This window comes from Aptenodytes patagonicus, chromosome 2 (assembly GCF_965638725.1).
Source record: "Aptenodytes patagonicus chromosome 2, bAptPat1.pri.cur, whole genome shotgun sequence".
Taxonomy (NCBI): Eukaryota; Metazoa; Chordata; class Aves; order Sphenisciformes; family Spheniscidae; genus Aptenodytes; species Aptenodytes patagonicus.
Window position 1 is genome coordinate 12,525,394 of NC_134950.1, and position 144,179 is coordinate 12,669,572.

At 43.2% G+C, this 144,179-nt stretch overlaps 2 protein-coding genes across 2 annotated transcripts in view; both read right to left on the reverse strand.

Annotated features, from left to right (window-relative positions):
* Nucleotides 1-1,641: 1,641 nt before the first annotated feature.
* Nucleotides 1,642-105,434, reverse strand: FER1L6 (fer-1 like family member 6). Its single transcript, XM_076332144.1, has 41 exons — nt 105,399-105,434; nt 81,029-81,111; nt 77,743-77,869; nt 76,617-76,671; nt 76,390-76,521; nt 75,606-75,668; nt 66,060-66,138; nt 64,376-64,532; nt 63,014-63,200; nt 61,207-61,399; nt 59,813-60,162; nt 56,559-56,667; nt 54,582-54,762; nt 50,443-50,563; nt 49,052-49,152; nt 47,726-47,816; nt 46,821-46,937; nt 44,976-45,128; nt 43,443-43,629; nt 42,779-42,903; nt 40,704-40,838; nt 39,997-40,146; nt 36,009-36,119; nt 34,308-34,469; nt 32,962-33,145; nt 32,577-32,761; nt 30,913-31,035; nt 30,745-30,784; nt 28,846-28,961; nt 27,581-27,712; nt 26,419-26,544; nt 25,270-25,397; nt 19,407-19,577; nt 17,529-17,689; nt 14,435-14,577; nt 13,770-13,858; nt 11,659-11,757; nt 8,993-9,234; nt 8,487-8,650; nt 5,669-5,769; nt 1,642-1,822 (listed from the first exon to the last, which is right to left on the reverse strand). Exons 1-41 carry the CDS (start codon nt 105,416-105,418, stop codon nt 1,642-1,644), a joined length of 5,574 nt encoding a protein of 1,857 aa, XP_076188259.1. The 5' UTR covers nt 105,419-105,434.
* Nucleotides 105,435-138,677: 33,243 nt separating this feature from the next.
* FAM91A1 (family with sequence similarity 91 member A1) overlaps nt 138,678-144,179 on the reverse strand; it is a 28,703-nt gene continuing 23,201 nt past the window's right edge. The window contains exons 22-24 of the mRNA XM_076329137.1: nt 143,916-144,039; nt 142,777-142,846; nt 138,678-141,360 (exon numbers count right to left, since the gene is read on the reverse strand). Coding sequence (XP_076185252.1) covers nt 141,184-141,360; nt 142,777-142,846; nt 143,916-144,039 — 371 coding nt within the window. The 3' untranslated portion in view covers nt 138,678-141,183. The remainder of the gene's footprint in view (nt 141,361-142,776; nt 142,847-143,915; nt 144,040-144,179) is intronic.

Genomic DNA, 144,179 nt, shown 5'->3' on the forward strand with positions numbered 1-144,179 from the left:
CTGCGTAAGCAGAGACTGCACCGGACAAGGGCCCAGTGCAGAGGGATATGAGACGAAGAGGGACTCGAGGGTGATCAGCACCTTTCCTCATCACTGTCTTGCATTGCTACGTTTAACTATTTGAGATTCAACCATGTAATTGTGTTCTAATTTCTTGGTCATATTAAATACACTTCTAAAGGAAAACAGCCCACCAGTAAAACCCATCCAGTGTGGTCCTTTGCCACATGTCTAGTTGTAATGTAAGTAGCCACATATCTAAATAATTTAGTTATATTTATTGTATACTTAGAACATGAAATTTAGAAGAAATACTGAGTCACAGTCTGTTGGATGGGGTGGGGATGGGATGCTTTCAGCCTGCCTTTAGCCGTCTGCCTCTATCATCGTTGGAATGAGGAAGAGGCACTTTTAGAGCAATTCATCCCATTCAAAATAAGCCTTTAAAATGCTTTTTAAATGTAAAATATTTTCTCTGTGGAAGTTTCACTGACATGCATTTTTCAGAATATTGCAATTACCGGGGTTGTAGGCCAGAGGGGAACACAGAGGCTCATTGCGCAATCTTAACAGGCCAGGTACCGGCAGTACCACACAAGCTTCCCATGGAAGTGGCCTCTGCGAATGAGGAGGAGGAGATATCTATAGCTACTTCAAATTCATAATCACTCATTTTAAGGCCAAGTGGGGTCATTAAGTTATCAAGCCTTGCCTTGTGCATGACACAGGCTGCAGCATTTTCTGTATTCAGAAAATGGACTTTCACATTGACAACTGGGTAAGGTTTTTATTCCTTGTTTTCTTTAATCCTCCATGATTTGTTCCACTCTGCAGCCCTTCTCTTTTCCATTCCTCTTTCCCTCTGCTTGTCAAGCAGCAGGATTCTCCCTGTTCCCTCTCCTTTACAAGGATCATTTCCTACTGCAGTGCCTGTGGCTGAGTCTTCATCTTCCTGAACTCTCTCCTCCAGCAACCTCCAGCACTTTCAAACTGCAGCTGAAAAAAGTTCCTTCCATCTCTGCTTCTATCTCCCCCTGTCACCGACACTCACCTCATTTATAAGTGTGTGAGATGCCTTTATAGAGCACAGAGCTCCTACTGAGAGGTGCAGGATGAATTCTGCATATGACACCAAATGAGACAATTTAACCTTAGATTTTTTTTTAATAAAACTTTTATCTCAAAATAATCATGCCATTATAAGGTCACTGAAAAACAGTTCAAATAATTAATTACAAAACTGTGCAAAGACTGAACTATACATTTATCTTTGCGCACAGATTTTGCTCTTAATGTTTAATCATTTGTCTGTAATAATAAATACTTGACTGACAAATCAGTTTCTGCATAACATTAAGGAATTTACTTTCAAACTTAGTTTTAGGTGCAGAATCAAACTTTCATCGTCAATAAAACTGCAGCAGTATGTTAATGATAATGTACATTAAGGCTGGGTCTGAATGAGCAGCCAAAGAAGACGTTAAAATATTCTGAGAGCTCCAGTTTCTGATATGGATAGTTATGTTTTCTTTTTACAAGGAGTGAGATGTGTTTCAGGTTGATTAATTCTGTATGCCTGATTTTTCTTTTTAACTGAAGTGTTCGTATATGATTGGTTACAATGAGAGCCATAACCTACACTCATCCTACAACTATCCTATGACTGATCGCACCTGGCAGCGTGTAGATGAAGAGCACCAGGAAGACAATGAGAATAAGCAGAATTATGCCGATGATGATGTACTTCTTGTAATTTCTCCAGATCAGGTGATACAAACACTTGAAAGGATTTACAAACCAAGAGAAGGATGTGTCTGGTCGGCTAAAGGGGAAGAATGAAAAAGAGAAAAACTTTTGTAAAGGCAGATCCAGCTATTTCCAAAGCTACCCCACTGCAAAATATATATTTGAGTCTAAAAAGGACCTTTAAGTCCTGGGAACCCGCTAAAGAGTTTATAGGGAACTTCTGCAAGTTTCACATACTATTGGGTCACTCTTCTTCCATCCAGCCCCGAGCCCAAGCTCCACACACCATTCGGAATGAAATTCCAGTTCACACTTCATTACTACTCCAATTTAAGGCAAGATATGGGGTTCAAAATTACAGACAAGATCATGATAAATCCTAAAGAAGAAATGCAGACATCTTGAACTTGAGTACAAAAGTTTTCTAATCATTGCAAGGAATTTAGCATTGCAAAAGGAGTAATGAGCCACTACAAAAAATCTGATTGCTCAGTGACAGTCACGGTGCCATAACAGGCAGAGCCAGCTCAAGCCTGGCATATGGCCCAAAATGGCATATTTTCAGAAGAAAATTTAAAACAGGCCTCCTGAAAACGGGAGATGAGATGAAACCCAAAATCTAGGTATTTTGCCTGGTACATAAAGAAGAGCCACCTTCTTCTCGTGGAGAATATCTGCACTCCATAATCCTAAGTTTTTTCCAAATGTTGCCCCACATCGTATTCTCCTCCATAACCAGGAGTTTCTTCACACTGTATAGCAAAGCTGGCTGCATACAGAGAGGAAAACAATGTTCTCCTTAGGAAAAATGTTGGCGTAGTCTCTCCTCTGTCATGCCACCCAGCTTGGGAGGTCACTATGCCTCTGACTTCCACAGCCCTACCCCTGCGATGAGCTGAGGCAACATCTGTCAGCTTTGCGTGATGGGATGACCTGCAGAGTACGGTGGTGTGGAGCAACATTAACAGCTGCAAAATTGGGTGCAGGTTGTCTTTCTTATCCAATATCACTGTAATTGTGCAGATGGTGCAGCAGTAAGGGGAATGAAATTAAGACTGAGGGTCACAAAAAGCAACGGCCGTGTCTCACTCCAGAAAGCTGTTTAAGAAATTTAAGCAATGTCTTAGTCATCTGGAAAATTCAGCATGTGGAAGTGAATGCCAATGTGACAGAAAGTCTGTAAATCTAAAAGGCCAAATGAATATCTTTTTATTAAAGACTGTGTTTTATACTGAGGTCGAAATGACTCAGAAATAAATCAACAAATAAGCCCTCCAGGTTAAAAGGAATTATTAAAAAATGGATATTCTAAAGAGTAAAACTTACTGAATCACAGACTTGAGTAACAAAACCATTAGTCTGCATGTTCCAACTACTTAAGGGCTTTTCATAACCTTTAAAGACAGGGAAAAAAAGCCGGACTGCTGCTCTTTTAATTTGTTTTCTTTGCAACGTAGGCAATAGACTTTGATACCAGTTATAGCAGCATATTTGTTATAATAGAGTGCATCCGGAAAAGTATCCTGTCTTGATCACAGAGATGAAGAGATGGATAACCTCATGGTGCTTTGGCCAGCAGGAAATTACACTCACTGTACCTTATTTCTCATTTGCATGTTTCTCTTAATTCCCAGACATTTAATCTTTGTTCACCTTTGCTCTGATACCTTAAAGAGCCTGCAGCTGTCTAGTAGCTCCTAGAAGATAATTTTGGTTTTGAAATTATTTTGTTTCTTAATTTAAAAACTTAATTACACAAAACAAAATTTCTCTGCTTCTCTGTGTAAGCCTACATGATTAACAAAAAAAAAAGTGAACCTACAATACTGGCATAGAGATATGGAGGTCTTGACACAAAGCTCCTTGAGATTCACTTCTTCCTGAAGAGAACTCATTTGAAGTGCAGAAACAGTTATCTGTTATCTCTCAGTTGATTTTGACTACTGTGCATGTATGACCAACATATTCCATCACCTGGGGGCACTGAGCTGGTAAAACTTTAATACCAGCTTTATGGAATTGAGGCATGCAATGTCTTCAGCTATGAGTTTATTTTCTTTCCAGTAAGTGAGTGACTAGCTAAAATAGTATTTACTATCCACATGCTGATACTGTTTTAGTAACCTTAGGATTTATTTTGCCTAACTTTAAAACTTACATGCCCAGCCTGGTGAGTCATATGGGCTGTCTGCATGTGGACAGGAAGGACCTTCTGGAGGACAATTCATCTCTTTCCCCAGCTCCCATCTTAAGACGTGTGTGTTAGCTAAATGGGATGACTCACCCACCTGTACATGAGCAACTACAAAAGGAGCCTGAATGGCTTGCTTCTGTCATGGGTAATGTCAAGTGAGACTAGCCCCACCCTGATTTTAATTGAATTGAGGCATACATCTCAATTAAGAGTAGAACTGGGTTGAGCCATGTGTTGGCTGTGTATTTCATCATAAAAACCTAGAAGTGGAGCCTCTCTGATTACTTAGTGCAAGATCTGGAGGAAGGCTCTGGTTTTGTGGCTTCTGGGTCAAAACACCTGTAGGCTGGCTGTGCAGCAGAGAAGGGGCCACCAGGCTAGGGACAACCTTTTGGCCCAACAGCACATTTGCGAATAAAATGCCCTTGAGGTGAAAATGCAGGGAGCCCTGGAGCCCCAGGCTGCCTGGGGTGCATGGGCTGGGCCTGAAAAAATGAGAGGAAAATGAGAGGGTGGCTTTGCGCACCCTGTTGACAACCTTCTGGACATGTAATCTTTCTATTACACACTATACTCCCTCTTAAAACTGCCTAGACTGATTGCTTCCCACCACACATATTTGAGATCTATCCCAGCCCTCTCTTCTCTGTAAGACAGTGCTTTAGTTTCCATTACTGGGAATCTTTCAGACAGACATCTGTCAGGCATAGATCATCCTGCCTTTGGATAAAGATGTTGGGTGAAATGATTGATTAAAGTCTTTCCAAGGCTAATTTTCAACAAGTCTCTGATACCTCTAATTTTCAGGCTAAATTTATACCATTTGTAGGGGTATTGGCAATTCCACCTTTATGCCGTTTTCTCCTTTTTCGTGTTTATCCTGAGATATATATCAAACCAACAAAGTTAAATAGAATGTGCAATGATTACTATTATGATTAGCAATTGATTTTTAGAAGCTTTGGTAGCAGGAAATATAACATCAATTTCTCTCTCTTTTTTTTTTTTTTTAAATCTAGCTCATTACTTTAGTAGAACAAAGTAGCCAAAATAGATTAGAAGTACATTTTTTCTGAATGCAAAAATCTCAGCTGAAGGTATTTTTTTCATGTGACAAATACTGAAAGATAAAATGCTCCTTCTAGATCATCTGCCTTTGTTAAACCACTTAAAATGTCCTCATTAAAAAGTCTTATGATGAAAAATAAACATCTTCATTCTTTGATTATGAAGTACAAAAAAATTAGAGATAGATTTGGTAAAGTCGTATCATTCCTGTATGACCTGATTTTCATGTTTTATGTGCCTTTATCTGCAAGTGATTAATTTATGCAAAAATAACTACATGTATGCAGAGGTCAATTTTCCATGGATATGTACCAACTAAGACACCTTTAAATGTGTGCAGATAACTCTTAGAATCATAGAATCACAGAATCACAGAATCATTTAGGTTGGAAAAGACCCTTAAGATCATCGAGTCCAACCGTAAACCTAACGCTACCAAGTCCACCACTAAACCATGTCCCTAAGCACCATGTCTACCAGCCTTTTAAATACCTCCTGTCACGAGGAAGCCCAGCGATGCCCAAGTTGGCCAAGTGGCTTGCTCAAGGTTACAGCAGGAAACAGGAGAAAAGCCAGGAGAGGAGCAAGGAGACCTGCTCTTCCCCGTCTCCTGCTGAACGACTCTGCCCCAGCTTGTTTAATGAGTATGCTCCTACTCACTTGGGTTTTTCCAAGGGCTCGGGCTCCTTTCGAGCTTTGCCTACTGGATTCTTCTCAGCTTCTTCTGCTGTGACTAAGTGAAACTCAGCTTCCACTTTGCCCTGGATCAGAGAGTTGATACGTAAGCATCCAATCCTGGGTTATTATAATTAAATCACAGCAGGATTCAGCTTGTGGAGAAATTATGAAACCAACTGATGGTGAAGGAATTTGATTAAAGAAAATAAGATAAAGTCTTTGCAGATAAAGAGAAAGCACAAAGGAAAACCAAGCACCAGATTCCTGACATGCTCAAGGACCATGAGGAAAGAGAGGTAGTATGTTTTCTTCCAGACCCATAAATATCTTTTCTGCTTCCTAAATTGCAACATAATTCACATGAGCAGACCTGTCTTCTATCTATCATGCGTCCCAGCAGAGCTCAACAGCTGAGCTGGAAGCTGTGCTGCTGGTTTGGACAAGGTGCAGTCCATCAATGGGGGGAAATCCAGCCAGTCACAAGTGCTGGAGCAGTTGAGCTGTGGGGTCTCAGCTTGCAAAAGGAAGATGGCTAGAAATGAGATCTGTGTGCAGAAAATGTCATGTAGTCCTAGAGCTCTGTTCAGGCTAAAAGAATAGGGGTCTGACAGGTGGATTCAGAGTCAATTTTCTTCATGGATGGCCAGAAGATGATACTCAGAGCTGTGACAAAAGGACAACTTTGTTCAGCACCAACTTACTGATAATTTCTATAATTCAGAAAAGTCATAATGGAATATAACTGCTGGTTTACTGCTTGTTTTCATTGTGACAAGCCATTAAAACTTGTTGAGTGATTAATAAAATATTAGCAGTTATAAAAGTTCATGTCTGCTACACCTTGCCGCAGAAATATGTAATCATCTGAGTTATTTGGACTCAGTATCAACTGTAACTTCCGCTACAGAAGTTAGAGCTTCCTAAATATGGGTTAAATATTTGTTTTTTCCCTTGTACTCACAGCAACAAATCTGATGATAATTCTGTCTGTGTTATGTTATGTTACAGAGATGCTCTCTCTTTTCCCTGTTCATCTAGGTACGTTCTTCAGTACTATCTCCACAATAGATTTAATTAGGCCAAAGGAAAAAAAAAAAAAGATTTCAGAGATTTAAAGATTCCAGTAGCAATTAAGAGTGGGTAAATCAAATCAGCTTCATAAAATCTGTGATGGATGAAAAACAGACAAATGGCTTTTCATGTATCTGTTATTTTCCTACCCCATACCTTTGTGGATATCAAAAACTAAAGTGTTAATCTATGGCCAGTGGCTAGGATTCAGCACAGAAATGGGCTGAAAGAAGGATGCAGATAAAAGGGATCAATGCGGAAGACAAGGGGATCAAGAGATGAAAGTGGACTGGGAGAAAGAGAATCAATTGTACGAGGGTTGAGAAAATGGAGATAAAGCAGGGATTTGCAAGTGGAGTCCATCCACTAAACCCATGGAAAGTATGCAGTCACCTTCAATCTGAAGAAGGCAATGAACTTGAAGATGGCAATTTTTATTAAAGCATTCTTCTTGCTGGAAGGGACAGAAATATGAAGGAAGGGTGAGGTTTAGGAAAACCCTTGGAGAGTCAATGAAAGTCTAGAGAGGGAGGATTTTTAGCCCCCTAAAAAAGGGCCAAAGCAGGTGAATTTGTAGAGGGCTATACTACAGGAAGGTAGCTTGTAGCTCTTGGTCTGTGTCCTCACAGGGATCTGGATGGACCTAAAAAGACTCCAGCCATACTAATCCCAGAACTGGATTGCAGGGATGCCCAGGTTCGGGTCCAAGCTCACAAAGTGCTCTGTGGCCATGTGAGCACATCAGCTCAGGTTTTCCTTCACTAGCTTACTCTGCTTCATGCTCTGTTTTATGTAGACATGCCCCAAAGACCATGTGCAGAGTTAACTAGTGGGGTGTACTTCATGCCTAGATACATGCACTCCATCTAGGAAACAGGAGCAGAGCTGTCTTTCATTTACACTGAGGATCCCTATACTGCTGTAACAGTACAAAGGAGCCTTAAAGACAGGAAAAATGGACAAATTCTGTTAAACACTGAGAATTTCAGTGTAGCTCCAGATTATATACAGAAAGCACTACAACATTATGAAGAGAAGCTGCAGCAGAAAACTCTCAAGATAAATGGCTAGGTACACTCTGAGATTTACACCCTGCTGCAAGCTTGTTACGCTAGAGGCTTCAGGTAAATGAAAATTTGTGTGGCAGCATTTATGTTCTTCTTAGGATGATACTTCTAACATAACAAGTCTTGCAGAGTTTGGCGGAAGCTGTCATTGTCCTTTATACCAATTGTATCCTGGCACTAAACCAAAAAAAATATTGGCTTAGTGAGCACACTTCAATAGGAAGAGGGGACTGTGCTCTTTCTACTTGAGATGTGTCAATAGCAAGAAGAATAATAGTAGACTCCAAAGTCAGTTCCTTTGCCCTGCTTGAAGTGAGAAATAAATAGAAAAGAAATAAATAAGCAGGTGAGATTCCTCCCAGGATTTCCTCAGCTGACATAAAATTGGCTGGAAACACCTGATTTTCCACTGTACCCATCCAGTGTGCTGGGAGACGAACAGTGGAAGAAAGCAAAGAAAAAGTACAAAGTGCTCTGGTTGCCTGGGATTATCTGAACCAAATCTAAGGGGGACCACTGAAGCATTTGGAGGTGTCCTGTGCATTGCCAGTGGTGGTTGTTCTTCAGATGCCATATCCAAAATTAACATCTGTCTGTCTCAGGATCTCAGCAGAGCATATCAGCCCCAGAGAAAAGCTGTTCATCTGTAGTGAGCTGCCTACCGTGAGCTCCCCAGCCTTGATGAAAGGCCACCAGCCTCTGACACGCTTCTGCTGAAATATGGAGATCTTGTTTTCTTCACTTGCTGCCACAACCATGCCTAGGTCACAGCTCTTGGCTGTCTTTGCTGCTCGAGGAAACCCATTCAGGTTCAATTCAAGAGTGCCTGGAGGGAGAAGTAATGTGACAACACTCAGAGACCAGACAGATGAATGCATTCAAACAGCAGCTTCCAGGTAAGATACATGGAGCAATGCAGCAGCTTGGGCCCAAGCTTCATAGCCGTGGATCTCTCTGTACCGTAAGCCATTCATTTGTATTGCCCTGGCATTGTCTCATCTGAGTGCCTAATTATTCCCTCTCCGAGAAACGTGTAAGTTTGCAATGTGGTACTTTAGAGAAAGACAAGCAAAAGTTGGGTCTCAAACACCTCTTTGTACATACCTCTATAAAATACAGGTCTGGCAAGACCTCAGGTGAAGTTCAGACAGACCCATTGCATACTTACCCAAGAAATCGTCTAAAGAGAGTCTTTCAAAGTCCCACACCTGAAGCACCAGTTCAGCAGGTATTTTGCGCTCTGTCTTTTCCAAGGAAAATATGTTTTCTCTTTTGCTAACCACCATTTGTTTCTCTGCTGGGAGATAGTAGAATGGGAACACAAAGCGCCAGTTGAAGTTGCCCTCTCCTGTCAAGGAGTTGTAATGTACATCTGTCTCCTGCTTGTCCTCTTCCAGGCCCTTTATCCACCTATGACAAGCACATAGTGGAACACACTGCTGTCACCAGGGGAGCTGGAGTTGTGGTTGTTGTTATTCGGTTACAGGCCTCATAATTTATTCATTCCTCCCTAACCAGTACGAGGTAACACACCGTTCAGGACTGCGACACACAGTGACAGCCCTGGCTCGAGGATCTCAGCTACCTCCAAGCCATGGCACAGGCTGCAGCAGTGGCCAGTGATGATCAAAATTTGAGAGTGAGAATGTGATTTTTATTTAGATCAGACCCCAAAATACCAGTTGGCCTTTTACTATTGGCCAAGACTCTGTCTTGTTTGGGACCAGCAAAGACAGCATCATTCATTTATCCACTATTAATCACCCTGTATTCATGTTGTGCCACACTAATAAACTCTGTGTCAATGTCCCAAGACTGATTTAAGTGCTCAATATTAGAGTCTAAACCATTTGCAGTTGCAGTTTGAGGGGTATAAATATGCCCTAAATAAATAAACCTGTCTCCCTGATTTTTCTTGTGATTTCCTCTCGGTTTCTGCTACAGTGTGCACAACATCTGATGTACAATGCTATGTTACAAAAGGACAACGCTTTCCCAAACATAATCTTCTCTTCTGAAGAGCTCCACTGAGGTAATGATCCAGCTAGGTATGTTTTAGTTCTGAAGATGATTTATCCCAGCTTGAGTAAAGATTAGCATTTTTGCGCTGCATCCAAAGAGTGGCTTTTCCCCTGCAAGCCCCATTATTTCAAAAAGGAATTGGGAAAAACAGTAACAATCCCAAGCACGGCACTGCCCCCAGTGCAAATCCATGCCTGGTGGCAGATTCAGTGTCACGTGCACTGTCTGAACATAATGAGATTTGTGTCTTCATCATTAAGGTACAGAAACAAAAAGTTATCCGCTCCTGGCTTTCCCTGTCAGACCGCTCTGGCATTGGTAGTGATGTCCTCATGTTATCACACAGCTCAGCACAAAGGCTGGCTCCCTATTTATTTCCTCAATTTTGCACTCTCAGAGCTACTCTGCTACTGCTCTGAACACATTAGTTTATTGCTAAGTTGGATATATCTGCGTGAACACCAGTGATTTCGGAGTAGCTCCTCTCAGAGAACTGCAAGGGGAGATTTGCTCAGCCAGTGTGTGCAATAACCGCACTTGCAGCATGCTGGGGGCCATATGGTTGTATTTGTGCGTGCTTCACCTGGGCTAATATCACCTGCTCCAAAAGAGTGGTACCACTCCTCGTGCACCACACAGCTTGGTCAGAGCTAACGCAAATTTCCCTGGTAAAATGCATGGAGAAATACCCTACACAGGAGTAAGAGCTGCTACCAGATTGCCCTGTCCTTATGATTATTTTGGATTTCTTATTATGTTCACGTGATTTTCAGAACCTGCAAAGTGGAAAACATCCTCCCTTCCCTGCTCCATCTGTCCCAGTGCTCCCTCCTCCAGCTCTTTGCATTTGGTCATTGGCAATACTGCAACAGCTTTTTAGGGAAATTAATTTTTCCATACGCCTAGCGCTCTACAAATTCAGATTTTTCCAGGACTCCACAATGACACAATTCATATTAGCATATTAATCTCACTCTCTAGCAGTGGAAACACAGCAAGAAATCTAAGACCAGTCTCACACCTGAGATTTCCAATAGTTCCTACTGCCACTTATGCCATCATTTCCCCCCACCCCTCTCTGCTACTTGTATTCAAATTCATCTCAGAAGCAGAAAGTGCAAAGCAGTACTCCAAAACAGGCAAGTAATTTTAAGAAGTAACCTGCTACAATCTCAGGAAAGAGCTGGTTTGAGTGTCAAGCTCCCCTTTTGCTCTCTCTCTTTTCATTTTATTTATGTGATATGGTTTACTGATTATCCCAGTAACATCTGTGAAGCTGTGACAGACGTTTTGTCTGCAGCAGGAAGGAGGTGGAGAGCAGAAAGTGCCCATGTGATGTTCTCCCCAGCATGGCCATGGTCATTCACCCACACATGCTCCCCACATGAGATTAGAAAATATTTCCAACAGAAATAGCCTGGTAAACACCTGCTTTCTTGTTTCTAATGTGCTCATAATTACCTTTTCTCTGATTATGTCAAACCTCTCTGCATCTGTGTAAGCCCTTATAGTTCAAGTTCTGTAAGTGTTTGATCTCTGTTTGCTAAACTGTGGGCTTGGTTCTCTTCTTTGCCATCTCTGCCTGAGTGGGAAGTAACGACTAGTCTCATTTTATAGTTACTTGATTTTAAGAGGGGGGAAAAAAAAAAAGAAGCAGTATCCAATACAGATGAGTAATCTGGGGAGGCATTTAGAGCAAAGTGCCAAGGTCACAGAAATAGCTTATCAGATATTCTCACAACATAATTTTTTTGTCTGATTTTTGAATTAAATATTCCATGTTCTTTTGAAGACAAGTCCTGAAGAACTTACCCTTTTACATAGATATCACTTGATTTTTGCCCTGTGAAGATATTTTCATCTTCTAGAATTACATCCTCTGTGTTCCAGATTATTACCCTCAGTTCATAGCTGAAAAAGAAAAGAAAGTAGGCCTGTGTATACTCAAGCTCTGGTCAGACAGTAATGTAAACCTCTATCAAATCATGTTTTTAGAAAGTGAGGAATGTTGTAGTTGTGCAAAACTCTTAAAATAGCATCAGCCTCAGGCCTCTTCTATTTACAAGAGTCTAGTGATAGAGTGGGGATGGTGGCTCCTCTCAGCCCTTGGAGCATGCCGGACGACAGCGGCGTCACTGCCAGCTTCAGAGGGATGGAAAATTCCTTGCTTTTTATGTGTCTGTTCCTTTTCAATTCTTTTCACAAAAATGCTGCAGTGAAACAAGACAAAGTTGATCTGAACAACATCAGCAAAGCAGTCTCCAAAACAGTGAGCAGCTTGCTAATAAAAAACAGAGCTCCCTGGGAGGTGTTTTTCAGATTAAATGCCTAAAAGCTTTGTATTTGGTGCAATCCAGTGCATTAAAAGGGAGGAGAAGCACTGTTTAGAGATATTATCATTTAAGCAAATGCAATCGTCTTTAGAAGCAACAGTAAAAGGAATTTTTCCCATCCTTTCCATTCCCTATATACCGACATTTATGGTGGCCATTCAAAGCTCTAGAAGCTTGAACTGAAATTGCAGGTGACATAAAAAACTTATATTCAAAAATTTAGGTATGCCTTAAGTCATTGTATGAACTGCAAAATAAAAAAAAAAACAGACTATGTTTGAGAACACCAACATAAGATTTTTCTGATATGACGTGTTGTCTTGGAAATAGCCTCAATCTCAGGTGTGAAACAGTTTGCCCCAGAAGTTACCAGATACACTAGGTCATGGAGCTCTTAAGGAGATGTCGACCATGAAAACCAAGCCTCTGCACTAGCCAAAGAAACTTTCATCTACAATGCTCCATCAGCTCCTTATTCAGTTGAAGATAGTCAACAAGAAATGTTTTCACAAAGTGTTTGAAGTCTTATGGCACCTAGAGCCTGTTTTGCCGCAGGAAATACGCATTTCTCAGCAAAATGTGTCACTCGTGTTTGCATGTTTACTTTCTTTCTCATAATTAATGTTTTGACAGTATTTTTCCCTGCTTTTGTAGACTATAAAAATGGCAGCAACAATTTGGTTTTGTGGGTATGATTAGTTTAAAATCTTTTTGGATCGGAAAATGCTTGTTGTTAAGGAGCTTTATAGAAAGTTCTGGTCTGAAGAAACTAATTGTTACATAGACTCTTGTTTTTGTCAAATCTTGGCTTTTGTAAAGGAAAGGAAAAGAAACAAGTTTTTATTACATTGTTTCTTGTTCAAACACAAATAATACAGGAATAGTACCTGATGCTGCTTCAGACATAAAATTCTCAGGAAAGGCCTTGCTAAAATATTGGAATAAAGCTGATACAGGATGGGCTGAGAACTCTGTTGCTCATTTTTGTGTTTCATTTAGAAACGTTCAATTAGCTTGAAGACCTATGTGTAGTGTTGCATATAAAGCAGCGTAAGTATCTGTGTGAAATTTGAGAGAAGGTTATTCCAAATGTATATCTCCTCTATCTGTTGCTGCTTTATGTGTTTCTTGATCTTATCTTTGAACAAAGTGCTGGAAATCCAATAGGTGTAATATTATTGCATCAGATTAAAGATCTCAACCGGGGTCAAGTAAGTTATCTAGCTGAAAGGGGTAGTGAAACCAGAATTACTTCTTTCAGCTCAACAAGTGGATGATAATGTCAGAATTATTAAGAGATTCTTGCCTCTAGCCACCTGCAATCTCTATATGAAAAAGGGATATTTTTCCAAAAGAGGTGTGTGATAGCCCTTGATGAAAAAATCACCAACAGTTCTTTGAGTTGTTTAATGGAGGAGACCAAACTAGATGCTCTCTTTTGACTTGAAGTTATGTGAACCTAAGAAAACTTTTCTCAGGACCACAGAAGTTTGTTGTGATAGTTCTTTTTATAGTTCTTTCCAGACACTTAAGAAAGACTCAGTCTTTGAAGACTTATGCCACTGTGCTGGGAGGAAAGCGTGGAGTTACCCTTTGGGTTTTCTTGGTGAAATGTCCACTGGGGGTCCTGGTAGAGGCATATCTTTAGGAAACATGTCGACCCACATCTGTACACGACCCTTGAAAACAAAGAGATAAACATCTCTGTAACCCTATTTTAAAGAGACTTTAAAAGGTTTCAAATGTAGTTCTGACATCCAAAACCACCACTTCCTCTATAAACACCAACCAGCTCACTATCCTGCAACTATGATTTAATCTATAAACTTACTATACAATATATTTTTTTCATACACATATTCTATCAGTCTCTCAGGAATTTGGTGAAGTTGGAAATGAGCTCAAACATTGGCAACTTCAAGGTAAAATCCATATAAAAATAGTATGTGATGAAAGGAAAAAAAAGAACCAAAGCCCAAATACAAGCAGAGTTTGTGTTAACTTAATAAACTAAAGCATTTAAAAGAATGAAAATATGCAGTCACACCTGGTGTGATTACTGTGTATTTAGGTAACTGGCTGTATACATACATGTGTGACAATTTCCAGGTTGATACTGTATAAAGTCTTGTGTATGGTACAAAATTTGGATGCTGTCTCTGTAAGTTTGCAGGTACAAATAGAAACCACAGCAATTGGAGGAAAGGAAAACTGCTCCTGGGTCTACCATCACCACCATCTCTGAGTTGCTCTACCTGTTCCATGCCTGGCTTATCCTTATGGTAGAGAGGCCGAGTCTCAATGTGTTCTGGGACCAGTTTATATCCAGCTCCAGGGATTTCTTCCCAAGCACATAAAACCTTTAAGGAGAGATGTTCATATGATTCAACTGGCTCCTCTACAGGAAAGAGTAAAACAAAAAGAACAAAGAGAGCTGAATTATAATGTTGAACCCCTTGGTAATACATTCCATTCATTATTAAAGATGGTCATTAAAAAGCTGCTTGAGTTAAAAGGAAGGTTTTATGTATCCCAGATAAGTAAAGAAGGGTCTTGAAATGCGTTTAATTCTTGTAAATAAAGGTACCCACCAGGGTAACTAGAAGATTAGCACTTATGCAATAGTTTATCTATAAAACACAATGAATCATTCACTATTACAGCAGCAGTTTCTGATAGGAAGAGGGAAGAAACCTGTGAACTACTCTTTTTACAGAAAATTTCAAATGTGAGGCTTTTTTAGGGTTCATGAAAGACAAGGAGACTTGGATTTTGACAGAGCTGACAGTAAATAGGCACTAGGAGTTATATCTACACCTCATTTTGCCTTGTGGTGGTAACAGCAAAGACTCCCCTGGAGAACCAAATCACACCTCAGAGGAAGAGGGTTGAAGTCCATGGGCAAGAACATGTCACCTCCTGACCAGCTCAGCTTGGCCACTGAAGGAAGGGAGACGCCAGAGAATGGCCCCTCAAGGAAGGACCAGTGCTAATATTGAAGGTAGGGTGCATATTGGAAAGCAGAGAAAGCTTTTTGAGCTCTTGAGCTTCTCTTTCCTCCCTTTTTGTGTGGGTTCCACACAAACAGAACCCAGACTTTTGAAGAGGGATGTCTCCTAGATTAGGAGAGGAGTACCCAAGTGAAAAGAAAGTTAAGACTTCTTTCTGTCAGCAAACAGTTTTCACTTTTCCTACAGTGTTGCTATCTCTGAGTTGCTGGTAGGAGGTAAAAGGTTTGTTTGGGATTTAAACAGTAGGTATTAAACCCTCCCTAATGGCTCAGAGAGGGAGGAAGGATAACCCTGTGGTTATGAGTCCTAGTTCCCACTTGTGCACTGACATGTGTTTGAGATGTGATGCATTTAATTTTAGCCAGCTAAAAGCAAGGTCTTTAGCCTGAGCTACTCAGTCAGGCAGCCTCAATAGCAAGGACAGGTTGTCCCATGATAATCCATATCCTCTCTCAGGCACCTTTCTAAAGATTGTTTTCACCCTCTGAAGATGCTTATTTCTTCCCATTGGCTACAGGTAGTCCTAGACTACCTGGGAGTAGTGGTCAGGCAGTTGGATTAGAAGATTGTTGTAGGTCCCTTCCAAATGAACTATTCTGTTCTGTTCTATTCTATTCTATTCTATTCTATTCTATTCTATTCTATTCTATTCTATTCTAACTTCTATGTTCCTAGAGCAAAGTTAAATTATTCTTTCCCTTGCAATTTAAAGCTGGATGTAAGGCCCACAAGTGTAATTTTCTCCACCTGTAAAGTGGAAATGGTACGGCTCCCCCTTTTCGGTACTCCTCTATAGCTCAAATATGTGGTATTTGTTAGCTTTATAGACCCAAATGATGACCAGCACAGGAACCCAGCAGGAAATAAGGACCCAGATGTACTTGTCAGAACAGCAGTCTGGATAAGGATCATGCAGAAGACTGTATGCTGTAAACTATTTCTTTATAACATGTTGAAAAACTTGTGTACATAAATACTTTGGATTTTGCCATCTGGTTCTGTATTTCCTTGCTTTTGGTTTCCATCATCTTGTGTGATGTTGGTTTGTCTGAAGCTCACTTTAGTGAACCAGAATTTTGATTGAGAGATCCTGTTGCTGGCAGCCTCACTCAGTCATCTGCTAGTGAGGAAAACAAAGAGCAGTAGTGGAGTCATGCATCTCTCTCAGGCCAAGAAACCAAAAATGGATCAACTCTTCTCCCTTCAGCAGTGCTACCTGAGCAGCCTTCCACTCAAGGCGTGAGCTATATTTTGTAGCTGCCAAGGGGAATTTGCTCAAAGATGAATAAACACAGATAAGGGAGTAGAGGTTTCCCTACACTGCCAGAGTGTCCACTACTGTCTCCAAGACCAGCTCCTTTTGTTCCCCCTTGAAAGCCTCCATCCTCACACCTCTTTTTCTTACCCTAAGTATAAAACTGAATCATAGAATGGTTTGGGTTGGAAGGGACCTTAAAAGATCATCTCGTCCAACCCCCCTGCCGTGGGCAGGAACATCTTTCACTGATAGCTCTGTCCCACTCCACCCCTATGTGATATGGACACTCAGCTTCCTAGTAGTTTTGTCCTCTCTTTAATCTGGGAGCTCTGAAAGCAAGTTCTGTCCTGCCCTCTGGATTCATGGACCCCAAAGATACTTGGATTTACACAGTGCTGTGTTAGTGCTTCAGAAGAACAGTCAGAGTGGTAGTAATCAAGAGGAGGAAAAAAACAACAGAGAGGAAAGTCAAGTAGGTAATGTAGGACTGGCAGGTAAGTGGCCTGGAACCTAACTGTGGTCAAACAGAGGACTTGCCTGACCTTGAGTAATTCACTTTGCATCTGTATTTCCCTTCCCCCTTCTTCTCACTTCTTGGGTCTGTCTACACTAGTGTTTTAGTTTAGACAGCAAATGCATTTTTTAAAAGGCTCTCCCTGATTTCCCATGCTTTGGTTTGCTGTGTGGAAGGATCTCAGAGCATGCAAGCTGCACTCCTTTCAGATGAAACTAAGCCAGAACACATGTTTCAAGAGGGTCCCCTGTGCTCCAACCAATCCTGGGCATCCCATCCTTGGGATCAGACAGGAGCTAGTCCAAAGTATCCCCCAACACCTACCATGGGGATTTCAGGTCATCAGCAATAACTGTCTCACCCTACAGATTTTCTGCAGTTAAGTTACAGTAATAGCTAGTATAGACACAACCTTCATCACCACAGTTATATGAGTATTTCAAAGCAGAGACAGGTTCCAGTAATCTGACTTTAGAATGCATAGCACAACAGGGCCCCAGCTACAGCTTGGGCAGCCTCTTGGTACTGCTACAATGCAGTTGAAGAATGATGAACTACTTCATTACCATTCTCATCTTCTGTGAAGACTGTCTGTCCCTTAAAGACTTTTGTTCCTACTTGTATCTCCCCTGGCCGCATGAAGGGTCCACTTATTCTGTAGTCCTTACACAGCTTAGTGAGGATCTCGCTTGGCTTGGTTGCATCTCGCCATGCATTGTACCCTTCTCTGCAAGGACAAACAGAGAGTGAAGAGAAATGAGTGAGGTTTTCCTCAGCAAAGTGCACTGGCAAATCAGGAATTCCCATGCAGAGATTCGCTTTGTGGTCAGTGGCCCTGACATCTGCTCAGCCAAACTTTCCCTTTAAATTGTCCAGCACTACTTCTTACTTGAGACACCCCCCCTGCCTGCTCAGGTCCTGGGGCCATGTCCTGGTCTCGGCAGGGATAGAGTTAATTTCTTTTCTAGTAGCTGGTACAGTGTTTTGGATTTAGGATGAGAACAAAGTTGATAACACACCGATGTTTTAGTTGTTGCTAGGTAATGCTTACACTAGCCAAGGACTTTTTAGTTTTCCATGCTCTACCGACTGAGAAGGCTGGAGGTGCACAAGAAGCTGGGAGGGGGCACAGCCAAACCGGCCAAAGGGACATTCCATACCATGTGACGTCATGCTCAGTACATAAACTGGGGAAAGCTGGCCGGGGGGGCCGCTGCTCAGGGACTGGCTGGGCATCGGTCGGCAGGTGGTGAGCAATTGTACTGTGCATCACTTGCTTTGTGTATTATTATTATTATTATTATTATCATATTATTATTATTATCATTTTATTTCAATTATTAAACTGTTTTTATCTCAACCCACGAGTTTTCCTAACTTGTGCTCTTCCAGTTCTCTCCCCCATCCCACCGGGTGGGGGGGAGTGAGCGAGCGGCTGCGTGGTGCTTAGTTGCCGACTGAAATTAAACCACGACAGTCCAATCACTCCTTTCTCTTAAAACACAGGAGAAGTTGAGGCAGCCTTACCCACAGCTTAGATAAAGTAGCCCAGCATTTGCATGCTCCTCAAGAGGAAAAAGACCAGAGCTCATTCCCTGTTCTAGCTAAAGGATTCAAGTCTACGTGTTCTACCTCCATTTAAGCAGAAGTGTTCTGTGGCTCCCACATGCTGAGGAGAAGCCAAGATTATCTGGACCTGGAAAAAGCACATAAAGAAATACCTCACACTGGAGACTGAGCTGGCAGGGGAAGTCTTGGGGTTTGGTCTGCACTCCCGGATTGCTTTTTTACATTGTCCACCCTTTGTTTGCAGATAGAGAAAGAAACATAGGAGAAGAACCCCAAACCCACATCTCCTAGGATAGTGCCCCACCTCAGGGCAATGGAGTTATTTTAATTTGACTTTCTCTACATTAGTTAATCTTCGTGCACAACGTCCTTGAGAGTGCAGCTGTATGATAGGGACCAGGAGCTCAGCGCCACTACCCTGTGACTCACCTCTGTTAGAGAGAACATGCCAGCAGCCCCACTCTGTTCCCGCTCCCCCCAGGGCCACACCAGTCCCACTGGCCTTGCTGCAATCTCTCCAGTTGCAGCTGAATAATGGAGAGCAGAGTAGAGCCCTGTCATAACTTCTCAGACACATTTTTTTCCATTTTCCCTTTATGCCTGTCCAAAGGCAGTTTATCAAGCAGGTATGTTATACATAGGCTGTTTACTATCTAAAATACATGGTGAACAAACAGTGTTGCTAATTTTAAAATATCCACTTCCTACTGAGGCTGGCAGCTACCCTAAGCTCTTTGGTGAAATTTAATTAAAATACCTCCTGTGACACTTTTGTGCTGGAGGAAGCATAATATTTAGCCACATCTGGAATTTCTCCTTCAAGTCAAATCATTCACTGTGTGCTGCTCTCTGTTGCTGTCTGAAGAGGTACTTACATTTCATATTGACTTTGTAACCCACAGGTAGCTCGATGCCTGCTGTAGAAACGATTTTCCAAATCAATTTTAGTCTCTCCAATGAGATCATCTGTTCCCATGAAGTCATGGTCGTAGATCAGGACAGTGAGCAAGGAGTCCTTGGGGAATGTAGCTTGGATTTCAAATGATCTACAGCAAAAATTGAGACCTACATGTAGTCAAATCAGTTTTGAAGTCTAAAAGACTAAGTTAATAATACTGTGCAAACAACGTGTGGACAGTGTCTCTTCTAATAAGCAGTGGGGTTTTTTTGGTAGTGTTTTTGTTTCAATCAAATATCTGAACATACTGGAAACACACAGTGCAAAAGTATTTTCTTTCTCCTGCTTCCCTATCACCCCCTGTACAGTTCTAAGATTGTTCCTACCTACAGTAGACAGAGCAATGGGACGGAGCTGGTCAGCTGCAATGATTTATCCTGAATCCAATAGAGGTGGAAGTATGGAAATTACAAGGCTAACGAAGCTGTATGTAAGAGTTCTCACACGCTTTTCAGAATGCCCCAAAGGGACGTCTGAGTCTTTTCTGTTTTCTTCCAAAAGCTCCAGGTTAAATATTGAATATAGGAATCTGGGGGCACCCAACAAAATGATCAGGCAAAAGCTTTAAACAAGTCTCAAAAAAGCAAAGATCAGAACTCCCTTTTCACTTGGTGCATTTTTCAGGTTTAGGATCATTGTCATTGAGATGTTTAGGGAAGCTGACAATATAAAAGTGATTTTAAAAGGGATTTGACAAATTAGTGGAAGACAGGACGTTCTCATCAGCACAATACTAGCTCCAGATTTCTCCAAAGCACAGGCAAAACTGAGCTTTGTCTCCTGAAGGACGAGTTTTGTCCTTTTTCTCAAAGCGGCCAAAGTCAATTCTGTAGCAACAGCAGAGCAGTTTTTGGAGGAGAGAAAGATTTGGGAACAGTCTGGGATTGCTCGAGGTTGGTGGTGCCATGCTGACCAGGGCTTCTAGGATGATGAGAGGTGGTTACTATGACTGATGTTACTGCTGTGAAGGAGTTGCTGGTCCAGTCACCCCAATGTTGCCACTGGCAGCAGCAGCAAGGCTGAACACAGTGACTTAAGGAATAGGGGGCAATGGCAGTAAGTTCCTGCCTGGCGCAGCAGGCGCGTGTCCTCTGTGACGACCCCACCTTCCCAGGTGCCCTTGAATAATAGGTACGAGGGTCTGCAAGTGGAACCGAACAATGACGAGGACGATGGTTCATCTAGCTTGGAGGTGTCGCTGAGGTTAAGTCTGCCTACACCCTGTGCCAAAACAGCTTCCATAAAGAAAAAAAGACAGGTCATTGTCATAGGAGACTCCCTTCTGAAGGGAACAGAAGGCCCAATATGCAGACCAGACGCGCTTCTTAGGAAGTCTGCTGCCTCCTGGGTTAAAGATGTGAAGAGAAAACTTCCTACCCTGGTACGGCCCTCAGATTACTATCCATTACTGATTTTTCAGGTAGGCAGCAATGAAGTTGCAACAAGAAGTCCGAGGGCAATCAAGAGAGACTTCAGGGCCTTGGGATGACTGGTTAAGGCATCAGGAGCACAAGCAGTGTTCTCCTCTACCCTTCCAATTGCAGGGAATGATGAGGGAAGAAACAGGAAGAGCCAGCAGAATCAATACCCAGCTCCAAGCCTGGTGTCACCAGCAGAATTTTGGGATTTTTGATGTTGGTTTTGATACACAACACCAGGCCTGCTGGCGACAGATGGGGTACACCTGTCTCAAAGGGGGAAAAGGATCTTTGCACAGGAGTTAGCAGGGCTCATTGAAAGAGCTTTAAACTAGATTTGAAGAGGGAAAGGGATAAAACCAGGCTCTCCAGAGACAAGCCTGAGGGCAGCACGCCAATGTTGGAGGGACAGTGTGCTAGTGAGGTCCTTTGGTCTGCCGTGCCAGTGGAGGTAGGGGATGGAGATCCATGTAGCAGTGAAGGTGCAAGGCTTATGGATGTGTTAGAAACCATGGAAGCACCTGAGAATGGTCATGTAGGAAGTAGGACTTCTCCCCCCAAAACCGTGGCAGGATCAATAGCCCAACTGAAGTGCATCTACACCAATGCATGCAGCATGGGCAACAAACAGGAGGAGATGGAAGCTGTTGTGCAGCAGGAAAACTACGATATAGTTGCAATCACAGAAAAATGGTGGGATGACCTGCACAACTGGAGTGCTGCAATGGATGGCTATAAACTTTTCAGAAGGGATAGGCAAGGAAGGAGAGGCAATGGAGTAGCCCTGTATGTTAAGGAGTGTTTTGATTGTCTAGAGCTTAATGATGGTGACAATACGATCACATGTTTACATGTAAGAATCAGGGGGAAGGCTAACAAGGCAGATATCATGGTGGGAGTCTGTTATAGACCATCCAACCAGTATGAAGAGGCAGACAAAATATTCTATAAGCAGCTGGGAGAAGTCTCACAATCACTAGCCCTTGTTCTCGTGGGGGACTTCAGCTTACCAGATGTCTGCTGGAAGTACAATACAGCAGAGAGGAAACAGTCTAGGAGGTTCCTGGAGTGTGTGAAAGATAACGTCCTGACACAGCTGGTGAGTGAGCCAACTAGGGAAGGCGCCCTGTGGGACCTGTTGTTTACTAACAGCGAAGGACTTGTGTGTGATGTGATGGTTGGAGGCCGTCTTGGGCATAGCTATCATGAAATGATAGAGTTTTCAATTCTCAGAGAAGTAAGGAGGGGAGTCAGCAGAACTGCTACCTTGGACCTCTGGAGGGCAGACTTTGGCCTGTTTGGGAGCCTGGTTGAGAGAGTCCCTTGGGAGGCAGTCCTGAAGGGCAAAGGAGTCCAGGAAGGCTGGACATTCTTCAAGAAGGAAATCTTAAAGGTGCAGGAACAGGCTGTCCCCATGTGCCAAAAGACGAGCTGGCAGGGAAGACCGGCCTGGCTGAACAGAGAGCTTTGGCTGGAACTCAGGAAAAAAAGGAGAGTTTATGACCTTTGGAAGAAGGGGCAGGCAACTCAGGAGGACTACAGGGATGTTGTGAGGTTATGCAGGGGGAAAATTAGAAAGGCCAAAGCCCAACTAGAACTTAATTTGGCTACTTCCGTAAAAGACAATAAAAAATGTTTCTGTAAATACATTAGCAACAAAAGGAGGGCTAAGGAGAATCTCCATCCTGTATTGGGTGCGGGGCGAAACATAGTGACAAAGGATGAGGCAAAGGCTGAGGTACTTATTGCCTTCTTTGCCTCAGTCTTTAAATAGGAAGACCAGTTGTTCTGCAGGTATCCAGCCCCCTGAGCTGGAAGACAGGGACGGGGAGCAGAATGAAGCCCCCATAATCCAAGGGGAAATGGTTAGTGAACTGCTACACCACTTAGACACACACAAGTCTATGGGGCCAGATGGGATCCACCCAAGGGTACTGAGGGAGCTGGCAGAAGTGCTCACCAAGCCACTTTCCATCATTTATCAGCAGTCCTGGCTAACTGGGGAGGTCCCAGTTGACTGGAGGTTAGCAAATGAGATGCCTGTCTACAACAAGGGCCAGAAGGAGAATCTGGGGAACTACAGGCCTGTCAGTCTGACCTTGGTGCCGGGGAAGGTTTTGGAGCAGATCATCTTGAATGCCATCACACAGCATGTACAGGACAACCAGGTGATCAGGCCCAGTCATCATGGGTTCATGAAAGACAGGTCCTGCTTGACCAGCCGGATCTCCTTCTGTGACAAGGTGACCCGCCTAGTGGATGAGGGAAAGGCTGTGGATGCTATCTACCTGGACTTTAGTAAAGCCTTTGACACCATTTCTCACAGCATTCTCCTGGAGAAACTGGCTGCTCACAGCTTGGATTGGTGTACTCTTCACTGGGTAAAAAACTGGCAGGATGGCCAGGCCCAAAGAGTTGTGGTGAATAGAATTAAATCCAGTTGGTGGCCGGTCACAAGCGGTGTTCCCCAGGGCTCAGTATTGGGGCCACTTCTGTTCAATATCTTTATCAATGATCTGGATGAGGGGATCGAGTGCACCCTCAGTAAGTTTGCAGACGACACCAAGTTGGGCAGGAGTGTTGATCTGCTCGAGGGTAGGAAGGCTCTGCAGAGGGACCTGGACAGGCTGGATCGATGGGCCGAGGCCAACTGTATGAGGTCCAACAAGGCTATAAGTGCCGGGTCCTGCACTTGGGTCACAACAACCCCATGCAGCGCTACAGGCTTGGGGAAGAGTGGCTGGAAAGCTGCCTGTCGGAAAAGGACCTGGGGGTGCTGGTCAACAGCCGGCTGAACATGACCCGGCAGAGTGCCCAGGTGGCCAAGAAGGCCAATGGCCTCCTGGCCTGTATCAGAACTAGTGTGGCCAGCAGGAGTAGGGAAGTGATTGTGCCCCTGTAGTTGGCACTGGTGAGGCCGCACCTCGAATACTGTGTTCAGTTTTGGGCCCCTCACTACAAGAAAGACATGGAGGTGCTGGAGCGTGTCCAGAGAAGGTCAACGAGGCTGGTGAGGGGTCTGGAGAACAAGTCTTCTGAGGAGCGGCTGAGGGAACTGGGGTTGTTTAGCCTGGAGAAAAGGAGGCTCAGGGGAGACCTTATCATGCTCTACAACTACCTGAAAGGAGGTTGTAGCGAGGTGGGCATCGGTTTCTTCTCCCAAGTAACAAGTAATAGGACAGGAGAAAATGGCCTCAAGTTGCACCAGGGGAGGTTTAGATTGGATATTAGGAAAAATTTCTTCACCGAAAGGGCTGTCAAGCATTGGAGCAGTCTGCCCAGGGAAGTGGTGGAGTCCCCATCCCTGGAAGTATTTAAAAGACGTGTAGATGTGGTGCTTAGGGACATGGTTTAGTGTTGGACTTAGCAGTGCTAGGTTAACAGTTGGACTTCATGATCTTAAAGGTCTTTTGTAACCTAAATGATTCTGTGATTCTATGATTCTATGACTATCCAAATGAACAGCCCATTCCTAACCTTGTCTAAAACAAAAATAGCAGCAATTTCCCGCTCCATCTATATGCATCTATAATGGCTGTGCTTTACGGTTTATCACAATAATGGTTCAGTTGCAACCTCTACTAAGGAAGAGCTTAAATCACAGAAATTGAGATGGCATGCTATGGAGGGACCACTCTGTTCTTGTCTTTTCTCCTTACACTTTTTTCTTTAAGTCTCCGGTTTTGCAGACAGGACCCTGGCCTAGGGGGCTTTCAGTCCAGCATAGTATAGTTTCTCTGTCTTAATGTTCTTACAGAATAACTCCATCCCAATTCAAAACATTTTCAACCTTTTTAAAACAGGGAAAATTACTGGCAAAAAATCACAGCTGCTAGAATTAACAATATAAATAAGTATAAAACATTGATAATACAAAGTTGTTGTTTACTGACAGTTTGCCCCTGGCTCCCCCATTCAGAAGGCTGTGTGGGTTCAAAAAACAAGTTTTTTTGTTCTAGTCCTAAAATGATGAGATTTATTTGGCACTCTATTCGACCTGAAATAGCAACAAAGATTATGAAATCACACTTTACTGTGCTAATATTTATTTCACTTTAAACTTAACAATTACATTATTTTGCACAGACAACATCATTTGTTGCCTCATTTCCTCTTATGTATCATTTTGCAAAACCTCTCACAGATTGCATTCCGTGATGTGTTTTGACTGGCATGAAAATGAAATATTTTATAATCATACAGAGTGACACCAATTCTCAGTATTTTAACCAGTAGAATTACAAAACATCCAAACAGGCAGAAATCAGCATATAACAAACACTTTGTAATAGTAACAGCAATAGTGGCAGCAAGTGATAAAGCAGAAACCACCCCTGAATAAGAAAATAAGCCATCACTGACCTTCCAAACACTGGGTTTAGCTGCTTGGGGATGTAGTTTTCTCTGTCTTTAATTTCTGTGTTGCCCAGTCTCAGCACAATGTAGGGATCTGACTTGCCATCTGGATCAGCTGGGCTGAGGTTAAATGCCTGTTAGGAAGAAAGACTGTGTCCTCAAGCAGCTTGCTTAAATGCAGCATGGTCATAACACAGGACTGTGGGTTTCCTGCCCAGCCCTGGGTGTTCTGGAAGTGCAGGTGCTTTGCTTGCCTCATGTAATATAAAATTTGGCATTTAGCTTTGCAGGCTACTGGGAAAAGATGATCTGGAGGATAAGAGAGTTTGCAAAGGTGGAGCAGATGTAAGTGCTGTCCCACCACTAAGATGGAAAAAGAGATGAGCAGGAGAGGCAACACTGAGGAAGAAGCTGGCTGCACAAGTGCATGTAGGATTCAGGAAAGGTTTCCCAAAAATATTGGTCCAGATCCTTGAACAGTGCAAAACAATTCTTCAGACTGTATTTACAAGATGGCTTGGAAGTCTTTATAATCAGGAAATAAAGCAATCTCTTTCTATTCTTCTCTTGTTTTGTTTGCCATTGTCTCTTTGCATGCCATTCTTCCCCTCTTAGATCATCTGCAACTCTCGTTTCTTTAAAATGCCAGCTCCTTCTACCCCTTTTACTTCTCACATCGCGCTCTCTCATCATCTTGTCCTCTGTATTTCTACCTCTGTCTCCACACCATAACTTATTCACAACCTCTACCACTTTGATTACATGCAATTCACAGCCCTCAAAAAATATGCTCCCATTTCCCCCTTACTGAGGTTTTGTTTAAATGTGTGTCATTTTGAAACAACTCTACTGATTAAAACTAGCTGCATTTGCATAACGTGGCTGGAACAGGTTGTCCATACGATATTAGTTATGTCTCTAGCCCTTTCAGTTTGAACAAGTAAAGTGATTCTCTAGTCTTGCAATTTGCAATTCCCTTTCTACTCTGAACACCTATTCCTACAACATGAAAGATAGTCTGAAATATGACCAAAAAAAATTCTACCACATGGATAAGGAGTTTCAGAAGCTTCACTGCAAAGACACTGGAGGTAAACTAAGTTGAAAAGAAACGTCCAAATTATTTCAAGGTTAAAAGAACATCTGTCTACTTACTGCCACAATATAAACCCTGATGAGGACTTTGACGGAGTGGTTTGGTGGTATCCCTTGCAGGATGCGGGGCTGCCCTCTGTCCAGCAAGCTGCCATCCTCAGGACTTGGGTATATGCAGAAGGAGCCCTGGTAATACACTGTCTTTTATCTCCCTCAAAAACAGATCAAGTGCAATACAAAAACAACCCTTTGAATGCAAACAAAACATCATTCATGCAGCCTGCGCTGCAGCACATACATATATACAACACATTTTGTGGTACCACTCAAAGGGAACACAGGCTTCAGTGCATTAAACATCATCTTTTAAAATGTCTTTGCTCTATAACATGGTACTATTATCACCTCTAGGTGATTGCAAGAAGTACTTGCATGTTCTTAGCTCTCTATTTTACTATTCAAAGGAGTAACACCTGCCGGTGTTCTAAATCTAGTTTTCTTAGTATTAATATTTTAAAAATAATATTTTGCCCTTAACTGTCTATTTGCAAATTGATAATTCCACTGGGTTAGTTTCACAACAGTGTGACTGGAATCCAACTGTATTTTTGCAGCCACCATACAACTCATAAATCAATATTGACTCATGCTGCTGAGTAGCTCATACTGCCTAAAAGCAACTAGCAAGTCATTTGAACAGAAATTTGCATTGCAAATTGAGGTATCAATGAGTTTAATCAGTTCGTCTAAACTACAAAGCGCTTGAAATCCTACTAACATTATTCATGCTTTGAACTACGTTTTCAGATTGCCTAATGGTGCCCTGGATCAGGCTGTGCAATTGTTTCCAACTGGAGTAGCTGTAAGCGCCTCCATTTAAATTACTGAATATTACATACAAGGTGCTGTAACTGATCATGCAGTAATACAGTTGCATTAGCGGAATTTGGACTACATAATATATCTGTTCTTCCCCTGCTGTGATTTAAAACTTTTTTGTAGTTCCTTGTTTCAAAACAACAGTGAACACCCGGAGCTGGATGCTGCTTTCACCTATCAGATAATGGGAAAGGAAAAATATGACTCTAGATCTAATAAAAGAGATAATTCTATTTACAACAGACTGTCAATGTCTTTTTCTTTCATCTTTGGTATACCTGAAATATGCATGAAAACATCAAGTCTCTAAATTATTACCTATTTAATCAACATTAAAACTCACCTTAAATTTTCCTATTATTCTGTCTTCAGAGTCAGCATGAACTTCATCATTAGATTTTCCTCTTAAGAGATGGAAAGTTTTCACCCAGTCCTCAAAGTTATTAAATTCACTCTCCAAGTCTCCTTCATAAATCTTCGAAAATAGGACAATGCTTATTTTTTGTGGTGCAGTGAATATATTTATAGCAACTTTTTTATTACAGGATGACTAGAAATCCATTTTGACTCAAAATACAGATTTTAATAAAACCAAGGTTTTGCAAAAGTCCTTGAGAACAAAAAGTTAATTCCCTGCTTAAAACAGGAACAGTTTTGTCCTTAATCAAAGTCCTTCCCAAGTACTGGAATAGCACATTAATGCAGCAGGTAGAAGTGGCTCTAGAAGGGCCAGAATGAACATTTGTAAGCACTGGTGTGGGTGAAAAACAGTGTGGATGTGCTGCTCTTTGCTTCTGTTTCCTCTCTGCAATGTGCCTTTGATGCACTGACCCATTCTGTTATGTTAATGTGTCAGAACATGAGAGCAAAGCAAATGATAATAAAGTGCTGTGGGGACAGAGCTTTACGATAGGTAAAAAGACCAAATCATTTTTAAAAGGACAAGGTATTTTTCAACACTCTTCCCGTGTAATTTATGAAGTGTTATTCAGTGTGAAATAGAAGGGCCTAGACTAGTGCCATCTCTTAAAAAATGGAAACAGCAGTTTCAAATTCCCCTTTATTCAGCTACAGTCTAATCCAAGCAGTCCTAATCTTTTCAAACCTCTTCATCTCTCCAGTCATTTTGCATAACCTATATAGTTTTCTTTGAATTCCTTCTATTGTTACACAACCAAATCTAACGCGAGCTGAATGTTACCTCCCCATCAGGGAGGATGCACTAGCAATTGCAGCGAAGCTTTCCATACTCTTTTTTAAGTCATTCTTAATAGGCTGTAATATTTCCAACATGAAATTTGGAAGTTCCAAATTCAGTGTTTTACAGGCAAACAGCAAAACTGAGTTTTCACTTAAGTGTCTCTGGGTGTGTCTAAACTGGCAAATTGAAGGTCTAAGGCCAAGCGGGCCACATCTGCCCTATGAGACCCTGGTTTCCTCTGGGCCTCATGTGCTGATGTGCATTATCACTATCATTTTGTGTGTTTTATTAATTTTAAAGTGTCTGAAATAAATGTAAGGAGCATTTGCTAAACTCCGCTGCTGATGTCAAGCTTTGGGGAGGGAGTGAATTAACAGCCTTACCTCTCAGCCTTACTTCTCTCTTACCTGCAGTGTTGCTAGGTTTGGAGTTTCTTTCTGTTTCCTTTTCAATGTCTTATCCTTCTTCTTTTTGTCTGGCTCCTCTTCTATGATCAATGAGATGTGGTCAGAAGTCTGTTTATCTGCAGAGATTTCATGACATCATGTAGGTTTTAGTGAGCAAAGCACATCAAATGCTTCAGATAAGGATGCAAATTAAATTTTAGAGAGTTCCCCTCGCTCCTTCTCCATTCATTCTTCTACTGCCAAGCATAGGGTCCTCTCTTTTCCCACCGCTCCTCCCAGGCAGAGAGGTGGTATTTTATCCTCTTGGTGGCTAACAGTCTTCATGATAAGCTTGGTGGACCAAGTGTGATGGTGTCCTGTATCACTCCTTCCCTGCTGGTCATCTCCCAGAACACCCTTTTCCTTCCTCTCTGACTCCTCCCAGACGCAAACTAACAGATTTTAACAGCTTTCATGTAAAATTTAAGGCTTACTTAAAACTGGAAGCCGCTCTTTAGGCTGACTGGTACTTCAGATATCAGGTGATCCAAGTCCTTCTCTGCTCAGAGGTATCACAAAATAGAATGTATCTCACCTTGTGAGAGCCTAGAAGTATGAGAAATGGGAGGAGGTATCTGACCAGCCTCAAGCCAGACTCCAAACACTGAGAGGGGACTTCCCAACAAAAAGAGGGCAAGTCTTTAAAAATGGCACTGAGATGGTTCAGTTCTTTGGCTGAAATCTGGATTTTGTGTTCACTTTACTTTCATTTTTTGCGTAGTTCATGTGTGTTTCATATCACTAAATATTTAGGAAAAAAAAAAAAGTATATATTATATCAATGCTGTCCTGTATGTATAATGTTTATCATCATAGGTGAAAATAGGTAACAAAAACTATCAGAAGAGAATTTACAAGATCTGAAATCTGTGAAAAACATTATGCCACAACTGCCTGAATAGCATGTGGGTGGATGTCACAATGTCAAGTAAATTTCTAATTGTAAGTGAACATCACACCTTTGTAGAACATTTTCTATTTAAATATTTCCTCCATGTGGACAAGTGAGTTTCACTCAGAAACTGATCTCTGCCTCATCTCTCAGCAGCCCTGATGATCACTGAAACACCATCAGCTGCTATTTCCAGAATGGTACCATCCGACATTTAGGTCGTGTCTTCCATCCAGAGCAATCTCAACACCTCCTTTAAAATAGAAATCACCTCAATCACTGGTGAAGTGCAGTCAGCTCTGGCATGGGAAGATGCCATAGGTTAATTCCAAATAGCAGCTCTGTGTAAACAGTAAACATTTGTTTTCTTTCCCAGTCTGCTCAAGCAGTCACATTTGTCCAAAAAAAAAAAAAATTTCTAGATCTCTGTTTGATTGTGGGAGGACCTGTTAAGCCATGGAGTATACATGTATGGAGACATATATACATACATACACACAGAGCCTATTTCTGGCCAATTCTTTTAGGTTCTTGTGCAAAAAATTTTCCACTAGAACCTGAGCTAGACACAAAGCTTTTCAGCTATGGAAGTAACATACATGACTACGGAGTCTCCTAGCAGAAGCGGTTCCTGCATCATTGATCCTGAATTGGATTCAAAATTGAGACACTTCTTTTTCTGAACCTGTCACAAATGTAACCTAAGATTAGGATAATCTCCATCTTCTATCATTTAGGACTTTGACTTTGCAAATCTTTGTGCATGAGATTTGAATGACAGAAAACTCATGTTAACTCAACATTGCCTGTGAATTTTTTACTTACCCACCATCTGATCAGCTGTAGAGGAAAGAACCCAGTATACCGGCAGTACTCTGTTACCAGACATTAACTGTTGACAGTAAAATAGTAAAGAAGCGAAGTATTAGTAGTACAAAATAATAGAAAAATGCAAATAATTTACTTACTGTCTTCAGGTTTTCCCTCACTGGACAAAATCCCTTTTGCCTTTCAAAAGAAAAAGATGATGGACAAACTCATTATGAATGTAATACTGAAAAGGAATAATTCAGCAGTAAATCTACTTTTACAACATTGCTCATCCATGAGAGTTTTGGGCATGCTGGGTGACTTACCTTTTGTATTCTGAGCACAGAAGCATAGTATTTTGACCACCAGTCAATAACATTTTCAGCTGATTCATCTGCAATTGTTCTTTTTCTCCTCTTTGTTGACCATCGGATGGATTTTTTCATATCCTACCAAAGCATGGGGAAAACACTGTTGTACTCTAGAATTGATTAAAACTAATCACCTCATGATAATAATATCATAATAATGATAATTGACTCATGACATCAGGCATGAACAGATGTATATGAAGAAAATTTCAACCTCCAAGAGCTAAATAAAATGCAATATGAATTAGTGTCTCTGTCTTTTATTCCAAGACACCTCATCATGATCATCATATTATTAAAGCTATCTCTATATTGCCTACTGGTGATGCCAAAACTTTGAACATTTGAGACATTGCAACAGGAGCAACCCATACAACAGGCAAATTACTCAGAGAAATAGGTAATGATATTTTAAGGGCTGCGGACATTCAGATACAAATTGGTTTCTCCCACTTAAGTCTGCAAGTATTTTAAGAACTCCCATTATTACTTTATTGCCTTTTGGAATAAGAAAAAGTCCCTACAGTTGCTGCAGTTCAGCTGTTCTCTTCTTACAAAAAGCTAAAATCTGATCACCTGCTCATGTGGCAAATCTTACTAACTTCATTCTTGCCTAAAGATTGGCCCTTGTTAAATAGAGTGTTTCATCCTACACCCTTACAGAGAGTTGTCAGCTTGGCTGGGGAGGCCAGAGAAAAGATAGATAATTGCGAATGATAGATAGATAAGTGGGAATTATGGGGTTCCCTTTAGGACTCTTTTCTTACTATACTTTGCTGTCATACATTAAAATTGTTCTGTACCAGATGAAAGATCCAGACTGGTGTGTATATCTAGGGAACAAGACATGCCTGCAGTTTCTTTGACCTCCTAATTATGAAGGATGCTGGAAACATCTGACCACTGAAACATCAAAGGCTAAAGAAGCATGCTTTATGTAGCTGCAGAAACAGCTTCTGAAACGACAGTCAGTCGTGCATCCTCCGCTTTTATTGTTGTTAATAAAAGAGTGATTGTGATGGCAGAAACTACAGAGAAAGGAGGAGCATGTGCATCTGAACAAAAAATAATGTGTACAATCTAGAGCGTATACTGTACTGTAAACATCATGCTGACCAGAATTGCCTTGTTTTCCTGTACTTTCTTATCTTCTTCTACCCACAGACTGACACCAGTTTCATACTTTGACTGTAAGATCTTTTGGAAACACTTTCTGCTCCATGTTTGTACAGCATCTAACACAAGGGGGCTTTCGTCCCTGCCTAAATGCCAGGGACACAGAAACAGTCATTCACAGTGAGAGTTTTGCAATTAAGTAGATCATTCAAGGCCAGAAAAAGCAAAAATCCTACTACTCCAGTAGTACTTGCCCATGAGATGACCATCTAGCACAAAAGGAAAGGAAGGAAGTATCTGTTAGTGGAAGTAATGAAATTATGTGGGGTCAAAGCTGCATTGCTAACCAGTTCTCTCAAGGGCCAGCAAGATAGAGTAGGTGTTAACATCAGGACCCAGAATCTCTAATCCTGAGATAAGTAAGAGATTACCATTTTATAAGGAAGGGCAAAAGTCTGCAAGACTGCAACAGAAAGTTAGCTGGCAGCTTCAGCTATACCCACCTTCTGTTTTCTGTCCTTCCCTGGTTCAGGGGCAGAGTGCTCTGGTTCAGGGCCAGGAAGTGTTGCGAGATATGGGTCTGGCTCTACCACTGTACATTTACCCTGCTCCACCTCGGCACAGATGTGATCAGCTAAAAATGGTTCTTCTCGGGATAACTCAGCAGCCTGGGATGACTCAGGTGAAGCTGAAATTAAAACTTTGCAAGTTAGGTAAGATTTTGCCAGAAATGCTATAATCACATTTGGTGATCACCAAATGGTCATATCATTAAGGGTTTGACCCTACACTCAACACAATGAAGCATATCTTCTAAGTACGTGCCTAGTGTTAAGCCTCTGAGTAGGTCCTTTGTCTTTTTATTTGGGGTCAGGATTGGACATTTACCTTTCTCAATTTCTACAATGTCTAGTCTGTTTGGTGTAGCTTGAGGACCCAACTGGGTCTTACATAGGAATTGCTTAAGGCAATTGATGGTGTGCGTTCCAACAAGAGTACTCCTCCCAAACGCTCTCCAGTCAACCACGCAGATGCTTAGTGGTGGATGCAAGAGTTCATTTTCAGGCAGCTCCTAGTGAAGGAGGACAGACACCAGCGTGAGAATTGCTAGAGAATATAGAACATGTATAGAATATTTGTCGTGCACAGCAATGAGGCTTTTACTCTTCCCTCCCTTCTCCTCCTCAGCTATTAACATACTCAAAATGCAAAATGCATACAGCATAGGCAATATAGTTCTGTCCACGGTTTTCTGCAAATTCTGGAGAAAGCCTTGTCCTTAAGAATAGAGAGTGGACCGTACAGACTGTGCTACTGAGTTGAGTCCCACGCTGTCATATACGAGCAACTCTTGTTAGAATAAACTGGGAGAATCAGGAACGTTCAGAAGGAATGAATGCTGTGTTGGAAGTTGTGAGTCTTAATGCCACTGCCGCTTTGTTGAAGGCTTTTAACCCTATCCGCCTCAGTTTATCCAACCATGAGATGTGGACACTGGGTGGTTACATGCCTTATAGGATGAATTACAAAAGGGAAAACAGCTCTTTGGACATGTGACATACAATGGAAGCTAAAAATACTGTAACAACTGTACTTCAGCATCCAGGTTAGTGTTTTGATATCCTTTTGTCTTATAAATAAACAATTTCTCTCTTGATTCTAGCAACTAGAGCAAATAGAAGAGATTTTTTTTTTTTTATGCTGACCTTTGTCCACTGAAAGTACCATCTCTTATAATCCAGCCAACAGACGATAATTAAATTTCAGGTCCATAACAGCAAGTGTTACAATATGAAAAGTTCCAGAGCTCATGAGCCAGAAATGATCAATCCCCTTAATAGCCCAGTAACACATGAAGGAAAATTAAAAGAATTGAAAGAAAATAAAGGAAACTGAGCACTACCCTGCAAAATGGGAAAGGAGAAGGAAAAAGTACTAAAAATATCCCTGTTATCTGCCAACAAGTTCCAACCTATCAGTAAAAATCTGATTGCAACATATTTCCTTGCCTACTTGAGACATAACATGAGGAACATCATCTTCTTTTATCATACAGTTGTAGCAGAAGTCTTTTAAAGCATCTTAAAATAAGTAGGTTTTGCATAAGAACTGATGTCCCTTAGTATTTAATCAAGACACAGAGGAAATTATTTGACAAGAAAGGAAGAAAATTAGTAATTAACACCTTGCCTAAGCAGAGAATGGACAGGCAAGGAGCAACATGCTGTACGCACCACTTCAAACCAGTCTGCAAGGCCACTGAAATTGGGATTTTTCTTGTAGCTCTGGATGACAGAGGATTTCACTCCTTTCCCTGCACATTCGATGAGAACCTGGGGGCGGTCTACAGAAAGGAGCTGGACTTTCTTCAGCTCTCGAACACCCCAGAACAGGACCTGTGGTGGGCAGAGAGAGAAACATCGGTAGCCTGCAGAGACCCCTCAGTCTGGAGGAAGCCACTGCTGGGATCCCATCATGTCGTGTCCCTTTGGGAATGCAAGAAAAAACCAAACAACTTAAATCTGATATCCAATAACCGTCAGGATTATGGTGGAAGTTAAAGCAATTGATAATGTCCACCTGTTATCAAGAAGTTATTGCCAACAGCAAGCCACAATAATTACATTTGCAAAAGTTGTCTTTTCAGCAGGGCAAGGGGACTATCCATCCCTTGGTTTGTTTAAAGTGTCAGAGCTGTTGAAGGAGCAAACAAAACCCATATGAGCAGAGGTGATTAATAGAGGTTTGCAGCTTAGCTATCCCTCTGGTCTGCAATGGATGGTGGAGATCTCCAAGCAGCTTTCCTTCAAAGGACCATGCTCCCGGTCTGGAGGATGAGGAGGAGGCAGGGTCTGTAAAATAGGTGTCTGCAAATGGGACTTTATGCAGAACACGCTGGGGGGGCCTGAAAAGGAGTGCTGGGGCAGCGAGGGATGGTTATGTTACCGCTGGTGAGAGAAGTCATGAGTCTCATGAACCTGAAATGAAGACTGGAGCTGAAAGCAGCACAAAGCAATCCTACTGCAGAGGCAGTGGGAAGGCCTTCATAGCACAATACTTAGAGGAACACCTAAGTTTAAGGATTTAAATTGTCCCTTTAGCATTAGCAGAGTGGTTCATGGACTTATTTACCTTGCAATGTTGGGTGTAAAAAAACCTGCTAACAAAAACTCTTTCCTATGTACAGAGAACAAGAGTTTAACTAAATGATACAGCAGAGCTAAGAACTGTTCTTTCCTTTTCAGCAGCTGAGTTGCCTCCTGAACGAGTATTTCTTGGGAAGGGCCACCAGGTTACACAAGCAGGGTCTGACTTGGCACAGCAAAATGGGCAAATAAACAGCTGGTATGAAGGCTGCAGGATGAGTGACAGGGAGTGGTGAGGCTGGGCAGCATCCAGGCATCACACTAACATGAAAAGCCGCCACATTTCCCTGCTTTCTCACATAAGGGGACTTTGGGCCCAAATGGTGCAAGAGAGGAGGGGAGAGAAGGTGCAAACATTTGTATACAGGCAGGTGACATTGCCTTGTTGAAGTTTGGGACCCAGAAAAAGCCTGGGAGGTGACTGATGCAGAACTTCACCTCCAGTGAGGTCAGCTGCAAGGGAAAGCTCTCCATCTCCTGCAGACAATTCCCTGGGCTGCACACAGTGCAGGTCCATCAGCCACGTTCTGTCATGGGAGCAGTCCTGTCCTGGCACACCAGGACTAAGATGTAGACTTTGCTGGCCTCAGGTGGAAGCACTGCCTTGCATTCCCAGCCTCAGACAATCAATTTGATCTGAGCTTACCACATTTATTTTGGGATCCATATGCTATTTTTACATGATTCCTATTGATCAGGATTTTAAAACCATCATCCCTTACTGTTACGGTTCAGTAAGAGAATAAAAGAAGCTGAGATTTGGAAACAGAAATATTCCAAGTAACTCACCTCCACTCTGTACTTGCTTAAAACAGGTCGGATGTTGGCTGGGACTGGGTAAATCTGGCCAACATCTGGTGGATCCAGTGGAGGAAGTCTGTCTGGATCTGACTCAGGAATCTGAAAAATTAAGCAGTCATAACTCAGGCTGTTTTTTTGAAGAATAAAACCAGTATCAGAAGTATCTGTGAATGGTACATAGAACACAACAATTTAATGCAGTTTTGCAAGACACATTACAGAGCAGACAGGTTGTACTGTGAGAGGAATGTGACCTGGATTGCTATCTGTCCTGCTGTGATGCTAAAACACTTGGCAGGAAGAGTATTCAATAGATTGGGTTTATGCACCTTTCAGAAAAAAAGTTTCCTTTGTCCTAGCAGGACATAGTCTGCCCTAAAGACATGCATGTACTGAAGCATGGTAATTCTATTTACTAAAAATGGAAAGCATAGTACTTCTATTTAATGAAAATCCTGTGCAAAATTGCTTAGAAGATTTTCACAAGAAAATTCTAGATCTGATGTTAGTTAAAAAAGGCTGGTGAACAGACAGTACACATGAGCTAAACCACACATTTGCCAGACAGACATAATGCTCTTCAGCCACTATGGAATAGCGGTCCTGCATTATTGCATGCTGTCAGCATTTGAGAACTTGCAAATCGCAGCTCCAGTGTTAGGGCTGGGTCTTCTCTGTGCAACAACTAAAATCTTGCGGCAGGCAGCACTTACGTTCTTTGCATGTGATTGCACATAAGCCTGCCGAACGCTCAGGAGCTTATTTGGGCGTACATGACGGCCTTGTGCCAGGTGGGTGGGAGGAGAGCATGCTCCACCACAGCTCTGAGGCTTGACCATCTCTTTGCCTCTTGCCATGCTCCAGGCTCTGCTGCCTGTTTGGTCACCTTCTGTGGGAAAGCTCCCTGGCTTCATTTCCCAATCCCTTCCTAATTTTCAACAGTGTATTTATGACCTTCTCAGTCCATGCAGGGCAGGTCTGAAGCCTGGCCTGATTTAGCAAATTTCTACATAAACCAGTTGAAGCCAGCACCAAGCCTACCAGAAGCTCAGGCTGTGATAGCAGAGAACAGTAGGAACACAGGTTTCACAGGTGAGCTAACAACCTATAGACAGAGCTCTCCTCGGCTTTCACATGAAGTACGGTACCTAAAGCGTACTGTACGTATGGCTTCTGGGAAAAAGAAACACAACTTCTGGAGTGCTTCACCGTTCCTAAGCTAACTTGTCACTGTTGAAAGGTGAAGCAGCTGAGATACAGCTCTTAAAGGACATGTAAAGTTGAAGTTTTCTGCTTCTTTTAACTAGGCCATCTGTCTGTTATCTGCAGCTATGTACAGTTAAGTGGGAGTTTAATTAGCATAAGGGAGAAAGGATGTGTTCCCTAGTACCTTGTAGGTGAAGGAGGAGATGGGTGGAAAACGTATCTTCTAGCATAGCACCTGCAGCATATGTGAGTATTAGCATAATTAACAACAATAATTCACATACACATGTTTACTGCCTTTTATCAGTAAAAATCCAAAGCAATTAATTCAATAGATTTCATGGAACTTGAGGCCAGAGATCTAGGTCTAGGTTTGTTGTTCCCCAATATATCTGGTTTCTATCAGCCACCTCTGTGATGCTGTTTAAAAAGCCAAACAGAAACACACAACTTTGTGAACAATACCTGCCTGTCTAGAAATCCACCTGTTTAGCTTTAATTATATTCAGAGCTTCCAACTCTATATTAACCAACATTAAATGTCTCAAAAATTTACCCCATAATAGATTAACTGGTACTTTAAATAAAACAAGAGGCAAAGACCACCTGAACCAGATCACATACCAGATGTCATGTCCCTGCACACAGTTCACATCTCAGGATATCCACTTTCATTGCATTATCTGACATGGGTACTGATGACAGGTGATCAAGAAAAATATGTTAATCTGCATGATACAGTGACTTACACATATGTAATTGCTAAACTGCACCTTTTTTTTTTTTTACTAGAACATATATAGCTATTTATGTATCCTCTTACAGCTGTGAGAAGGGATTAATTCCCAAGGACATGGCTTAGGAGAGGACGGCTGGCGAGATCTCACATTTGAGGACAGAACTGCCTCGTAAAGAGTTTTATTAAACTTCACTCCAGGACTGCAAAACCTAAGACTGATATCAAATCAAGATTCCCTGGATCTTCACTTTTGTTCTTTTTAAGTATTGCAGTTAACTGAACAGTTGTCCAATATATTGCAAGGTCCCCAGTTTTCCAAGATCTAACAACCACTAGTGGAGTTGAGAGTGTTTCTGTATTACACAGTGAAACTCTGTTAATTTCAGTGAAATTAGCTTAGTATAACTCACAAAGGACTTTGTTTCATGGCCACAGTGAAACTGCACAGAAGAAGAGGTGAAGAATGATCTAACACTCAAATGACAGTAGAGGAAAATACCCACAAGATGTGTTTACAAGGGGATTTTGCTCTTTTGATTAAAAAAAAAATCAGTAAATCCTGAGTGCACTTTGAACAAAATCAAGACTCCTAGTATTCATTAGTCTGTATTTTTTTAGGCTACTATTTTTCTAAATGCCGGGATGCTTTGTTGTAAGAATAATTTTATCCCTCCAGCAAGACCCAGCATAATAGCATTCATTTTGAGAAAGGAGCATTCACTTCTTACACAGCACTTCTTCAGCTGAACTGAGCAGTACCTGCAGATCAGAGTTATTGAGCACGGTATGTCACGGCAAAGGTTATGGGCTCAGAATGAGAATAAATTAATGATGAGAGATTTTTGTTTCCATCCTCACACAGAGCATCATCAGGAATCCCCTGACGTTGGAAGGAGCCACCGGCACATCAGCTCTGGGAGTGCTTTGAAGCCTGGCAGATGTTTATATATATCTTTTCCTGAACATTTCTTTAATGTCCATATTGCTATTATCTGCCATGTGAGATGCTCTAGAGTGTTATCACTGAGAAGAATAATACAGAGTGTGAAAATAAGGACTCCAGGGTCTTTACTTACAGTTCTTGTCAAGTCTCTAAAGAAGTCTTAGGGGTATGTTTGGATATATCCCAGATGCAGTGCTGCTTCCCTTTTCCCAAAAGATGGGAAAACAAAATTCAATGCTCTCTTTGTTCACCAGCAAGTGGATTTCAATAAAAAATGGGAAAGTCATGGCTAAGGTACTAGACTTTATCCCTAGGTACCTACCATAATGAGGAAATGTTCTACATGGTGTGATACTTAGGCTTTCACCAAGAACATAATTAGCCCATCAGGCTTACAAGCCTGTTTTATCTTGGGAATATCTGTAAAACGTATCACGGGGTTCCACATTTTTCCCATTTCAGATTTCAGAATAAGCTGCTGTAGGTTTTCAGCAGAGAGAAGTTTCCTCTAACTGGTGGCTTTGCGAATTCCACTGAAAGTCACTGAAATCCTAGGCACGATACACCCCACTCATCTGCCGGGCTAGCCCCAGAGGTAAGCTGAATTTGCCTTTTGTCTCGCAGCTGCAACATTTCTCTTAATAGGTTAGGGGTATCTGAAAGCTCAGTCTCCCTAATCCAAACCTTATTATTCACCACTTCCTTTTCCTAAGAGTGAAAGCAGTATTGAGAGCTCTGAGGTTGCTAAAGTCAGGGCCACGTGCTACTCCAAAGAGCAGGTCATTGCAATGGCAGTGGGATTTTCACAGTTGTTTCTCAGGCCAGAGCCCAATTTAAGGCAGGGCAAGTGACGGGCAAATGACACTCAGAGCATACGAGGGGCTGGTGGTGGTGTGTGCGTGGACAGTGGCTCCTGGCAGCGTAGAGGCAGTGGCAGAGATTGCATGGGGACTATAAGGTCCAACAGCAGAATGATCTTGCTCCAGTTGCAATTCCCATTAATTCAAGAGGGTGATGGGCCTTGATGCCACGGCTGCTTTTGTGAGCCCAGGGTGTAAAAGTGTAACAGTCGAGAAAGTCTAGTTTACCTCCAGAAGCTCAAATGTAGCAAGAAGGTCTCCTCCTGAAAGATTTCCACAATACACTGGGTGGTAAGAAAGTTTAGGTGGTTCATAGTTTTGATCAGCAAGTCTCACCACAGGGGCAGCCACTGTAGACCCAATATATTCTGCCTTACCCTAAACAAAGGAGAATAGAGGTGTCAAATGCATTTGAATTTCACAGCTGTCATAGGAGCCAAGATGATGCAGAGTCTAGTGTTTGTGAAAAAAACCTTCTCCTGAAGGAAAGAGCAAGGTAAAATGCAAGGCAGCTATGAAAGTGGAATAGCTGAGTACTTACTACCTCTTCAGAGCATCCAAAGTTTCTCAGCTCTATATTCAGTCAGTGAGACTGTGTCAGAGTTTGCATGGTCAGAGATAAATCTGTGTCTCCCCAGACTTAGATACAATATTTACAGTTATGTGCAAGGGAGGTGGGGGCAAGATGCTTCTGATTTCTGTAAGCCAGTCTTTGGGAGCAAGATTCACTTGGGAAAAAACAAGGCCACAGCTTTGCAAGGACATAAAGTGAGTCTGAGGGCTGTTTTCAGATGTTAAACTGCAAACCACTGTAACACTGCACTCCATTCGGCAAGGTCATCCATTTAATGCCTATTCAGTGACACAGCTTTGCTTTCACACTGGCAGTAAGACATAAGAGCCCAGGTTTTTACTAAGAAGGATTTTGAGTTTACCACTGCATCATCGTCGTACAGCTCGATGACGATCTCTGGTGGGAACTGAGCAATCTCCTTTCTGTTGCCATGAAGCACAATGCTGTTGAAGAGCAGCATCTGGTTCCAGGTGGGGGATAACGTCTGAGAAATGATCTAATGAAAGAGAGGAAATGTTTAATGAGCTATGAACTGATTTGTTGGGAGTTCAGCAAGACGTGCTGATCTGCTGGTGCCATCCTTTCCCACAGCCTGAACAATTCCTTGTCTGAGACACCACATTTTTCAGCAGCTATTCCCAGACAGAACAATATGATTCTTTTGCCTCGAGGCCTGTATCTCCAGTTTCTCTGTCTCCCTGTTTGCCTCACAGACCCCTCACAGACATATCAATACATGACCACCAGTCTGTGTATACAAAGCTCAGTATTAAATTTAGAGGAAAGCTGTTGGTTTAGGAAAGCAGGTGCATGTCCAATGCTGTTAAAATAAAGCCTTTGCCCTAAGCCAAGGCCAGTTTTCACTTCTCAAGGGTACATTTTTTCAATCTTGTTTTTACTTCAGTGTAATGACACGTAACACTTTATGGAAAAAAAAAAAGATATTTTTATGAATCACTCATAATAAATCAATAGTTTTTAATTTGTTGTAATTTGGCTTATGTGAATGCTTATGGCATTTCGTCATAGACAATGTTTTAACTGTCTTGGCAGGAAATATATTTAACAAAGATAACATTTAAAGAGGAAAAATATGCCAACTGCAAAATGACTCATAACCTGCTATCATTTTTTCAAATAGAAATAAGGCTCTTGACTACAGTTTATTGGCACTTGGCTGACAGTGTTCTAAAAACATGCAAGTTATTGGCTGCAATATTTTATTCAGGCAGTGTATTCACTTAACACTTCCGTGCCTATAAAATCCTACTTTTCCTGGGCCAAATTCTACTGTCCTGAATCTGGTGCATCTAAGCACTAACTTCATTGGCTTCATTCATCAACTTCTATTAAAAGTTAAAATCACATTACAGGAAAAAACTAGTTCATATTCTTGAGGCAAAAGCAGCACAAACAGGCGCCTACAACTCAGAGCAGAGAAAGGTTTTTGCTTCTCGCTCCCTTTGGCACATGCTACAGAACTTGCTTCATAAGAGAAGAAGATGTCAGAGGAATTTTAGAATTAATTAAATTAAAACAGTCTTCTGTGGAGTTTTTGGGAGGAGGGGCTGGATGGGGGGTTAAATACTTTTTCTGAAGCAAGACCATATTTGGCCCAACAAATTCTGCTTGTGGCATGGGTTTCAGAACCCCTGGCCCCATTTTAACTCCAGGGTAGCTGTAGAGGGCTCAGGACTTCTGAAAGACAGTCTTCATGTTCTGTGAGGGACCATCCTCCTGCTCATTTGCCAGGGCTATACTTCAACCCTTCTTGCTGGAGCTCTGTAGAAGTTCCCCCTTCTCTCTAGAGGCTCCATCAAATGTCCACAGGAGACCATTTGCCCCCTGGAGATGCCTGAGGGAGATGTGAGACCACTCCCTATGGGCATATTTTTGCAGCATTTAAGTGGTGCAGAAAGTCTCACACCTCTGTTTTCAGCTCATTTCAACTTTGCCACTCGAAAACCACCAGTGTGCTTTGCCGAATTCCATCGCAAAGAGCCATGCTGGCTCACATGGCTACAGAAGCCATATAAAGGTCTTCACTCTCTGCTCAATTATTGCATGCATAGACTATAGGAAAAGAGAACCGCGGGGGTTCATCCTCATACCAAGCAATGACAACAGCCCAAACTTAAAACATATAGAAAAAGATGTAGAGAAAGGTAATTCACTTGCTACAAAGTCCCAGTAGCCCCAGACAATCTGACATCTGAGCTAAAATAAACTAGTACTACTGCAATTCATGTTAGAGTAGTGGGTTACACCTAAACTTTTGCCTTACTTGCAGTGGACTGTAAGGAGTTGCCCTTTTAACAGCAGGCATCTAACTTTTCCTGCTAGGTACCTCCTTGCAAAACCAAGATTTTTCCTTTTCATGGCTTAATTGGAAAAAAAAATGTGCTTTCACTTACTGAAAGAAACTTTGGAACTTACCTTCGTGGTCTGGCAGTGTGATGTGAAAGTAACTTTTGCAAAAGGATCGGAAAGTCCAGTGCTGTCGGCTGCAATGAGCCCCCTCGCCTGATACATGTGGGCTCTCAGCTGGAAGGGGTGCGGGGCTATGTCATTGCAAAGAAAACAGTAATGTCAGCTTCATGGAAATGATGCAGCACATAGGTAGGAAGGAAGATTCATCACCTGCTGTCCAACCAGGATCTGACAAGGTCTCAACACCTGAGACACTCAGAAGCTGTGTAAGACTTCTGTATTCACTTAAAATCAATGTCTGATGTAAGTCTCTACTGCCAGGTTGTTAACTGCCAGTTTTTTTCTCTCATCACTGATTTATCTACTAGGTGTTCAACACGGTAGCTTCATCAGGAGAACTGAAGGATGCTTCCTCATTATGAGGAGACAGACCCATGGGACAGGGAACAGAAATGGCAAGCAAACAGGTCCTTTCTTTCCCTGACATCTGCAAAGCGTCAGTGGCAGGACTGATGACTTGGCAATGAAACCAGCCTTTTCTGATTAAAAGATGCTAAGCCATGATCATCTTAGAACAGTTACTTTAAACAGAGGTTGTGCCACCCTCTGAATTAGAGCTTTTGGGGCCACATCTCTTAATAGCTAATATGGAGAAGAAACAGTGCCTTACTTTTATACAGCAGGCAGGCAGGTGAGGGCACCACACTGTGCCCTGAGTTGGTGTTAAATGGTAATTCAGTCTCATATCCTACAGGCAAATTCTCCATGATGCTGTGGGCATAGCTGGCAGCTCCAAGCCATAGGTAGATGTCCACCTTTGCCTGCACAGTCCAGCCCAGCGGGCGCTTGCCTGGTAACTGAAGAAAAAAATCCACCCATCACCAACAAGAGAGAGAGGTGGCTGGATGCGGAGTCCTACCAAGCCACAGTAAAATAAAGGAGCATTCACTGAGCTGATATACTGATAAATGGCATTTCTCCACAGTGAGTGGCCCTGAGACTCATTTAGCACAAGGAACTTCTGTGATTCTTAGGGAAGAAATTAGTAGTTTGCTCGGCTGAAAGTCTATGTAAATGGCATACTGCCTACTATGCAGAGGTTTGTGCAGGCTACCTAATAGGTGCAAGCATATCAGTGCTAGCTGATACCCTACTTTTCCCAGACTTCAGCCCACTTTCCATTTCATGCAGTTTTGATGGTCTCCAATAGTTAGTCCCATGTATTACTAAAAATATTACTCCATTGGGCAGGTCAGAAAACATATTCCAATATAAAACATTACTAGTCTTGACAAACAATACTATTATTTCCTTCCTCTCCCTTCCCACTTCATCTAGCTCTGCTAAGCTCAGTATTTAGTATTATCTGTTCCTAAGGTAATTCTTGATATTGAAGTGGCTGGAGAATTAATTATGGTATTATTTTGTTCATGCAGGCAAATAATACTGTTCTTAACAAGTACCTATGGCAACTATCAGGAGCTTAGATATTTCTATCTGCTTTTTAGCTGTGCTTTATGGCAGTGCTCCGAGCAGCTCCCATTGAAAAAACACTACAAAGTCATTATATGAAGTTACTATTGTCCTGTGTGTTTGGACTTTTCCTCACGGCCATAGTAACAATTACACTGCATAATATTCCATTGCTAGGTACTACCGGTCACACTGCCTTTGTAGGAGCATATCCACTAAGACTTTCCTTCAAGATTAATAATCCCATAACAATATTTTGGACATATATTGCACAAACCTAGGCACATTTTAAATAGCAAGCATAAATAATTGCTGTATTACCTCTGAATACCTAAGTTTCTTTGCTATCTATCTGAGTTGCTGCGTGCTGATCTCTTACCCGTCTCGTCCTGGACTTTCATGTACTGCATTCTGACACCTTTGCCAGCAAAGAGGCTGTACCTCTTCTATCTGTTTATGTATACAGCTATAGATAAACAATGCTATATACTTGCCTAACAAGTAGTGAGAGAATTAATTACTCATACACCAAAAGCCTGGCAATAATACAGTACTTAAAGAAAGACAAGCATAAATGTAAGAAGCAAACATTAATAGATGGCACATATAAACATGTACACATTTTTAGTACATTACAAAGATGAGCCTGTAAAATACAATCCCTGGAAGAAATTTGAATACCAAATGCTCCCCAGGCATTACCTGTGTTTGCAGAGTGCCCCAGACTTACTTTCAGGAAATGGGTTTTAATCTTCCCACAGTCCTTGCCTCTCTGCTCTTTCGCTGGGGAATAGAGTATGTTTTTTGCTGGAACTCTTGCATATGCAACTCTCTTGTTGCTGCTGAGCATCCAGATGAACACATCAGGCACCGTATTCTGTGGCTGTTAAATGACCAGGAATATTGAACTAAAACTTAATTCTTTCTATGAGCCATCACCATTATTTTTTGTTAAAACACTCTCTACCAAGAGCTGATTCCCTCACGGCTCCTGTGGAGTGGCAGATGTGCACCTGGACTAAAAGAGGCTGTCACTCCGTGCTTTGCAGTCCAAACCTCCATTCATAAGCACAGCTGAAGGTAAAGAGCTTTGTAGAGTGATTAAGGAGCACCCACTCTATAAATCATTTCAGGAGAAACTAAAACTAAAAATCTGGGTACAACTTTGTCTCAGGAAATATCTTACCCACAGACTGTGTAAGCTGAAAGTACCTACCATGGAAATACTATCAACTTCATCTATACCAGCAAACCAACAAGGACCAGGGCCAAACTCAAGCACTGGCATATGATCATCGATTCTGCTTGTGAGGATGCTCCATGACATCGCCTTGCCCTGTCTCCCTAAGCGTGGTTCAAAGCAAAGACCAGCCCTGGGCTATTCCCAGGAGGCACTGTGAGCAAGGTCACTCTGTTTTGGGAAGGAAGAGACTTTGGGCGTAGGCTGCAAACCATGCCAGGCTGTGGCACTTGCTCTCTGAGCCAGGGAATAACCATGGCCCTGTTTGTTTAGTTTGCTAGCTGTCGTGGTTTAACCTCAGTTGGCAACTGAGCACCACACAGCCGCTCGCTCACTCCCCCCCACCCGGTGGGATGGGGGAGAGAATTGGAAGAGCACAAGTGAGAAAAAACTCATGGGTTGAGATAAGAACAGTTTCATAATTGAAATAAAATGATAATAATAATAATGATAATGATAATAATAATATAATAATACACAAAGAAAGTGATACACAGTACAATTGCTCACCACCCGCCAACCGATGCCCAGCCAGTCCCCGAGCAGCGGCCCCCCCGGCCAGCTTTCCCCAGTTGATGTACTGAGCATGACGTCACATGGTATGGAATGTTTCTTTGGCCAGTTGGGGTCAGCTGTCCTGGCTGTGCCCCCTCCCAGCTCCTTGTGCACCTGCAGCCTTCTCAGTCGGTAGAGCATGGGAAGCTGAAAAGTCCTTGACTAGTGTAAGCACTACCTAGCAACAACTAAAACATGGGTGTGTTATCAACTTTGTTCTCATCCTAAATCCAAAACACAGCACTGTACCAGCTACTAGGAAGGAAATTAACTCTATCCCTGCCGAAACCAGGACACTAGCACAGACAGCTCTCAGAGGGACAGCACTCCACAGTCTGGATTTTGGCCTGACCAGATATGTCCGTTCTTTTGTTATTCTCAGGCTTAATAGCATGTCTAAGCAGTGTCTGCACAGTGAAGTATAGTACAGAGACCCCAGAGCTCATACCAGTCCAAATCACTACGTCCATACAAGTGGAGACATGAATTCAGATCAGAAAGCAGTCTGTCTCCAAACCACCAGGGCACATATGGGATGACCTTATTTAAAAAAAAAAGAAAGAAAAAACTCTCCGTACCACATCCTCTCCATACCACATAGCCCAGTGTTTCCTACCCCAGTCTGTTAACAGCTCCATTTAATGCAAAACAGGATTGGGTCCAGATATCTGAAGGAGAAGTCCTTGGATCACCAGGCCAGGAGTTATTATTCACATGGGATTACGAAAATCAAAGTCAAGCCCTGGATCTTAAATTTATCTGAATTTCTGTGTGGATTACCTCATCAGCCAAGAATTGAATTTTATCTATAAAGCTCTGAGTCTCACGCATCATTTCATCCAGTGGCATCTTTTTCTGTTGCTGAACAATTCCCTTGGCATCACTGGACATTGCTTCCTGCAGTCAGGAAAGACAATATGTATTTTTTATGCATTATCAAGTAGTTTGAACTGGACAAAGAAGGAGAAAACAGTCTTTGATTCAAGTTGAAAAGAGAAGATGGAGACACTTGGTTCAAGGTAACAATTACCTTCTTTGTCACAACAGAAAGTGATCGACTCTTTGGAGCTGAATAACATAAAATGTGAATGTCCCCCATTTTCTCTTTGTTTGTATGTATACTGCATGTATGGAAGTCCCAAGAGACATGTGATTACCACCTAGAATTATTGGGCCTTGGTCCTGACAGAAGTCATGACCAAATTCTGTGCTACAAACAGTAAATAAAGCTAATAAACATTCAGATGGCCTCCACCCAGTTTGGTTTCTTCTCACCAGTTCCCTGGAGGAGGTGACAAGGTCTAAGAATATCAAATGCCAGACTTTACTAGTCTTGAAGTTCAGCCCCACCACAGTAATTAAATGCCTAACAGCAGTGTTAATTTGGTGTTTTTCCACTGAACTCACCATCATCCTATTTTAAGATGCATGGAAAAGAAAAATCAGCTCATTATTATGTCTTATTTGCATTTAAAGACAACATGTTCTGAATTATTTCAGGGTGTCTTACAACCCTTTAATAAGCACAGTGGGGTTTATTAAAAAAAATGCTCTTGGATACTATATTCATATTAATTACAAAGCATTCCAGTATGGTGAAATCAAATAGAAATTAAAATGTATACAACCAGCGTGCTTTCAGTTAACATCATTGCATCAATGCTTAAAGGAAAAACCACACATACCAGCTCTTGCTTGAACAGCATGAGTCTCTTTTTGTCCAAAGCAGTGTAGTTCAACCCTTTGGGCTTCTTTTCAGCGATGGTAATGAAGGTCCTAGGACACAAGAATAACAGGTTCTTTAAATGTGTTATTTTTTAAATGTGAGCTGCTAAAGTACATTGGAATGAAATGTGCTCTCTCTGCTGCAGTACATGAACCGGAAGACAGATGCTGAAATTCTCTAAAATAAATATTGAGCACCTATAAAATTCAAAGAATAGAATCCAAAAACTCTTCACCACATTTCACAGAAACAGGGTTAATATCTAGAAATTAGGGTTTATATCTATTTTGAGCCAAATCATGGCATCTGACACAGAGCCCACTGGGTGATTTATCCCAGCATGTGGACTCCTTTGTTTTTATCTTAACCTCATCCTTTTTTACAGTATGTCTATCACACACTTTATTAAATCCTACTGTTGTGGTTTAACCTCAGCCAGCAACTGAGCACCACACAGCCACTCGCTCACTCTCCCCCCCCCCGGTGGGATGGGGGAGGGAATCGGAAGAGTAAAAGTAAGAAAACTCATGGGTTGAGATAAGAACAGTTTAATAACTGAAATATAATAATAATAATAATAATAATAATAATAATAATAATAATAATAGAATATACAAAGCAAGTGATGCACGATGCAATTGCTCACGACCTGCCGACCGATGCCCAGCCAGTCCCCGAGCAGCGGCCCCTCCAGCCAGCTTTCCCCAGTTGATGTACTGAGCATGACGTCACATGGTATGGAATGTTTCTTTGGCCAGTTGGGGTCAGCTGTCCTGGCTGTGCCCCCTCCCAGCTTCTTGTGCACCCCCAGCCTTGTCAGTCAGTAGAGCATGGGAAGATGAAAAGTCCTTGACTAGTGTAAGCACTAATCAGCAACAACTAAAACATGGGTGCATTATCAACATTATTCTTATCCTAAATCCAAAACACAGCACTGTACCAGCTACTAGGAAGAAAATTAACTCTATCCCTGCTGAAACCAGGACACCTACTTATCCCATATACGTTCTATTCTTGGAGTCCAGAAAGCCAAAATAATATGACAATCATTGGCAGTAGTCTACTGTCAATACTGAATATTGAAAATAACAAGAAAATACTTTCTCTGTATAAATAGAAACTGCAATTTGGGAAGGCCTTTGCTTTTATAGCAGAATAAATAAAATATATATCTCAGTATGTTTACTGTACTTTTTTTAATTATCATCAGTTTCCTTGTCTAGCCTTGAATTTGTAGCCAACATATAAAGTTGATTTTCTGATTGCTTCTAGTAAATGTGGTTACCTGCTTTGATTTATAAAATCATTCAGGGTCATCCTCATTTTCTCCTCAGATGCAATCCCTGAAACCTTGATCAAGTCCTTTACTTGCTCTAATGATTCTTCCTATGAAAAACACATGAAGAAGCCATTATGTAAAGGAGGGCACTTTATCATTCTGCCAGTGTTATAACACCATTATTCACTGTATGACTAGCAAGAATGAGGGAGGCGACTTTGTAACCTGACAGAACAGGACCTTTGATATATCACTACGCTTGAAGTGTGCCGAGAGAAGACTCTGACAGCATGATTTATTCTGACCTTTCTGTGTCTCTCCAACTACTAGTCCAAGCTACTACTGCTTGGAGCAGCTTTGTTTTCTCACTTCTTTGGTGAAGATCAGTCAGTGGGAAACATTCTCCACTAGGTAGGAGGAAAAACTGTTTGGTTCTGTTTCCAGCCCTGTTGCTTAAATTTAGCAATTTGCTGGAGTTAACTTCTTAAACTTTAGTGGGCACCTGAATCCATATGCAAGGTCTACCGCAACACCTACTGCTATCATTGAGAAATTGAGTCTGTTCTTACAAACTAAAATAAATGGCTGGATTTCCAGCAAGGCCTGGGGGTGTTCAGGTACACTGACAAACATATCTCTCCATATATATATTCAGATGTTGAATTTTCAAATACCTGGGTTTGAAATGTTGGCCTATAAGCCACTGTCTTCGCATGATACAACCTTGCATGGGTATAACCTCAGTGTTGTTGCTCATGAGGTATATAAGGATAAATGAGGGACGAATCAGACTCTTAATCTGAGTGCCTCAAATTAAAATATTCAACATCAGAAGTCACTTTAAAAAAAAATACTACTACTTTCTTGAGATTGTTGATAGTCAACTTTAAACAAGGGTAGAAAAAAACATCATTATGGGAAAACACTATGACTAGGGCATCACAGTGACTGCCCATGAGACGATATGCCATTTTGTCTCTATCAATAGGAAAACTAAAACCAAAAAGTGTCCTTTAAAGAGTCTCCAGCATAAACACAGGTTAAACCATGTGGTCTGGGCAAGAAGACACCAGAGGAAGAGCCATAGGAGACAAAATTATTCTATATCTCATATTTTAATTGTTTGACTGTTCTTACAAAGAATAAAATGCTTCTGAAAAAAGACAACAGCCCTATGGCCAAAAAACCCATTGTGGACAGGAATACTTGACTAGCTGTAATAGATCAAAGCAATTTGGAAAAAAAGAAGAGAAGGGGCTGATATCAGCTACTCTTTCACAAAATGAACAGCAAGGAATGCAGTTGGGGGAAATTTTGAAGGCCTGTTTTGGGGAACGTGACCTCTCACTGCCATACTCTGCTGAATACATGAGCCTGGGAGGATGGTTGCCACTCACCAGGTGATCCGCCATTTTCTCAAGAGTGTTGGAAGAGTACAGACGAAAGGTCTGGTCATCCCAGTAGCTCTTGACACAGATACAGGGCTTCCTCTCGTCGTACGGCAGGTACTGGTAGTTCCTGTGAAACAAAGTACAGAGCAGATCATAAAGGTGAGAGAGGAGTTCAGGGTGAGGCACGGGAAATAAAAACTGTTTGGTGCTCTCTCACAGCACAGAAACCGAGGACACAACAGGATGTGTTCACATGTGCTAACCAGTAAATACTGGGAAGAACAAACACAAACATCACTTATGCTACCTGTGAGATCCCTGAAGAGAAAAAGCTTGAAGTCTTGGATCTAATTTCAGTGCTTTCCAGGGTGGGAGAAAAGCCAGGCAAAGAGGCATGCAAAGAAGCTCTGAAATACTGTTAATGGTGAGAAGCAACAAGGGGAAAAGGAGCAAGGATTAAAATCTGATCACCTCTTCAAGAGGAATAGCTCCACACACTGCACAGCGGTAGAGGCATGGCAGAGTCTCACCATGACATTACTTTCACAAGATGCTTTTTTTCAAAAGCAATAGTTAGTGGAGATTGACATTCCTTGGCAGAAGCTGATCTGCAGGATCCTGCTTAGTAAAAGTGATACCAAACCCATAACAACTCAGTGATAAAATGCATCTGCTGCTCTCTCTTTTCTCACTTTTTATCTTAGGTCCAAGTTGCCATATTGATTCTTTTTGTAATGCTGATTTCTTTGGGTGTTCAGCTGTATGCGTGCCTTGTACTGAAAAAAATGAGAAAGATGCCAGCATAACCAGAGGCTCTGCAGACTTCAATGCACACCTGCCACAAAGCCTGATGTTTTGATTAGAGTTCTGGTAGGCACTATGTCAAAACCATGTACCTGATAAGCACGTTGTCCTCCCTTTATAGAAATACTATAGCCCTATGAAACACCATGCTCAGCCATACTGGATTTAACACTAGAGGTCTCATCATTTTCCTTACTAATGGTGGGACAGTGGAGAGCTTTTTAATGGATATGAAGCTCTATAAACTGCTTTACGTTCTTCTGGGAATGGCTCTAACCCAATGCCACCAATACGTGCTCTGTAGCTGAGAAAAGGCTGTACTGGAGAGCTATTTTCTGGTGTATACTCATGTCGTGGTTTAACCCCAGCCAGCAACTAAGCCCCACACAGCCACTCGTTCACTCCTCCCCAGTGGGATGGGGGAGAGAATAGGAAGAGTAAAAGTGAGAAAACTCATGGGTTGAGATAAAGACAGTTTAACAGGTAAAGCAAAAGCCGTGCATGCAAGCAAAGCAAAACAAGGAATTCATTCACTCCTTCCCATCAACAGGCAGGTGTTCAGCCATCTCCAGGAAAGCAGGGCTCCATCACACATAACGGTTACTTGGGAAGACAAATGCCATCACTCTGAATGTCCCCCCCTTCCTTCTTCTTCCCCCAGCTTTATATGCTGAGCATGATGTCATACGGTATAGGATATCCCTTTGGTCAGTTGGGGTCAGCTGTCCCAGCGGTGTCCCCTCCCAGCTTCTTGTGCACCCCCAGCCTACTCGCTGGTGGGGTGGTGTGAGAAGCAGAAAAGGCCTTGACTCTGTGTAAGCACTGTTCAGCAGTAATGAAAACTTCCCTGTGTTATCAACACTGTTTCCAGCACAAATCCAAAACATAGCCGCATACTAGCTACTATGGAGAAAATTAACTCTATCCCAGTCAAAACCAGCACAACTTGCCTTGTGACCCTTCAGTATTTCTCCACAGAAACTAATTCTCTAAATAATAAAGAATAAAACTACCAGAGTCTCCTGCTCTTCATGATTTTCAACAACTGGCAGAAAAAATGGTTGTATTTTCCATTTCCTCTCCTCTGGGAGAGGCTGTGGTATCCAAGAAAGGAGAGTACACTTGGTATGGAGAGGAGACTTGACTTCTTCCATTTCAAGGTCTCTCTATCTGAGCACAGCCAAATTTTTAGAAAGTCCTGATCATCAGCGCCTGAAATCCAGAGCCCCAATAAGCTGAGTTGCCTAAGCATGGGCATCCACCTGTGGGCCCAGAAGGGGCTGGGTCTCTCATGTTTGCTTGTAAGGATGCCTCAGATACTGTAAGTCATTTCAGATAGAACTGGGCACCTGTGTTTAACCACTAAGCCAAGCCCACAGAAACCAAATCACTTGTTGTTCTTGAGCATCCTATCCATAACTCCTGATTTCTACACATCCCTAATAGGTTTATGTGAGAATTTTTCTGTTTAAAAAGATGAAGGTCTTCTCTACAACTTCATTTTACTGCCCTATGGGATATCAAAAGAGAAACAGAATTTCCCATTCCTCAGTAACCTACAGCAAGGTGAGCATTACCCATTGAATTCGGTGCATAGCAGAGCCACACAGGTCTCAGGCAATCATTAATTTCGGTGGTTTCATATGAGGGAAAAACAATTCAACTATCTCCCAATGCCAGAACATCTTAACCTAAAATTCATAGACCTTATGAGTCTTTTCATGGGATTTACTAAGAAAATTATATAGCCATGAAATAATTCATACGGAAGACTGAGCTTTCATGTCTATTATTCCCTCTATGAGAATTTGGGGGAGCCACTTTTTCAGTGTTAGCTTATCCTTGTTATACATTTTGACATAAATGTGGGAAATTCCTGGCAATTTCACGGTGTCTGCTTTAGAAGTCTTATTGCTCTGCCTGCTCCTTTAATTAGTTAGTGGTTTTAATCTCCAAAATGGACTCTTGTTACTGTTTTCTATTGTTCATTTATGATTCTAAAATGCAGAGTTCATCTAAACTATTGGATATCCCATTAAGTACTGATTAATACTAAAAATATCCAGTCATGAGACCAGTAAGACGCCAATATGAGATGACAGTCATAAAATCATTAGTTGGTATCTGTGGCTGGCCAAACTTTTTTAGATAGCACAGGAGGGAAAAAAAGGTGCAGCATTTTACATAAATCTGAGCAAAAGGGATCTTTAATGAGAGAAAACTTTGTTAATATTGGAGTGAGCCAAGAAGCAAATAGCAGATTTGAAGACTGATTCATTCTTTTACAACAGTTCTATAAATCTAAATTCTTGTTAAGGGAAAAACTAAAAATCCCACAGTCTCTCAGGGAGGATAATAACCCAGCATGTACCCAAATCTGCAGTCCTGTTAATAAGGAGAGGCAACTATCTTTCTGTAAAAAATTGTTTTTTTCCCCTTTCTCTTTATAAGAACAATTTCTACTGTGGTATTTTCATTCTTGTTTTCTTCCACTAGCTCTTATTTAATCTGACTGAGCCATTGATTGCAAGAAAGGATAAAAGTATGTTTTAACTTTAGGGAGGTCCAGAAACCAAACAGATCCAGGTTGATTTTCCAACCTGGTCCTTATATCTGCAAACTCCTTGGCAGTGCCTGGCCTAAAGAAAGAGGTACCATCTAGTCTTGGCACTCAGCAATATCAGGGATCATTCTACCTACCAAAGCAACAAAGAATATATTTCTTTTTATTAGCATCTTTGAAATGAATTAAATCTTTACATTTCTGTTTATAAACAAGGCCATTTAGAAGAACTGTTCTGCATGTTTTCATCCATTGCTCCATTTTTTTTTTCAAGGACTATTTCCTCCTACTCCTGTTACTACTTGCTATTTAAGACTACATCTATAATTACTAGCTCTGGAAAGTGTTCTGGGAAGCTGACTTTGTCTTGACCAGATTTCAATATTTTTGATGTGTTATTCTGCTTCTGGAGCTGGTCACTGGGTGGATCTTATTTGTGATCAGATTATGGGACCCTAAACCAGAGATAACACTGAAGGAGTTGCACTTTCCTATAGCTTTCCAGTGTATAGTTGGTATAACGCAGCCACTTTAGAAACACCAGAAGTTCAAGAGCCCATGAGGCCAAGATCAGAAGATGAGTGTAAAATGGGTCAGAGCCCATTCACTTCAGTGGAGCCTAGAAAATTTACTGTTGTGAAAGATGTAATTGAGGATTCAAAAGCCTCAGTTCCACACAACCTGTTTAATGCTGCCAGGGTTTATTAATGAGTCCCGCATGATTATAAAATAGGAACCAAAGTCCTGCATGATAAGGTTTTGAAACACAGATCCTCACCTGTTCCCACCTGTGATCAGTGGCTTCTCAGGGGGTGTGGTGGATATCAGGGGTACTCCAAGGTCATGAGAAATTTCTTCCTCCCCCTCATGCAGCAGACTTTCTTCCGCTTCTCCATCACGTGTCTTCTTTTTCCCTCCAACTCCTGCTGACACCCCATCAGTAATATTTCCAAAGTTACCTAGAGAACACAGGATTACAAGTGAAGACATGACTAGCTTGGAGGTGGTAAACCTGCATGAGGTTTAAAAAAAGAGAAAGACCAGTCATACCAATGGAAGATCTTTGTCCCCTCTTGTTCATTAGCTGTTCTGGCCATTCCACAGTTTATAAAGGTCCTGACAGGGTATGTTGGTCCCAATGACTTTTCAGACTCCAGAACAGTGCTTCCTTACCTGCCCTATGTGATATATACCTAGTATACTACCCCCATCACTAAGTGATGCAATCCTCTGGTTGCTGGCACCCAGGACCTTCTGCTTTTGCTAAAGAAATTCAGAAGCAAAACCAATACTTCTGTTGATATTTCTAGACCCAGGAGCCCTGATAATGCGTTTGATTTACATAGCAAATGTATGTCTTTACAACATATGGATGATCATTTCAAAGTCTGATCTTAGAAGGGCTTAAGCTCATTTTCAGACAAGCAAATTTTGCATAGTAGGGTTGCAGAGTTAATAATAACAATGCTTTGAGGCCCCAGCTTCAAGCCTAATGACAGACAACTCTGCTAATGATACAGGCATCTTCTCTGATAGGATTTTGCCTTAAAGGGCAATTATCAGCACTGGGAAAGAGGTGCATCCATCAGACTGGTAATTACAGATTTTATTAGAGACAGGCAGAAAACATTCCCTGCAGGAGAAGGATGTGCTGAATCACCCCATACAACATCCTGATCTGGACTTTTGGTTCAGCCTTTCATGTAAATAATGGCCATTTGCCAAATTTGGATCCAAATTTCAGCTGCACAGGTAGCTGGTAGATGTTCAGGTCCAGAATTCAGAGCCAGATTCATCTTTAGTATTAATTCTGACAAGAATCAGTATAATTTCTTGTCCAACTGTACAAATGAGCTTCTTGTCATTGTCAGCTCTGCTTCCTGCTAAGTTGCATCAGGAATCAATATCACTCATTGATTGCCCTGTTTGTCACAGACATCTCTCCCTCCACACATAGCCTTACAGTTGAGCACACTCAGGTACACAAGCACAAAGATGGAAAGTGCCAGGGTCCTACTGTGCACTTGGACTCTAAGTGGGGCTAGTACAAAGATAAGCAAACCCCTGCAAGGGAAATGAGACCAATTCAAACTTCTCTCTTAAGGGAAATTTCTTCTGCTTTGAAAATATCCACTCAATGTTCATGAAAATGTCTTCATTGTCTCTTTAGTCTGCTCCTGGCGACAATTCAGCTCCACCATGAGGAGGTCCCATATGCAGTACAGTCCTGCTTTACTCAGAAAGAGGACAGGACTTACCAGGATGATCTTAGAGGACAAGCTGGTGCATGCATTTTGAGACTTGGCTGTACATCACCCCCATGCCACACTCACAGACCCACATGTAGCTTAACAGAGTTGGCCAAGAGAGTCCACGTGGGTCCTCCCTGCAAAGGGTCTCCCTCACAGCCAAGGACTAATTGCAATGGGCACCACAGAATGAACTCTGCCCTGAGGTAAATTATTTGAGTTTGGTCTTCCAAGAGATTAGGAGGCTAAATACTGGGTGAGTCGCTGTATATATTGGGTGAAAGGATTTGTATTAATACAGGGCATCTGGGAGTAGAGACAGCTAGGCGTCAGTATGCCCAGCTTGACTGCTACCCAGAGAAATGATGATCAGGGTTTAATTCAAATGTGCAAGCCCTCCTCTGAAGCTGACTCCTGAGTCCTGCGACACAGCTGTCAGTAGCATGTAGCATCCCCTTGCTCCTGAGACTCCCTCTCTGCTTTGGAGAAGAACTTAACACACTTACCAATGGAAACCTCAAAGGTTATTGGCTTGTCCCCAACCTTCCTATCAATCATTGTGGCTTCAAAAAATGTCCCAAAGAGGAGGAATTCCTCAGGTTTCTCTTCATAGATCTATTGGAGAAGAGGAGGCAGAAAAATTACATTTATTTTACTTCTACTTTTTAAAGCACAGAGGAGTCTTTACAAGTGTCTAGTAGCTCTGTTACTGTTGTAGATCTATCTGTCCGAGGTGGTCAATGAGGCACAATTTGTAGGAAGAAGTAATACTTCTTCTCTGAGGAACTGATATGATTGGGAAAAGAGATAAACCTGCGTGACTTGGGTCTTGTCAATATTGTCCAGTTATATCATAATTGATTACATAAAAGTCATTACCCCGCACTTCATACTCTATCTTACCAGTAGTCGCTATTAAATGGTTTCAGTATCTTCACATACTCTTATACCATCATTCAAACTATACATCTATGGCAGTTCAAGGGCCCTTTTAGTGCAACAGCAACAAAATATCACTATCCTGATAGAAGTCATTTAGCAGTGACAGCGGTAGTTTTCCTTTGCATTGCAATAGCAAATGCTGCCATCCTAACACATCCAGGCAGGGGAGTGCTTGCCCACCTCTGCTTTCCCCTGGGATGACTTTAACCTACTACCCATGTGTTTGTACTATTAAGACTTTGACCTTGCTCAGGGGCACTCAGCTATCAGTGATGCCAGTAAGACTTAAAGATTTCTAGCATCCACATTCTATAAGATGGCAGCCCTGTGCAAAAGCCTATTGAAACCAAGCAGTCCTTTTTTTTTGATCTTACTGTGCATTAAACTACAGGCCCAAAGGTGGGTCTCAGTGCAGGGGGGTACAGTCCTCCGCTCTTTGCCTTCCCTGGCATCACAGCACAGAAACCAGTAACCCTGTTTTCAGCTTTTCACAGAATTTGGAAGCAGAGGAACCAAAGGGTCTTGGTGCAGCAGTACACCCTGAAAAGTGTAACGAAATTTTGTGGAGTTTTAAGGCACTATTGGAGCCCGAACATCTGCTTGTCCTTGGCACACACTCTCACTCAAGGAAGGCTAGCTAATACCTCTAGTGCTTTTGGGTCATTAACAAAACAAGCTATTAGCCATAAACCAAGACTAAGCTCAAAGGAGATAAATTTTGTGGTTTGAGTTCTCCCCAACTTTACACCCTGACTGCCACAATCTCTCCAGTGCAAACCCTACTGATTTCACAGCATGGACACCAGCATACTGAAGCCCACTAGGCAAGATCAGTACTTGCTTCTTTTGCAACAGATGAGGCAATGAGTAAAACATCAGCTGTATATGAATATTTATTTCCCTGACTTTTGCAAAGCAGAAACAGCTTTTGACACAGCCCATGATCTCTTCATTTTGAAAAACTTCTGCTACACACAGTAAAGGGTCATAGGTCTTCAGTGAAAGGATTAGCAGCATCACATATCAAAGCTAACACCACAGATTGCAGCTCCAGAGTAGCTTTAGCTTCCCTGCACCTTAATTATTTTCAGCATGAACCCAGAGCATAGGGTGCCTAATAAAGCTGAGGCTCAGAGACTACGACAAACACATCTATCTCCCATTATAAAGAAAGCAAATCGCAAATGTTTAATGTCTTCTTGCTGTTGGAATAGGTCAATAAAGTTGGGCTGTGGGGCTGGGTAATTTGCCTCTGTTGTCTCAGAGGCTCTATGAGACATTTTTTGCCTTATTTGTAATGTCTCCAGTTCCTGCTTTTCTTTTCAGAGAGGTGTAATACAATTACTGTGTCTACTGTAGCATGAAATATTGCTGAATGTCAAAAACAAAAGAATATCAAGCATCACTGTATTATGTTGTTGCCTTTTACTCATTCTGTATTTGAAACTGAGGCACAGTAGCCAGAAATAAATCCTTATTACTACTGCTAATATTTATTGATGTTACAGCAGGGTTTGTTCCTCTACCTGGAGTATTTAGCTAGCACCTAAGACAATAGTGTTTGAGCCACTCACAATAATGGATTTCTTCCATATAAAGGAAAATCTATATGGAAATAAATTTCTTCTCATGTCACCTCTATTACAGTCTTCAGAGAAGAACTGAGGGACAGAGGCAATTTACAACTATATGAGTATATAAATCAAGACCAGGGCACTGGTTTGCACAACTGGCTTGCAATTACCCATGCCATTTCTCTGCTAACACACTCCTTGACCTGCTCCAGCTAGCACTCATGCTGGCAATGACATGGCACAGGCCAAGGAAGAGCACCCGTCAAGGCTAGGCCTCAAGACCAAAGAACAATTTCTCCTGTCCTATTTACTTGTAGAGATGGTGTCAAAACACCAAGAATCAGATCTGATAAAGGACACAAGTGCTTTAAGCACTGAGGTGGGACTCCCACTACAAAAGCCAAAATTTTGATCAGTGACATACTGAAGTGGGAAGAAAATTGGTTATAAGAATATTTTTCTTCCTATTTATTGGGTAAAAAAAAATAGAGCTTGCATATGTACCAATGTGCTGTTGCTCTCAGACAGTGTTGTGACAGACCAGAAAAAAGCTCAAATATTGGCTCAGTACCTGAGCCCACATGCCCTGCCACAACTGCACAACCTGCTCAAAGCATCGTAGCACAGATCTTCCCATGATGTAACTCAGTACAACAGGTGGAGCTAGGAAAGTAACAACAGTTAACACCAGTTGAGGCTGAGCACATGATTTGAAGCCCCTCTCCTAAAGAGATCAGCAATCTAAAACTACATTGACAATGCAGGGTTAAAGGAGGAGAGTAAAACAGGCTAGGCTGTATCCCTCTGCACTTGCACAAATTCTGCATCAGTGATTCCCTCCTGACTTCAGTTGACAACTACCAATTTTCTCAAATGAATGCAGAAAATCAGACTTTATACTTACTGGCTGCCCCCATCAGCTCTCTATCATTTAGCAGATATTACATCATATAACTTTCTAGTAGGAGCACATGGGTGCAGCTAGTGCAGAAGGGGCAATAGGACAGGAGACTAAGTTTTATGGAAACCGAGTCCTACTTGAGATTTTTTACGAGTTATAGGTACACACTAATGCTCCATTTGCGCTGCATAATTATGGGAAGGTCCCAAGACTATGGAGGCACGGAGAAGCTGTAGGGAGCACATGAAAGCAGTATTACATGGCCTGAACCCAAATACACCATTGGTGCCATCCTTGGAGGTTTAGGGACACATGTCAATCAATCCCTTAATATCATACTGACCTCTGAAGGCACATTGAATGGCTCGACTTCCACTTCAGTTGAGTTCATCTTATCTGAAGGAGAAACTGACTTCCGATCCTCTCCTGCTTTCTCAGTTTTGTCTTTTCCTTTGGGTGCTTTGAAGTCTTTATCTTTAGATGGCAATTTGATATCCTTGATAAAACTTGAAAACTTCGATTCATGGGCTCCTCCTGAAAGTATCTCCACAGCAATCTCAATGAATAGACGTCCCCTGAAGGAGACCCCTTCTCCAAAACCTTCATTAAGCTCCTGGTGGTCATCCATGAGGCTGTGATTCCTGGGTGAGCCATAGAGATTGATCCAGGCAGGCCCAAAAGTAGGCAAAAACCCTGGAGATAAACCGTGTTTTATGGCATTTCTATTAGGTTTTAGCATGCTCTTCTCACTGTCTGCTACAAGAAATCTTGCCTCTTGCACACCAAAAGCCAAACATGGACCCATTTCTATGCAGGTGGGGACCACTTCATGCAGAGCACTGTTTTGCAGGGCAATTCCTAGGCACCAAGAAGCCTCTGCCAATACACAGCCAGGGACTCTGCCAATATGAAGCTCTTTCTCAGAAGGTATTCGTACCACATGTGCTGGCACAGGAGGCCTATTGTATCTCTTGAAAAAAAGAGCTTGCTCCCACAGACTGAGGGCTGGGACATGGTGGGAGAGGAATGGAGGCCTTCTCACCCTGTCCAAACTGTTACCAAGGCCATGCCACTACCTACCTTAGATGATTTATCTTTTGTTTTCTGATTAAGGACTCAGATACACATTTGAATTGCCAAATTTAAGGAGTTACTGTGCCTTTGCTGAGCTGTGACAACTGAACATGTTTCACATTTAGATCACACAGTATAAATAAGTCTATACACATAGGCTCAAACATCAGTGAAAAGATGCCAGATAGTGAACTTTACCTCAAATACATGAGGACGCACTAGTCTATGGTACCTCCTTGAGCTGTGATAGCACCCAGCTGAGCCCTACCCAAATGCTTTGCTCTTACTGGGTAGATCAAAAACACAAGCCTGCTCTGCCCGTGATTTGCACTTTGTGCTTTCATTGCCAGACAGAAACTGGCACAAACTGTAAACTTACATCAGTCATCCCTAATGGACTAGAGCAGACTCATGCCATGGTCACAAAGTACCAAATTATGCACCAGCCCTATAACAAGAAAGGCAATGACAGACCACCATGCACCAAGCACAATGTCATATAACTTCAAATTAAGCAAAAGAAGGTCTTTCGGAACCAACAAATACCACAGATGTTCCCTTGAGTGCTGTGCATCTCTAAAACGGGATAAGCCAGTGCCCAGATCCTAAGCAAGTAGATTTTACAGTAAGAGCATGTTCTGGAACAGACATTTTCCCATTTACCTTTGTCACCATCTTGTTCATTTGATATTTTCTTCAAGTCAATGAAGTGGGTGGCTAAGGCCACATCATTCATGCTGCCTTCATCCCAGACCTGGATTTTGACTCTTCGGCAGAGTGGAGGGAACATTTCCTTGAAGATAATCTGTTCATGCCATACTGGATCCGCACAGTTCTTCTGCACTGTTGTTCGCCCCTGAAATGAAAGTCCAGCAAATTTAACCCCAGAGGTGTCAGACTCTGGAGAATGGCAATGAGTATAGCACAAATTGCACTTAGCAACATCTCTCTGGTCATTTTTAAAGCACAAATATCCTATCTTGAAAGTACTTCCGCTTTTCTATTAACTTGTTTATTTTCCCCTCCATATCTAATAAAAGACCACATTATAGCTAAAGAATTCTCACCTGCACACAGCCAAGCCTGGAATAAGATCTAATTCTTCATGGTCCTTATGCACAAAACATATCTGTGAAGCCAGACTTTGGCATTTCTGCTACAAACTGCACATCTTCAAATGGCTTTGAAATACCTGGGTAGTAGTTATGCAGCGCAATTTGTCTCATAAAAGATGAAATTCATTACAGCTGCCAGGCTGCATGTACCAATGGAATTACCTTAAATGAGGCAATTTATATAGTGTAAAACATGATTACTGTGGCTCGCATTCTGGGCACATGCCTGTGTGCTAGGTATGTAGGGACTGGAGCTATTCCTCCTAGCCTGAAGGAGACAACAAGACTGTATCACAGTCCATGCAGCCACAGGCTGTGGCAGGCCTTCTGCTTCCACATTTGGTGGGGAGAACCAAGTCAGGAAACCCACCAATGATACCTCTAAACCTATATTTTACACATCACCATGCAAAGTCACATCGATAGTGACCCATTCTTATGTCTTCTTCAGCCCTCTCTTAAACCTGAAGTAGCTGCATGCATTTGACCATTTTAACCCAAACTAGTTTCAGATGTAATACTTTGCAATTTGGATTCACAACAAAACATGAAATCAGCATGAAGAGCATCATTCTCATGCCTGAAACATCTGTAAAAGACTAACTGGAGTTCTCCCTAAGGCTTCCTTGTACACAGAAAACGTTGCTGGCTTAAAATAATTTCCAGTTTGATTCTTTCCTTATTTACAACAATAATTAAGACAAGCTCCCTGACACGGTATTTCATGGGTGTACCCCAGAGGAAGCAGGCCCCTGGACCTCCTCTGCACTCCTCTTCCACCAAAGTCAGAAGGTCCCTCTCAGCAGCTCCCTGCAGCACCATGTTTGATGTTGAAGGAGCTCTGGGAGCAATGAAGCCAGGCAACACTGAGACAGACTCTACTCAAATGCTTCCTCTTCTGCTACCCACAGAAAAGCTTCAAGGGTCCTGAAAAATCCAGATTGATTTGACACAGCCCTAAAATCCAAATTGAACCATCTTTACTTATTTCAGTCCTGCTTCCTTTTTTCACTCTAGGGAGTGAAAACATAGCACTTACCTAATACCACACTGGGTAATTCACTTTCTTGTAACTTGATGTTTTAGTAACAAATCTACAGACTTCTCTTTCCCCTCCTGCTGCCTGACTCTAACCTACTGCTGTGAGGCTGATATTAGATCTGCTGGCTTTAAGTGTTTCCATCACTTTTTTCCTGCATAATTTAAGAACTGAACATTTTCTTTCTCATGAAAGAAATATGTGTTTTACTTAATTTATGTAACTATAAGTTAAAGGATATCAGCATAATCACCTGCCTGTAGCACAGCTAATAGGAAAGAAGGTCTACATTTGTGATGAAGAGGATCCCAATTACCATTTGACCTGCAAACATGACCACCACATAGGGATCCACAAGGTCCTTACTGTCGCCTATGAATGCTTTGGTGACATTGGCCATGATGCTAGAGTTCATCTTTGGAAGTCCTTCTGCTTTGTAAATTCTCACATAAAATCTGGCCCATGGTCTTTCAGATGGAAAGCCTTTGGGGATCAAGAGGTTCCTAAAAGAAAACAGAAGCCATTTGCTTAAAATTGAAAACTCAGACAATGAAATGATATTTTTTTCCCAACAAAAATGTTATCTTGAGTTAGCTTGTGTCCTAAGAAGACACAAAAATGTCTATGAATTTGCTTCTGCATCTAAATTAAAACATTTGCTGGTTACCATGAGAAAATGATACAGCATTACTCAGCAAACATGTTTATGTGGTATAGAACCACAAAAGCACAGAACACATAGGTTAGAGGTGACCTCTGGAGGTCATCTGCTCCAACCCCCTGTTCAGAGCAGGTCCAGTTGGATTAGGTTGCTCAGGACCTTGTCCAGTAAATTCTGAATATCTCCAAGGATGGAGAATCCCACTCTCTCAGGCCCCTGTTACGTTTGATCACCTTCATGGTAAAAAAAATTCTTACTTCTGTTCTGAAATTCCCTTGTTCTAACCTGTGTCCAAAGCCTCTCATCCTTCTACTATGCACCTCTGAAAAGAGTCTGGCTCTTTTCAGGGGTGCACAGTAGGCAGTTAGGCAGTTGAAGACAGCAGTAGGATCCCCCCTTAACCTGCTCTTCTTAAAGCCTAAGAAACCAAAGCCCCAACACACACATGCTTTTCCCTGTAGACCACGTGCTCCAGCCCTCCATCATCTTGGTGGCTCTCCATGGACTTGGTCCAGTGTGTCACTACTGACCAGAAACATTGCTCCTGTAAAATTTAAAGTATGCTGGCAGCATACTTTACTACCTTGAACTTCTGTATTTTACAAGGAGAATGTTAATACACTTGAGTTTATTTAAGGATAAGGAAAATATCCATGCATACACATCCGATGATAGAGGAGAAGGAATAGCTTTTCCTCATATTTTTTCTTCTTACTTCCTTGCTTTTCATAAACATTTAACTGGTTTCAGATCAATAAACCTTCTGTCAGGGATAATCTGGCACTGAGCCACAGGGCATGGTCAACTCTATCAGCTGCAGAGAAGTGACCCGAACATGCCCTTCAATTTAGTTGAGAGGATTGTAAAAACTCTCTTTGTGTACATCAGAAGAGTCAGGTGTACGATGCTATCTTGCTATTAACCCTGAGTTAGCAAGGAAAGGACTGAAAGGAGAGCAGAGGATTTTTGAGGTACTTAGTAAAAAAGGAAGCAGTAAAAAAGAAAATATTGGAGTACTTTTCAATCTGCTCCTCAGTATCAGCTGTTTTCTGTGTGGCTTGTATTGTGTCACCTTTCCCAGTCACACTGATGTCACACTTCAGGTATCCCTTGACTCCTGTCCTAATGTCAGCAGGGTCTGTGAGAAGGGCCCACTTGTCACAAAACTGATGACCTGTAAGATGGACAAACTTAAACACTCAAATAAAGGATGCAAAAAATGCAAACATTTCTCCTCTCCACTCCCAGAAAAAGCACTGCAAACAACATTTGTGCTTTCAGGAGGATTGTGCTGAAGCGCACTTGTTTAACAGACACACTTGGAGGGTCCAAAATGTTGTGTGACCGAAAAGGCAAACAAGAGGATTGATCTAGAGCTCATCAGGAACAAGTTCATTTTCATCAGTGGTTACTGAGGTCAATGACTAAAGACCAGTGAAAAGTCAGGTGAGATTCAGCAGCTGAATTAAGCCTGCTGCTTTACGAGGAAAGGCCACCTATTTTGACGAGAGCTGTTTGATGATCTCAGTACTCTTTGGCAGCAAAACCCTTGCTGGGAGCTGTGGCCAGGTGTGACACTGGCAGCCAGCTGAGAAGGGAAGGAAGGAGGGTGGACAGCCATCAGAGGAAGAAGAAGCCAAAAGCAGGTTCAGCTCCATCTTTCCAGTGGTAAAATGCACAAGACAATTCACCCACAACAGCCCTTGCTGCAGCCCTGCTTGAGCAACCCTTCTTGAGTGAGGTCCTTAAACCTTATATTAAGTCCCTGGCCTGGCCATCACCTTGGGTGTGTAAAGGAGTGGGAGGGAGAGACCAGAATGTATCAGGGATATGAGCTCAAGATCAACCCTCAGACACTATCCTCCTGTGAAAGTGTGGTCAGGAAATACAGGACAGAATTCAGAGACTAACGCAGTCTGAGTATGGACATAGACAGCTCACTTCAGTCAGGCCATTTCTGTCTACTGACTCTTGCGGGAGCCCTGAAGAGAGAGTGGCCTGAATGACTCTACACTTTTGCCATAACTGGGTGACATCTATAGCAAGTGGCCTAAATATGTTCGTTCCCAAAGACTGAGAAGAGACCAGGTCCTTGAGTAATTACGGAAGAGAGAAAGATACATGTTTTGTGGATGGTTGTAAAAACAGGCCAAAAAAGGGGTAGGTGATCTTTTCTTAGCTTCAAATTTCAGAAAACACTGGACAGCTCTGAAGTTGGCAGGTCAAGTGGACTCATGGTCGCCTCTTTGTCATCTCCTTCTTCTCTCCCCCGTTATGGTCTGCTCCTCCTCTCATCTTGTGCTCTCCTCACTGTTCCTTCCATGCTTCATCCTGCTCTCCCTCCCTCCACCCCTCCTACCCCAACCCACGCAGCAGAGCTTTGGATGCTCTGTAACAAATGAGTGGAGTTGGGTTTTGTCGAGTAGTCAGCTGCCCACTCTGACCCCCTAAAGAAAAGCCGTCCTTGATAAGTTTTTCCCACCAATGGGCAGATTGTCAAGGTGTTTTCAGTGTTGAACTTTTTTCCAAAAATTTGGCTGGTGCTCTGGTATCCAAAACAACCCTTCCAAAAACCTTTTAAATTCATCCCTTGGCATAAACCACAAGCATCTAAGTGGAAAAGCAGCACACCTCCCTCTCCTTTCCTTCCCTGCCTCACATCTCATTAACAGACAAAAAGGGCAGAAAATGCACCGCTTACCTGGCTGACCATACACCGTCCCCAGATCTACTTTAAAGGAGCCTATCAGCATACTCCCGATCAGTTTATTGTGCATAACCTGTTAGAAAAAGGCCGGTTAAAGAATGTCATTCTCTCTCTTCCCGGTCAGCATAAGAAAGAGCAATCCAAACAAAGATCACATTTGGTTCAGAGGTAATAAGCAACAACATCCAGCACCACCCAAAACTGGGTGTACAGAGCCACAACAGACACAGCAAGCATTTGAAATCTGTTCTTTACCCAATATTGTGCCAACTTAGAAACCAATACATTTGTATCCAAGTGGAATCACACAGGTTCATCCCAGGATCATATAGAGCGGGAATCAGATGGATATGTCTTCAGAGCAGATGCAGTTATATTACTTATCCTGGCAGTTTTAAATAAATCATAATGAATATAAACACATGGGGCATAACTGGTTTCACAGTAGGCTGCAGAAATCATACCACTTTCTGTGCAATAGCTGAATTGTCATAAGAACTGAGTACACCCAGAGGAGTGTCGTGGTTTAACCTCAGCTGGCAACTGAGCACCACACAGCCACTCGCTCACTCCCCCCCACCCCTGGTGGGATGGGGGAGAGAATCGGAACAGTGAAAGTGAGAAAACTCATGGGTTGAGATAAGAACAGTTTAATAATTGAAATATAATAAAATAATAATAATAATAATAATAATAATAATAATAATAATAATAATATAATATACAAGGCAAGTGATGCACAATGCAATTGCTCACCACCTGCCGACCGATGCCCAGCCAGTCCCCGAGCAGCGGCCCCCCCGGCCAGCTTTCCCCAGTTTATGTACTGAGCATGACATCACATGGTATGGAATGTCCCTTTGGCCAGTTGGGGTCAGCTGTCCTGGCTGTGCCCCCTCCCAGCTCCTTGTGCACCTCCAGCCTTCTCAGTCAGTAGAGCATGGGAAGCTGAAAAGTCCTTGACTAGTGTAAGCACTACCTAGCAACAACTGAAACATGGGTGTGTTATCAACATTATTCTCATACTAAATCCAAAACACAACACTGTACCAGCTACTAGGAAGAAAATTAACTCTCTCCCAGCTGAAACCAGGACAAAGAGAAAGAATTAAAGTCTTTCTTTGCAACATTTCAATGTGCACATAAACCAAGAGGCTCGGTTCTGATTTACCCCCCACAATATTAATGAAATCAGAGAAGTGATATAGATGTGATTCTGCCCCTCTACTCTGCTCTGCTCTGCTCTGGTGAGACCCCACCTGGAGTACTGCGTCCAGCTCTGGAGCCCTCAGCACAAGAAAGACACGGACCTGTTGGAGCAGGTCCAGAGGAGGGCCACAAAAATGCTCGGGGGATGGAACAGCTCTCCTATGAAGAAAGGCTGAGAGAGTTGGGGTGGTTCAGCCTGGAGAAGAGAAGGCTTTGGGGAGACCTTATTGCAGCCTATCAGTACTTCAAGGGGGCTTCTAAAAAAGATGGCGGCAAACTTTTTAGCAGGGCCTGTTGCGACAGGACAAGGGGGAATGGCTTTCAACTAAAGGGGGGTAGATTTAGACTAGATATAAGGAAGACATTTTTTACGCTGAGGGTGGTGAAACACTTGCACAGGTTGCCCAGCGAGGTGGTGGATGCCCCATGCCTGGAAACATTCAAGGTCAGGTTGGAGGGGGCTCTGAGCAGCCTGATCTAGTTGAAGATGTCCCTGCCCACAGCAGGGGGGTTGGACTAGATGCCCTTTAGAGGTCCCTTCCAACCCAAACTATTCTATGATTCTATGATTCTATGTAAATGAGATGGCAAGCAAGCCCCAGTGAGTCTATCTCCTTATCCTTCCTGACAAGTAATTAGTTTAATTTAATTTAATTTAATTCAAGTTTAATTAATAATTTTCTTTTGTCATGATTCCTGAATCTATGTACTTCTGTGTCTGGTTTTCAAATACATGCATGTGCTTCACTTTACAGACAAGGCAGAGGCTAGTGACATATTCTAAGGGAAGATTGGCTCTAGAACTGTATTTCTCAGAAAATATATCTCTCACCTGGTTTCAGAATAGCTCAAAAAGTTGAAACCCACTCCTTGGTTGTGGAAAAGTTTCTGAAAACAGGTTGAATTGTCTAGAAAACCTTAGCCAAACTGCAAAGAAAAACTAAGCCTCTGGGATTCAAGTCCACAGAAGCTAAATCTAAATGTTGGAGCCAAACAAGCAAGCATCTGAGAGCATTTTAGGAATCTGGAAGACATCATACCCTGGCTCTGGACCTACGCATCCTAGATAGGGGTAAGAGACTGCTGTGATTTTGGATTGGATTTGTCATGTGACTTCATTTTGTGTATTTTTCTTCAAGACCAGGAGAAATATATTCAAAAGTAAAGATCACTGACATCTTCATCAAGGTCTACCAGAAAATTCAGGAGGTTGCTAGTTGCAACATAACATCTTTCCCATTAAAGGCCTGGGGCCACTGTGCCTCTGTGATTTAGGGATCACACTCAGTTGTCCATACTAATTCCCCACTTCAACATGGAAGGAGTTTCTAGGGCTGAAAAATCAAGAGCGGACAAAGGAGCAGTTTTATTGTACTCGATTACTAAAGCTTATAAATTAAGCAGCCTTCATGTGGGAGAGGAGCCAGTGTGAAGCCAACACTTCGTGCACTGGTGCTGCTTTTCCTCAATCCCTGATGCTGCCAGGTCCCATCATAGCACTGGACCCTTGCTCCTATGAGGTTGGACTAGGGCACGCAGGGGTGGAGAAGAAGCCATGAAAACTCGTGGGTTTCATCCTGAAGCGAGGAAAAAATACAGCTTTGGAGGATCTACATGGAAATAGGAGCTTGCCCAAATCAACTGATCCTACACGGGATGGATTGAAGGGGAAAGAATGCTCTAGCCTTTCTGTAGCCAAAAATAAAAGGAGTTTCTTTAAGACCCAGAAACAAGAGAAGGATATGTTGTGAGTCCAAGGTGGTGTTGTCTCATTGTTCTTTGCATTTTCTCTCCACAGCATGACAGCCTGTTCAGAGAGCATTAGATGTGTAAACCTCACTTCTCTGTCCTTGAGGAGATTTGCTGTGTGAAATGTGGTGCCCCTGGGTAAACACCTCCTGTACCCACTGAAATGATGAGGGATTCAACTCCCTGTAGTGCTTTTAACTGCTGAGGAACTAACTCACTGCTTCTGTTAAATGACCTGCATATTTCCTGGTACTTTTTTTCAATCATATTTTTTCTACTGTAACAAAGCAGGTGAGCATGAAACTTATAGCAAACACCTCTTGTCTTCTCTCAGAGGGAGCATCACATCTACATCATACCTAATTAAATGTTTGTGTCTTTCCACACTTGATTGACTCTGTAGATGACTGAACAATTTTCTTCAGGTTTTCTGATTGAGGACAAACATGAACACTGTCAAATTAGGGAGTATTTCAGTAGTGGAGATACAGGTCTAACGTGAAAGGGGCATCATAGTTTTACTACGGCATTACTATAAGGTTATTGGAATGCACTGAAAGATAGGTACTGACTGGTACTTTTTAGGTACTCAAGGACTTTTTTGCCTCGGTCTTCACTGGCAAGTGCTCAAGCCTCACCGCCCAAGCAGCAGAAGGCAAAGGCAGGGACTGGGAGAATGAAGAGCCACCCACTGTGGGAGAACATCAGGTTCGAGACCATCTAAGGCACCTGAAGGTGCACAAGTCCATGGGACCCGATGAGATCCATCCACAGGTCCTGAAGGAACTGGCGGATGAAGTTGCTAAGCCACTCTCCATCGTATTTGAGAAGTTGTGGCAGTCCGGAGAAGTTCCCACTGACTGGAAAAGGGGAAACATAACCCCCATTTTCAAAAAGGGAAAAAAGGAAGACTCGGGGAACTACAGGCCAGTCAGTCTCACCTCTGTGCCTGGGAAGATCATGGAGCAGATCCTCCTGGAAGCTATGCTAAGGCCCATGGAGGACAGGGAGGAGATTTGAGATAGCCAGCATGGCTTCACCAAGGGCAAGTCCTGCCTGACTAACCTAGTGGCCTTCTACGAGGGAGTGACTACATCAGTGGACATGGGAAGGGCTACAGATGTCGTCTGTCTGGACCTCTGTAAGGCCTTTGACACAGTTCCCCACAACCTCCTTCTCTCTAAACTGGAGAGGCAGGGATTTGATGGGTGGACTGTCTGGTGGGTGAGAAATTGGTTAGATGGTCGCATCCAGAGGGTACTGCTCAACGGCTCAATGTCCAGATGGAGATTGGTGACGAGTGGTGTCCCACAGGGGTCCGCATTGGGACTGGTACTGTTTAATATCTTCATCAATGACAGACAGTGGGATCGAGTGCACCCTCAGCAAGTTTGCAGATGACACCAAGCTGAGTAGTGAGGTCAACACGCCAGAGGGACGGGATGCCATCCAGAGGGACCTGGACAAGCTCAAGAAGTGGTCCCGTGTGAACCTCATGAGGTTCAACAAGGCCAAGTGCAAGGTCCTGCACCTGGGTCAGGGCAACCCCCGGTATCACTACAGGCTGGGGGATGAAGGGATTGAGAGCAGCCCTGCCAAGAAGGACTTGGGGGGACTGGTGGATGAAAAGCTGGACATGAGCCAGCAATGTGCGCTCGCAGACCAGAAGGCCAAGTGTATCCTGGGCTGCATCAAAAGAAGCGTGGCCAGCAGGTCGAGGGAGGGCATTCTGCCCCTCTACTCTGCTCTGCTCTGCTCTGGGGAGACCCCACCTGGAGTACTGTGTCCAGCTCTGGAGCCCTCAGCATAAGAAAGACACAGACCTGTTGGAGCGGGTCCAGAGGAGGGCCACAAAAATGATCAGGGGGATGGAACGCCTCTCCTATGAAGAAAGGTTGAGAGAGTTGGGGTTGTTCAGCCTGGAGAAGAGAAGGCTTTGGGGAGACCTTATTGCAGCCTATCAGTACTTCAAGGAGGCTTCTAAGAAAGATGGCGGCAAACTTTTTAGCAGGGCCTGTTGCGACAGGACAAGGGGGAATGGCTTTCAACTAAGGGGGGGTAGATTTAGATTGGACATAAGGAAGAAATTTTTTACGCTGAGGGTGGTGAAACACTGGCACAGGTTGCCCAGAGAGGTGGTGGATGCCCCATGCCTGGAAACATTCCAGGTCAGGTTGGAGGGGGCTCTGAGCAACCTGATCTAGTTGAAGATGTCCCTGCCCACGGCAGGGGGGTTGGACTAGATGACCTTTAGAGGTCCCTTCCAACCCAAACTATTCTATGATTCTATGATTCTATGTAAATGAAGAAAGAAAATCTATTCATTAGCAGGTGCTGAGAAATGGAAAATCTCATTTTCTCCTCAAAGGCAGGGTTTGAATAGAGCTAGACTAACTACCGAACTGATGGACAATGGCACTAATCTTTTTTATTATTTTCCTTGACCTTCCATATGCAGATGAGTTCATTTTCACAGATTAAGCAAATTCAGTTCATGAATGGTTGTTGGTAATGCAGGCTGCCAATCTTTGTTTCTCCTTAAGTGAGATTCATGCTAAGCAAGTGCTGCAAAACTTTCCATCCCCCAGGGTTTCCTTCACTCCCAGCACACATATTTCCTCTCTTATTTTTTACTATTCCCCTGATATATTGCATTCTCCAAAACTATGTTGCAAGGTAATGAATCTTTGTTTTCAGTAGCATACATGAGCATTGCTCTGGGCTAGTTTGTGGGTTTTCTTAAAAAAAGTAATTTTTATCTAGAAGACCTTTAATTTCTTAGTGTGGCACCTTCACCAGCTATAAATCAAATAAGTTTGCTGAGCCTGATGAAACAATGCAGATTTACACCAGGTAATGCTGGCACATCCACAACCCCCACCCAACACACTCAGAAAGCTGTCACTCTCCCCTCCACCACTGGATATATGGAATCATTATCAAAAGAATGTGAGACCGGAAAGACTGGCCATATCTTAGGGAAAAATAACTGTATGTTCCCCGAGCAGCAGTAGCTCACAAGAGCTGATGCCTCAGTGCTGTACCATGGGGGGGCTATACACTGTGATTTAAGTCATAACAGTCAGACAATATTTACTCCCATGCAAAGATGGGCCAGTGTCAGCCTGTAGTAAACTCTGTCCTCAGGGATAAGTGAAGGTCAGATCAGCAGATACGTTATGTAGGTCTGAATTTCATATAGAATCATAGAATCATTAAGGTTGGAAGAGACCTCTAAGATCATCGAGTCCAACCATTGACACAACACCACCATGACCACTAAACCATGTCCCTAAGCGACTCATCTACTCATCTTTTAAATACCTTCAGGGATGGGGACTCCACCACTTCCCTGGGCAGACTGCTCCAATGTTTAACCACTCTTTCAGTAAAGAAATTTTTCCTCACGTCCAATCTAAACCTCCCCTGGCGCAACTTGAGGCCATTTCCTCTCGTCCTATCGCTTGTTACTTGGGAGAAGAGACCGACACCCACCTCGCTACAACCTCCTTTCAGGGAGTTGTAGAGAGCGATGAGGTCTCCCCTCAGCTTCCTTTTCTCCAGGCTAAACAACCCCAGTTCCCTCAGCCGCTCCTCAGAAGACTTGTTCTCCAGACCCTTCATCAGCCTCGTTGCTCTTCTCTGGACACGCTCTAACACCTCAACGTCCTTCTTGTAGTCAGGGGCCCAAAACTGAACACAGTATTCGAGGTGTGGCCTCACCAGTGCCAACTACAGGGGCACAATCACTTCCCTACTCCTGCTGGCCACACCATTTCTGATACAGGGCAGGATGCCATTGGCCTTCTTGGCTGCCTGGGCACACTGCCGGGTCATGTTCAGCCGGCTGTCGACCAACACCCCCAGGTCCTTTTCCGCCAGGCAGCTTTCCAGCCACTCTTCCCCAAGCCTGTAGCGCTGCATGGGGTTGTTGTGGCCGAAGTACAGGACCCGGCACTTGGCCTTGTTGAACCTCATACAGTTGGCCTCGGCCCATCGATCCAGCCTGTCCAGGTCCCTCTGCAGAGCCTTCCTACCCTCGAGCAGATCAACACTCCCGCCCAACTTGGTGTCGTCTGCAAACTTACTGGGGGTACACTCGATCCCCTCATCCAGATCATTGATAAAGATATTGAACAAGACTGGCCCCAAAACTGAGCCCTGGGGAACATCACTTGTGACCAGCTGCCAACTGGATGTAACTCCATTCACCACAACTCTCTGGGCCCGGCCGTCCAGCCAGTTTTTGACCCAGCAAAGAGTCCACCTGTCTAAGCCGTGAGCTGCCAGCTTCTCTAGGAGAATGCTGTGGGAGACAGTGTCAAAGGCTTTACTAAAGTCCAGGTATACCACATCCACAGCCTTTCCCTCATCCACTAGGTGGGTCACCTGGTCATAGAAGGAGATCAGGTTGGTCAAGCAGGACCTGCCTCTCATGAATCCGTGCTGGCTGGGCCGGATCCCCTGGTTGTCCCGCTCATGCCTTGTGAGCGCCCTCAAGATGAACCGCTCCATCATCTTCCCCGGCACCGAGGTCAGGCTGACAGGCCTGTAGTTCCCCGGATCCTCCTTCCGGCCCTTCTTGTAGGTGGGCGTCACATTGGCAAGCCTCCAGTCGTCCGGGACCTCCCCCATTAACCAGGACTGCTGATAAATGATGGAGGGCGGCTTGGCGAGCTCCTCCGCCAGCTCCCTCAGCACTCTCGGGTGGATCCCATCTGGCCCCATAGACTTGTGAGCATCCAGGTGGCGTAGCAGGTCGTTGACTGCTTCCTCTTGGATTATGGGGCGTTCATCCTGCTCACCGTCCCTGTCTTCCAGCTTGGGGGGCCGAGTACCCTGAGGATAACTGGTCTTCCTATTAAAGACTGAGGCAAAGAAGGCATTAAGTACCTCAGTCTTTTCCTCATCCTCGGTGACAATGTTCCCCCCCCCCATCCAATAAAGGATGGAGATTCTCCTTGGCTCTCTTCTTGTTATTAATATATTTGTAAAAACTTTTTTTCTTGTCTTTAACAACAGCGGCCAGATTGCGTTCTAGCTGGGCTTTTGCCTTTCTCATTTCTTCTCTGCACAACCTAACGAGATCCCTGTACTCTTCTTGAGTCGCCTGCCCCTTCTTCCACAAGCGGTAAACTCTCTTTTTTTCCTGAGTCCCAGCAAAAGCTCCCCGTTCAGCCAGGCCGGTCGTCTTCCCCGCCCGTTCTTCTTACGGCGTAAGGGGACAGCCTGCTCCTGCACCTTTAAGACTTCCTTCTTGAAGATCGTCCAGCCTTCCTGGACCCCTCTGCCCTTCAGGACTGTCTCCCAAGGGACTCTCTCAACCAACGTCCTGAACAGGCCAAAGTCTGCCCTCCGGAAGTCCATGGTTGTGGTTTTGCTGGCCCAAATATATTTAGGCTGTACATGTGATATAGTGGATTTGAACTGGAGCTTAGGATTCAGACCGTCAATTTACTACCAGCACTGAAAACCTAGGTGTCCAGCTGGCCATGTGTAAGTGAACATTTTTCATTTCTGTAGCTGGGAAAAGTCACTTTATTGGCAGCTCAGCAAAGCAGGTACACAGTGAACATCTCCAGGAGGTTTTGCACAGAAGTTTTCCTACTGCTCTTGTCCACTGCCTAGCTCTGTCAAGTACAACCAGCACAGACCCTTTCCTGGTGTACCTTTGTGAAGTTGACAAAGCACTTAAGGAAAAAAAGAACCTTCCCTGGGGCAACAACTCACTGCTCAGTTCTTTGGCCAAGTGGTGGGGCTTTTGGCAATAGAAATGCAAAAACAGCTCATGAAGGGCTCAGCTCGTGGTTTTTCTAAGTATTACAAATACAGCACTGTCCAGAGTCTCGTGGGATCTTCCTTAATTCCTTAGCAGCTTTGCTAAATGTGGTGGTGAACCTCAGGAGCCTCAGGTAAGATAATTAGCATGGCTCCATAGAGTTGGCGTCCCAAACTGTAAATCATTATTTAATGCCCCAAGTCTAAGAGCATGTGTGTCTTCCATCAGGGCTGTTCTGAGATGTCACATAACTTCGCCAGGACTTTACTTGCAGTGAGCAGTGGGAGCAGCACTGAATGCTTGGAGCCCACTTCCATGCTAACAGCAACCAGCCACTGACACTCCTGGACAGCCTGAGAGCTGCTACTGAAGATAAGGTACCTGGATGTTTTAATTAGAAACAGTTGTATCTGAGGAACTGAGATTAGCCAGAAGTTTCAACTCAGTCATTTGAAACAAGTGGCAGCTTGAAAATTAGAGGGATGAAGACAATGCTGGCAAGTGTTAACCAAGATGAAGTTTTCCCTTCTACCTCGCAGATTGCCAAGCCAGCAATGAGTGTCCCTGAAAATACACACTTAATCTTCCTGTAGGGTTATGTTCCTTCAAATCATTGCCAGCTGCTTTTCCTCCTTTTCCTCTCCCCTATCCTTTCTCTTTCTTGTACTTCATGCTTACTTTATAGCACTCTTGGTACCTAAAATTATTTATTTTTAATTACATTGAGAAGGATGATTTAGAGCCGAAGTGACATAAACAACAATGACCTTTACTTACTGTGCTAAGCTTTCCTAGGTACTTACAGAGATGTTGATTATTTTGTCAAACAGGAACACCTGCGGTCCAACAAAATCAAACACAAAGTACTGTGGGAAAAGAGGACAGCAGATCAGAATCATCCTTGTGCTGGTAGCCAGCGCTGTCAGCAACATGGTTTAGCTTTTTGGGTTACTACACAGAGCCCCAGTGAGACACTGGGGGTGCTGGGGAGGTGGCGGTGGGCACGGCAAAGCCCTCTCCCTGCTCTCTGGCTTGTGGCTGCCATGGCCCAGACTTGTTTGCTACTCTCCTCCTTGCATGGCTGCACAGCACTGCCCTTCACAAATGCCCATGGTGGTCACTCTGCATCAAAGGGTACTGTCAGAAGGGACAGGAGGCACAGGGAAACCCAAAGGAGCAGTTGGTTTTGGGAGTTGTTTTTGTCTCATTTGTCACCAGCTGGGAAAATTACATGTCAAGGAAAGGTTGAAACAGTCAAATGGTAGAAAAGGGAGGTTGGGGGCAGTTTAGACAAAACTCCCAAAGGGTTCGTTTGGAAAAACGCAGAGGCAGCGGTAGTAGGGCAGGATGCAGTGAGGGGGGGATCAGGATGAACAGAGCTTGAAAAGGGAAAGAACAAACAGAGCTAAACCCAAGGGTGCTGTTGCCAGTGCTTTGCAAAGCTTGAAACTTAAACAGCTCCTCAACAGACCTCCCTGCTTAGACATGCAGGTGCTACCAACTTAGTTCATCCCCGTTCACGCAACCAAGTAGTGGAGGCCACCCAGAGCCACTGAAGAAAGTGCCTTTTCAAGAGAGAGCACCTACCTCATTGTAGAAAGGGGCATTCGTGCCTTCCTTTACAGTTGTTTGCTTCTTCTCGTCACCTATCTCGATGATCACCACAGGGTCGATGTTCTCACCCACCAGCTGCCTGGCCTCAATGATGGTGATGGCAATCTGTGGGGCACAAGGATGCCACGTGCACTCCTGGGCTCAGGTCCGGCCCGCCTGGGGATTTCACAGGCACGTAAGGGCCGTCACCCCCTACTCACCTGGTAGTTCTGGGATTTCATCTCCTCTCCGTGAATTCTGGTCACCAGCTTTGCCCTGTTTAAACAACAAAACAGGTCATTAGGTGTCTCCAGGCAAGAGCTGGTACATGGACACATGTTGGAAAGACTTCTCATCACTAAGACAGCATTGTTTATGGCAGGTAGCTTTGTTGTGAACTGTTAGGCTTGATTTCACCAGCAGCCACTTAAACACCATCAGGGATATGTGTGGTGGACAACAGGTAGTCCAAGGGCTCAGACCTGTCATCAGATGACACCTGTGTAGCGAGCCAAACCACAGTAGCTGTCCATGGGCAAGGTCCATATAGATGGAAAGCAAAATAGGTCCCTTCTCTTCCATTTGAAGCTGGCTACAAGCATTGGTCTTCTTGCATCTCTCAGGAGCTCAGAGCACATGCAAGGGCAGTTGCTGCAGCTCAGCTCTGCCAGGCAATTTGGTAAGCACCACAGCTTGTACCAGAGTAATTCCAGCTTTCACACAGAGCAGCGCCCAGTGTGTCTCTTACCTTTTCCTATTGCTTCTCATGAAACATGAAAAGAGGTTGGGAGATTCTTATCCCGTTCACATGGAAGATTTTGGTATAATCACTCCTTGAGTACTGTGGGACTTCATACCTGGATTTTAATGACACACCACTTAGATCTCTGTCTCTCTCTCATATACCTGGTAATAGGGAAATGTTTTGCATCCGCACAGACCAGTGCAGCTACCTGCCATGCATGGGAATTATTTCACTTGTTGATCCCATCAAACCTGACTCCATTCCTCCCCTGTATGAAAAAAACAACTACACAAACTCTTGACTATAGAGATTGGTGTCCCCTTTGTATCATTTTCATTAGCAGCAGAGTTGATGCTCTGTCAGCATCCATTTCAATCTCTCCCTGCACTGGATAGCATCTGGTGACAATTTGTCTTGAGCTGATAATATTTTGCTGGCAAGTACATCTCACTCTGTCATGTGGGTGAACCGGAGTGAAGGGATCACTGCTGTCATCAAATGGATTTTCTGTTAGCAGATGTATTGCCCTAGGGCAATGCCATTCCCAAGAAGGATGGAAAAGGTGTTTTGGGGTATGTTAGGTAAGGTATGCCAAGGAGCACCTTTTCCTCTTTGGGCTTAAGGATCCAAAAACATTGGACAGTGCATCGCTGTTCATTAGGTCTTCCTCTCCCTCTTCTTGTCTTCCTGGAGTGTCATGGTGAAGATTTGCACTTTCATCATGATCACCTGGTAAATAAAACAATCAAGAAAGTAAAACCCACCTCTGATTTCTACTAGCAAAAAGCTAACTTGGAGCAGAGCAGTGAATTCATCAGCATGAACTGAATATTTTATTTATTTGGATATCACAATTAGAGATACAGTAGTGGTTTGTATTGAGCAGCATTGATTACAGCAGCAGCTCCCCTCCTGTGCAAAATCATATACTATATAAATGGTGGCTGTAGCCTCTCTCTTCATCCCACATGCACCCACAACAGGCACATGCATACTGGTCACATCTCTCATCTGCTAGAAAGACAGTTTATTGCTGGGTTTTGCACGTATTACTTTGCAGTCTGCCATCCATGGTTTGTCATAACAGTCTGACACACTCCAGTCCCTTCCAAGCGACCAAAGCGGAGCCTAGCTTAGAAATTATTTCTCACCTTTCCTCTTTGTAGAGACAATGAACTGGAAGATCAAGGACAGAAAAGGAGTTGAAAAGCATGATTCATGGGATCTCTTGTAGAGAGTTTTACTCAGATGAGACAAATTGCTTCCAGAAGTGCTTATTTTTCTTCCTGACCATAAAGACAATCTCACCAACTAGCTCAGATGTACACATCTACATTTGACCAGAGAAACCTTTCCCACACTGCTCTGCTTTGTCCTCCTGTTCTGACAGAAGTCCTACCAGCATCTCTGCCCCTTGCCAAGCATGTCTGTGTTCAACACCTGCCTTGGGAAGGGAGCCATGTGTTTTACATGAAAGTTTAAAATAAGCAAGAAATGTTCAGTGACTCTGGACGTGAGTTATTTCTGGTCTAGAAGCTGTCAAGTGGTACCTGCAATAGTAAAGATGACTTGTCCAGCAATACCCAGGGGCTTAGGTGACCTTGTGGAGACATCCCTGCATCAAATGAAAGGAAACACATCCAAGTGCATTTTCTGCAACTGCTCTATGGCACTGTGCTCCCACTACAAAACTAGACAAAGGGTTGTAACAGTGATTCCTTGTCTCTTTGCAAAGGTATGGTCACTTGAGGGGTGCTTAGAAACTGGTGATGGTAGCAAAGGACCATGCATTGTAAAGCAAAACTCACTTGGATTTCTAATTACAACTCTCATCAGGTCTGAATGCATCTGTTTATTTTTCATCTGGCTCCCACAAGCCCGTACTCTGAGGCAAACCACCAGACAGGTACAGACAGACATGACCTTTGCTTGTGCTGCAAGGCAGCCAGGTGTGAGACAGCTCCAGCCTGGGTGCCCTACTGCCTCGTTAGTTCGGCTCTGTGCCCAAGCTGACACACCCAGCCTCTTGATGAAGGTTCCTCCACTAGCAATCTCATATACCGTATACACTCCCTGACTGCCCCTCTGGCTCTTGTCCAGCCTCCCCAGAACACAGGGAGGGTGAACTTGTATCCGTAGGCATAGCCTGATTTTCACCCCTTGAGGCAAAGGCATCTGTCCATAGTTTTGCATCTGTAGCACCAAGTTCCCATGACTACCCTCCATATCCTATTTACTCTAGAGCATGATGTTTGACTATGAGCTTGTAGTACTCCATGTTGTTTGCTTTGAGACTAAAGCAGATAAAACTTCCCCCCTGGCTGAGGACAGGCGTGTGTCATCATGACACCCTGCCTGGACCACTTTTTGTGAGTTCCATGTTGTTTCTATTGAGATGTAAACCGTTTGCAATGCGTCTTTCCCTTTACAGGTCCATTTTCCTGACATTTTAATATCTGAATCAATATCCTTTTTTCCCCTCAATAACCATATGTATGTTGTACATAACTGACCAGCAGGAATTATTCTCCTGTATGGATCCAGTGACAGAAAATGCAAATGGTTCAGTGAGTGACCATGTTCCCCCACTCCACACTTCCCCGATAGATCTCCTAAGCCCAAATCCCAGTCAAGACGAGACAACCAGTGATTGCTGTATCTTTGCTAGTTCAGACTCTCCAGCAACAGACACTAATGAAACAGATGAAGATGCAGCATAAGGACCCCAGTCTATCCAATGATTCAAACACAATCATTTGAAATAAACAGAGATTTGAATGCTCACATGAAAGACTGAAGCAAATTACAGTATAGTATATCTTGTAAAGCATGGTATATTTTATGGAGCATAAGATAAATAAACTCTAACATATCTGTAATTAGTAAGAAATTTAATGGTCTTTAGTTTTCTCTGCTCCTAAAGCCCAAATCCCTTGCTGTAAGGACCAGAGGAGAATCTGTTTAAAAGTAGTGCCCTTTAGCTAAGTAATGCTTATGGCACGAAATACGTATTCCTGCTTCTGCCCAACAGTGTGTCGAGACACATATGGCTGGTTTATTACAACACTGTAATTCAAGGGCTGCACTAAACACATAGTAGTCCATGTTTTAAAAATTCCATGAAATTTGAGGCATAGGACTGCAAAATAAAACTACGGAAGGTGAAGACGTTGTGGCTGAACTACAGGTTTTGGTGAATGAGAGGACTGTGGTGATAGCAGAAAAATGACAGTAGTAGGATGTGCAGGGGAATGTCTCCTTAGCTTGGAAACCAATGGTGTGTTAAGGGAATGAAATAGGAGACTCCGCATGTGTTATGTACGTACCCACATCTATTAAAAATAAAAAATAATTATTAAAAATATAAGATAAAATAAAATAAAATATTTTTATCTTTTATTATATTTTTATTATTTTATCTTTTTTATCTGCCATATATTTAAGAGGAGAATTACAACTAAGTAAAACTCCCAGCTTTATCGAGCTAGCCCATCCAGCCATCAGAGCCTACTCAGGTTGTGTTCTTATGGTTTCTAGAAGAAGCAGATCTCCTGGAGGAATTACACACCAGTAATGAATTCTATCTCTAGAGTAGAAAAAAACTTTGAAAAATGTGTCGCCTCTCTATGGTAAGAGTCAGGCTGACATTTTTGTTTTACTCTACCAGATACAGCAGCCTGAACTCACAGAATCTGAAGGTGGACTTAACAAAACAGTTAATGCAAAAAGAATGAGCTCTCTATTTACTTGGGAGTGATAAGGAGTTTACTGCCCATTTTATCAATACTAAACCCTAAGACAGAATTCAAATGAGTTCACATGAAGTTAGATACAATATAATCCCCCACCTGCCCTTCCCAGTTGCAATATTGATTTATGAGGCCTTACCCAGTGCATCTTTGTTTGCAATAGTCAACCCTTTCTCGCCTTTCTTCTTCTTCTTCAGCTTCATGCCAGCAAAAAGCCTCTTTCTGAAAAAGTAAAGAAAAGTGATCAGGGCAATATCTTCAAGCCCTTTTCTGTGCTGGACTCTAATTTAACTCAAGGACCTGTTAAGAGGGAGTTTTGATTTCCAAGCAAGATCATTATATTCTGATTTTATTTTTATTGAAAGCAAACAAGAGAAAGCTCTGGTTTTATGCTTCACCTAATTTCGTTTATTTTTAAAATTTGGCCATGTACAGGAGAACATACTGAGAAGATCCAAAACTTCTTTTCAAACCAAGACAGCAAGAAGAGGCAAAGAAGGGAAATCCAAGACAAGTTTCCAATCTACTGACTTCCCACACACGTAATTCTTATGCCTGTGACAAGACCAGAAATAAAAGCTTCTCACAAATTACAGGTTCCAGATCAAAAGCAGTTTTCCAGTGAATTAAGATAAACGTAAAAGCATTTGTGTAAACTTCCTTGGTGAGGACACCCACTGTATCAGTGGCACATACACCACAGCAGCTTTTGCCATTTATTTAGTTAGTTCTCACTCCCTTCCAGCAATAAAGCCATGAACAGGACTGGAGAAGGGGTTCTCCTCAAGCTGTGTTACAGAGATGCTTCAGCCCAACAACAACCCCAGCTCCCACTGCGTGAGGCTTTTCTGCCTCCCACTTCTTAGAATCATAGAATCATAGAATCATTGAGGTTGGAAGAGATCTAAGATCTAAGATCTAAGAGATCTAAGATCATCCAGTCCAACCGTCAACCCAACACCACCATGACCACTAAACCATGTCCCTAAGTGCCTCATCTACACGTCTTTTAAATACCTCCAGGGATGGGGACTCCACCACTTCCCTGGGCAGCCTGGTCCAATGTTTAACCACTCTTTCAGTAAAGAAATTTTTCCTCACGTCCAATCTAAACCTCCCCTGGCGCAACTTGAGGCCATTTCCTCTCGTCCTATCGCTTGTTACTTAGGAGAAGAGACCAACACCCACCTCACTACGACCTCCTTTCAGGGAGTTGTAGAGAGCGATGAGGTCTCCCCTCAGCTTCCTTTTCTCCAGGCTAAACAACCCCAGTTCCCTCAGCCGCTCCTCAGAAGACTTGTTCTCCAGACCCCTCACCAGCCTCGTTGCTCTTCTCTGGACACGCTCTAACACCTCAACGTCCTTCTTGTAGTCAGGGGCCCAAAACTGAACACAGTATTCGAGGTGCGGCCTCACCAGTGCCGAGTACAGGGGCATGATCACTTCCCTACTCCTGCTGGCCACACCATTTCTGATACAGGCCAGGAGGCCATTGGCCTTCTTGGCCGCCTGGGCACACTGCCGGCTCATGTTCAGCCGGCTGTCAACCAGCACCCCCAGGTCCTTTTCTGACAGGCAGCTTTCCAGCCACTCTTCCCCAAGCCTGTAGCATTGCATGGGGTTGTTGTGGCCAAAGTACAGGACCCGGCACTTGGCCTTGTTGAATCTCATACAATTGGTCTGGGCCCATCGATCCAGCCTGTCCAGGTCCCTCTGCAGAGCCTTCCTACCCTCGAGCAGATCAACACTCCCGCCCAACTTGGTGTCGTCTGCAAACTTACTGAGGGTGCACTCGATCCCCTCATCCAGATCATTGACGAAGATATTGAACAAGACCAGCCCCAAATCTGAGCCCTGGGGAACATGTCATACAGTATTTTCCCCTCAACAAAGGGTCTCCTTTTTCCTCCCATAGCCACCAGTCCCTCCTTCTTGGTTGCCAGCCAGCCTCATCCCACCAAACTCTTTGTTTGCCCTATGTCGGGGTCCGGGAGCACCGGTCCTGCAATAGGACACCGATGCTGTTCTGACATTCTGCAAACACAGATCAAAGTATGACTACAAGACTAATAACTTTGTCTCCAGTTCACACCTGACCTACTGCTCCAACTTCTGCTCTGCCATACCCTAGAGCCAAGGCAGGAGCTAATACACTGGAGAGAAAGCAAGCTGTGGGAAGAAGATGAGACTTCTCCCCCTTGCCCCTGAGCAAGGCTCGGCACAGCATCCATTCTCAGCAACGTGGAAGAGAAACGCAATTTTCTGCATTAAAGCTGTGCCCAGAGACCCCCTTTCAACCCAAGATTTTGGAGGAGTGGGAAGCAGCTGGCTGTCCTGCAATTGCCTCCCTGAGATATTGAAGTGGGGAATTTAGCACAGCTATCCTTACACTTTGGGAAAGAACTGGCTGATTTTTGTTTATCTTCATGGTTTTCTTATCTTTTTTTCCTTTTACAAAATCTGCAGTTTTAAGCCACATGATTCATCATTCAAGAGGGGGTTGGAGAGTGGAAATCAAATCTCTGAGCACTGGAGCATGCAGTTTAATTTTTCCAGGTTTCTGAAGGTTTCTGGAGGCTTGAACCAGTGTTTAATAATGACCCTTAGAGTCTGCACATGTCTTTTTTTGCTGCCAATCAAGGTCTGGTAAAACAGTCACAATAATGCAGAGACATACACAAAAGTTCCTCCTTAATGGTAAACTGGATAGTGCTTGGAATAAGGGTGGGAGATAATGGACTCTTGGCTTTGAATGCCTGAACTAAAACAAAAAAGAAAAAATGGGAAAAGAAATCAGTAGAACCAAATCAGGCTTGAGAGGTTATTTTCATTAAATAAAAGCCTGTGGACTTATCATTTTGAATTAACCAGACCAACCTGACTCATACTCAGAAATCCAAAGTCATTGGGAACGATTCACTTGGCTTTATTTGATCGTGAAAATGTAAATCCCATTGCTGCAGATCTTACCTCCTTGCTGAAATCAATATTGTTCAGATCTCATATCATATAGTAGTGAAATATGGGGTTCCGTTTGCAGGCAATTTGGTCCTTTTCAATTTGGAATGTCAAGAAAAAACATTTCAGCATATCTGAAACATTTCATTTTGAAATGTTGAAATTACATGTTTTTATATTTTGAAAATATACTGCTTTACACCTCAGTTTGAGAGCTGAAACATTCACTAAATCCCACACAAATTTGTGAGTAGTGGTGGATTTCAACCCACCTAGAACTTCACTTTTATTAGTATCTTGCTCTGTACTATTTTCCCAATTATTGGTCACATTCATTCAAGAGGAGCTTTCCGCGGGCATGATTTCATACTACAGTTTTTCCAAGGAAACAAATACACCTCATATTTCAGAGGGAGAAACAACTTATACTGCTCGAGAATTTTGTGCTTTACTGCTCTACTGACAAACAAACCATGTGGTGAGAATAGAAACACAAAGGATTTAGTATAATGGCAACATTTTTCAGGTTCTCTGTTGGCCACAAGCATGCAGTGATAAACAATCAGCACATTTTTTCCCCTATCATTAGAGGACTTGTTTCCCTAAATTGCTGTAGGAATAAAAACTTACCTGGAGAAGTGCAGTCCAACTAGTCCAAACAAGCAGGCACCTACGAGCTGAGCAAACCTGATAGCAATCAATGCTCAAACATCGAAAATCACCTGCAAACTCGAGGTGCATTTAGCTGTGGAGGAAAAGTTACTGCAAACTGGAAAGGGAAGCTGATAATGTTTAAAAGTTGTATTCAGAGCAAGCAAATTAAGTTTACTAGCCAGGCCCAAGAGGAATGTCGGCAATGCTGGGCACAATTGCAGAAAATGCACAACTTCATGTGCCAAAGAATGACAAAACCTGGCCAGTACGAGTGGAAATGTAGTACCAAGATAAAAAATGGCTCAAGCAAAGCAGGAGTCAGAGGGCAACTGGAGGGAATTGCCATTAATAAAGCCTGATGTGGAAATTGGGACGTCTTCATGATTTTTATGTTTACGTTACACCAACACTGCTTAAAGACAGAACTGCAGAAGGTGCCATGGAGTGACAGAAGGAGAAACAGCCAAGCTGGAGACAACTCCACAGGTGCCAACAGCAAAATCTGTCTTTGAAGCAAACCAGTCTCAGCTTTTTAGTCTGCCAGAGGTTCAGTTACAGAGAGGCATCAGGGTGCACCTGAGCTCTCCTGCACCCCTGGCCTCACTGGTTACCTCGGCCAAGGGTAGCTGTGGCCACACAGAGAAGTGTCCCTCAAAAGCACCCGAGAAGCAGCAAGCACAAGCCACTTGCAAGGCTCACCTATGGGAAAGGAGAAGAGCACGGGGTTGTTTGCCAAAATGGCAGGGGCTCATTATACACGGGATTTGCCATAGAGAATCTTCTCTGTAAAGGTCTAAGCTAAGCAAATGAAGTTTTCAGGGAACTGAAGGTATCAATCCCTCACAACAGAGAGGCTCCATCACTTTTGTATGCAAACTGCTTGTCATCCAGTGACAGTGTATGTGCTCCAAATATCGTGCACATGGGTAACAGCCATGCTGCTTAATAAAATCATTTAGCCTTCTTAAAAATGTTCTGTGGACACTCTTTTTGTGATAGAAAGGCTGTTCTCTTGGAAAGAAAACATAAAAGCAAACTTTCTTCAAATTTCCACAGAGAATGTTTCTTTTCACCACAGCTTCAAGACATAAATTCAATCAACTGCTGAAAATTACTCCTTTCCCTCTCCCCAAGATTATGAAAATGTTCACACAAAAATGTTGCCAAGAAGGGAAAGTTTCAGGCTTCCATGCAGTTTCACCAGATTTGATTATGTCCCCAAAGTTATTCATACCCATCTGTTATCCCCAAGCCAGGCATAAAACTGTGTGTGCCACCTCTAGATAGACCCCAAAGCTGTTGTGAGGAAGTGTCTCCCATGTTCCCTACAGGACCTCCTGGCTGTCAGCAAGGCACAAACACGGCACTGCAAGAATCTGGGAAATCAGGAGAGACTTGGGGTGCAGATCCTTTCAGGGTGCAGAAAAAGTCTTTCATCTGTGACCCGTGGTGAGGTTGGAGACTGTTAGTATTGTGGGAGTACTGACAAACTTCAGTGAAGATTTAGTCCCCATATGCTACACGATACACAAATACAGGTAAGGATTTTGTTCCTTCTTGTTGCCAACAAGCTAATTTAAGATACAATAAAACAAATTCACGTCCAAAGAGAAGGTGGAAGAAAGAGTTCCTACAGGCTACCAACACGCTTACCTTGGAGGTTTCCCATTGCAAGTGCCTTGATTGGAAGCAATTAAAAATCAGCCATCTCAGCTAATCAAGAACATTAATTAGTTCAAAGAGGACTGAGTCTCCCAGCTCCTTCCACACGGGGATTGTAAAAAAATCTGGAGTAAGGGCAAACTTTTTTCTTCTGCATAGGTACAGTGACAATGTGGGTCCTAGTTTATGACTGTGATTCATTGTGGTTTTCCTGATACAAATAGTAAATAAGTGGGACACCAACCATAACACAGCATTTGACTATACTCAGACCATGTCAGATTTGCACCAGAAATCTGTAAATACAAGGGTTCATTTCCCATTATCAGTGCTACAGGTCCACTGGGTCTCTGAATTAATTTTCATACTCTCCAAAAAAGACTCACAAACTGTATTCTACTCTCATCAAGATTTATCCACGGCAACTTCCAGCATTCCAGCTTTGTTAGCTTTCCAAAAAATCCTTTCATGCCCTTTCTTTTTCCTTTAAGCTGTCCTGTCACCAAAGAGGCTTCATGATCACTTCTTGCACTGCATAATGTTCTCTCAGATATCCGATAATTGCAATTTGCAGTCTAATTTAAAGGAAAGCTGGCAAAAGAAGCACTTCAGAGTTGTCAGCAAGAGACCTTACTAAATATTGAATCTCCTTGGAGTTTTTCCACATTGTTTAAACTTAGTTTTTTCTTCCAGCAAAATCCTTCCAGAAGTCCACGTGCTCAGAGAATTGATGTATGAGAACAGCTTCTTGCTGTGGGAATGGTCACATATCATCCAGAGACAAACGGGCACTTCTAGCGTAAAGGTTATCTGATTTACTCTAGACATTTACTGTAGGGTGGCAGAAGTCACTTCTCCATTGGTTATAAAGTCAGAAGAACAACCTAAGCCATCTAAACACAAGGATGTGTAGCTCGAGGAGGGACCTCCTGTCCCCTTCCACAAGGCACCCTCTTAGTGCAGTTTTCTACTTCTTGTTCAAGCAAAACCCAGTCTTGGGCTTAACCTGCATTAGACCAAGATGCTTGTTAAGGCCCATTTTTATAGCCATGAGCCTTGGGACATCCCTCCCTAGTGCTCGTGTGTGAACTGCTCATGGTGGACACAGAGGAATGAAACCAGGGAGGTGGGAGTTGGGGATCCTTGGAAACATGGAGGGCAGACACAGAAACTAACCCTGTTTTATCCAGTACGTCTCCCGAGACCATCCAGAAGTCCTCACGGGGACAGGGTGAGTGAGCTGCCAGTATGCTTCTGGCAGCAGAAAATCCTTATTGGAGCAGCTGCCCTGCTTTTTCCCCCAAAGTCTCTTCCTCCCTGGAAGCAGCAGTCTCAGCAAAGTTTTTGGCACCATCGAAATGATTTAGTTCAGGGATGATCAAAGGTTTGTGCAGCTCAGATCTGAGCCAGCTCCAGTGCCTAAGAATTGTAAAGCTATGGGTACAATGACTGCCTTGACTGAGAAAGTGTTAGAAACTGAAGAAAGAGGAAAAACAGCCTTCAGCCTTCTTGCACATGAATGTAAAATTTGTTAGGTGGGTTGGTATCTTTGCATTTTGTTATCTGCATTTTGTAATGTGGTTTGTATTTTTTGCAGCTCCTTAAAATTCTTCCTCTTTCAACAAAAATTAATTTTCCAAAGAGTTTTGCCGTAGATCAACCAGTATTGCACCAGGTGAATAATTATCTCCACACATTCTAATTTTCATCAAATAAACACAAGCAAAAAGAACCTAATTCTCTACATGATAAAAATGTTTTCTCTTTCCTTTTTAAATGCAAAAACATAAGAAAGACTCTTGGCTCATTTTATCACTTCCACAATATGTACTAGTCAAGGAAATTGAAAGGAAAAGTAAATTATCTCATAATTTAAACTACTTATCTCAAAGTGTAACATAATTACAATACAAAGATGGAGCTTCAAAATAAAAGGCCTAATCAATGTAAAACTATAATGTGAGCATAATTGGTTAATTCAGAAATATTTTTTATTAAGCTAATATGTCATTTGTGATAATAAATGAAGTCCCAGGGAAGAAATTTATTGCATTACATTTAATTGTCAAAGAGGGCTGAATAAAGTATCTTCTGTGTACTTGGTCATATGGAAAACAAGAAACACCTTAATGAATGTTTAATGATGTACTCATTTCATGTAGTCTTTTCTCAGGATTACAGAAGTTAAGGGAAGATTTTTTCTGTTTATTTATTTATCGCCTTTGCTAGTGCAGAGCTGCTTCGTACAGTATATTGTCAGATACTTTATCCTGATTCAGTAATAAGACTTCCTTTATCCCAAAATCCATTATTTCTGCTGTGGTTCTTTCACAGCCCGGAGCTCTCACTAGCTGTCTTAACTTGTTTCCATTTTTCCTGATTTCCCACTGCTTCTGCTGTTTTGACAGGTCTAAGGATTTGCAATGGAAAAGCTTCAGCTCCTCAAGAAGGTGAATACACAATCCTGTATGACAAGCTGCTATTTAAAAACCAGCTGTGGCGCACACACAGGTATCAGTTTTGAAGCTTGGGGTTTTTCACATCTATGTGACACTATGACATTATATGTCTTGTCTCAACTATTAATATCTCATCAGCAATAGGAAAACAAAATTGCAAGGTGATAATATGGTGGTCAATGTTAGTTATACACTAAACATGTATGCTCAATAATAAACTCTAAATTAGTTATTACAAGTCAGGAAAAAAATTCTGCTGTCTTTGTGGATAATACTCTATAAAACTTCACTTTATTGCACTGCAGTAGTCAAAAACTGAAATCAACCATTAGGAAGTGTAAGAAATGAGATAAAATTATGATAGGGAACATCATATCCCACTAAATTACTGCCATTTGGCTACTGCTTTCTGCTCCAATTGGCTCCTCTTTAAAAGAGCACAAAACTCAGCAATGTGCAGAAAACACTGCTAAGTGTGATCAGAGGAGGGTAATGGCTCCTGGCAAAGTCTATTCAGCCTGGAAAAGAGATGATAGACTGTGTTTTTAAGGCGGTGCACTGAGGCAAAAATAATCAAGTATGCCTGAGAAGTGCTGAACTCAGAACTGGCAAACAAACTCGAGGAGATGATCCCGGAGTCATCACTGATGGTCTCTGAAGTCAGCAGCTCAGTGTGCAGCATTGGTCAAAAAAGTCAACACAGTGCTAGGTGTCATCAGGATGGATATTGGGAAGAAGCCAGTGGGTGTCATTTTGCCTCTAAAGCATTGGCGAACCCACACGGGATCTTAAGACAGGATCACAGAATAATTCAGGTTGACATCTCAAATACTCTGTGCAGCTCTGGTCTCTGCATCTCAAGAAAGATAACGGGGCTAGAGGAGGCACAGAAAAGGGTGGGAGAAGCCACCCGATGAGAGGCTGAAACAGCCTGGACTCTTCATCTGGAGAAGGGATGACTAAGTGGGAATAGGATCAAAGTTTATAAATGTAAGCTCATGAATAAGGTGAAAGCAGAGCTGCTTGTTACTCAGCAAAACCCACAATACTAGAATGAGAATGCACTTGATGAAACAGGTCTAAAAATACTAAAAGGACCAGACAGGGATGTATCCATTAACACTCATAAAAGTGTTCTGGATGCTGGGGGGAATGGACCACAGAAAGTGTCCAGGCTTACATGCTCTCCCTGAATATCACCTTCTTTTGTCACTGTTGAAGACAGAGCACCTTGCCAGACGGATACTGGATCTGATCTCATAGGATATTTCTCATGTTCTGATGGTTCCCTGATCATAAATATCAGATCTGTGTGTGGCTGGGTCACCTGGCAGTCATGCTGGATTTGAATCAGGTATGGATTCATTATCACATTTCTGTCAGAATGATCAAAGCACACAACACAAGCTTTTGCCAGAATTATACCTAATCCAGCATAAAACCTGATAGTGAAAAAACTAACCCGTTCTTGGAACACACTTGAACAGGAAGGTGAGTTCATCCCCAAGTAGCACGGCCTCGTGTGATCACCATGTTCTTGAGAGGTACCTGGATTTACCGTACTGTCTAACTGCAGCTGAAGTGGTGTTTGGAAATGAGCTATAAAATAATGAGTGACATGGAGAGATGAATAGAGGAGTTTCTCAGTTTCAGTCCCCAGACCACAAAACAGGAGCACTCAATGACATTATCAGGCCACAAGTTTAAAACAAATGAGCAGAAGTGTTCTTCAGTGGGACACATAAATCATAAGACACGTTGCAAGGAAGGTTGCTGAGACCAAAGATTTCAAAGAGATTTCTGGTAAATTTATGGAGTTTGTGGCCAGGGGGTCTGATATCCATCCAGCTCATAAACTTCCTAACTGCAAGAAACTGCTAAGGGCAGGATCACTTGCTCATACCTGTTTCACAGACTCTTTTTCCAAGTATCCACCCTTGGTCCCTCTTGGGAGGCAGAAACTGGGGTGAAGGAGACCCTATGGTTTGACCCAGTTGCTTCCATGTTTTTAGCATTCTAATTAAAAAATATTATTTCCCTAGAGCTGTTATATGCAGAAAGACTAAAAGATGATCTGGAAGAAGAAATACCAGGTATATTCAAACACACTCTGAACAACCTATAATTTGAACTTCTGAATTGTGCACAGTTCTGCCACAAATGATCTTAAACTCCAAAGCTCTGAGAAGGCTTCAGAGACAGCAGCGCCAGAGCACGGGACTTCTGCAAACACTGGCCATTTACCCAGGCACATACAGCCTTGGTTCTTTCATATCCTGTCCCTTCTGCAGAAAAGCAATGACTTTTTATTGACACATTTAGCATCCTTATACATCATGAGTCATGACAGCAAAGAAGCCACATCCTGAACAGGTGCAAATTAGTGGTCATATTCAATGACTTTACTTATGTTAGTGCACAAGATCTACTAAATACTTACATATGCCCACAAAATAAAGAATACAGTTATTACACACAGGGGGTTCTTTTCTCCTGTTCCTGCACCTCTTAGAGTCCTTTCCTCCCTCAGGAGGAGGAAAAAGTTCCACAGGGAGCTTGAGCCATCACCTGCTGGTCTCAGAAAATCTTCCCTTGACTTTGTGCAGGTAGAAATGATTAAAGAAAGCACAAGACAGCATGGAATAGATAAATACCAGCAATAATAATCATGTCTGCCAGGAGCAGTTAAATAAGCATTAAAGGACTTGTTTATTTTCTTTTCCTTCAAGAAGACACCTCTAAATATAATTAGCTGAATTTAACTCAAACCTTGGAAGAATTCCCTGAGGGTATTAGACATACCTGTGGGCCTGAGGTGCCACTGCTGAGGGCTCCATCCTGCTGTTTTTCTTCCAATCCCTACCTTTTACATCGTGAACAGGCTCTCCAAGCTCATATTTGCATTTAAGACTGCATTTAATTTTGCTACTTTCTGGTAGCAAATGTGGTGCCTGGTTAGTCAACTTGGTAAGCACTGAACAAGAACAAAGACTTATCCCTGTGCAAACATTAACTCCTCTTGCTCTGCAAAGACCTACGGGAGCAAGCCAGCGAGCCACACGCTTCTCTTGAGCAAGAGCTTCAAGCTAAAAGGACATTGAGATTTTCACACCACCAAGACACCTTGAAAAGTTTTAGACTTCAGACAGACTGAGCAACCACTCTCTGGAAAAATAGACCTATTTTAAGTATTCATGTATTTATGCCCAGTTATTATTTAATAAGAACATCATTCCTTTTTCTCTATTTTTTCACCTTTTCCACCCATAACTTGCCTGACTTCTCCTATTGCAGCCCAACGTACAGGGCTCTGGATTGTGGTTCCCCCTTCTACGCCTCCCATCTCCCCAGTTAAGAGGCTTAATATGTGTTATTTTTAGTTAGTAAACTTTCACATTATTCACAACTCTTGCCTCCAGTCTTGTATGTACAGCTACTTCCTTGACATTTCCTCTTGGACGGACTCCAGTCCTTGCTGAGAACAGGTTACAGAGGCAGAAGACCTCTTTTGTTCTGTACTTCCCATAAGACCATTTTCACACTGTTCGTAACCTTGTCTGATGGGAACTGACCTATAGAGAGGATAGTCTATTACCATGAGTCTGAATGTCTCTTTAAGGACACCTTTGGAATTATGTATTTGAACCCCAGCAGAGCGCGGGGATTCATTCTTCCCAAGATACATAATTAAGTTCCCTGCTGTGATGAAGTACCCATGGCATGTGAAGCATCAGTAGTTTTACCGGTGTAAGAAATGCAGCAGAGAAATGAAACAACGTTAGGCAGCTTAACCCAAGTGATCAGCCAGGTTCAAAATTCTGCATCCTTTCATTTCTTTTGGGTGACAGCTGCGTCTGCAGGTCAGGCTTATTTGCTCTGCCTCGGTTCAACAAGGTACAAGCTTCCAGCCTATCGATCCAGAAGCTGCCCTGCCCTTGACTGGCACCAATCATACTCTTGTTTGACTTGAGTGGTTGGGCAAAGCTCTGCTAGGAGGAGAAATGCTAATTAAATCAGATATCTCATACAATCCTATATCTTTAAAAATCCTGTGCAAAATCTCCAGTGGAGCAGAAAATGAACTGGTTTTTTTCATTCACCCTTCTGAAGTCCGCAGTTAGCCCCAAATTCTTATTTTGGCTTTTTATGGGGGTGCTTTTCTTCAATTTCTTATCTTACTTTCTCTCATCTTCCTTCTGTTTCTACCACAAACAAGCCGCCATATAAAATAATAACAATAACAGAAACCACCAGCAGCACATGCCTTAGGTTTGGATGATGATGTTCCTATGCCCCAGGCAGTTACTGTTGCTTTAGCTTTCTAATTTCCTAAGAGACTTAATAACTTTTTCAGTGAAAAGCATGAGCTACACTAAGGAAGGATATAGCAGCATGCATAATAGTGTACAATAGCACATCTAGTCCAGGCAGACTTGGCTGACAGCAGAACAGTGTGGTCTCTGGGACATGCCATACAACACTGCCACTTCAAAGCACACTCACCAAAGCACTGTTTCCAGATGAAACCCTAAACACCGTGAGCAGCGCATGAGCCCTCTCAGTGGAGGGTTGTTCACAGCCTGGTAACATCCAAAAAAAAAATTCAACCGCATCTCTCTTGCAGGGCTGAATTCAGAAATGATTCATTACCAATACAGAATGGTTTCACTACCTTACCCTAAAATTTGCAACTGAATAAGCTGAATTGGCAGCTCTGCAGGAAAAAGGCTGTCAGGGAGAGACAGTCCTCGGCAACCTGAGTGCCAGTGGCTGATCAGTTTTGCTCACCAGCATCCTGGCAGGCAACCAAACTCTCCTTACAAAGGCTGAAAGCCTCCCTGCCAGGCTGCGAGGCACCTACAGCATCTGGATCCCAAACAGCTTCTTTCCTAAGTACACAAAACTTCCCATAAGACCTGAAACAAGTCAGCAAGCATCCCTTTTCCTGAGCTGGAAACAGTGGCTCTATACTGAGCACACAATTAGTACCTGAGTAGCAAAAGCTGCTGCTCTGTCCTAATCAGGACTTTTTAAATTTTTCTTTTCTGTTTTCTTTTTCTTTTTTTTTTTCTTTTTTTTCTTTTTTTTTTTTTGAGATGGTAACAAAAACAGCTCTTGATTAAAAGGTCTAAAGAGGAGACACTTTGTACGGAAGAAGGAAAAAGTAAAGGGTATGTGTGTCTGTTTCATTTTGTATAGGAAATGTTCTCAGACTTACAGACTTTAACAGTCAAGGTTCAATGTGCAAAGAGGTGTAAATCAGCCCCCAGGCTACATGGGATGCTTGCCTTGAGCTGTCTACAGGGCTTTTCTGTAAAACATGTTTTGTTTTGGGTTTCTCTAATGGGTGCAGAATATTGTTCTCAATCACCTTTGAAAGCCTGAAGGACCCGGTGCCTTTTCCTCCTTGGGATATGGACTGAGCCAAATGGTCACAAACTGGGCATGCTGCTGCCAAATGTAAGCAACTACAAACAGGAGTTAATTCTTGTTGTTGTATGTCAGAGAACCTGAATCACAAATCATCTGCTGCTGGGGAGTCCTCAAAGCGTTGGAACAAGATTATTTGAGAAAAAGAGATACTTGGTTAGAAAAACTGAGAAGCTTAAATAGGCCACCTCCTCAGCAATAAATTGGCATGTTATCTCAGTGACTGGGTGGCCCTAGAAATGGAATTACTGTAATTTTTGAGGGAGGAATCCATGTGTTAAAAACAAGGCAGAGGCATCCAGCTAATGATCCAGCTGAAAATAAGTAGACATTTGATGGAGCCTAGTATAAAAAGCAGGATTTTTGTAACTGATGCTGCAAGCTGATCATGGGCCAAGAGAAATGCAGATATGGAAGCATCCATAGGACCATAGCAGGAGCATTTTCCCGATGCTTCCTGCAGCTTTGGTGAGCATGTTGCAGGCTGGTCAGCCAGGGATGGAAAGCCAGAACCTGCTGACTGAGGCAAGTCCTGGCTGGTGCGGGGCAACGCTGTCAGGCTACCCTCAGTGAGTGCATTTCTTACTGAATATTGAAGTGATGGATGCTTTGATGTAAAGGAAAAGATTTCAAATTTGAAAAAGAAAATAAATGCTTTGTGGAAGTGAAGTATTATATTCAGTGCCCTACCCAGGGGGACCTTGGCTTTGTGATATCATCTCTAACTCGATCTTTTTGCACTTGCTTTACTAGAAATTTTTATCTTAGGAAGAGAAAAACATACTGAAGTACAGAGGGGGTTGTACTCGGGAGCCCTGAATTGTAATCCCAACTTTGCCTCAAGGCAGCCAAGCAGCTGCTGGCAGGTCTCTGCAACCCTGCTTCCCCTCCCTCCTACCTGCTTGTACGGCGAGTGCTGCAGTGTGGCTCAGGCAGCACAAAGTGGCTCAGACCCCTGCTAATGCCTTTGGTTCTACTTTTGCGATGTCATAAAAACCTACTGTATCTATAGAAGCAATGAAGCATCAATGACAGGCTTGGGTCTGTGCTGGTCTGCAAAAGAAATGCACTCAGCCAGCAAGGCAGAGAGAAGCCTCATTGCCAGGTCAGCCAGGAGGGGTCTCTTATCAGCCTATAATCAGTGCTGATACCTCACTTAGTGCCCTGTGGGTGTAAAAACAAGCCTGGGTCTCCGTCCTGGACAGGAACCGTTCCTGACCAAGTTTTGTTCCCGTGAAGTCAGGCAGACAAGTATCCCTTACTGAGCCATTTCTTGCAGACAGTGGTTGAACCCTTCACAGGCAGTGCCGGGTCTCAGCATTCAAGCCTGTGTTTTGCAGCTCAGCTGAGCATCCTACTTCTCCCTGAGGGACTTGTTATTTTACAGTACTCCCAACATACTTAATCTTCAACTTTCCAAAGACTGTTGGCAAGATTTGTTAGCAAATTACTGTGGAGCTAGAAGAGGAGAGGAATAATAAGTCCCATCTGGGTGGACTTAGTGCACAATAATATGTAAAGTTTGGACATGGTTGTAGGATCAGTCCCAAGTCAGAAGTTAGTCTCTTGTCAAGGTATGAATTAAGCCACAGTGTTTAACTCCTCTCCTTCCCTTCCCCATACACACGTTCCCAGTCATCGAAGGCTGCCTGGACTGTGGATATAAAACATCCTTAGGGCTGCCCTATTTTGTACCAAACCCTGTTGGTCCCAAAGGCAGAGCCGTGAGCTCTCCCGCGCTCTGATGGGGAAACGAGGCTCTGCCTTCTGCTCAATACAGCTATTAGGACTCATGGCCCAAAACTACAGCCCACCAATACAACCCCCAAACTGCTGGCTGGTTCATCACTCTCCAGTGATGATGTAAAATATTCTGTGAATGCCAATTAAGCAGTGACATTTGCAAAGATGCTTCTGTTTTATCAGCCCGTTTTTTGCACTGGAACGTAATAGTTGGCTGTTCAGCAGGGAAGTATTAATCCCAAATGAATCCTTTCTGGCATAGGAACAAAACCAGACTGTTTGCTGCGGGAAGTGCTCAGCATCTGAGCTCATCACATACACGGTGACATTCTCTACCAAGTAGACATGAAGTTTAAACACTGTTCAGGAGGCCAAGCAGGTTGGTTTCCATAAACAAAAAGGTGCCTGAGCACAAAGCAGCTCAGAAGACACTCCACCTGGCAGAGCGCCTTTTTTTTATTCTAGCCTCAGAAAGATTGTAGCTTACCTTACCAAGACAAGTACACAGGTCCAGGCAGCAAGAGACTGTTGGGCACACACAAGGACCCTGAAGGGCAGATGTGGAGGATAAGGGATGTAGGTTGCTCTCCCAGAGTTTTACCAAAAGTTACTGCCAATTCTTGAGCACATAATATAGTTCTCTATTTACAGCTGCCTATGTATGAGATTAAAGTAATGATTTTTCCATTGCCCATGTGCTGACAACACTTTTTCACTTCCCATGTCCCTGTGATCCTACATCAGCAACATTGGATCTCTTTCCTTTTTAAATCTATCCTTCCATCATAAATCTGTTCTTATTGTGCCTATTTCAGTCCCAGTCTGAATAAGTAACACAGTCGTTGACCAATGTAAAAGATGCTCCTAGATGAAGAGGCTAGTAGCAGGTGTTTCCGACATTTCTTGAAACAGGCTGAATATCCCACTTCTCTTAAAGTGCTAAGAATTCATTTGTTTCTGGCTCAGTGGGGCTGTGAAATGCTAGAGTTTAACAGTCATATGTTCCAGAATAACCTCCTGTTCTGAAAAACTTTCAAATTAATCTTCAGTATGATTTTAGAGGATTAACTTCATAACAGACATATCTTTTGAAAGCCAGAAGAGCAGATGCTGCCTTCAGCCTTTCTATAGATATCAAGTTTAAACTGAGCATTTTATGAAATATCTGGTACAGTAATTGTGTCCAAGTTCAGACAGCAATCATTGCAGGGTGATTTGATTTTCACTCTGGATAGCCTGTACCCTTCCAGGCCAAATAAACTCCTTCCTTCTCTGGTCCTGAACTAGTCCTGAGAGAGAGAAAAAAATAATATCACCTTGAACAATTATTTGTGGAGCATTAGGTTATTGCCCAAGCCAAATCCCAGGGAGCTTCCAAAGTCTACAAGCAGGACATGGGGCTGCTGCCACTCAGCACCAAGTGACCCACCGGAGGTGCTGATCAGGGAGACAGCAATGGCCAGCCACACGTACACGTGCTTCATGCTGATGCTGCCAAATGCCTTTAAACTGGACTGGAAATCGGTCTCCACTGGTGCTGCAGCAATTCAGTTTCCATTTGCTACCAGAAAATCCAAACTTGTAAAAAGAAAGTGTGCAACCAGCCCAGACTTTCCGCAAGATCACACTTTCATTCAAAGCCAGCTATATCTTGCAGATGAGAGGGCCTGAAAGTTTCCCAGACAAACATCTCTCTCCATTTTTATCGTAGCCATCAATATAACATCATTTATCAATATTGCTCCTTTACTTTACTGGTATTGGAGGAAAGCTGTTCAAACAAAGGCTGTATAAAATGACTAGAGTACTACTAGTGCCTAAAATAAACATCCTTATGTCTCAATATTTGCTTCCCATCAATGTCCCTGAGAGCATTCTGCCTTCACAGGGTGCAACTCAAAGGAGTTTGCTGTTCTGGGGTATGAGTCACACTTTGTTAACAATAAGCACATTTGGTTGAACCAAGCACTGCAGGTTACTGCAGTACTTCTCGAGGTGTTTGGAAGCAGCCAAGCTCCAGCAATTGCCACAAGCATTGTTAGTACCAGAGATGGAAATGGCTTGTGAAAAATAGCTGTCTGCGTAGTCTGGCAAGGAGCCTGTCTCCAAACAAAAATTTGGGATGACCCTTCTTGCAAAGGATCAGGTCTGCAACCCTTGGGCTTCAAATTACATTCATATTTTACTGGGACTATTTAATAAAGAAGAAAAGCAAACAAACAAGAAATAAGATACAGATTATTATATGAAGAAAGATTGTTGGAGGAAGGACTAATATGCCTCCTTTTGTATAAACATACAGACAAATAATTAATCTTCTATTCATAGAATCATAGAATGGTTTGGGTTGGAAGGGACCTTTGAAGATTATCTAGTCCAACCCCCCTGCTGTGGACAGGGACATCTTGCACTAGATCAGGTTGCTCAAAGCCCCGTCCAACCTGACCTTAAGCACTTCCAATGATAGGGCACCCACAACTTCTCTGAGCGACCTGTTCCAGTGTCTCACTACCCTCATCGTAACAAATTCCTTCCTTATGTCCAATCTAAACCTGCCCTCTTTTAGTTTAAAACCATTGCCCCTTGTCCTGTCACTATAGGCCCCAGTAAAACATCTTTCTCCATCTTTCTTATAAGACCCCTTTATATATTGAAAGGCCACAATTAGGTCTCTCCGGAGCCTTCTCTCCTCCAGGCTGAGCACCCCCAACTCGCTCAGCCTTTCCTCATAAGAGAGGTGTTCTCGTGGCCCTCCTCTGGACCTGCTTTAACAGGTCCATGTCTTTCTTGTACTGGGAACCCCAGAGCTGGACGCAGTGGTGGCAGGGGACTCCAGGTGGGGTCTTGCAAGAGCAGAGTAGAGTGGGAGCATCACCTCCCTTGACCTGTTGGCCACACTTCTTTTTATGCAGCCCAGGATACAATTGGCTTTCTGGGCTGCAAGCTCATGTTGCCAGCTTGTGTCCAATTTTTTGTCCATCAGTATCCCCAAGACCTTTTCTGCAGGGCTGCTCACAATCCGTTCATCCCCCAGTCTGTACCGATACCGGGGGTTGCCTCAACCCAGGTGCAGGACCTTGCACTTGGCCTTGTTGAATTTCACAAGGTTCGCACGGGCCCACTCCTCAAGCCTGTCAAGGTCCCTCTGGATGGCATCCCTTCCCACTAGTGAATCAATTCAGCTTGGTGTCATCTGCAAACTTGCTGAGGGTATTCATATTACTGAAGGAGGAAAGCAATACATCACTGAAGTCATTTTCCATATCCACTATTTCAAAAACATTTTTTCCCTAGCACAACTGATTCGCTTTTCCTTGTGCTGCAGTCCCTAACAGAGCTGCTGAGCTGCGGTGACTAGGACTATTGCCCCAAACTTGAAATAAAAGTCACCCACTATGTTCACCATTGCTGAGTCAAGGAAGGGAGGGTCTCACCGCATATTAGCAGGCAGGATCCCCCCTTAGCAGACCAGTGGAGACAGACAGGCTCTTCCAGACAGCATTTAACAGCAAAGGCTTATCTGGTATTACATGAATTGTTTTCAGGAGGAATGCTTCCTTCAATGACAACAAGCAACCTGGATCCTATATAATATCTAAAATTAATCAGAATAATCCCACCCAGCCTGCTATTGCCTTTCTACTGTGATAAGCCCTTTTCAGAAGACACTTCCTTTTGTTTATTTTAAATGTATTCCTCAGTAATGCAGCAGAAATATCTATCTGATAATAACTAGAAATCCTTTCTTCTGAGGATTTCAGAGAGCTTTGGAAGGGCAAGCATAGACTCATTTTTAAAGATGGTAAAATCAAGGAACAGAGAAGTTAATGGTCCTACAGAGGCTAGGCTATAAGTCATAGCTCGCAGTTCCTATCTGCTTGCCCAAAAGGGAGGATTATTTGGGAAATAGTTAAGGCATGTGAAAAAAAAAGTGAGAAGTGAAAGCTGATTTTGACTTTAGAAAGGATTACTTATTTTTGTCAGAAGCAATGCATTACAGCAAGTCTCCTTTTTATCTTCTGTAATTCCCTGCCACCAACAAATGCCCAGTACAAATGAACATTAGCTGGAGCAATGTGAGACACTCTGGGAGGGGCAACACAGCCGTTTGCTCTCGGTGGAGACCATCCTACAACATCTCTGTTTTGGAGGAAGCCACAATGTTCAGCAGACTTTTTGACCCCTTTGCCTTCAGCAGGGACACACCAAAGCCTGGTAGCTTTGCATGTGGAGTCCATTGTAAGGGACGTGCCTTTTTCAGCCACTTCTACCAGGGCAGCATTTCTGACAGTATTGGCTAAACCCATCATTTTAGAGCTAGCCAAAGCCCTGAGCTACAGCTTGGAAGAGACACAGCTGATGAGAACAGGGTTCAGACACAATTGAGTTGCCTTGTATCAGTACAGATCATTAACTGCAGGAAATGTCAAGTAATTTCACTTAACATAAATGTCTGTTGTTGCAGGCTAAATTTAACCCAATTATCTCCTGTTTTCTAAGAATATAGAAGCCCAGAGCTACTGCCGATCAGGCACAGCGTGCATGTTTCACCCTCAGTCTGCATGTGCAGGTTGGATAATGCTTCTTCCAGACTTTTTGCATGGCTCCAGCCCGCACAGCCAGAAACACAAAATTTTAAGATATCCATTGCCACAGAAAAGATTGTGTTCTTCAGAAATTCTAGAAAATGCACAGAAAATCCACCTCATCTCCTCTGGAGGCAGTAAGAGTAAAGAGCTAGCAGGAAAAATACATTTTGCTTCAATTTTTATATTTGCAAAGGTGCAACTTAAAAAAAGAAAAAAAGTCCCAGGAAACAAGACTTCCAGGGTGACTTTCACATGAAAATGAAGTAGGAAATATGGATCAACACTGAAAAAGAAATTTAGGCCAGATGCTCAGTTGGTGTCAACCAGCACAGTCCCTCTGACAGTTTCCCCACTTACACCAGCTGGATCCAGCTCAGCCACCTGGCCAGAACTTTCATCAGAAAGCATAAGAGGATAAAGACAAAAAGACCCCATAAAGTCACAATATGGGGTTTATTTGAGTGTGATCTGTTGCCACACATCTAGATGCCAGTGATAGATACATCTCACCTAACTTCAGACACCTAGAGGTAGGCTGCTACATCCCAGCCAGTCATCCCAGGTAATCCGTATAGAGTAGGCATCAGAAATGCATCCAAATGAATCAGGCACCAGAAGTGTTCGTTTCTCCCCATCAACTGGGAAGGGAGTCTAGACACTTGAGACATCTACATTTGTCCAGATTAATCCCACCCCCGTGTGGCAAGCCTGAGCAAGAGGGTGTAAAAACAACAAAAAAAGGCATATCAAACTTTCTTAATGAGAGAGAGATTTCAGATACAGAGAGATTTTGTAGAGTGTTTCGAGGCAAAAAAAAAAGATGTTCTTGATCAGTTTAGCTCTAGCCCAGGGCTCTACACAAGTAACTTGATGTCAGCATTTCTCTGGGTCAGTGAAGGGGAGACAGCGGTGTGAGTTCTTGTCTGTTCATGGTTGGAGTCAGCAAATCTCCCCACTCCAAAATGAGATTATCCAACACCCTGTCCTGATGGACGAGTAAGTGACATTGCAAAGCCTGTCTTGTGCCACCAGTGCTTTGGTCCTCAAATGCCACCTGGTGGTGCCTCTTTGAAATCCTATCGTGTCATTACGGGCAACCTTTGAGGATAAAAAGGGCTGAGGTGTGTCCTGTGAGTAGCAAGCTTTCTGCAGGAATGGAGATGCCTACAGCCCTGGTCCCCATTGAACTTATTTATTTGATGGGCTTATAATAAAGAGTTTAAGGCAGAAGTAAACATTGGTACAAGTAACATAAAATATAACAGAAAAGGATGATGGGGAAAAGCTGCATCAGAACCAATTCAGCAAAACTTCCCTGAGGTGTACGTAGCACATGTGCATTGCAGGCAGGACCCAAGGCTGGTGTTACACACAGGAGTCAATGCATGTTTTCCAAGTCCCGTCCAAAGACCTCACCATCAGTCACCTTTTCTACCCATGCAGTTCATTTTAGTCAGGTGAAGTTATTCAGTGATACTGTTAGCAGCTTTAGGAGCAAGACCTGAATGCTAGCCTCCCAGAGCTTTTACAGTAGCTCCGTAATAAACAATAAAAAGGCAATAAAATGAAAAAAAAATAGCAATAAAGAAGTAACAAGGAGTCAGGAAGAAGAGGAATGACTTGATTCAAAGAGCAGCGGTTTCACCATTGGCAGGGGATGTCCCAATGCTTCACTGCCACTGCGTGTGCAGCAAGTTGCTGGTTGTCATGGCAGATCACAGATGACTTCCTACATTCCCCAGGGGAAAGGGGGCTGGAGGAGATCCCCTTCTCCCAGTACAGCTTTCTCCATCTGCAGAGAGTGAAACCAGGACCTTGCTGCCCCGGACTTCCCAGGTCACCTGCTGGAGGCACAGGCTTGCTCTCCAGTGCCTGTACGTCGCCCTGAGCCATGAAAATGCCAGGAAAAAGGATTCAAAGCATGTAACAAGGAAAGAGGAAGAAGGCTGCATTTTATGCATCCTTGAGGCAAAAAGTGTTCTGGAGGTACTCGCTCAAAATACTTCAGAGTACCATTGATTTGTTTGTTTGTTTCTCGGTGGAGAGCACTTTCTGGGCCTCATAAGCCGCCACACTTTATCTAGGTGCAAAACCAGCAGCAGGAGATTTCCTTCTGTGTTTACAGGCTTAACACCAGGAGATACTTCTACACAGACAGGTCATACAACCCTCAAGCTGAATTTTGTCTTTCCCAGCAAGCAAAACTTGCATCCATAGCTCACGGTTTGCTATGAATTAAGGGCATCTTGAGCAGTGGCCCAATACTCAGAGCTCTAAATCTGAACTCTCAAGTTTTTCATCTGCCAGAGAGTTTTACACACGGGAGCTGGTGATGTGCTGGTTTGAGCCAAACTGCAGGCACTGACACATCCAAAACGCATCCTTGGACATGGCCAACCAAGTCAGGAGAGGTCAACCTATGACATTGAGCTACAGAGCCCCAAGATGCCAAACGCCATCATGATCCAGCTAAACACACCAGCGCCCCAGAGCCCCGGCAGCTGTTCATTTCGTGCTCGCACGCAAGGACTAGATTGTGCCATTAGGCACAGGGTTGACAAGAGTAAAATGCTCCCCAGGGACCTCACAAGGGGTTTCTCCTCCTGCCTTTCCCTCAGCAGCGGTGCAGATGATAATCCATAGCACAGGGCAGAAAAATGTGGGATCACAATTCCCTGAGTGCTTACAGAGAAACCCAAACCCTCCTCCAAAGCAATGACAGTGTCAGCATAGTCAGACGCTTCTTGCAGCCACCAGAACTTGCCAAAAGGAAGCCCAGCTCCTTCCTTGCTGCATGTTGTGTGGTTTTTCTGACAAACTCCCCGTGCCTGCCTCAGCCCAAAGCTGCCTTGCGATGTGGGTTTCCTTCCAGTGCTGCACACAACACAGCTGCATGCCAGCAGCCTTAAAGTATTCAGACTATGGGGTGGCAGAGATATACACAAGTGGGAATAACTGTGCTTTGTTTTCAGTTTTGGTCAGTCATTTACACCTTAATAAATAGCTGAAGTCTTATCATTTATTCTTAGTGGATCAAATCCTGCTGTCAGGTACGCTGATGTAAACTCTGATGCAATTACTTACTTCTCTAGAGCTATCCCAGAACTGCATCTGAGATAAAATCAGAATCAGAAAGTAGAATATCAGCTCTGATATTAGCCATATTTCCCTACTACCCATAGAAACTAGGTTCACTTCTGAAGTTACAATAGCAGTACATAAGGAAACGAGAACATGAACTGAATGACATACCAAATACTTCAGTATCCTCAGAGTAAAAATCTATTGATGTCAGAAAGAACAATCTAAGGAAAAGACCCACAAGAAATTGGTATTAATATTTTTTAGATTGGATTCATGTCATTGTGCTATTTTACATTTTCCTGTGAATGATTCAAATTCCCAAGTGCTTTAGCACTGCTTGTTTATAACACTTTGCATTGTTGCAACTATGGTTTCTTAAAAATCAACTACACCAACTGAAATGAGATGTTTCTAATCCATGAAAAACAAACCTTGACCACTTTCCAAAGCTAATCAACTGTTCAGAGTCAGTTTCAAAAGCCCCGAGCCTGGGAACTCTGTGGTGCAGAGACTAATCCAACAGCCCAGGCATCTGATGGAGAAGATTTCTGTTGTCTGCAGGATCAGACCCGCAGAACAGTAAAAGACTCAGGCTCCAAAACCATGTAGCGCTCTCAGCACAACAAATCCACTTCAGCAGAAGGAATAGAAAAGTTGATCTAAATCTTACCAGAGCTAATGCTAGATTAGTGTTAGGTAAATTTTCTCAGACTGTTTCAATGAAGGAAGCAAACTAGTGAAACAAAACATGGCTTTCTCTTCACACACAAAACCTTGTGCAGTTGACCTAGAATTTAAGGCAGGCACAAATTAAATTTTGTCACTGTGTTAAATTTATTTAACTGCTACCATTCATTTACTGTTTATATAAATTAATTTATGGTAAGTTCTCGGGCAAATCCTCTAAGCACTTTGGCCAAGCTTTGATCCCAGTTCCACATCTCTGGGTCCATAAAGACTCTACAAAATCCATTAAAAAGTTCTGGGTTTGGTCTACTACAGCCAGGGCAAAATTTGTTTGCTAGTACCACATTCAGCTCTACTGCAAAAGAAGGTAGAAACAAGAAAATACACTATAAGCAGGACATCCTGATTAAATAATCTTACTGCAAACAGAAGTACAGAAACATACAGATAAACATGGTTATATGCATACATATACACTCATAGGCACAAACACCCACACATTCCTCTGTTCTCTTTCAGCAAAAAGCCAGTATCCTTTCCTTACGAAAAACAAGCACTTCACAAATTAGAGTTAATCCTCAGCTCATGAATTGGATTGATTTCAGGAAAATAAGATTATTTCCAGCTGCTCCACCTAAGCACTACAAGACTTAAGTGTCAAATTTTCCCCTTAGATGCATCCTACTGAAATCAAAAGAAGTTCTCACTGGGTAAGGTCAAGTATACATGCATCTACCTAAGAAAGATGGCATGCTGTTTCTACATAGTTCTTCAAGGCAGAATCACAAAACTACAGGGAGAGATACCAGTTACGTTAGACCAATTGACGTGGCCATAGAAACCACTCTCATACATTCGAGCCCCAAAGCCTCGGACCAGGGCACTCCAGGTGATTTCTGTTCTCCTACTTGCACTGCTGGGTTGATGCACACCAAGTGTGAACCACGGTAATCCGGAAGACATGACACTTCTAAAAAACAGTAGACAGGAAGAGAAAACCCGAAAGACACAACATTCATCTCCTCCCATTTGCAGTTCAGTGGAATTAATGCTCTTTCCTTAAAGACTTTTAAAGGATAAACCTGTACCAGTACAAAACTTGCTGACATAAATGAAACCCTCGCGCAAGCACCTTAATGTTAAAATTCTAAGTCTTTAAGTATTTCTAAACCTCATTTTTCTCACTGCAGAATGTCTTACATTTTCACTGCCAAAAATAATGGAAAAATAGAAGAGACATTACCTTGGCTTTTTTTCCTCCATCTCCTATGCTTTCCTGTTGTCTGGTGTCAAAATGGCCTTCAGCAACTCATCCAGCACCTGCAAGACACACCACTCTTCTTCCCTTGGCTGCCATAGGGATTCTGCCTGTGTTTATGATTAACCCACTAAGATATCTGCCACAGTAGGGTGAGGCTGTTTAAACACTTGATTATATTCTTGACTCTTATTCTAGATAAGGTTTCCCAAGCACAGAAGCTGCTCAATGAAGCCTTGCAAAATTCTGTGGTTTTGGCTCATACTGCTCCTTTACAAAGACATTTTTTCCTCCTCCAGCCACAAGTGGGTTCTCTCTGCTGCTGCGGTCAGGTGGAACCGGCTTATGACTTAGGCAGTATTTTGGCTCATAAAACAGCTCCAGAAACACAATAGCCTGATGTTCTGGGGTGTGACTATGCCGAAATGGAGTATGCATTGCCTTTCACGGGGTTTCATGCAGTTCAGGTGTTTGTTGCACTAATACAATCTCTGCTCCTTCTCCACATGCACAGACCCTCTCCAGGGGGTGTGTGCAGGTATATCAGGATTTACAGCATGGGTTGAGGATGAAATCTGCTCCCTGTAGCAATGTTGATGTTACTGTGACTGCACAAATCATGCATCCTCTCTGAACTACAGCTTATGCAGCTGCAATATGGGAATGATTCTAGTTCCTTATTTCCCTGGGGCATTTGCAAGCATAGTATAATAATTTCAAATTATTCATACAGCAAATGATGCTCTGCAGTGTCACAGCAATACAGCAAATGCAACATTTCCATTAGTTCTTGGAGCAACACATGTAATGTAAACTTTGGGACAAAGCACAGGCATATTTTAGGCAATGTCTTGCTTAACCTAATTGAACTAATGAAACATCAGCCTGCTGACCAAATACAGAGGGTGTTAACTAGCTGATCATTTTATCTCTCATATCAAAAATGCATACCTCACTGTGCTGCACAGTTCTGCAAAAATAAATCTGTTTCATGTATTAAAAAATGCCATTCACACAAGAGGATAAAGAAAATGCTGCAATTAATACAATTAGCACAAAAAGAAGACACCTGGTGTTGCCAAAGAGTTGTGTTGAGCAGCAAATGGGAAAGAAAAGAAACACCTGATCTCTCGGCAAGAGGAATGTCTTACATCATGAAGGTTAATTTGGATCTTTCCAAACAGAAACCACTCTCCATCTTGGTTAAAAAGCAGGTTGTATCAGAGTGACACGATAAAGGGCATCAACATTTGTTAGGATTTTTTATTTTCATTTGATTTTTTTTTAGGGTTTATGGCTGTTTTAGCACTTGGCTAGTTAGCACAGGTGTTCTAGGTGCTAAGGAAACCACACAGGGACACGTTCATACCACCTAGTTTAGACATTTATCATTGGTGGGGTTTCACACAGCAGTCAGCCAATTTAACAGCTCACTGCTGCTGGGAAGGGATGGGGGCATCAGTCCTCTCTTCTGCTCTCAGCCATGTTCCTGATGCTTATGTTATGCCAACTATAGCAACACTGCTCTGAGCCAGTTTAACTCACTAATCCACCAGAAATGAGTGGAAAATTTGGAACTGTCTTGCAGGACGAACCAGGGAGTCTGGAGCCAGGAGGAAAGGAGCAAGAGCCATTACACAGCATGGAGCAGGAGGAAGGACAGGAGGGAAGATGGCGCCATCAAGTTGTCTCAGATGCTGATGAAACCACAATCTTAAATACTTGTTCTAGATTCACAGGTTTTGTGTGTGGCCTATGAAGGTACCAGGAGAGCTGTTTCTTCCTTCCTTTGCCCAAAGATAAGTTTATCCTGACAAAGTAGTTCTAGCAGCTGTCTGAGGAAGGGCTTTAGATATGTCATCAGCACAACAACTGGAGACAGGAGAGGACCCAGGTTCAGCAATAAGGATGCAGATGGAGCAATTCTGCCTCAACAGTGGCAATCAGTGCCGTCTGTGATGCTTCAGGACATCCTGCTTAGTCTCCCCTCACTGCTCCAGAAATGTGTGGGTGCCCTGTGGATCCTGTGTTATACCTGCCAGCCTTGTGGGTGGCTGAGTTCCCTGGCATCTCTAATGGCACTAGATGCCTGTGTTTACACAGTTCCCATTTTGCGTGTGATGCAGCAGATTACGGGAGTTGCATGTGACCCACTAGTTTTCAGTAGGTAATGCTGCAGGGCTGATTTCTGAAAACTGATTCGAATAAAACAGAAGATGGAAACTCAATTTTTTGGAAAGTCATTCCAAGCTATTCTGGGTGAATCTCGGTCAGTCCAGCTCCCACATTCAAGGTAGTTTGCCTTTCATAGTGCTGGGCTTTTTCACTTCATAATTATTTGGGGCATTATATGGAGCACAGTTAGCTCAGTGGATATTATAGCCACCCCTGATCATTACGTTACAGAACTGATGTAGTGTCCTTCATATTTAGGATACTGACCCATCTTAAGGAGGGAGAATCATCTCACGTGGTGCTAGGCTTCCATCAGGGTCCAGCTGCCCTCGATTCACTGCTCCAGGGCGCTTCCTAATGTACCTGTCCAGAGGAGGCCAGTGGAGCTGTGCCTCACTACTCTACATGGACTAGAAAGGGGCTTTATGAGATTAAGTGACATTAATATCACCCTAGGTATTTTTATTTCTCTAATTCCCTGGAAGATGCCAGTCTCCTGGCTCTGCAGGAGACCAGTGAAGGCTCTACTGCACAGGGGGCCCAGGGGAGTTAATCTGAATTAACTTTTAAAGCGGACAAATTCAACTGCAGTAATATCTGTGTAGAGTCACATGCTCAGAACTACTGTGACAGTAATTTGATTTGAGTTTTCACTTCCATTAAGTTTGGAAGTGAAATAAATGGAAGTGAAATGAGGGACACTTCAGTGCCCTAGAGCAGATCACCCAGGAGTTCATCAAGGTCTTTCTGATCTGCTTGAACACCCCAAGGGCAGAGGAGGCTGCAAAATACTAACTGTGAGCTGAAAAGCAGTGACTGCGGTGATGGTCTGTTGTCTGCGGGGAGGAAAGGAAGGGAAAAAGTGTGTCGATACCAGGCTTTTACTCTGCCAATATCTTAGGGTTAATACATAGTCATAGAAATGGCAGGGTATTTTTGTAGCACAAATAGACTTTGCAGAGAGATAATGATTGACTCTATTGGAAATCCACAGTGGGACTTCTGCTGTCCTCTAACAGTGGGATTTGGGTTCGTATTAATTGACACTAATAACTCAAGAACAACACATGAACATTTTTTTCAAAACAGCTACCCAATGATTAAACATGGAAAACTTTGTTGTGTTTCAGTAGGAGGGAAAAAAAGGCAAAAGCAGGTCTGTCTGGACCCACATCCAGCAATGCAATGTTGATCGGGGAGAGCTCCCTGGCTGAGGGATTATGTGAGCCCAGGCACTTTCCTGCTTCCCGGGCAGGTCACTTCTAGAAACTGCTGTGAGTCATAAGTGTTTGCCCACTAATATTTCCTCAACCCCTGACAAGGCAAGTTGATTAGAGAGTTTAGATTATAGTAGCCAAAAGGTGTGGCTAGCTTTCATTATATGGTTATCATTATTAGTTTGAACAGTGCCATTATGCTTGCAAGGGAGGGTTTGAGTAACTTAATGATGTAGTGCGTTGAAATGCCGAGGAGAAGCACAGTCCGGGTAAAGCTCATTGCTGGGCAGAAATGGGAAAACAGGCAATGAGGAAAAGGGCTCCACCCAGGCAGATGCAAAGCTGGCAGAGGTTATCATACACTTCAGAAGGAAAGGGGAAAGAAAGACAAATGAAGCGGCTTATTGTGAAAATTCACTTGGGGATTTCATTACAAGGACATTTTATTTATGTAGTGGTCATGTCTAAGAGTCCTTTTTGTGGACAAAGCATCCATCATTTCTTCATTTTATGACAAAAAGTATTATGCCACTCTCTACACCTAGTTTTAATATTCTGTGTAGTCTAATATTCCGTGCAGTCCTCGCAAAAGAAGACAGTAGAAACTGGCAGGGGACAGAGGGGAGTGACTGAAGTGACCAAGGGCATGGAGTAGCTTCCAGACAAGTTACAGCTACAAAAATTAGGACACTGATGCTTGGAAAAGGCAAATGGGTGGGATACATTAGGGCCTCTAAAATCATTAGTGGAATGGCAAAGATGAGCAGAAAACACTTGTTCACAGTTCCTCGCTGTAGAAGCATTTTGCATAAGATACATAACTACAGTGTTGAACAGATGAAGCAGTTCAGCTGTTGCTACTTAGCACAGGACCATGTAATGTTGATATACCAGAACAAATTCAGGGTAAAACTACTCTGTTCAGAGCACAGAGGACAAGGTTCTCAAATACAGTAGGTTTTTAAAGCAAAGGTTTCTTAAATTCACAATTAATAGATCATCATCTTTGGCATCTCTAGCAGTTCAGACTTCTTGGAGAAAGTCACTGGGTTTTCATTAATAAATTCAGTCCTGAAAAGATGGCTATTGATGTAAAAGAATTGGAATAGACATCATGCGCAGCTACTATAAAAACATTTTCCGTGCACTGAAATGGAAGAAGAGTTCTCATGTAAATTAACTACAACCTGCCATAAAAGTTTGATGGCCCCTTTCTCTCTGCTTTCTTAACAGGAACCCCCCGAGGCACACAGATAACATCTCATGCTGCCTAACTGAAGCTGATGTGGAGCCTGGAGCATACCGAGGAGGCTGTAGCCCATCTCTGCCCTGCCATAGCTTGGGCAAAGCATAAGCCTGGGCCACCCTCTCCAGGAAAAGCTTGTGCTAGAAGTTGTTCAGGCATGAGGTCTCTTGGAGGTCCAAGCCTTCCAGAGAAAGGGAGGTAAGGAGCAGCCCTGCTTCTTTTCTCTGAATTAGTTAGCAGAGATAGCAGCAGTTACGGCAAGAGGAATATCTGCTGGGAAACGATGGCAGGGCACCCTCCTGAGAAACCCTGCTAAGGGGGTCAAAGCCCCCAAGAGTTGGATTTTCTTGGTCTGTAGAAGCTGAAATGGGAGGGGAGAGAAGCAAGAGCAAAGAACTTCACCCCAGCACCTCTAGCAACCACAGCTCCCCAGTGCCACCTGCTCCACAGTTTGCCTAATCCTGATGCCTACACCTTGCCTAAACCAAACGTTTTTTGTTTTGACACTGTCTTTGACACTAGTGCAATTGGTTGGCCTGGAGTTCTTGCACTGGAAGAGGCAGCGAACATGATGTCCAACCCCTCCCCAGGCCACTCTGGGTTTTATACTTCTACCATGCCCTCCCGCATCCCTTTTTCTCTTCAAAAAGTCACAAAACTCTGTTGTTCTCAGCTGTTTCCTATCCTTGGGATTATAAAAGCCGTTCTCTCTGAACACTCCCTGCTCCCGTATAGCCTTTCTGAGGGGGAAAAGCTTCAGCTTCCACCACCACACGGGTTTTAGGAGGGGCCACACCCCTTCACTAGCACCAGCACAGCCTGACCACAAGGGAGGACATCTCCATTTCCAAATGCACAGCAAAGAGAGAACCAGGCATCTGTCACACAACTGAAGGATGTGAGTCGCAGCTGGTGTGGAAAACGACCAATGTCAGAAAGACCACCACCATCCTGCCTTCCTCTGTGGCCCCACTCTCCCAACACCCACAACAGCATCTGTCCCCAGCCCCACAGCAGCCACATGGCCACCAGGTTGCTTGGTCCCTCCATCCACAGGCAGCTATGTGTGAGAGCAGGTGATGTACCTGCATACACTGTGGCACCTTACCCATCTCAGCAGCACAAAGCCCTCTCGTCCACCGCAGGACACTCTGAGCACCACATTCCAGCACAAGTTATGAGAGGGCCAAGGAGAAGGGCTGTACCACTGTGTAATCTGTGGGCTGGAGCATGTGAGACTGCTCGGCAAAGTCTGCTCCCAGTGATTGCAGTGGGACCGTGGGTGCTCAGCACCTTGCAGGCCTGGATGCTGAGCACCCACGGACATGGGTGCTATGTAGTCATGATGCTACTTTGGGCACATTTCTGACTCCCTGACATGACACGCTTAAATGCTCTGGGCTTTTCCCCCCTGACTTGCTGTGCTTAAGCACCAGGAAACAAACATGGCAAAGATCTGTTATCTCTGTAGCCCATGCTGTAATTCCTCAACACTGGTATCTTCTTTCACTCAAACCCACCTACTACATGATCGCCTTTACAGCAGGAATATTTGTAATTCTGCTGAAAGCACACACAGTATTAGTCTCCAGAATACTGTCATTTTTGCCGACACAGCGGCTCTCTTTCATTTTACTTCACTTACCTCATCAGCTTACCTCCATCTGACAATCCATTTCCCCTCTTACCCACAAACCTGACAAAAAAGGTGCAAAATGAAGACAGCCACACACAGGCCAACTCTAACATAAAAGGAGGAACTTGAACCTGCTGCCAAATTTCCTATTTTTCTTCTGCTTTTTTCTCTCCTCTTTCCTCTGAGAAGGGAGTTGTGTTCCAAGTCACACAATTTTCTAGGTCATGATCCACGTAATGTGGATGACAGAGGTGAGATTCATCTCTCCTAACTCCAGATGTCTGCAGACTAAATGTTCACATGTGAATTAGTCATCTGGAGCCTCTTGGTCAATGGAGGTAAAGAAGCATTTCGAGAGCTTGGCTGACCTAACACACTTCTAGAGAGCTCATGCAGGTGTGGACACCTACCAGGGGAACCCCCGCAGCTCTCCTGGCAGGTTCAGATTTAACATTTGCAGCCATGGCCCAGGAAAGAGGGTGGAATAAAAGACCCAATAGTCCTTCCCAGTCTTGTGGTAGTATGATTACGCTTCCTGGCATAACAAGAAGGCATATCTAATAACTAACACCATGAAGGGAGTAGTTCCTGTTCACATACTCCCATCAAGCTCAAAACATCAGACCACCGTAGTCTTGCTACAAATGCAGTCTCCCCATACCATATTAGACACCACCCAAGAGCTCTGCGATGTTTGATTTTGGCATCAAGTAGAAAGGACATCATGGGAATATGCACCAGGCTGCCCTGCCCTGCAGTGTGATCACTGACACCTTATCCATCTGCTCCACAGCCAAAGCTTCAACCACGTCCTTCACCTAGTTCTACTTAACAAAATCATATGTAGCTTACAAAGGCTTGTACCTGGATCCCTCACTGCTGTTACATGAGCACTTCCCAATAGTTTGAAGGTATCATACAAAGACATGTCTCTGCTTCACACGCATCCCTTTCTCACTTTTACTTACAGTATGGAGAGACTGGAATTTACATGGTCAGATTTCTGCCATGTGAATCAAATAAATTTCTTCTCCTCATTTGCATCCTTACAGCTTCCTATGCAGCTCAGACATACATGTTTTGGTTTCCCTCTGTAATAAACTTCTGTATAAACCATTCAAACAGTTGTGTCTGCACAACTGTGATTAAAAACATGATAAAGTCGGTTTGCTTTCTTCCTCAGCTGCGTTGCATTAGAAAAGGGAAAGAAAATTTTTTTAGCAACTGCACTTCTTGGTGTCCCATATAGATATGCTCTGTTGGTTTATTTAATCCACAACAAGTTTATTCATTTAAATCGAATCTGAAATCCTGTGGGTGACATTTTTATGCTCATATGTCAGCAGATTCCTATTTTGTTTTTTTTACTTCAGCAGAAACATGTTTATACAGAATTTTCTCAGCAGTGCCCATAATACAAATCCCACCTCTAGGCAAGCTTCCAAGCCTCAGCTGCTTGGTCATATGCATGAGGGAGTGTTTTGTGCTTTAAAACCTCACACAGCATTGCCCACAGTAATCTTTCATTCTCCTTTCCAAAACTAATCTTCTTACTCTCCTCTGTTGCCCCTGAACCTAATTTTCTACAAACAAGTTGCTTTAAAGTTAACATTGCCCATAGAATTATTTGTATACCTTCTCTCCTTTTGCATGTCCAGGTAGTTATTGCATCTATAACACCATGTGCTGCTTCATTTGTTTAGACCTTATTCCATAGTATAGGCTTGATAAGGCAAAAACAGTTATACCTTTGAAATGCTTTTGATTTTGGTGTGAGTCAGACTGAGCCCCTGATTATACCCAATGATTTTTCTTTTTTTTCCTAATTTCTGCATTAAACAGACTTAATTCCTTCTGTAAGCACTTGCGAAACAATCACTTCTCTTTAAGTTAGATTGCCATTAATGCTGATTTTCCCAGCCTCATCTTTGTTTCTCTGTGTGTATAGTTATGAAGAATACGTAGTGTCAGTGCCTTGCACAGCTCCCCCGTTACTGTTCCAGCCTCAGCTTCACGAGCATTGCTTGGAGTATGCATTTTTATCATGTGGACATCTGCCCACAAATTTCCATAATAGACACGGGGCTTCTAAGCACATCCACTGCTAATGGATTTGGAATTTCTCCATGCATTTTATCTGCACCGCTTCACCTTCATAATACCTGTGGGATAATTTGTAAAGCAGTTTTTATATTATCTCCTTATTTAATTTTCTTCCGTGATGTCTCAAACCAGAATGAGACCACAATGGTGATGTCTTCCTATGGCTCTGCTTCAAAGCTGCATGCAGGTCCTAAACAGGAGACTACAGCAGTAATAGGTAGCAGTCTCTCTTCCTGGTGCCCTAACATCGGTGCAGACCAGCTCCAGAAACCAAAGTACAGCAGAGGGCCAGATGCAGACAGCCTCTTCAGCCTCCAGCATAGGTACTACAGTCCCTAAAATGCCCAGTCCCCCAAACACTGTAATTCAGAGCCCCTGAAATAACTCCCAATACGGCTGATAAAGACTCCTCAGGTGTGGTCCCACTTACCAGTATGAGGTGCCACTCTCCCCCTCATTTGACTTTATAGGGAGGCAAAGGCTCCCCCCGTGAACAGCGCTCTGCTCCATATACTGACTGTGCAGCTGACCTGGGCTAGAAAACACCACGCTGCCTCTGAATTGGCAACTTTTGATTCAGCTGATTCAGGATTGAATTTGTAACCAAACATGCTTTCCAAATGATTATGTTAACTTTTGGGCATGGCAAACATCTTCACAAATAGCCACACTGGCACTTCTGAACATCTGATAACTTGGCCCTGATTTAGGCATCCCAGATAGTGTTCAGCTCTCATTAGTTCTTGCAAACTACTCAGTCAGTACTAGCTCAATTCAGTTAAAGAAAATGATGGACAAATGTCGCATTTTCTGATATCAAAGCAGCAAGTTGGAAGGGGTTTTTCCTAGTGGGTAGGGCAAAAGGTCATTACTTTGACAGGAACAATGCTAGAAATTTTTCACAAGTATTTCCATGACCAGGTTTATCTTGATTTTATCATTAGAGGTTTTGCAAGGTATGGTAGCCTCCTTTTGTGTGTTTTGTTGTGGGTTGTTTTTTTTTTTAAATACCCTGAGCTGTTGGAACAATATCACCTGAGATTCTCAGCCTTTTCTTAAAAACTCCCCTCCATTTTTAGCATGATTTGGCTGCAGAGAAAAACCCATCCACATGTGCAGCAAAACCAGCTACAGGCTGAGAAACCAAGGAATAACTCTGAGTCTTACCTGTTGGGGCACTCCACCCCTGGGTGGTTTGCAGTTTCCCACATATCATGCAAATCAGTCCTAAGAGATCAGAGAATTTGACACAAATATTGCAAATTATTCAGGCATAGCATGGAGAAGGGGAAGGAGATGTAATGCAAACTCCCATCTACAGTTCTGCCAACGGCACTCAGTTTTTCCCCTTGCAATGGCTATTTTTCAGTTCTTAGCTTCCTTTTGATTGTCAGCCCATTGAGATCGTTATGTGGTGCAGCTTCTATAGCATGTATCAAATGGTAGGCCAGGTACAAATATAAAATCGGGTATAACATGGAGTTTCTGCCAAGTAGGCTGGTGTGTCAACACTCCTGTACACTGTGTGGTGAAACCAGTTTGAGTCAGTATCAAACATGCAGCTAAATTTGAGGAAGGATCTTGTTATTTCAGTGCCACAGCCATGAGAATTTTCCTTGTGCTTTTGGCAAATGTGTATTTACACAGTCATGATTTCAGGCGCAACTTCAGATCGCAATATGCAAAGCCAGGACGGTGGTTTCTCTGGCTCCATGGACTCACTTCCCTTACCAGGGCACAGAGCAGACAGCAAGGCTGGCAAACATCACCCAGCAGAGTCGTCTTTGTGGATCTCACCAGCCTTGCCCCTGGTGGGTACCTCCTGGCTCTATGTTTGCACTTCACACTTTTTTCCCTGGTCACTCAAACCTCTTCCTCAGAAAGATGCTGCTGCTGTTGCCCAAACAGAAGCATTTTACATCTCCCTGAATGGCCTCAGCAACTGCTAAGTACTTGTGAATGCCTTTTAGCAAGAGTGATCACTCCTTAAGGACCCCACTCAAAATTTGGGTGCCACCATCTTAGGACTCATTCAGACTTATGCAGAAGGATAGTTCCTGCCCCAAAAAGCTTAAAAACCTGAGCAAACAGGGCATGCTTCAGTAAGTGCACTGCCCTATAAATAGACCCTGTGGCATGGCCTTCTCTTCATTGGCTTCGCTTTTCATATCACTTTCATATCACTCACGTATAAAACTGATTTACAAAATGACAAGGTGGAAGAAAGAGCTCTGTTTTACTAAAAAAATGAGCTCAAGAAAACAGGAGGTGGGTAAGGTGACACAGATTGGGCCCAGACCACTCAACTCCCACTTTAGAGAATGAATGAGGCAACCCACAGCTCCATAGCGAGTCACAGAGGATAGCAGTGTAAGATGGAAATACCTGTAGCATCAGTGTGCCCCCATGACAGGTCACGGCTAAAGCCCTTGGAGATGCCAGCAAGCGACAGTCAACCCAGGCTCTGCTCCACAAACGGTGGGACAAAGGTGGGTCAGAGACTGCCCCTTTGCTTTGCAGTACCCAAAACCTGCTCCAAGCGACCCTGACTCCCAACACCCTGACACTTAATAGGAATAATTATAATGCCCAGAATCCTGTTCATTCTCACTCTGCACAATTTTGTTCTCCCATTTTGTGATGGTGATCCTTAATCACCTGCACAGAGCTGGCTGAAACGCTGGTCCGAGCTCTCTCTGCGGCAGCATCTTTTCCCTATTGAGAGTTCAAAAATGGACAAGAGCATTTTGGCCCCAGGGCTTTAATCCAGACTTTTAAACCCAAGCCAAGGGCTGAAAGGAGCTTGTGTATGACATACACTACTCCGTCTCTCTCCAAACACCAAATATGCAGTCTGGTTGCAGGATGAACTGGTTTCACAGCGCGAGTTCGACATCTTCATTCTGATCACTGCCTCAAACTATACTAAAAATACAGTAATCACGGAAGGCAAAGGTAAAAGGAGATGACTCTTTTCACACAAGCCACTTCCATGCTCCTTTTATAATATTCTGTGAGACATTAAAGCCAACAGTTCACCGAGCTCTGTCCAGACTGTCAGAGAGAGACAGGAAAATGTAGCTGCTGCCTCAAAGCACCTGCTATCCTAAGTCACAGCGGAGATGTCTAGTTATTGAACGCACCAACACTCTGCCAGCATCAACACAGAAACAACCCACCTCCTCAGAGCATCAGCACAGGTTAGTGAAGCTCCTGAGGTGGAAGCGCATTTGTTGGCCTGCAAAGGAATTGTTTTATTTTAAGCAGTAAAAATCCACTGCACTGGGGACTTGAAAGCCAGATAAAATAGGCATCTCAATAAACATGAATTAAAATCTCTTTTTCAAAACATTTAGACTAGTTTTGTGAAAGGTACTGTGTGGGCTGCTAGCCGTGCTTTTCAATTTGAATTTAGATATTAATATAATAAAAAGATACTAACACAAAGTTGAGGCATGCTAAAACCTAATTCATACAATATAAACCCAAGCAGCACTGTGATAATCACTGAAATTGGAAATGCAGCTGTCAGTCACCTGTGATATAACTTACATCAGCATTTGAGCACCTACAGCCTTTGCTTTTTCCAAAATGTCTGTAAAATGCACACCTGGATTGCTCTCATACAGAGTTTCATATCCAGGGGCAGTTTATCGAACCACTTATACCCAGGAAATGGGATGATCTAAGAAATTTATAGCTGTCCCCAAAAGCCTGCCTCTTCTCTTCTCTGTACAGTTCCTTTTGAAATAATACCTGATCCTTCACAATAAACAGTGGATTTAAAAACACATTTACAGAAGAAAAATCCCCCATTTGGAAAAATGGAGAAAAATGGAGAAAAAGGACTTCAGATGGAATTGGATTGGAGAAAAATTACTTCAAATGGAATAGAAGAAAATTCAGGATCTTTGAGATTTCTCTCTCAAAACAGCCGCTCGCAGGAATTTCTGTGTGCAAAAATGAGCAACTGCATGTAGGAATCATAGATTTGCAGACCTCAGTATTTGTAGGAGTCTCTGCGAGAAAGTATGCAGGGAAAATGCTAGACTTCATTTTAACTCCTCTGCCTTCTCCACAGCTAATGTGTTTTATGAAAGATTTAACAAAGCTCATTTAACTGTCATTATGTTTTCACACAAACACAGAACAGTACTGGAGGGAAGAAAGCTTGATGCTTTTTTGTGAAGGATAACCAAAATCCTTTGTCACTTAATTGCTTTCTTCCCGAGCAAAGAACCATTTGCAAGCAGAGCCCGGAGCCTCCCTGCTCTCTCCCTTTCCCCCAAAAAGCCGCAGCAACGGAGCCCCCGACCCATTTCTTAGAGATCCATTTCCACCACAGCTATGGAAATTCAGCTGCAGCATCAGGAACACACACAGAGCTCTGACCACACACTACAAATAATGCTGTATCTTGGAGCATAATATATATATATTCAGGAGCCAAATATCCACTTATCAGAGGCTGGATAAAGCCAGTTACTAATCTGAAATGACATTTATTTCCAAAAACTCTAGGCATTTCTCCTAAAGTGCCTTGTACAGCAATTGAAGCTTTCCATGATAAAGTCTTGACACTCATCACCTGCTAAGGTATTTCTATAAATATGGGGGAAATGCCAGGTCAAGTTATTGATAGAAACCCAACCAGGAGGTGAGCCTTCTGCATCCTGCCTGGATGTGCTAATCATGACACTACGAATTTAGGAAAAAATGAAGACAGAAAGGAAACATGTGTCTCAGTCTCTCCTGAACTCGTTCTTCTGCTTTATATAAATAATAGTAAATTCAAGGGGCAGCCAGGGAGGGGCTCCCTGAACCAGCTCACACACCGTACAGCCTTCAGCTGCAGCAGCCGCAGGCTCCCTGCCCTCGGCTGGGCTGAGTCCGGGCTGGGTCTCGGAGCCAGAAGACAAACACGTTCTCCAAATAGAACAAAACACAAAACAAAAAGATCTCAGATCTCTGCCAGCCCCGTCCTTCAGGTGCTACGTCCTTCAGGTGCTACACTGCTGTGGCACAGGATCACCCAGCCCTGGGGCAGCCCGAGAAGGCAGTACTCCAGCAGAGCACATGAACAGGCAGTCAGGTGCTGAACATTGAGCAAACACACCCTGGAAGACTTTGAGGGGTGGTGTCAGTATTTACTATTCTATTTTTAGGTCAGCTACTTCCAAAACCAGTTTGCCTGCAAGAAAGATACAACCATCTTTCTTTTTTCTGATGGCAGTTCCCAGGTTACTGGAGCTTTCCCATCACACTTTATTCCCTCTTGGGCTGGTTCTTAAGGGCACATTCACCGGCACAATTCTCCAGATTTATTTAACTGCAGGCTGTTCCCATAAAGCAAATCCATGGCTTGGGAGACCTTGAACCATTGCCTGCCCATGTCTCTCTTTCCAGAAAGACTGCAGCCTTTCTACCTCCAAAAACAGAAAAAACAGTTAGCGATCTCCTTGGCAGAGCAGAGATGACATGTCTGGTGGAAGGCCAGTGTTATTTGGTCTCTTGTGTTTTGAAAAGCTCCAGTGGATTTAGGATATTGAGATAAATTCAGCCTCGAATCATGCCAGCAGTTGCCTGAATAACTCAGGCGTGCAAGGGTCCCTATAGATACAGGTTAGCACAGCTGAAGCTAGCCCTTGTATGTATGCATCTGTCCCATCATACAACAGTGACTGCAGCATCAAGTTAAATATCAGTTGCAGGTTTCTACCCTGATTCAAGTATCCATCAGGAATAAAATCCCCATTTTGGCTCACAGTGGGATAAATGTCTGCTGCGACTAGCACTCAGGAACAAACTTGTGGATTTTTCCCCCAATCTTTGGAAACATCAAACCATTTTGCCCTCTAATTTGCAATGACGAATCCTTAGTGTCAACAACAGCAGAGCAGGGCACATTCCCAACAACATCCGTTTAACCAAATGTTTGCCAGAAAGGCAGGCCGTGGTGTGTTTTGTGTGTCTATTTAGATACACTTACTCTCTGCCAAAGAGCCCTTTCAAACTACACTATGCAAACATGGCCGTATTTGAAACTACCAGACACAGGAATTTACAAGCCATTTTTGGAACTAATCTGGTGCATTGAAAGACCAGACATTTTGCCTCTTTTATTGTTACAGATGACATTACCTGGGTTGCTCCTGGTGAACTCGCTATTGTGGTTACCATGCTGGCTTTGGAGTTTTTCAGCAATCTTGCCTTCAGCACAATTAAGAAATAAAAATTTCTTCACTTCAGTGTGATGATATGGATCTCTGCTCTTTTCCTCAAAAATAAAAGGAATTATTTGACTACCACAATTCCATATATAAAATTGATGTGATGGTGAAGCTGATGAATGAGTCAGTCCTAAGAGGCCAAGAGCTCGAGGCTGAAGGAGAGGAAGGGTGCTAAAGGAGCAAGACCCTAAATCAAGCAGAAATCAGACCAGCAGCCTTTTACTCACAAGGTTTACATAGCACCACGGGCAGCCAGCATAATATGTGGAAAGCGTCACTGTGTTCAGTGCTGCCATCATAAACTTAAACCCAGCAAGAAGTGGAGTCACACACGTGACCTTCAAACCAAGCATAATCCCATATTTCATGCCATTACAGTCACTTAGCAAAATGCCCACTTGTGTGTTTTGCTGCACCAGGCTGAACCATCATAAATTGTTATAAGAATAATTTTAATTGACTGTGCGAAGTATTTAAAGAATTTGCAAGAGAAAGTTCTGGGGGATGTGGGGAAGAAAAGGTTAGCATCTCCTGCAAAAGTTAGTTGTCCGTTTCCTTAAAATAATTTGCATCCTTTGAAATTAAGAGAAAAAGGAGCTGGACTGTGAATTGATGTTTTATTGTCTTTGCCGTTTGTGATACAGATAACCATTTTTTATTGCTGAAAATGACACAGATTCAGAAAGTTGTCTTGCTGCATAATTGGTGCCACAGATAATAAGAACTTCAGGGTTTCCTCCTGCCCATGTGACTGCGCTCGATTATCATGTTCATGTTTTGGAAAACCTAGTCCTGGCCCACGATCTGAGCATAAATCGCTGACTCTACAATCAAAGGCAAAATCCCCTCAACATATTTTTCTCATATTTCATGATTTTTTTTAGGTTGGGAAGACTCATGTGGCTGGACATTCACATGCTGCAACTCCAATAGCACATGGAACAATGACCACTTTGGCCAATTTTAGTCACTTCATGAGAATTTGGTATCATCTGCCTTGAAATGAGGCAGCACCTAGCACAGAAAGTTGAGCTGTTTTCACAGGATTACCAGATTTAATTACCTCCAAGCTATTCATTAACACCTCTGGTTTCTTCTTTGCTCTTCAGTATTTCAATATAGGAAGTTTAATGAACTTACCAGTGGACAAAGATGAATTTTTGCTATGAATTTATATATTCAAGATCTGTCTCTTAAAAGTATCTGACAGAAGTGGATGACGTGGATCCCCCAGGAAGGGTGCCTAACAGGGTGATAAGGTAGGAGGCTTTTCTGCATTTCACATGTAGACGCTCACCTGTCTGGCATTCACTCCAGAGGCATTTCACAGGGGACACATTTCAGAGCAGGGAAAGAGGGTATAGAAGAAAGGAACACATATGTGGCCCTACATATGCATGTTGCACAGATACATATACAACTTCCCTACCAAAATTATCTGTTAGAGCCCTAGGTTTCAGCAGCAGCAGGCAATGCTGCATAGAGCTCTTCACAGCAAAGACAGGACTCTCTGTGCTATGCAGGATGCAGAACAACCTTCCAGTAGCTTTCTAGGCAATTAAAGTTGTAAGTTCAGTCAAGTTTGCAAATCTACGGCAAATTCATTCCTTCAGGGCTCAGTGCTTTTTAGACACAGCCCAGTACAGAGGCAGCGCAAAGCTGGAACATCTCCTGGGGCATCTTCCTCCATTCACACACATTTCACCTTCTGCTGACTCGAGTCCTGGCAAGAGCTCTGGCAGTAACCCAGGGAAGGGGTAAGTCAAAGGGAAGAGGTCTCCATCACTTCTAGAGCATCGTCACCGTATTCTGCAGCTACCATGCAAACGTCACAGTGCCAGCTGCGAGACCTTTCTAACCTTGTCGTAATTCCTTAGAAATGCAGCCTTCAGGGGTGAAGTATCTTTTAATTATTGTTAAATATTTTATAATATTTTATTATACTGCTTATAGCAAAATCCCTGGTAGTCTACCTATTCTTATTTACAAATAAAATGGCACGATGCAGTCACAGTAATTCCCTTCTGTCCCACTTAGGGCAAAGATGCAAAATGACTTGATACACAGCATGATTCTGTAATTTTCAGAGCTAGGAGCTGTATTTTTAAGTATTAATAAGATGTCCCAAATCTCAGAAGACCTTAATTCATTTTAATTTGGTTTAAGCATTATTTCCTCCCCCCAAAACTGCAATCTCTCTCTGCCCTGAGCCCACTCCTCACATCACCCATCCGTAGGCAGCCTCACACAGCCTGAGAAGCCACTGAGCACTGAAGCCTCAAGCCCATGTGTGACAGGCACCGCAATACAATATGAATTAACAGAAGGTGTCTGTGCTGTTACAATAATAAAGCCCAGAACTGCCACCGTGATTAAATACAGATCTGCAGCAGAAATAAATTCTTCCTGGGTCTGACCTGTGCCTCAGCAATGCGGATGAGTTGTTGGCAGACAGGGCTAACCTTTCCCCACAGCTGTAATTAGCATGATGGATTCATCATTACATGGAAATTTAGATTTGTTTGGAGAAGGAGAGAAAAAGCCTACTGGGATCCTGGTGACTGTATTCATTACCTAAAGAAACGTCAGCATCTAGATCAGGGTTGGACACAGACAGCTACAGGTGGTTTCTCCTGCTGGTCTGTACATGTGGGACTGGAGGCATCCCAGGGACAGCCACTAAACCTGTCCCCTTCAGCGCCTTCAATTTCTAAATATCAAAAGCCAGCCATTCTCTGGTTCTTTTCTTTCACCCCACTGTAGCTCACGGTTAACATGACAGAGATGCAGAAAGATTAGGGTAATGAACTGTATCTCAAGCATCCAGACCTCCGCCCTGCTTTCCACAATCGTAACTGGGAAGTGCACAGCTACATTAAAATGCAATGTAGCTCGGGGGGGGGGGTGGCAAAATGAGGAAGCACCTGCAAAGGGCAGTGTTTGTTACTTCCCACAACACCGTGATGGTTTATCGGAGTCAGGCAATACAAGAGCAGCTGAACAACAGGGTACAAAATCACTCCAGTCACCTGCCGGTTGTCCTCAGGCTGGAAACGTACCTAACCCCAGCTAGTCCTGATGAGCTGCATGTTAAACGTGTTAGATTGGCTTATTAAATAGGTCAGGGCGCTCAGGCATGCTGCTAAGCCTTCCAGCCCAACCTCCTTACCCGCTGCTTTGCTGAACTCCTCTGAAGGAAGGAAACTGAACCTGCTGGGGAAATCACAGAGCCCTAAGATAAGCCTGATTTGAGCTAGCAGCTTTCCCTGGCAGAGGGAGCTCAGCACAGCTGGCCCAAGGACCCAGCAAGCACCAGCCGTGTCAAAGCGTCCCCGGGAGAGCAAGCACACAGCTAATTCAGCCAGGCTCCCTCCGCTGCACTTGCAGCAACAGAAATGCTCTTATACCACCGCTCTCCTCCGTGAGAGGTTTTGCAGAGGTGATGGCAGCGAGGCCAGTGATGATGTATTTGCATCTCACAGACAAGAAAAGAGGCAGAGAAGCAACTTACAAAGGCCCGGCGGGAGCCAGTAGCAGGGCTAACGTCAGAAGTTGAGCTCCTGCGCCCAGTTTAACCTGTTGTTTCTTCACCTGTGAACGTAGCAGGGAGCAAAGAGGGGCTGCCAAGGATGCCACCGCCTCTCCCTCAATGCCCTGTGGTCCCAGGCTATGGACACAGTGCTCAGCTCTCACCCAGGAGCCAGGTCTGACCCCCTGACAACATACAGAAGTGCCCCTCCAAGGGAAGGATATTGCCTGTTCCTAAAGCACCTGACTACTGAGATAACACAAATCGTTGCGAGGTCTCAGGAGCATCAGGGAGAAGCTCCACACTTGTACAAACTATCCAAGCTCACATCAGATGTGTGTCTCCCTCTGTCCACCTTGGCAGAGCTTCTTTAGAAAGACCAAGACAAAGAAATTCATGCATTTTTGGTGACAATAGTCTTCCTCCTGAAAATAACTGGCATCAATTTCCACAGCCTTTTCAAACTGATCTGCTGCAAGAAAATTTGGTTTTGATCATTTCCCACGGTTTCTGCAAAGGAGGACATTTCCAAAGGCAGCAAGCAGCAGAGCTCCCCCCCTACCTGCCGCATGAAAAAGTAAACCTGCTCCGGGGACAACGCTTTCATTGTTCTGCAAAGCAGTAAGTCAGCAAATGAATCTAATTCACCCCCAGTACAAAACACCAGTGACAATCATTCACATGAGGGCAGAAAAGAATTGCACAGCACTCCCCAAATGCAAATTTTGACCATTTTGTCAGGGCAAAATGAACCGAGGCTGTTGTATTGGGTTTGCATGGCAAGGTTTTGGTAGCAGGGGGGCTACAGGGGTGGCTTCTGTGAGAAGCTGCTAGAAGCTTTCCCTATGTCCGACAGAGCCAATGCCAGCCGGCTCCAAGATGGACCCGCCGCTGGCCAAGACCGAGCCCATCAGTGACAGCGGTAGCACCTCTGGGGTAACATATTTAAGAAGGGCAAAAAAAATGCTCGGAATAACAGCAGCGGAGAGAGGAGTGAGAATATGTGAGAGAAACAACTCTGCAGACACCAAGGTCAGTGAAGAAGGAGGGGGAGGAGGTGCTCCAGGCGCCGGAGCAGATTCCCCTGCAGGCCGTGGTGAAGGCCATGGTGAGGCAGGCTGTCCCCCTGCAGCCCATGGAGGTCCATGGTGGAGCAGATATCCACCTGCAGCCTGTGGAGGACCCCACGCCGGAGCAGGTGGATGCCCAAAGGAGGCTGTGACCCCGTGGCAAGCCCATGCTGCAGCAGGCTCCTGGCAGGACCTGTGGACCCATGAGGAGAGGAGCCCACGCTGGAGCAGGTTTGCTGGCAGGACTTGTGACCCTGTGGGGGACCCACGCTGGAGCAGTCTGTTCCTGAAGGACTGCACCCTGTGGAAAGGACCCACGCTGGAGCAGCTTGTGAAGAACTGCAGCCCGTGGGAAGGACCCACATTGGAGAAGTTCATGGAGGACTGTCTCCCGTGGGAAGGACCCCACACTGGAGCAGGGGAGGAGTGTGAGGAGTCCTCCCCCTGAGGAGGAAGGAGAGGCAGAGACCCTGTGTGATGAACTGACCACAACCCCCATTCCCTGTCCCCCTGCACCTCTGGGGGGGAGGAGGTAGAGAAAATCTTCCCGGTTGAGCCCAGGAAGAATGGAGGGGTGGGGGGAAGGATTTAGTTTTTATTTTCTCATTATCCTACTCTGATTTTGATTGGTAGTAAATGAAACTTAATTTCCCCAAGTCGAGTCTGTTTGGCCCATGACAGTAATTAGTGAATGATCTCTCCCCTGTCCTTATCTCAACGCACAAGTCTTTTGTTATATTTTCTCTCCCCTGTCCAGCTGAGGAGGGGAGTGTTAGAGCAGCTTGGTGGGCACCTGGCATTCAGCCAGGGTCAACCCACCACAGCTGTAATTGCTCTATAGCCCCAGATAATTCAAGAAAGCACTTTCCTGAGACTGGCCTTTGAAGCCAGGGGATCATTAGGTATCTGGCTACGGGATCACGGCAAGGAGACAAGAGGTATATATCCTGACAGTAGGCATTTTAAATATATATAAACCATGCTCAGAATGAGGATTTACAATTTCTGCTAGGATTTCAGTGAAACCCAAGAGGAAACCTTTTCATCCCACTGCTGTACACATGTTGGGTGTCTGAGAAGTGAAGACAGCAAACTGGCTCACTGGAGCTGCTATAAAAAGCCAAAGCCCTGCATGAAACATTCCCAGGTAAGAAGTAATATCCAGGGACACTTCAGCATCATAGGCCATTCCCTCCCCTCCTCCTTTAAACACTTTTTAAAAGAAAAGACTATAAAAAGACTATAAAAAACAAAGGAACGGGAACACAAACGTGCACGGCCCCTGCACAGCTCAACCACAGCAGGGAACTGCAGCCACTGCACGAACATGCATGAAGCCACTGCTGTCAAGCCCCAGCTAGCCCCCTTTTCAGTCACCCCACTGCTTTGACTTATGACCAGGTGAGCTCAGGAGCTGGAGCCACCTTTTTAATAATCCATTAAATCAGGTTGAAACCAGCCAGACAGGTCCCTGCAGAGCAGCTTTGTGCAGCAAGCAAACTCTGCAGGGCGTCCAACCTCTGCAAAGCTCCCCAGGGCAGAAATTTGCTGAGGAACAGGGGATGGGAGGCAGGAAGGGGTGGTTCCATCCCATCTGTCAATAAATTTATCTGTAAAAGTCAAAACTCGTTTGGAGGTAGGAGCCCAGTTCTACAAAATTTTTTTTTTTTCTTTTTTTCAAGCAAAACCTGGCCCAGGAGAATAGCTACAGTCATTACCAGACATATATGATGATTAAAAAAAACCCTTATTTGACAGGCAGACTCATCTGATGATTTTTGAAGCATTTGAAGGTTTTCTGTCATTTTTCCCTTCATGTGCAAGTAAAGTTTGATTGGCAGTTTGAAGCTTGCTATTAAATTAGCTCCTATTTTTAGACCTTGGGGACCATAATGTAGGACAAAGCAAACTTTAAGCAGATGAAACCTGTAAGACCACACAAGGACAGAGGAAGGGGCAAGCAATACTCCAGCAGAGTGATCGGGCAGCTCAGGTATGCCAGTGTAACTCCCCCATGGGGGCACCTAATCTCAGATTAAAAATAACCCTATTCCAGAATAACGACTCCACTTTGAAGCGTAATTACCCTCTTCCCAAGATGACATTCAATTCCCTGCTCTAGAAAAATTAAACTTTTTAGTGATTATGATTGGAAAGATTTATTTCAGTGACAAATATACCATAACAGTTAAAAGGAGTCTAGGGCATTAAAAAAAAAAAGCTTGCTGCATTTTTTCCCCACATGTAACCCTCCGTGTCTTCTAACACTTTGCAAGGCATCTGCCAACATCGGTCTTTTAATTTTTCTCATGCACGGAGCAATTCTTCCAAATGTAATGGCTGCATACAGCTGTGCAGCTCTGGAAGAGTCAGTTATCAGTGCATACCCTCAGGAGACACAGTTTCTTCTTACAGAGACAGTACAGCTCTATCAGAGTCCTCTCTGTTGGTTATTAAACACGCAGTGGCTGCGGCTGTCCAGTGGCCCAGGTGTCCCTTCCAGCCCCAGGTCCCCGCACAGACCTTTCTGAAGCCATCTGAGATGACAGGTCCCTGAGATGTCCGGGAGCAGTTTGGGATGCATTTCATCTCCATCCCTTCTCGTCCAGCACAGTAAAGCTGCTGTGAGTGGAAAGAGGAGGTGTGCAGCGAGATACAGGCAGGAGCCTCGGCTGACAGACACAGCGTGGCTCTGTCATGGAGAAAAACTCTTTCCAAAGAGCTCTTATGTGCTGGAATAGCAACATGGAGCAAGTCATGGGTTTGACAGCAGAGCCAGAGGAAATGTAGTGGAAAGATCTGCAAAAGCAATCCTGGTACAGCAGTCCCAGCATGAAAATGCAGCAGTGATAGCATTAAAATTCCTACGAGCCCTCTCAGTTGCACGGTACCATCTATTTCTACTCTTCTTCCCCCACAGCCCTGCTAAGAGCCCAGAGGTACCCCAGTGTCAGGCTCCTTCCCTCGAATCACCCCACCAGTGCTGCTAATTGATCTCAGCAGTGGAGATTTTTTCCACCATGGCAACTTTCTTCAGTGGCAGACCACATAGTGTTTAATCAAACTAAACTCATCATCTAAATATTTTAAGGAATCCACCTAAGCTCTTCTCTATGCAAGCAAATGGAAATCTATTAAGAGCATTAAAAAATCGTGTTTTTTTTCTTAAGGTCTAATAAGATCTACACACTAAGAATCATTTCTTGATCTTCCTTCCCTTCCATCCTCCCACAAATTACCTGACTGTATGTCTGACTGTTAGCCCACAAAAAAACAAATCATAACCTGGAGACCAGGGGACACCCGTCTCCAGGTGACATAAGACGATTCATCAGGCCGTGCCACCAGCTTGGGTTTGCAACAAGCCAGCCAACACCCACCCCACTGTGAGAGCAGCAGGGAATCCAGCCTCGTTTTGCTAGTGTGGGATGGTCCAAAGGGGTTGGACACAGGGATGAAACTCTGCTTTTGGGGGCGTCTGCTTGGGCTGCGCTGCTGAAGTGGTCCAAGGGTCCCTTTTAAGCGCAAAGGGAGCGATGGTCTTTGCCCCGTGGATGTATTCAAACTGACTGCAAGCAAGCACATGCAGAGGTTGGCAGCTGGGCTGTTTGAACAGTACAAACCATGATCTTTGAGAAAAGGCAATCGGCCAGGTGGGGATGTGGCTCGCAGGACGCCAGGCACACCACGCCGATACCTCCCGGGGTCCTTGGTGGACAGCTAGGGACCACTGCTGCAGGCACCGCACTGGCACGCAGCGAGAAGCCACTTCTGCCCTGTAAGCACTTGCAAAGATGAAGAAAAAGGGAGAAGCCAAGCCAAGAGCTGCAGTCAGAAACTTAACACCATCACAACAAGCTCATCCACTCTCTTGCAGATGGAGATTCAGCCAGGAACAGGGATAGGAGGGGAAAGGGCCTGTTTAGAAAAACAAAAGTACATTTTTCTAAAAATCAAGAGCTTCTGGGTAGCTGTTCTCACTCCTAACCTAGGAGGAGCAGACACAACAGCACTGCTCTGCAATAGATTAGTCTCTCATTTTTTAAAGGCAAGACTGCTTGCTCTCTGTTGGAGAAGCCCTGCCTGCTGTTTGCATCCTATTAAAACCCTGTCAGGCAGCAATTGGTACTTTTCCAGTATCAGCAGGACAGTAGTACCACTGGCTGGGAGTTAAAAATCAGTTTATGAAAAAAGTAACAGTTTGTTCTGCATCCTAAGAAAGCATTATCTAGATTTTTCCCTTGATAAACAAAGCAGCTATTCTGCCCAACTCAGAGCAAGGACTATAAACAATTCTACATGGGATGCTGATTTTTTTTTTTTCTTCTAATTGCAGGCTACAGAGTTTCTTCCCATAATCTGTAGCTATTTATATGAATTATACTAGTTACAGCAAAGAGCAGCATACCACTTCGGAGTAATGGCACACCTGGTTCAGAGCAGGGATTGAGTGCCCTGCAGACATCTCTCTGCTGCAGGGAAAAAGGGTCCATCGCACACATACAGGCATCTCGGGCCCATGAAATTCCCTTTCAGCAAATCAGCACTCTCTATCCAGGACTGTTCATAAAAAGTTCCAAACCAGTTCCAATTTTGCTGGTCTAAAGTGCAAGTTTACACAAAGTGTGCAGAGAAAGTGTCCACGTGCAGCTTCACACAGGCACCTCCTTTGGCCCAAGCTGATTGACCTGGGTGTTTCTAACTTCAGCCCTCCACCAGGTTCCATAAGCAGAGGTTGACTCAGGTACCCTGTGTATTTATGCACCCTTGCGGGTATATTTTGTAGCTGGCTTTGCACAGGGCAGGCTGCCTTTGCCAAACTCACTTAAGACAAGCTCAGCGACATCCCCAGGAGCTGCTGGCTCCGTCAACTCAGTCCACAAGCTTGACAGATAAATTTATTATTTCAGTGCACGAACTCAAGTCAAAAGATCATCTCCACACCATCCTGTCCAGAGGAACTGGCTCTATTTTATTTTATCTTGCTTTGCTCATACCCCACGGCACCTTTACCTCCTGTGCAGCTAGCCTGAAGACAAACATACAGAGCACCTCAGTTATAGATCCTGCTATCTGTTTAGTAATGGATTTGAGATGCATCCACTCTGAAGACTAGAAATGAAAAACACAGTATCTCCTTCCCCCTTCTGAAACATTATCACATGTGTGTTACCACAGACAAACCTTCAGTTTCGTCACTGACATCTATTCAGTCCCCTCAGGACATATTCTGCAAAGTTGTAAAATCAGCTCTCTAGGAAGAGGACAAGAAACATTGGTCTAATGAAGAATATGAGCCAATATAATCAGAGTTGTTAGCCAGAGAACTAGTATTTTAGAAACCTGCTGTATGGAAATTCAACTAATAACACTTTATCGGACTGCCTTGGAAGCAAGTGCCAAGGAAAAGAGCTCTCTTCGGTAATTCACAAGGTCAGAAATACAGAGACAGCCTAGACAAATTGCCAGCCAGGATCAATGCAGAGCAAGAAGTGCAAGGAACACTACAAAGCTGAGCTTCAGCTGTCTTCTAAATACAAATCCCAATTTATTTCTGAATCAAATGGCTATACTAGCACTGTCAGACTTGCCAGGCACCTGAGGGAGTACCAGGTCCAAGAGAGAGGATGCTCCATGACGATTTTCTATCTATGCGTTAAAAAGACATTTCAAACTCACTTTGACCCTCCCAATTACAATTATAAAAAAACTTATGTAAATAGAGTTGGGCTAAAACCCCATTCCTCCTATTTCCAAGGTGTCTCAGACCCAGGTTCCCCAGCTTGCTCAGACACTCGAGTCCCACGCATTAACTCAGCGCTGAACCACCCTTCCAGAGCTGGACTCGAGTCCTCCAGAAAAGCTGAGTTGGAGTAAGTCTGCCCTCATTGGGTTTACAGCAAATGAACAAACATGAATGTGAAGCAGCTGCACGTAAGGAGTAACGAAGTCCTATACCCCATCCTTCTCTCAGAGGTTCCTGGATCTGCTTCAAAAGCCAGAACTTGGCCAACCTGGAGCTAATGCTTAACCTAAGAGACACTATCATATATGGCAATGCTTATGGAATCAACAAGTTCATTACAACTGATGTGTCATTCACATTCATATCAATATTTGCCAAAGGCTTAGTCCTATTATTTAGATAGTTTTATAAACAGCTATATGGTATTCTGCAAGTAACATTTTAACCAAGTCTATTTTCTGAAGCCTCTTTATTGAGTGGGCTCTGTCTGTTACATAAAATTGCCTTAGTTCAGTAGTGTTCACTAGCAAAGAACATCCACCTCAAGAATACTTTTAACAAAGAAAAAAAACCAACCCCAAATGCAGTTTTTTCCTGATGCTGCCTGTTGCTGGAAGACAATAACAAAAAGAAGTGCTGACACCTACAGGGCAAGACATTTGTGTGTCTAGAAACCTCAACCTGGTAAGTCCTACTGCATCACTCACACTGTACGGACCAGTTAAACAAGCACATGATTTCAGAGTATGACAACTACTTGATCTGATTTAAGTTAAAAAAAAAAACCAAACACGATTGGAGTAATGCCTCATCACTCATTTTCAAAACGTGTTTTGTTTTTATACATCAGTGAAAATGCAATCCAGGCCAATTCACATTGATTGTTTGAAGGAGTTCAGAGAGCTGGAAAAATAAACCATGAGAGTACTTTTCCAGTTCTATTTCTACTCCCTGCTAACATGCTCAGCACCTCTCATTTCTGTGTCTAATTTCTTTCCCAGATTTTTTGGGGTAGGAATGGTCCCTTAGGACTTGCAATTAAGAGGCTCATTTCCATTTCTCTATTCTGTAGGAGTAAGCTCTAGGATATAACAAGTCAGACAGACTTTCCCCCTTCTCCCAGCACTTTTTCTAGACTATTATTACTTCCCCCTTCTCACCATTAGCTTCTTTTCATTTCCATTTCTGTTCCCCAGTTGAATATATTCCTTCTACTGCAACAACTCTTTACAGTCAACAACGCTGGGCCAAGACTACTCACTAAACCTTGTGGCTTATATACATGCTACATGGATACATGGATACTGAAAGGAGCAGGAAAACACACCTGATCAACGCGTGGCTCAGGGGCTGGTGCCATCGGAGGAATTTTGGCTTTTTTGATCATGGGGAGGTTTACATGGCACCGGGCCTGCTGGTGACAGACAGAGTCCAGCTGTCTCACAAGGGAAAAAGGATCATGGCTCATGAATTGGCAGGGCTCATTGAGAGGGCTTTAAACTAGGTTCGAAGGGGGAAGGGGATAAAACCAGGCTCGCTAGAGATGAGCCTAGGGGTGGCGTGCCGATGCCGGGGGCGAAATCGATAGCCCAGCTCAAGTGCATATACACCAATGCACGCAGCATGGGCGGCAAGCAGGAGGAGCTGGAAGCCATTGTGCAGCGGGAGAGATATGACTTAGTCGCCCTCACAGAAACATGGTGGGGTGACTCTCATGACTGGAGTGCTGCAATGGATGGCTATAGACTCTTCAGAAGAGACAGGCGAGGAAGGAGAGGCGGTGGGGTGGCCCTGTATGTTAGGGAGTGTTTTGATTGTATAGAGCTCAACGATTGTGATGATGGTACGGTTGAGTGTCTATGGGTAAGGATGAGGGGGAAGGCCAACGAGGCAGATATCCTGCTGGGAGTCTGTTATAGACCACCCAACCAGGATGAAGGGGCGGATGAAGTGTTCTATAAGCGGCTGGCAGAAGTCTCTCAATCGCTAGCCCTTGTTCTTGTGGGGGACTTCAACTTCCCGGACATCTGCTGGAAATACAACACGAAAGAGAAGAAGCAGTCTAGGAGGTTCCTGGAGTGTGTGGAAGACAACTTCCTGACACAGCTGGTAAGTGAGCCTACCAGGGGAGGTGTCTTGCTCGACCTGCTGTTTACAAACAGAGAAGGACTGGCGGGAGATGTGGTGGTCGGAGGCCGTCTTGGGCTTAGCGACCATGAAATGGTAGAATTCTCGCTTCTTGGTGAAGTAAGGAGGGGGGGCAGCAAAACCACAACCATGGACTTCCGGAGGGCGGACTTTGGCCTGTTCAGGACGCTGGTTGAGAGAGTCCCGTGGGAGACGGTCCTGAAGGGCAGAGGGGTCCAGGAAGGCTGGACGATCTTCAAGAAGTAAGTCTTAAAGGCGCAGGAGCAGGCTGTCCCCATATGCCGTAAGAAGAATGGGCGGGGAAGACGACCGGCCTGGCTGAACGGGGACCTTTTGCTGGGACTCAGGAAAAAAAGGAGAGTTTACCGCTTGTGGAAGAAGGGGCAGGCGACTCAAGAAGAGTACAGGGATCTCGTTAGGTCGTGCAGAGAAGAAATGAGAAAGGCAAAAGCCCAGCTAGAACGCAATCTGGCCGCTGTCGTTAAAGACAACAAAAAAAGTTTTTACAAATATATTAATAACAAGAAGAGAGCCAAGTAGAATCTCCATCCTTTATTGGATGGGGGGGGGAACATTGTCACTGAGGATGAGGAAAAGGCTGAGGTACTCAATGCCTTCTTTGCCTCAGTCTTTAACAGGCAGACCAGTTATCCTCAGGGTACTCGGCCCCCCGAGCTGGAAGATGGGGACGGCGAGCAGGATGAACCCCCCGTAATCCAAGAGGAAGCAGTCAATGACCTGCTACGCCACCTGGACGCTCACAAGTCTATGGGGCCGGATGGGATCCACCCGAGAGTGCTGAGGGAGCTGGCGGAGGTGCTCGCCAAGCCGCCCTCCATCATTTATCAGCAGTCCTGGTTAACGGGGGAGGTCCCGGATGACTGGAGGCTTGCCAATGTGACGCCCATCCACAAGAAGGGCCAGGAGGATCCGGGGAACTACAGGCCTGTCAGCTGACCTCGGTGCCGGGGAAGATGATGGAGCGGCTCATCTTGAGGGCGCTCACAAGGCATGAGCGGGACAACCAGGGGATCAGGCCCAGCCAGCACGGATTCATGAGAGGCAGGTCCTGCTTGACCAACCTGATCTCCTTCTATGACCAGGTGACCCGCCTAGTGGATGAGGGAAAGGCTGTGGATGTGGTCTACCTGGACTTCAGTAAGGCCTTTGACACTGTCTCCCACAGCATTCTCCTAGAGAAGCTGGCAGCTCACGGCTTAGACAGGTGGACTCTGCGCTGGGTCAAAAACTGGCTGGACAGCCGGGCCCAGAGAGTTGTGGTGAATGGAGTTCAATCCAGTTGGCGGCCGGTCACGAGCGGTGTTCCCCAGGGCTCAGTACTGGGGCCGGTCTTGTTCAATATCTTTATTGATGATCTGGATGAGGGGATTGAGTGCACCCTCAGTAAGTTTGCAGACGACACCAAGTTGGGCGGGAGTGTTGATCTGCTCGAGGGTAGGAAGGCTCTGCAGAGGGACCTGGACAGGCTGGATCAATGGGCCCAGACCAATTGTATGAGGTTCAACAAGGCCAAGTGCCGGGTCCTGCACTTTGGCCACAACAACCCCATGCAACGATACAGGCTTGGGGAAGAGTGGCTGGAAAGCTGCCCAGCAGAGAAGGACCTGGGGGTGTTGGTCAACAGCCGGCTGAACATGAGCCGGCAGTGTGCCCAGGCGGCCAAGAAGGCCAATGGCCTCCTGGCCTGTATCAGAACTAGTGTGGCCAGCAGGAGTAGGGAAGTGATCGTGCCCCTGTACTCGGCCCTGGTGAGGCCACACCTCGAATACTGTGTTCAGTTTTGGGCCCCTCACTACAAGAAGGACGTTGAGGTGCTGGAGCGTGTCCAGAGAAGGGCAACGAGGCTGGTGAGGGGTCTGGAGAACAAGTCTTCTGAGGAACGGCTGAGGGAACTGGGGTTGTTTAGCCTGGAGAAGAGGAGGCTGAGGGGAGACCTCATCGCTCTCTACAACTACCTGAAAGGAGGTTGTAGCGAGGTGGGTGTTGGTCTTTTCTCCGAAGTAACAAGTGATAGGACGAGAGGAAATGGCCTCAAGTTGCGGCAGGGGAGGTTTAGATTGGACGTAAGGAAAAATTTCTTTACTGAAAGAGTGGTTAAACATTGGACCAGGCTGCCCAGGGAAGTGGTTGAGTCACCATCCCTGGAGGTATTTAAAAGACGTGTAGATGAGGCACTTAGGGACCTGGTTTAGTGGGCATGGTGGTGTTGGGTTGACGGTTGGACTCGATGATCTTAGAGGTCTTTTCCAACCTCAATGATTCTATGATTCTATGTGTCACAGGCTATACACACTACAGAACAGCTTACAAATCACTGCAAGTTTAGCACTGACGTCACGTGGAACATTTTATTCCTGACGAGTGACTTAATTCTTCCTGTTGTTTCTAAATCTCTCTCTGCTCAGGACCGGGGACCCCACCATCCTGTAGCTTTTGAAGAAGCATACTTACGAAGTGAAGAAACAACAAAACAATGTCTTGCCAAGCCAAATAATTCAATCAGAACCTGTGTCTGAATTTAGCAGCTTCTTGGAAGTAAAGGCCCAGATAACTCACAGAAATTTAGAGCTATCAATGTATGCAATGCTACCCTTCAAACAGGTGGTGTAAGCAGCAGACTCATGGTTAGGGCGACAGCCCATGTGCACTGTGATGGAAAACAGAATAACGGAGGTCCCCCCACCCCTATATGGGATTTTATGCAATAACTGTGATGACAGAAAGTTTTGAGCTTGCCAAAGGCTTTAGACAAAACCCCCACATAAACATTATTAATAATAGGAAAGACATAAGCAGAGATTCAAGGTTAGATTTTGCACACACGCAACAAGCACAGTGTAAAGCAACCAAGAGGGACATGTAGGGTAGTCGCAGGTAAAAAGCTGAGACTGCAGTGCAAAAAACCCACAGGAAACAAAACATCAAGAAGAAAATGCACATTGCATAAAACGTGATAGCTTTTCTGTCTGTAGAAGGAAAGCGAGCAAAAGCTACAGCCCAGGAAAAACAAGTTCAAGTCCTATTGACAATAAAAACATAAGAGAACTAAACCCTTATTCATTTACATACAAAATGGCAAATAGGTTGAAACAAGACAAACACAGAAACCACTGTTCTCAAGTGATATTATCATTGATTCATACAATGCAGAAGTGATTCAGAAGACACAACAGAACAACCTAGGAAAGCCTTGCAACAGATCTCTTAACAGTTTCTCACGGTGTCTTTTTTTCAGCTGGGATGTTTCCTACAGATACGTTACATTTAGAAATAAAGGATTCAGCCAGGTCATCAGCATTTCTCTCTTTCACATGGGGAAAAACACCCACACATAATAGGACAGATAAGTCAATAGAAGAGCAGTCACCTCTGAGGTTAGGACATCAGGTTAGCTGCCCAGTAACCACCAAAAAACCTTCCAGTATTGACCTACATAACAAAGGCACAAAGGAAAACTCACTACTGCTAGACAGCCACAGCTGAAGCAGTGTTGTGGGTTACTCAGCAGCAAAACTCACAGCCAGAGCTTGTGGCCACAGAAGCCATTCAGTGCTGCTGGACAAGGAAAGCAGGAAATTCCCCCATACCAGACACCAGCAGGTAAGACAGAACCTGGAAGCACATCAACAACTTACAGGTTGCTGCGGCCACACGCCTCCTTGCTACCGTTCTCAGCAGCATCACCCTTCTGCTCTGTAGCATTTGATCACCCCCATCTCCATCCACCCTCTCCTCCAAGGTCTCAGTCCTCGGCACTTTGCTGCTGCCCTAGACTCTAGCCAGAGTCTCCTTGTTGCTATCAAGTTTTCTTGTCACTGGCTCAAAGTAGCTGGTACCACACAAACACCACATTCATAAAGCCGGTCTAATGCTGGTAGTTCGGTAGCAATGAACTATATAGTTTTACAAAGATGTGTTGTGCTGTGTTACTGGCTGTATGTTCTGCTATACTAGCGTTCTCCAAACCCCCAGTTTGAATTTTGTCTAGCATTCGACCCTGCCCTACTTAAACAAGTATATAAAATCATTTAATGTATTTCATAACCAGGAGCATAGAATAACGGAGATGTCTGTAGTCCAACCTCCTGCTAAGAACAATGAGATCAGATAGAGTTGGTCAGGGCTTTATCCAGTCTGTTTTTGAAAACCTCCACGGATAGAGGCTGCACACCTCCTCTGGGCAGGCTGCTCCAGTACTTGACTGTCTTAACTGCAAAAAAAGCTTTTCCTTCTATCCTTTGCAGGCGAAAAAACCCCAACAAATAAGCAATTGTAAGAAAATATACTGCTGTGGTACAGAAAGATATTAGGAGAAAACATGGGTCACCTGTGCACCTATTTTGAGGTTCTATCACAGTTCTGCTTGGACTTGGAACAATAGTTTTCTTTGAGTGGTTGGGAGGGTGGAGGGGAAAGCAAAGGAGGGAGCGGGGGAGCCTAGAGATACAGGACATAGATCCATAATGTGAAGAGACAATGATTAAACAAATTAGGTCTCCATTGATTTGCAGGAATCCAACATCAGTATTCATTAAAGCTGTCAAACTAATGCCTCCATCATCCTATTCCCATAGTGATACTTTTGATTCACTTTTGTGAAACTGCGCAGAATCACCTAACAAAAGAATCAACGATACAAGGAGCTACCTGCAACCCTAAAGCATGCGTTACTGAAGACAGTGATGGAACCCTGAGCTGCATACTTTACTGCAGCCCCAGAATTACTTTGTCTCTGAGCCCAGCTCAATTCCTAAAGCCTGCCCAGTCCCAGCTCACCAGAAGGCCCATTTCCAAAAGGCATCTTGTACCGAGTAGTTCCTAAGCAAGTGATCTTGATTACCAAACTCACCCACAGTCTTCTTCAAGAAGCATTAAGAAGCTTGGCTTTGTTCCAGGGGATGGAGGGGGCGGGGGGGAGCATTAACATTAGCTTTAAGTGCTGAACAATAAAACCGGATACATTTCATCCGTAATCCAAAAGGAGCCTTGAGCTCTATCATGATGACAAAGCTAAAGGCATGCATTTAGAGTATTCACGTGGAACAAAAGGACTTGGGGTCAAGGGGAAGCAAAAGAAAAAAAAAAAGAAAAAAGGTAGTTACATATACATTCTCAAGAAAATCTGAGATAGTCTAAAGAAAGGTTTAAACCCAAGGAGGAGGTTATTAGGTTTCTTTCACCATCTAGGTCTCTATTTCTTCTTTATATTGTAACCAAACAGTCAAACTCTCTGCAGTTATACTGCTAAGATGAATCCTGGGCCTGGATTACTTTAAAGAAACAAATGACAATTTTGGTCTCATTTCTTCCAAGTTCCCTGTCAAAAATGTCTCTAGTCAAAGAAAACAGATAAGACACCACATGCACAAGTGCCTTCAAACATCCTATATCAAACACTACAGGTTTAGATTGTGGCTGAAAGAGGAGACAGAGTATACATCATCCTCTTCTACTTTCCCTTCTTCTTAGATGTTAAGCACATGCTATGGAGAAGACTACAATAAGATAAGGGGTTTCCATTGATAAAATGGCATTTCTGCAGAATTGCATGCATACAGGAAAAAGATACTTTGACAACATTGGGTAGTCATGAGCACTACAGTGAGAGAGTGACATTTTAGTGCTGTGCCCAAGAGAACTACTGCATGTGAAGGATTCTACACATGGTTTGACCTACACCACAGTTTATTTGTAAACATTTGTTACATGTGCCAATAATTTAATCGAACACAGACTTTGTACAAGTCAATGTATAATATTAACAATGTCACACTAGAAGAGTGCAACTGTATTCAGTTACAGTCATACTTTAAAACCTTCAAAATACAAACCATTTGGAACACTGAACAAGAAAGAAAAATTTGAGAACAATGATGGAAGAGAAAAAAAAAAAAAGAACTGTGAAATCATAAGTCATGATCAAAAAACCTGAAAACAAACATAGCACACTTTCTAGTTGGCTCCCGAACATGTTCAGGTATATCCACCTAGACTGAATACTACTTGGGTTGTGCCAGAGCACAAAGCCAACCTCTCTTCTGCAGGTGAAAAATCTTGCTGAAGACAGAAACTTAAAACAGCTTTACAATGTGTAATGCATGTGATTTTCCCCACTGTCAATAAAACTACCTGAAGAAAAGAAATTGATTTAGTTTGTCTTTATTTGCAATACAATATAAAATAGATTCTTTTGGTATGAAGATCTTTGAGATCTTATTTTTTTACACCATATTTAAAACAAAAGTCACATACTTTGAGTAAAGCCTCTGGAGCATCCCAAGCACTGGGGCTGTAGTTGAGTTTCAGGTATTTTATGGACTTCTTTGGTTGCAACCTATTCAGTAAACTTCAGATATGCAGACTTGAACATTTAAGCTTCCTAAACTAGTGTTGAAGCACCTAAATTAGAGTGGCTTGAGTTCTAAAAAACTGCAACATATCCGGAATTCTCAACATTAACTGTAAGATTTATGGGTATTAAACAACCCTGAAGAGCTGACTACTTTTATTTAGAAACTTTACTGTAGACAACCTATTAACAAAGGGTATCCTTCACTTAGTAACACTGAAGAATACGCAGTGAGAACAAGAAATTTTCATCCATTTTCAAACTTCCATACAACTTGCACTATCATCACTTTACATACTAGTATAGACAGTGCATGGCAAAATTCGATACAATACGTCAAACTAGCTCATCTACTACAGCTCACTGTAGCACTTAAAGTAACATCTATAGTGCTGAAAGTGTAAGCCATCACCTACTGCTTAGTTCCTCTACAGTGCTGGATATTGGCTTAATCTCCACATAATTCTCACAGCAAATGTTTCCCCTGCCATTTCTAGCAGATTGACACCCAATTCCTCTTTAATTTCTTTTGAGGGAAATAAGGCAACTTAAAAAACCCACTATGGAGAGTATGCACGTCCAGTACAAAAGTCACTGTAGTGTAAACGATCAACTTTATATAGATAATCTAGCTCTGCAATATATGCAGAATACTAAGCTCAGCTGCTGTTGGTAAAATACAAGAACAAAACAGATGTAAGAAAGCAGCACTGAGCAAACTGAAGTACTACAGACTTCCAGTTTCTTAGAGCACAAGTCCTACACTTACACTTTAGGAATGTATATAAAGCAAAGAAAAAAGAACGCAATTTTCACAGTTGTAACTGAAGTCACTGCATTATCCTATCGTGGTATGTTTATCCTTTTCAAACTTCTGTCATGTTTTTTCTTACAACCATACAGAACAGGATACAAACCCAAATGTTGCCATTTTTTTCCTTGCTGTTGTCCAGCATCATCAATGCCACAGATTCTTGGTCCATTATATACTGTAGGCTAGTAATGACAGGATGGTTAAGTCTCATTTTTAATTATGACTATTTAAAACAAGGCAGTTCCAGTAAAGAAGAGAGTTGGCAGAGTACTTTAGACAGCTGCGTTGAGTCCTAACTTTTTACACCTCTTGTTCTCCTCGTGTGCTAAATGGGACACACTTTTTTAAGCTGGCAAAAAGTTGTTAATGCCCAATATAGACAAAGTGAAATCATGCTACATAAAATCATCCCCTACAAATAGAGCCAGATCATGATTTAGATGAAACAGCTCACTGTTAATGTTTGTCATAATCAAGAGCTAATGGTTCAAGGAAAACAGATTCAGAGAACTCTCTGCCTACACAACCTCTGCTGTTATCTTCGTTTGCTAATGACTGTCATGTGAAAAATCAAGAGCTCTGTTCTTTCAAAAACATTAACCAACAGCACAGATCTAGTTATCTACCTTAAACTCAATTTATGACATCAGGAGTTTTCCTACAGCAATCATCACCAGCTTCAAACAACGAGGGACTAACTCCCAGTGTGATCAAGCCTCAGACACTCCTGGTTTCATACAAAGAGCAAGATGAATCCATTATCATGAAGAACCCCATGAACAGAGCCAACCGCTTCAGCCCTTCTATAACTCCACACCTCCATCGAATTCTGCCAGAGATGAAAATGTACCACTCACCTTCAAAGTGGCCTTAAGTCATCAGCAGGCCTTTGAGTTTGCACTAACTCAGCCTCCTGTAAGCATCAAGTCTTTTCCCATTGTACTGATTTCTCAAGGCCCCGGTGTTAAGCTGACCTACAGAATTCAACAATTCTTAATGCCCCATATCACCATGATACTTTAACAGAAGGTATCACTGAGCTTTCAGAGGAAGTGTTAAATCTCTTACCTTTATACAGAAAGATTTTTCAGTAATACAGTACAAAACTAAACAGAATTTATGTCTGAGTAACGAACATAGAAAACTACTATTGCAATCTTGTGGTGACAGCATAGAAATTTAACAATCATCAGAAAGCCTAGAAAGGGCATGTTTAGTTATAAAAGAAAGATTGTCTCAAGATAAAAATAGTGCTGACAGCTAAAAAGCTCTCTGTTGCAGCAAGATATGCAGTAATGAGTAACAAGTTCTAGACGGTTTAAGCATTTCCCCAATACTGCAACACAACACATTTTTGTAACACTACTTTTACATGGGTTATGCTGCAGCAGCGGTACACTTCTTAGTGGTTGGCACTAGGAATTAACCATAATAGAAGAAAGGCATTTAGTGATCAATGCATGAGAATCCCTATTTGACCTGCTCCTTAGGTGTGGTTGAAAAAAACCGAGGACGGGGACCATCCGTTCCATTCAGATAATACACCTTCTTTGAACATGAGATTCTTGGCAGGAAGTGGAACACCCATATCTGCAGAAATAGGCTGCAAAAGTGAACTTGAAGAACCAGCATCATGGAGCTGATCCAGTGCTGAAATACCTTCCTAAAAGCAAAAGGAAGAAAAAATACTGTCTTAAAAACAAGACAAACAATGAAGGATTTAACAGGTAGAATATGACAGTCTAATCTAATCTGCAAATACACTTAGTGTTTCTGAAGTGTGTTACTTTAATCCAATAAATACCAGATCATTATGGAAGTAAAAAACAGAATAAACAAAGGGAAGCATGAAATAAGCATACAGTTGCCTCAGCTGCACCTGTGCATGCATTACTTGGCTTCCAAGAAAACCTCAGGGAAGCCTGAGGCTTAAAATTGAAGGAAAGACCTAGCAAAATTAATGTAATGCTATAAAATCTTCAGGACAGCTATCGTAATGCTATTTATCCCATACAGTGCTAAGAGCCATACATATATTTGGAGGCACTGACTTGACCATATTTTGAGTAGTTTTATTTCCCAGAAGTTTGGTTTTCTCAGCTTAAAAATCACTTCAGCACCTTCTTTTTTTCCTCTCTACACAGATCATCATCAAGAACAGTGTATCTCAGAGATAACATCTAAGAGATTAGGACAGGAATCACTTGAAACTGTTTGACAGATGGTTTCAAGGCTTCAAACCTACTGGGAATCTCCAGCGTTCTCATGAGAAAGCAGTTTCAGGGTCACACCATCCGTAACACTACCTGGTTAAGTAACCTGCAAGTTCCTTACCTTACTGAAAAGATAGAATTTTAGAGAAAAGTACCATAAGATATAAGCAGCTAAGCAGATTCCATGTTACATGTGGACATGCCTTGCTGGCATACACTTCCATGCAAACTTACAGCAGGCTGCGGACCTGGCATTCCTCCTTGCTTGCTACACAAGACCCTATTCTCTACCTATGCTCTTAAAAAATCCTCCCAGAGTACACAGTTTTACATATTTATACTCATTCAACACCAAGTTCTAGAGGATCTTCAGACAAGTGCAAGAAGTATACTGGTATGAAATGCATGTTAATGTATTTTATTTTTTTCTAAGGGAACACAGTTGACTTGAGATGCAGATAAAAATCTCAAAAGATTAGCATGTCCATGGTTTGTAGTAAACCTCCCTAACATATCTAAGAAGCAACCAAGTAACCAGCAGAGTAGACTGTGTTATAACAGGAGGAGTGAAGAACAATTTTGCTGTGCAAGTCCCATAAAAACCAATGAAACTAATTACACACAAGATGCAACCACAGAAGTTGAGACAAGTATTAAATAAGGCTAGAAAAGGGAGATGGAAGTACTCACTTTTTGATACCAGTAGAATTTGAGGTTGATAGTGCTCTTAATACAGTTACCATTTAAAGAAAAAGCAAATAAAACAAACGCTGTGTGTGTCCATACACCCGAGAATGGCAAGTAGGAGGGCAAAAAGGGATGACAGACCATAAAGAATGATTTACATCTGGATTATTGCTCCTTACCTGGAATGAATGAACAAAATTAAGGACCTGAAGAGACAGCTTTCTACTGGAATGTAAGAGTTTTTGAAGGCTGTCAAAAACAAAAGAGAAAAGCTATGTCCAAGGTGCACAAAGCTTTACTAGTAAAGTAACACCTTAGTAACTTGCTCATAATTAACTCTAGTAGCACCTAACATCGTGACAAAGTTAAAAGCTTTCACACAGAAAGCCTGGTAATATTGTCATCACTGAAGAGGTGCTCAACTCATCTCATCTGCTCTTGAGTCTAGTCAGCTAAATGCTATTTTCCCCTATCATTTACACCATATAAGTGAAACTACTGCAATTGAAAAATGCTATTTTACATAAGATATTAATATATTAGACTTTATCATGTCTCATTCTTATCTAGGACAGTCTGGTAACATGACTTTTAAGAAGCAGATTAGTGACACACTGTTAAAAAGCAGGTCAACTACTATAATAAAATCCTTAAGCCGTGTTTTCCAGCAGCCTTATTTTTGGCCTCCAGAACCAGGCTCTAGGAAAAAAAACTAAAAAAAAACCGAAACAAAAACACAAACCCCAAAATCCCATTGTTGAAAGAGTAATCTTTCATAAAGAAAAGCTACAGTAAAAAGCAGAAGATAAACTGATCATAAGCCATGACTAAACTTAGCAAATAAGATACCAATAGTAAAGAAAATTTCCACAAGAGCTAAATGCATTTTACACCAAAGCATTACCAGTAAGCTTCCCCTCTGCCCCCAGAACAGGGCCAGGGGGGTTAGGAGGAGGATAGAAAGCCTGTGCTAGGCTAGGAAGGGGAAACGAATAGGAAGGCACCTAAATTCACTTTTTTTTTTCCCTCTGATCTGTTCATCAACAGTTTACTACAAAGAATTAATTTTCACCTTGCAGAAACTACAAAAACAGCCTAATGTTTATCTTACCACAACTAGGGACTACTAAGATTGTACATCATAGCTGGTATCTATGAGCAAAAAAGCATCCACCTTACACACTAGAATTAGGTACTCTATGAAACTTAGCTCAGTTCTGCTCCTATAGTCATTGAGTTGTAGGTATCATTTTTTGCAGAAGCTCTGGGCATAACACATACAACCTGTTAAACCTGTAGCTGTTAAGTTACAGCTCACCTTTCTTTTCTGCATAATCCATGACTGGCAATTTTTCTGCAGACTTTCTGATTCAACTCAGAGCTGAAGAGTGGAATGCCAAAGCATAATTCCAGGGGAACCCATTCCAGTTCTGTTGTGGGTACTGCAGAAAGAAAACCAAGAGACAACCAAATTTTAAGAAGAGACAAAGCAAGAATATTCAACCCAGAACCAGTTCTCTCAAACCAGGCTCCATTGGACAGTTCATACTTTTTAAACACAGTTCATTTACTGAACTGCTCA

Excerpts from the sequence above, each read along its gene's own strand:
- FER1L6 (XM_076332144.1), bottom strand. The coding sequence starts at position 105,418 with ATGGAGGAAAAAAAGCCAAG. Across the intron at positions 42,904-43,442 it reads TGCCTGCCTGCTGTATAAAA|CCCCGCACCCCTTCCAGCTG; the intron begins GTAAGGCACTGT and ends GCAATGACATAG. Across the intron at positions 40,839-42,778 it reads CACACTGCCAGACCACGAAG|ATCATTTCTCAGACGTTATC; the intron begins GTAAGTTCCAAA and ends CTCTTTCATTAG.